The following is a 144,179-nucleotide window of genomic DNA, read 5'->3' as shown; positions in this document are numbered from 1 at the left end:
TGACAGGTTGTAGAGGAGAAAGTGCAGGTTGGAGAGAAGAGCAAGTACTGGCGAAGATGGATGTTGTCATTGGAAATATTTTGAAGAATTTGGCGGATTTTACAGCGGAGGCAAATCGTTTGAGGGTGATTGTTCTGGAGGAGAGAGCGAGACAGCAGCGCATCAGGCATCGTAGACGACGTTTGTGGATCCACCCCATCACAGCCAAGAGAATGACGCGTGGGGTCTATTCTACACTATGCATGGACCTTCGACGAAACCCGGATACATTTTTTGGATATGTTAGGATGAAAATGGAGAATTTTGATTACTTGGTGGAGCGCATTGCACACCTCATAAGAAAAGCGGACACCTATTGCCGCTTCTCTGTTTCACCCGCAGAGCGTCTGATGGTGACTTTAAGGTAAGCCACATTTATTGGATATGCTCGCATCAGAGCACACTTTCACTGCAATCTTGTTGGTGGTAGTTTGTATCTCCAAGTGTTATAGGTCAGTTTTGGTATGTAATGCTGTGATTTAAAACTAATTTATTGTTTTTTAATTCCCCACAGATTTCTTGCAACTGGAGAATCCCTTTCGTCACTGCATTTCCAGTACAGACTCGGGATTTCCACCATATCTGGAATTGTGAAGTACACATGCCGTGCACTGTGGGACTCCTTAGCTGAAGAGTTTTTACCAGAGCCCACAACAGAGAGGTGGATTGAAATTGCTGACAAGTTTCAACAGATATGTCAGTTTCCAAACTGCTTGGGCGCTGTGGACGGGAAACATATCCGCATTGTAAAGCCAGCTGGATCGGGATCGAAATATTTCAATTACAAGAAATATTTTTCAATTGTCCTCATGGCCATCGCTGACGCGGAATACAAATTTATTGCGGTTGATATTGGGGCCTATGGCCGCTCCAATGACTCTCAAGTTTTCAAACTGTCTGCCATGGGGCGTAAACTGTATGGAAACACCTTCCAGTTCCCACCACCTAGACCGCTGCCGCAAACATCTGGTCCACCTATGCCATTTGTCTGTGTAGGGGATGAAGCCTTCCAGCTGTCAGAACACCTTTTGAAACCGTACTCTAGCAGAGGATTGACAAGACCAAAACGCATTTTTAATTACCGCCTCACAAGAGCAAGAAGAATGGTTGAATGTACCTTTGGTATTCTGACAGCCAAATGGCGGGTCCTATTGACTGCGATCAACCTCAAGACAGAAACTGTGGACGAGGTGATCAAAGCGTGCGTGGTACTCCACAATTTTGTTATCTGCAAGGAACCCATTTCCATTGAGGACACCTCTGAAGAAACCACCTTGCAAGATTACCATGACATTACCACTAGAAGTTCTGTGACGGTTTCAGTAATGAGGGACAATTTTGCACTATACTTTGTCACCTCAAGGCAGAGTACACTGGCAGGATGACAGAGTGTGAAAGATTTGTGCCCTAACCAAACTTGTGTACCTTCTGTACCAACAGTATATACCTTTGCCAACCAAAGTTGGCTATCTTGTCATGGTCTCTATTTTTAGCTTTAGGCCACAGGTGTGTACCTGGTTGTGTTTTATGCAAAGTATTTCACCTTTTAACAAAAGTTGTGTACATTGTTAGGAAATCACCAACAATAAACACAACTTTTTAGGTGAAATACTTTGCTTCAAACACAACCAGGAACACAACTGTGGCAAAAAGCTAAAATTTACCCACAGTTATATACCTAGTTTTGAATACCATTTCACCTTTTAAATACCCTGTATTTCACCTTTTTCGCCGCAGAAAGAAATGACAGACAACCAGTGTAAAATAATTTAACTTTTATTGAAAAATGTTTTTTTTAGTAAACTTTTTTAAAATTTTAATAAACATGTTTAATAAAAATTTGAAACTATAAAACTGAAACCATAAAACTGGTCATTTTTATTTAAATACACACATTATAATTCGGTGTAGTGTGTGGTGGAAATACTGCTGTAGGGGCTGCGGGACACTTCGACACTGGGAGTGTGGAGAGAGGACTGGGATCGTGGTGGGGAAGGAACAGTTAGAGGTGAAGGTGTGGAAAAAACTACAGAATGGGTGGACATGTGGGAAGCAGAAGAGGTGGTGTGTGGTGGAGTGGAGGGTTGGGCAGGGACTGTAGGAGCAGATGATGTTGATGGCAAGTTGTATGGGGAAGGAGTTTGGTACGGGGCAGGTTGCTGGAAGTGGGGAGATGTCTGGTACGGGGCAGGTTGCTGGAAGTGGGGAGATGTCTGGTACGGGGCAGGTTGCTGGAAGTGGGGAGATGTCTGGTACGGGGCAGGTTGCTGGAAGTGGGGAGATGTCTGGTACGGGGCAGGTTGCTGGAAGTGGGGAGATGTCTGGTACGGGGCAGGTTGCTGGAAGTGGGGAGATGTCTGGTACGGGGCAGGTTGCTGGAAGTGGGGAGATGTCTGGTACGGGGCAGGTTGCTGGAAGTGGGGAGATGTCTGGTACTGGGGAGGTTGCTGGTACTGGGGAGTTTGCAGGTACTGGTGAGGTTGCTGGTGCTGGGGAGGTGGATGGTGCTGGGGAGGTGGATGGTGCTGGGGAGGTGGATGGTGCTGGGGAGGTGGATGGTATGTAATAGGAGGGGGAGGATGGAAAGTGGCTGGAGGGGGTGTAGATGTAATAGGAGGGGGAGGATGGAAAGTGGCTGGAGGGGGTGTAGATGTAATAGGAGGGGGAGGATGGAAAGTGGCTGGAGGGGGTGTAGATGTAATAGGAGGGGGAGGATGGAAAGTGGCTGGAGGGGGTGCAGGTGGAGGAACTACTGTGGTGGGAGGCGGAGGAGGTTGGGAGGTAACTTCTTGGAGAGCAGCGTGGCATGAATGCATCACATGCATCTGCTGGGCTGGAGAGAGCGTTTCCATGCGCTCCACAACAGACCTGAAAAAGGTGTGGTTTGGCGAAGATCTTGCTTCTGAATGCATGGTTTGCAGAAGTGTCTTCACCTCCAGAATGCTGGAGTTGATCTGCTGATAGCCTGCGGAGATTTGCTCTGACAAGACTTTTAGACAGTTCTGGAAAGATGCATTCAGATGCAAGAACTCTGGCGCATAAGTCTTTTCCTGACCCCTCTGCCGCTGCCGCCCAGTACCCGCAGGTGTACTAGAGGTGGCAGGGGCAGAAGGGTGGGGTAAAGGGAAAGCGATCTCCTCACCAGCAGCTTCATGTAATGTAGGCGGCCACGATGCTCCTGTGCTGGTGGATGGGACAGATGGGTCGAATGTGTGGGAAGGCTGGGAAGGTGCAGATGTACCGGGGCGGTCGAAGTGTCCCTCGGTGCCGGTCTCCTCAGGGATCGCCTCAGAAGGGTCCAATCGTGCCGGCTCCCGAGTGCTGCTCACCGTGCTGTGGAATAAAGAGAAAAAAAAACAATTAAAATACTGACATGGTATGGCCCTGGCTGAAAAAAAATTTTACATCTAACATTTTTTTTCACATGTGGTGTGTAATATTTACCTTCTGGTGACCATTGTTTCCCGGAGGAACGACAGGGCTTCTGCGTACTTGTACTTGCTCCTGCGTCCTCCAGATCCACTCGGGGCCCGCATCTCTTTATTGAACTCCTTGAAACGATCCCTCACAGACCGCCACCGATTCACAATTCTGTTCCCTGAAACGAGAAAGGAGTGGTTAGTATACAACATCAGTGTTTCCCAAACTCCAGTCCTCATGGTCCCCAGGGGTCATGTTTTCAGGATTTCCATAGTAAATAGAAATCCTGAACACATGATCCGTGGGGACCACGAGGACTGGAGTTCGGGAAACACTGGTTTAAATCAAGCAACCGGTACTGTATATACTTACGCTCTGTAATCTGGGCCCGAACATCGAGGTCCTCCCAGCGGCCCACAAGGAGCGAACAGATTTCCTCCCAGAGTCGTCGGGTAACGATCAGGTCAGCGTGGCGGCGGTCAGCCATATTCCAGAGCGGCTCCCTTTCTCTGACGAGATCGATGAGGCGGTCCACATCAATCCCTCCATCCTCAACGTCAGAGTCGGGAGCACGCTGTGAAGGCTGTTAAAGAAAAAGACAAAAATAACATAATTAGCCTCCACAAAAGAAATGAAATAAAAAGTGCAAAAAAACAAAGCAAAAATATTTATACTTACACGCTGGTGACCGCCGCGTTGCTGTCGCCGACGACCCTGGGAGGCACTGCGAGGACCTCTTGGCCAAGCACCAGATTGGGAAGACTAGAGAAGAAAACAAAAAAAGTTATGTCTTTGGATGTAGGCATTTGTTTGCTGTGTGTGGTCTGCAGAACATTGTTTTCTATGTGTTGTGTGTAGTGTGATGTTGTGTTTCTGCGTTTGATGCAAAAAAACTTACCAATTGTGAGCCCACTCCAGGTGTCTGTCCACCCCTTCCTTCTTCTTCTGGGAGCTCCTCTTCATCTTGTGATTCCTGTTTTGAAATAAAAGGCCATGAATAGACATATATTACAGAGAAGATGGATTTTGGAAATAAAAACTTACCGTCAAACGCTGACATTGCTGCTGCTGCATCTATTGGGCGGCTGTTGAATAAAGAGAAACAAAGGGCCAATGAATATCTTGATATTCAATAGCCCTAGTTTGGAGGAATGGGTGATTTGATAATTACCGTCTCTCATCTGCTGCTGGACTCCCCTCCCGTTGTTCAGCATGCTGCTCCAATTGGGGTGGTGCTGATGGTGCTGCTGCAGATGTCTCCTGCCTTCTCCTGCGCCTGGTTGCTGTCTTGGGTGGCATGTTGGGTGTAGCTGTGGGTCCCACTGTCTTGCTTTTATATATGTCTTGTGGGCAGAGCTACTGAGCATGCTCAGACCAAAAAACCGGATCCGGCCGCCGGATCAGGCTTTCGCCGGATCCGGCGCATTGCGGCACTCATAGGCTTTCATTGTGTGAAAAAGCCGGACGCGCCGGATCCGGCGTGTCCGGCTTTTTCGCCGGAGACAAAAAACGTTACAGTAGACGTTTTTTCCAGACGCCGGATCGCGACACATTGCGACATTGCCGGATCCGGCGAAAACCGGATGAAACGCATGGCCATCCGGCGCTATCCGGCGCAAATGCAAGTCAATGGGGGGGAAACCGGATCCGGCATTGCATTTCGCCGGATCCGGTTTCTGTCAAAACCGCCGGATCGCGCCTGACGGCGAAAACCTGATGTGTGAAAGAGGCCTAAGTGCTTAACACAGAATACAGGATAAATATGAACCTAGTGTCCGAAGTGAAGAAAAAAAAATAGTATGCACCCCAATCAATGTTACCAATAAAAACTTCACCTTGACCTACAAAAAAACCCGAAAATTCCCCACTCATCTTTGTCACCTGTGAATGGAAAAATTGGGGGTTACCACAGTACTGGTAGTCCTGAAGAAGCCACGTGGTTCCTCCTCCAACTAAAATCCAGAGAAATGTGCACTTGCAAATCTGGCATAACTGTAATGGGAAGAACCCATTTAACAATATATAAGGTGCTGTTCTCCAGAACCCCAAGCTGGCATATTTACAATTTTCTCTCTGAAATATCCAGTGAGTACTTTTGTCTTGAAAATATCTTTTGGGGCCAAAATTATCATTATGCCCATAGATTAAATAGTTTCCAAACTGGAGTCCTGTGTGCAGATTTGGGCACCGGTGCCCAGGAAGGATATAATGAACTAGAACGAGTACAAAGGAGGGCAACAAAATTAATAAAGGGGATGGGGGAACTACAATACCCAGAGAGATTAGCAAAATTAGGATTATTTAGTCTAGAAAAAAGACAACTGAGGGGCGATCTAATAACCATGTATAAGTATATAAGGGGACAATACAAATATCTCTCCGAGGATCTGTTTATAGCAAGGATGGTGAAGGTCACAAGGGGGCATTCTCTGCCTCTAGAAGACAGAAGGTTTTTCCACCAACATAGGAGAGGATTCTTTACTGTTAGGGCAGTGAGAATCTGGAATTCTGAAATCGGACTTAGAAAAAAATCACAGCATGCTGCGATTTTCGTTTGAAAATCGCCAATGCAAGTCAATGGGTGCAATTAAAAAACGGATGAAAAACGAACCTTCCATTTTCAACGGATACATTACCATTGTGTCATAGAACAGTGTAAATGGTCCTGTAAATGACTGTAGAGAAATGGTTGCTGAGAAAAAAAACTGATTACATACGGATGGAAAGATTGAAAATCGCATAGAAATCACATGACACCCGCATAGCACTCCTCCCTTTTTTTTACAGTCCATAAATAGGACCTTTTTTAATCGCAAATGGGTATGAGCCCTTACAGTGATTAGTTTCTTTTGAAGGCCGTAGATCTGGGAATTTATTCTGACGGAATATAGGCTGAACTGGATGGACAAATGTCTTATCGGCCTTGCTTACTATGTTACTATGAGTCACTTCTGGATTTTCCCCTTGTTCTGGCACCTTAGGGGTTGTGCATATGGTGTCCGCAAACTATTCCAGCAAATCTGCATTGCAAAAGTTAAATGGCGCTCCTGTCTTCTGAGCCCTGCAGTGTGGCCAAACTGTAGTTTTCGATGACATATTGGGGTGTCACTGTGTTTGGGAGAAATTACTTAACAAATTCTGGGTCCGTTTTCTCCTATTAAAAATAGAAACCTGGTGGGCACTCCGTGTGACTGCGGTGCACGTGGAGAGAAACCACAAAATGGAAAGAAATTCCGGCACTCACTTGTAGAATAATTGCTTATTTAAGCCTGGGATGGGCTGAAACGTCTTATTGTTTGGATTTCACTGGTTTAAATGCGCAATTATTCTACACCCGTGCTGGGATTTCTTTCTGTTTTTGCACTTTCTCCTATTAACCCTTGTGAAAGTAAACGTTTTCAGCTAATATAAGATATTGGTGACGAAAATTTTTTTTTTTTTCTTTTCACGTACAATAATGCACTTTTTTTTCTTGGTTTGTCAAAGGACCTTGCTAATTTTCTTGTGTGCACACCGGTGTCAATAAAATAATTCTCGTGCAAGCAAGATACTCGTTGCCTTGGATTTTGGAGTATGTACAATTTTTACAACCTAGGGGCTGTACCAAGTCTGCAAGAGACACGGAGTGGTGCATGGGATACACTTGTACTAATGTTTATAAAATACTGTGAAGGTTCAAAATAGCAACTATACCCTTGGATGAACTTTAATTTTTTTCATTTGTGTTGTCCAGCCTGAATAAATTCTGTAATTTCTCTGAAGGACCTATTTTCCAAAATGATGTCACTTATGGACAGTTTCTACTATTTCTGCTGTTTAGGCAGGTCAGGAGGAATGCAAATACAACACAATGTCCATCTACATTGGCTAAATTTGCCCTCCAAATATCAAATGGCGCTCTTCCCTTTCTGTGCACTTCCATCTGACCAACACGTTCAGGACAAATTGTGTAAATAAACTATATTTTCTTATTACACCTTGTGAAAATGACAAACTTGGGGCTAAAACAATATTTTGCTGGAAAAAGACATAATTTTTGTTTTCACATCCAAATGTTAAAGTTCTGTGATGCACCTGTGGATTAAAAATGCTCAATTCATCCCTAGATGAATTCCCTGTTGAGTCTAATTTTCTAAAATGGAATCATTTGGGGGGATTCCTCTTTGGGAATGCAACATAATAAAATGTTTTTTCCCTTCCAAGCCCTTGCCGTGCACACAAACATTAGTTTTTGCCACATATGTGATATCACAGGAAATTCATATTTTAATCTCTTCATGACCTGGTGGTTATTTTCCATTTTCTCCTCTTCTTCCAAGAACCCTAACTTACTTTATTTTTCTGTCGATATAGCTATATTGGGCATGGTTTTGCAGGATGCGTTGTACTTTTGAATTGCATCATTTAAATTAACATGTGATGTATTGGAAAGCGTTAAAAAAAATTCAAGGTATAGCAAAATTGCGAAAAGAAGAGAAAAAGAGCAATTGCACAACTTTTTCTTTTTTTTGTGGGAGGCGGGATTTACCATGTTAACAGTATGGTAAAAATTACCTGGCAATATGATTACATAAATACCAAACGTGCATAGACTTTTTTTTAAACTTGAAGAGGTGAAAAAAAAATTTTTGTCACCATTTTTAAATTTTTTTGGTCAATGTTTTTTTGCTCCCTGAGATGTTTTTATTGATACTATTTTGGGGTTAAGGGCTCATACTCACTTGTGAGAGACTCGCACGATTCTCGTGCGAGTCTCTCGCATGAAGACCTGGCACTGCCGCCGGCACTGGGACCGGAGCGTGCGGCTGCATAGAATACATGTAGCTGCATGCTCCGGTCCTAGTGTCGGCGGCAGTGCCAGGTCTCAATGTGAGAGACTTGCACGAGAATTGTGCGAGTCTCTCGCAAGTGAGTATGAGCCCTAAGTATGATGTTTTGCTAGTCTTTTATTTCAATGTTGTGGCAGCTGAAAAAAACATAATTTTTGCTGTTTAGATTTTTTTTCTTATCACGCCTTTTCCCTTTCGCGTTAATTAATTTAATTTCTTTATCTGAATTTTTCAGACATACCAAATATGCATTTTTTTATTTATCTTTATTGGAGCAAAAGAGGTATGATTACAACTTTTTTATGCTTAGCTCTGGCAAAAATTAAGAGATCACTGCACAGTTTTATAAAAACCAGCTTCTCTACAAGTCTGACAGCCATTCCATTTCAGTGTCAGTTGAATTCCAACCAGAGTGCACCTCATCCTACTTAATGTGCTTCTGATTAGGTGATCACCTGAACCAAATCTTATTGAATGACGGAAAGTATAAAAAACCCTGCTGTGGTGCTCACAATCCTCTTGCAATAGGACAAGCTGGATGGCAAAACAAGTGCTAGTAATATCCCAAAAGTAATAGGAATGAAAAAATAACTTTTAACCATGCCAAAGGAGTTGAAAAGAAAAGTCTTGAGTGAGGAAAAGGGGGGCTCAATTCTGGCTTTACTAGCAGAGGGATACAGTGAGCATCAAGTTGCCTCCATGCTTAAAATTTCTAAGACGGCAGTCCATTACAGCAAGGTAAAGCAGCAGACATTGTGGACAACAAAGCTACAGACCGGCAGAGGGCAAAAATGACTCTCCACCGACCGGGATGACCGTCATCCTATTAGCTGAGCAGCCGCAGAATGACATCAAGTTACCTACAAAAGGAATGGCAAATGGCACCTGGGGTGAAGTGCATGGCAAGAACTTCAAAACAGGCTCCTAGAGGCAGGGTTCAAGTCATGTAAAGCTAGAAAAAAACCTTTCCTCAATGAGAAGCAAAGGAGAGCCAGGCTGAAGTTTGCCAAAGACCATAAGGATTGGACCATAGAGGACTGGAATAAGGTAATCTCTGATGAGTCTAATTTTCAGCTTTGCCCAACATCTAGTCATCTAATGGTTAGACGGAGACCTGGAGAGGTGTACAAGCCACAGTGTCTTGCACCCACTGTGAAATTTGGTGGAGGATCGGTGATGATATGGGGATGCTTCAGCAAGGCTGGAATTGGACAGTTTAATCTTTGCGAAGGACGTATGAATCAAGCCGCATACAAGGTTATCCTGGAAAAACTGTTGATTCCTTCTGCTCAGGCAATGTTCCCCAACTCTGAGAACTGTTTTTTCCAGCAGGACAATGTACCATGCCACACAGCTAGGTCAATCAATGTGTGGATCAAGGACCACCACATCAAATCCCTGTCATGGCCAGCCCAATCTCCAGACCTGAATCCCATTGAAAACTTATGGAATGTACCGTAATCAAGAGGAAGATGGATAGTCACAAGCCATCAAATAAAGAAAAACTGCTTACATTTTTGTACCAGGAGTGGCATAAAGTCACCCAAAAGCATTGTGAAAGACTGGTGGAAAGCCAGAGCTGTATATATTTATATTTTTAAACCAACTTCTCCACCATTACAGAAGATCGACTCTCCACTCTACTCTCAAGATCACATCTCACCACCTGTGCACTCGACCCGATCCCATCCCACTTCATCCCAAACCTCACCACAGTCTTCATCCCAACCCTAACCCATCTCTTCAACCTATCACTAACAACTGGTGTTTTCCCCTCAAGCTTTAAACATGCCTCCATCACACCTATCCTCAAAAAGCCCTCTCTTGACCCATCCTCTATATCTAGCTATAGCCCTATATCACTTCTCCCATACGCCTCCAAGCTACTGGAACAACACGTCTACCTTGAACTGTCCTCCCATCTCTCTTCTTGCTCCCTCTTCGACCGCTTACAATCTGGCTTCCGGTCACACCACTCCACTGAAACTGCCCTTACTAAGGTCACCAATGACCTCTTAACTGCCAAGAGCAAGCGACACTACTCTGTCCTCCTCCTCCTGGACCTGTCGGCTGCCTTTGACACAGTGGACCATTCCCTATTATTACAGACCCTCTCATCCCTCGGCATCACAGACTTGGCCCTCTCCTGGATCTCATCATACCTAACAGACCGGACATTCAGCGTCTCCCACTCACACACCACCTCCTCACCTCGCCCCCTATCTGTCGGAGTCCCACAAGGTTCAGTCCTAGGGCCCCTGCTGTTCTCTATTTACACTTTTGGCCTGGGACAGCTCATAGAATCTCATGGCTTTCAGTATCATCTTTATGCTGATGACACACAGATCTACATCTCTGGACCAGATATCACCTCCCTACTAACCAGAATCCCTCAATGTCTGTCCACTATTTCATCCTTCTTCTCCACTAGATATCTGAAACTCAACATGGACAAAACAGAATTCATCATCTTTCCCCCATCTCACGTGACCCCCCCTACGAACCTATCAATTACAGTAAATGACTGCCCACTCTCCCCAGTCCCACAAGCTCGCTGCCTCGGAGTAATCCTTGATGCTGATCTCTCCTTCAAACCACATATCCAAACCCTTTCCACTTCCTGCCGACTTCAACTCAAAAATATTTCACGCATCCGTTCATTCCTCACCCAAGAATCTGCAAAAACCCTAGTCCATGCCCTCATCATCTCTCGCCTTGACTACTGCAACCTCATGCTCTGCGGCCTCCCCTCAAACACTCTCGCACCCCTCCAATCTATTCTAAACTCTGCTGCCCGACTAATCCACCTGTCCCCCCGCTATTCCCCAGCTTCTCCCCTCTGTCAATCCCTTCACTGGCTCCCAATTGCCCAGAGACTCCATTACAAAACCCTAACCATGACATACAAAGCCATCCACAACTTGTCTCCTCCATACATCTGTGACCTCGTCTCCCGGTACTTTCCTGCACGCAACCTCCGATCCTCACAAGATCTCCTTCTCTACTCCCCTCTTATCTCCTCTTCCCACAATCGCATACAAGATTTCTCTCGCGCATCACCCCTACTCTGGAACTCTCTACCACAACATATCAGACTCTCACCTACCATCGAAACCTTCAAAAAGAGCCTGAAGACCCACCTCTTCCGACAAGCCTATAACCTGCAGTAACCACCGATCGACCAAACCGCTGCACGACCAGCTCTACCCTCGCCTACTGTATTATCACCCATCCCTTGAAGATTGTGAGCCCTCGCGGGCAGGGTCCTCTCTCCTCCTGTACCAGTTATGACTTGTATTGTTTAAGATTATTGTACTTGTTTTTATGTATACCCCCCTCACATGTAAAGCGCCATGGAATAAATGGCGCTATAACAATAAATAATAATAATAATAATAATATTTTTAAAACCGTTTTTGCTTTTTTTTGTGTTTTGCTTTTCACTATCTTTTATTCCCGTTGGGGGACTTGAACGTGCAATCGTGTACAATATAGCAAAAATCATGGTCTCCTAAACTGACATTGACAGGAGTACCGTCCGCAGTGGACCCCTTGCTATCATGGCAATTAATTTGTGCCCTGCATTCGTGTCACGGTTATGCCAATGTGTGCATGAATTGACATGTCCCCCTGCTGTAAAAACCGCTGTCAGATATTGCCAGTTTAACAGTCGTGGGTGGATCTCCGCTCCATGCATGCCTGTTAGAGGCTGATGACGACTAAATAACTCCACTATCACAAATGTTGTAAAAGCAGTTTCCAATAATGAGGCTCATTTCTAAAATGGTATCGCTTTGTTTTTTTTTACAAATATGTAGACTGCTCAGCATCTCTGAAAACATTCATAAAAAATAGGATTTGTAAATTTCCTTCAAAAATTTAAAAGTCCTGAAAATTTTAACTGTTCTAATATCCTGACACAATAAAAGAATGTTTGAAAAATGACGCTGACCTATAGTAGACATTTGGGAAATGCTGTTTAGTATCCAGCTTGTGTTGTAATAAGTTAAAGAAGACTTGTCTCATGCTCAAAAGAATGGGTCAAACACCTTGTAAAAATTCCTTGAGCTCCACAGATTCAGCTGCTCTTTTCCATTTTGCACTCTCACCCCTTTGCAGAGATATTCACATATGTCAATGGGAGGGAGGGGCGAAATCACACGCCCCTAGAAAAGACTCTGAAGACACACCCAGTTGGACTGCAAGCAGAGATGTCACATGCTGTGCTCTAAAAGCAACAAATGTGAATATCTCTGATATGGAGCGACATAGCAACAAGAGAGTGGCAGTATCAAGGGAGCTCAGAGACTTCTACAAGGTATTTAAAATTATTTTTTTGGCAGCAAGTGACAGGTCCTTTTTAAGTGTGCCAATTTCAGCTAGGACAGCCAACACTGACTGAAATGGTGTCCGGCAGTGACTTGCTCCCCTCTCCTCATTCTAACTGCATACATTGTCACCTGTTGGAGTTGGGGGAGAAATTTGTCAGCTGGATGAGACATCACTATCTGATGTTATAGGGGCATCAAGCCATCTAAAAAGTTTTGACCACTTTTGGTAAAGTGAGTTCATGCACAGCTTAAAGAGTTTCTAAGGTTGATTATTATTTTAGCGAATCTGAACTTTATGTCAAACTAATAAACCGCATGAGGCATGTTCTCATTGTAGAAACAAGTCCAATATGGGAGCGGCAAACAGTAACCGTCTTTTTTAACTTTCCTTTACTATTCGGACCTGACAGGTGAAGGGGAGGGTTTGACAGGTCCCCATTACTTTAGTTATTTATGCATGAGAGGAACTGATGCCTTTTCTTTTTTTCCCTATTGACAGATTTATTAATATCTAATATAAACAAAACCAATTCATGTTGAGAAAAGGAACTTTTTTATTCTCTAGTTGTTCCGTATGGTTAGTTTTAGGTCTCGAAAACTAAATGTTTCATTCTTTGTGTGGATTTTTTTCACCTCATTAGCAGTTTTGCCCAGCTAGGCATAGCATTTGAAACATTCTGAGTTGTTTTACTATGTTTCACCCCACTGCCTGCAAAAGCTACAACCTTGAGTTTTAACATTTTTCTATCTAATGTACTTTAAAACTCTGCAGTCTTCACCTTTGAAAAATTCCTTGTATTTTGGTTTCAGTCCACTGCACTGAAACAGATACAAACATATAATTCTAAGTCTCCTTTTTCACCGCTCTCAGTGGTGATTTCTATTGATTCTTGGAAGTCTGATCAACATAGAATCCCCACTGATAGGCTGACGGAAGCTTCTGCATATATTCTGCTTGTCAGTCCAGCTCTAGTGATGTTGACAGACCTCTTTTTATACTGGGCACCAAGGTGTTTCAAGTGAAAAATATAAATAAAAATAAAAAAAGAAAGTTTAGATACTGTGGATGTTCATCCTCTGCTGAGAGTAATATGCTACAATAAGCTATATAAATTCACTAGAAGTAAACTTTAAGGAAACTTCCATATTTTGCATTAGCAGGGTGCTGACTGAAGAATTTTTCTTACTCTATGATCCTTTTGATTTCTGGAAAACATACTGAATTTTCAGTCTTATGAATCTGAAAGATACACAGAATATTCCAGTTCATCATACTTATGAGAAGTTACATATGTCTATTAATTGTAGCAACTATCCCTCTCATACACCACCTCCTCACCTCGCTCCCTGTCTGTCGGTGTTCCTCACGGCTCAGTCCTAGGACCCTTACTCTTCTCCCTCTACACCTTCGGCCTGGGATAGCTCATAGAATCCCACGGTTTGCAGTATCACCTCTACGCCGATGACACGCAGATCTACCTATCAGGACCTGACCTCACCTCCTTACTGACCAAAATACCAAAATAACAGGGGGTCCAAAATCAAACTTTGAACATAATCCTTTTTCAGAATCAGTTTATATCAGAGGGGCAAAAGGCTAAAATGCCCTAATACACCCTAATAAAGCCCTTCCTGACTGCGGAGGTTGGCACCCTAGTTGTTGACGACATGGCGCCCCCGCTCAACGTCGGCGTCCCTAATAACACCCTAGACCACCCTGCGCAGCGTCGGACTGGAACACCTTGGGCCCACCAGAGAAAATCATTCTTGGGGCCCACTATGTAGCTGCATAGAGTTAAATACCAGACCACCAATTATGCGGTAAAACACGCTAATATCCGGGTATAATATAAGGTTGTACATGTCTTAATTATGTAGCAGGAGTTGGGGTAGCCCCCTCATAGAATATAAAGCAGCCCCCTCACATAGTATAATGCAGCCATCTCATAGAATATAATGCAGCCATCTCATAGAATATAATACTGCCCCCCTCATAGGGTATAATACTGCCCCCCTCATAGGGTATAATACTGCCCCCCTCATAGGGTATAATGCACCCCCTCATAGGGTATTATACTGCCCCCCTCATAGGGTATAATGCACCCCCTCATAGGGTATAATGCTGCCCCCTCATAGGGTATAATGCACCCCCTCATAGGGTATAATGCACCCCCTCATAGGGTATAATACTGCCCCCCTCATAGGGTATAATACTGCCCCCCTCATAGGGTGTAATGCACCCCCTCATAGGGAATAATGCTGCCCCCTCATAGGGTATAATACTGCCCCCCTCATAGGGTATAATACTGCCCCCCTCATAGGGTATAATGCTGCCTCCTCATAGGGTATAATACTGCCCCCCTCATAGGGTATAATACTGCCCCCCTCATAGGGAATAATGCACCCCCTCATAGAATATAATACTGCCCCCCTCATAGGGTATAATACTGCCCCCCTCATAGGGAATAATGCACCCCCTCATAGGGAATAATGCACCCCCTCATAGGGTATAATGCTGCCCCCTCATAGGGTATAATGCTGCCCCCCTCATAGGGTATAATACTGCCCCCCTCATAGGGTATAATACTGCCCCCCTCATAGGGAATAATGCACCCCCTCATAGGGTATAATGCTGCCTCATAGGGTATAATACTGCCCCCCTCATAGGGAATAATGCACCCCCTCATAGGGTATAATGCTGCCTCCTCATAGGGTATAATACTGCCCCCCTCATAGGGAATAATGCATCCCCTCATAGGGAATAATGCATCCCCTCATAGGGTATAATACTGCCCCCCTCATAGGGTATAATACTGCCCCCCTCATAGGGTATAATACTGCCCCCCTCATAGGGTATAATGCACCCCCTCATAGGGAATAATGCTGCCCTCCTCATAGGGTATAATGCTGCCTCCTCATAGGGTATAATGCTGCCCCCTCATAGGGTATAATACTGCCCCCCTCATAGGGAATAATGCTGCCCCCCTCATAGGGTATAATACTGCCTCCTCATAGGGTATAATACTGCCCCCCTCATAGGGAATAATGCATCCCCTCATAGGGTATAATGCTGCCCCCCTCATAGGGTATAATACTGCCCCCCTCATAGGGTATAATACTGCCCCCCTCATAGGGAATAATGCATCCCCTCATAGGGAATAATGCTGCCTCCTCATAGGATATAATGCTGCCTCCTCATAGGATATAATGCTGCCTCCTCATAGGATATAATGCTGCCTCCTCATAGGGTATAATGCTGCCCCCTCATAGGGAATAATGCACCCCCTCATAGGGTATAATGCTATATAGATATAGAGTTAGATAGAAATAGATAGAAAGATAGATGTAGAAATAGATATAGAGATAGTTAGTAGATAATGGATAGAAAGTAGATAATGGATAGATATAGATAGAAAGATTCATAGAGATAGATAGAGATAGATAGAGATAGATATAAAGATAGATATAGAAAGAAATATAGATAGATCGATAGGTAGATAGATATAGAGATAGATAGAAAATAGATAATGGATAGATAGATAGATATAGAGATAGATAGCTATAGATAGAAAGATATAGAGATAGATATATAGATAGAGATAGATAATAGATAGAGATATACAGATATAATAATAATAATATAGACATATATAGATAGATAGAGATAAATATATATAGATAGATGGCTATAAATAAAAATAGATATAGAGATATATAGAGATAGATAGATAGATGTAGAGATAGATATAGAGACAGATAGATATAGAAAGATAGAGATAGATATAGAGATAATAGCTAGATATAGAGATATGTATAGAGATAGATAGATATAGAGTTAGAAAGAGATATAGAGATAGAGATAGCTAGATAGATGGATAGATATAGATAATAGAGATAATAGATAGATATAATAGATAGATATAGAGATAGATATAGAGATAGATGGATAGATCAATAGATAGATAAAGAGAGAGATAGAGATTGATAGATAATGAGATATAGAGATAGATATAGAGATATAGTGTTAGATAGAAAGATAGATATAGAGATAGATATAGAGAAAGATATGGATATAGAGATAGATATGGATATAGAGATAACAGATATAGAGATAGATAGATAGATATAGAGATAGATAGATATAGAGATAATATATAGATAGCTATAGAGAGAGATATAGAGATAGATATAGAGAGAAACAGATATATATATATATATATATATATATAGAGATAGATATAGAGATAGATAGGTAGATAGATATAGAGATAATAGATATAGAGATAGATATAGATATAAAGATAGAGAGAGATAGAGATAGATAGAGAGATAGATATAGATAATAGATAGAGATAGATAAAGATAGATAATAAATATAGAGATAACAGATAGATATAGAGATAGAGTAAGATAGAAAGATATAGAGATAGGTAGATATAGATAATAGAGATAGCTAGATAGACATAATAGATAGATATAGATAGATATAGATAGAAAGATAGATATAGAGAGAAACAGATATATATATATATATATAGAGATAGATATAGAGATAGATAGGTAGATAGATATAGAGATAATAGATATAGAGATAGATATAGATATAAAGATAGAGAGAGATAGAGATAGATAGAGAGATAGATATAGATAATAGATAGAGATAGATAAAGATAGATATATAGAGATAACAGATAGATATAGAGATAGAGTAAGATAGAAAGATATAGAGATAGGTAGATATAGATAATAGAGATAGCTAGATAGACATAATAGATAGATATAGATAGATATAGATAGAAAGATAGATATAGAGATAGATGTAGAGATAGAGCGATAGATAGAGATAGATATAGATAATAGATAGAGATAGATAGATAGAGAAAGATAGATATAGAGATAGATATAGAGATAGAAAGATAGATATACAGAGAGATAGATATAGAGATAGATAGATAGATATAGAGAGATATAGATATAGATATAGAGATAATAGATATATATAGAGATAGATAGATATAGAGAGATAGATACAGAGAAAAGATATAGAGATAAATAGATAAAGATAGATAGATATATAGAGATAGAGAGATAGCTATAGAGATATAGAGATATATAGATAGATAGCTATAGAGATATAGAGATAGATATAGAGAGAAATAGAGATAGATATAGAGATAGATATAGAGATAGATAGATATAGAGATAATATATAGATAGATAGAGATAATATATAGATAGCTATAGAGATAGGTATAGAGAGAAACAGATGTAGATATAGAGATAGATAGGTAGATAGATATAGAGATAATAGATAGATATAGAGATAGATATAGATATAAAGATAGATAGAGATAGAGAGAGCGGTAGAGAGATAGATATAGAGAGAGATAGATACAGAGATCGATAAATAGATAGAGAGATAGATATAGATAATAGATAGAGATAGATAGATAAAGATAGATAATAAATAGAGATAACAGATAGATATAGAGATAGAGTAAGATAGAAAGATATAGAGATAGGTAGATATAGATAATAGAGATAGCTAGATAGACATAATAGATAGATATAGATAGATATAGATAGAAAGATAGATATAGAGATAGATGTAGAGATAGAGCGATAGATAGATATAGATAATAGATATAGATAGAGAAAGATAGATATAGAGATAGATATAGAGATAGAAAGATAGATATACAGAGAGATAGATATAGAGATAGATAGATATAGAGAGATATAGAGAGAAATAGATATAGAGATAATAGATATATATAGAGATAGATATAGATATAGAGAGATAGATACAGAGAAAAGATATAGAGATAAATAGATAAAGATAGATAGATATATAGAGATAGAGAGATAGCTATAGAGATATACAGATAGATAGCTATAGAGATATAGAGATAGATATAGAGAGAAATAGAGATAGATATAGAGATAGATAGAGATAGATATATAGATATAGATATAAAGATAGATATAGATATAAAGATAGAGCGATAGATAGCGAGAGATATAGAGAGATAGATAGATACAGAGAAAAGATATAGAGATAGATAACGGATAGATAGATAGATAGGTATAGAGATAGATAGATATAGATATTAGATAGAGATATATATATATATAGATAAAGATAGATAGATATAGATGGTAGCTAGATAGATAATAAATATAGAGATAATAGATATAGAGATAGATAGAGTAAGATAGATAGATATAGAGATAGATAGATATAGAGATAAATGTAGAGATAGAAAGATAGATATAAAGATAGAGCAATAGAGATAGATATAGATAATAGATAGAGATAGAAAGATAGATAGATATAAGAGAGATAGAGAGAGAGATATATAGAGATATATTGAGAAATAGAGATAGATAGATAGAGACAGATAGAGAGAGTGAGAGAGATATAAAAAACAAAACACAATACTCACCTCTCCTCCTCGCTCCCACGCTGATCCCGGCTTCAGTGTCAGGAGCTGCCCCCTCTGCCAGACACACAGCGGGTGCGCGATGTAGTGACGTCATCGCGCACTGGTTGTGAGCCAGGAGCAGAGAGGACTGAGGGCGGCGCCGGCCCTGATGCAGAGCGGCTTACTGGGCTGGGGGCGGGGCCTCTGGGGGTGGAGACCTGAAATGATATTCACTGCTTTGCAGTGAATATTCATTTCTCTTTAGCAGCGGGGACAGGGGCTCCTGCCTCCTGACACCCGCTGCTGCTCCGCTGGCAGGGGCCCCCATAGCAGCTGCATGGTGTGTGACACACCACTGGCTGGGGGCCCCTGGAGCAGCGGGGGCCCTAGGCAACTGCTGGCCCTGTATGCCTGCAGGTGCCAGGGCCCACCAGATGCCAGGGCCCACCGGAGAATCCTCCGGTTCCCCGGTGGGCCAGTCCAACGCTGACCCTGCGTATACAAGGAAGGACACAAAAAAAGGAACCACACTCACACCTATGATACCGAAAAAATTAACCCTGCTGTTCTGTTCCCATGTAACTATACACTTGTATTGTTCCGGTTTATTAAATCTTGATTTTAGATACTCTAACTCAATAACTCAATTATTTTTATACCTTTTGCTTACTAGACTGTATGGGAACATGTTTGGAAATAAAAAAAAAAAAGAAAAATGAAATTGAAATCTTTATTTTTTTTTTTATTCAGAAAAAGCTTAGTAATAAGCAAAACTAAAAATAGCAAACTACAGATATGTGGTAAAAAAACAAACCAAAACAAGCAAATCAAACATTTTGTGGAAAAAAAATTAAAGATAATAAACACTTCAATTTGAACATATTTACATGCTAATATTACTTTATGTATCCTTGCATGAAGAACAATAAACATGGGCTTTGCATAAGAATTGTTTGCATCCAGAACATGTAATACTTGTTTTATTATCACAAGAATAAGGGCAATAGCTGCACCTTTTTCTTTTTATTCTTAAAGCACCGCTGGTAGAGGCCATGGGGGTAGAAGTGCTTGTGGAGGTCATGGTTTCACTTTCCTGAGCATGTTGCTGGATGCTCTGTACAAGGCCTGCTGCTCCTTCCATTGTGGGAGTTACCTTTCTTTCCTCAATATACGGCCTAACCAGTGATTTTCCAAGTTCTTCTATAAAGAGTCTTCGTTATTGGAGTTTGTTTGTATTCCAATTCGGGTTGATTTCCCGCCACAACACAAAAGCATTGTATGCCGACAAATCCAGGATGTTGTTAAACAGAATCATAGGCCACCGATTTGTTTTTCTTTTGCAGGTATATGTACTAATGAGCTGATCTAATGTGTCTACACCACCTTTGGTTGCATTATAGTCCAAGATCATGTTAGGTTTTTTATCTTCCCGGGTACTTACTGCATTATAATATAATATAATATAAAAACCTCAGTGGCGCTCAAGTATATATAGGGACTCCAGCAGCAAAAGTAGAAAGAAACCAGTCACCATAGATGTCAAAGGGAAAGTCTGTACAGATAAATGAATTACTACTGTGCTTAGAGTCACTGGTATCTATTGTCTTACTCAAATGGATTTGAAGAGAAAAAAAAAAAAATCAAAGTCCAGAGCACAATAAAAGAACCAGGTTTGGACAGAGAACAACTATAAGTAACACTAAAAAAGTCATATATATATATATCCCTTTGGATGCTTAATGCCAATTGTAGTGCAAGAAACCAAGATTACCTTGTAAAGCAGTAGGGGTTAACAGCCACGTGTCTCTGACTTCAGCAGAGCATAGTGTGAAGTTCAGGCACCTAGTTCAGTGTGTTTTCCCACCCAGCCGGCCATTAGAGTGACTGCTGCCACCGGCCGGGGTAGCATCCCTAACAGGATTACTGCAGTTCTTAAGCAAGAAGCATTTAATCAGCAACCCACCGGAGGAGTGTTATTATTTACAGAAGGACTTTTGGGATCTCCAAACACAGAATCAGCTTTCGCTTGGGAGACTGAGCCCGCCCTCCCCCTCTGTGGCTGTTAACCCCTACTGCTTTACAAGGTAATCTTGATTTCTTGCACTACAATTGGCATTAAGCATCCAAAGGGATATATATGACTTCTTTAGTGTTACTTATTGTTCTTTTCTGTCCAAACCTGGTTCTTTTATTGTGCTCTGGACTTTGATTTTTTTTTTATTTTTTCTCTTCAAATCCATTTGAGTAAGACAATAGATACCAGTGACTCTAAGCACAGTAGTAATTCATTTATCTATACTTACTGCATTATCATGGTGGTTTGTACTCATTAGTATTGTTTTTTTTTTTTTTTGGAACATGCACAACAATTGTTGTATTTGCAGTAAAGTAGAACATGGAACTATGTATGTTTCTTTTACTCAAGATACCGTGCGGTAGTTCAGCCTTGTTTTTTCGGATCGTACCCAACATGGTAAGTTGTCGCTTTTGTAACATTTGCCCTAGTTGGTAGGAAGTAAAAAAATTATCGCATGTGACATTTTGAGGCCTTTTAGAGCTCCGCTTTACAAAATAAGGCCCTCTTACACAGCGCGTTCTGCGCAGTCCGTTCTGCGCAGAATATACACGTGTAGTGCACACCTACTGATCTCTCTGGATGCGCTCTACATTTTAGTATAGACAGCGCACCAAAAATAATCAATATAAAGCCCGGTTTATGGTGCGCAGATCTCAATGCATACACCCGGCAGAGCGCGTGTACGACCCCATTGAAATAATTTAGGAAATAAATAAATTGATATACAATAGTAGATGCAATAAATAGACCCAACTGAGGTTATAACTCCTTTATTTTACTCTTCGCCACGACAGCACCCACTTGGAGAGAGGGATCCGCCCATAGGAACAGGAAACCTACAGAGATAAAAGAGGGCAGCCCCCCTCTCCTCAGTTGGTTTCCTGTTCCGATGGGAACCGCAGGATTCTCTACAAATCATTCCTGGGCCAAGGAACCGCCTGTGCAGTATCTGCGGGAATGGCAGGGGTTCCGGTCCGGAAGCAGCAACGGGGGAGTGCTGGGGTCCGGCTCCCTCCTCGTCTGGGCGGCAGCAGCGCAATAAGAAACACCGGTACCGGGTGGGGCCGACCGGGCGTTTTCTGATGATACACACGCCACTGGGATGTTGGAGAGAATCCATCCCGGTCCGTGTGGGAGTGCGGAACCGAGGGGAAGCGGTAAATCCCCAGGCGTGCCGAGGGCTTCAGCGTCTAGGAGGACGCACATGCAGCGCTGACAGGAGGTAAGGAAGAACTTCCGGGTTACCGGAGGTTCCTCAGTGCACAGCGCATGCGCGGTCTCACAGAGCCGTGCGAGACTAGGCATGGAGGAGCACTCCCCGCCCCCTCCAGGGACGAAAAAAAAAAAAAAAAAGAGATGATTTAATGTTTGCTGCGCCGGCGGCTGTAATCCAGGCTGGTCGCATGCTAATTAACCGCCCCCGCAGCGCACCTGGGGGGAGGTACCGGGTAATGAAGGGGCTATAAGAAGACAGTGGTGATATGGATAGAGCGTGCAAGCATGTCTTCCCCAAGACAGGACACGCATCCCCAGGCAGGCAGGTGATACAGTGGCAGCCAAGGATCACTTACGTCGAGGCTCCTCGGATAGAAGCCACGGAAGCCACGCCAACAAGCCTCCTTCTCAGCCTGAGCTGGTACCTATAGCTTCTCTGGGTGAGTGGACGACTCTCTGCCTATCAAGCTGATATATATCTTTCTCTCTCTCTCTTCTGCTATGTCCGCCGTAGGCTAAGAGAAAGGAAAAATCAAAAAATAAAGTATGTGCCCTCTGTACACATCCTCTTCCGGACTATTAAACAAAGAGGCTATGTAAAAAATGCATCAATGAAACAGCAAAGCAGGCCTCAACATCAGCAACAGATATAAGGGCTATAATAAGGGAAGAATTACAGGCCCTAACCCAGGCTAGCAGCACTATAAGTACTAAGACTGACAAGCCATCTACAGTTAGCTTAGATACGGATGAGGACGAAGCAGTAGTCTCTGACAGTTCCAATGCATCCACATCATCATCTTCTTCAGATATGGAAGGGCGTTCATGTTTTCCGTTAGACAACATGGACAATCTAGTTAAATCTGTGAGGAACACCATGGGATGCACAGAGACAAAAGAACCTCAAACAACACAAGAAATTATGCTTGCAGGTCTAACAGATAGAAAGAGGAGAGCTTTTCCAGTTATACCAGCTATAAAAGCTCTGAGTAAAAAGAAATGGGAGAAGCAGGACCAGAGAGGTTATCTCCCCTCGGCCGCAAAAAGAAGGTACCCCTTCAGCGATGAGGAATTATCAACGTGGTCTAAGGTCCCGAAAGTCGACGCAGCAATCGCCTCTGCTTCAAGACAGTCGGCCTTACCAGTGGAAGACGCATGGATTCTAAAAGACCCACTGGACCGAAAAGCTGATGCCTCACTAAAAAGAGCATGGGAGGCAGATACGGGCACGTTTAAACCAGCAATAGCTAGTACGTGCACGGCTCGGTCTATGCTGGTCTGGATCAATCAATTAGAACAGCAAATAGACCAGAAAGTTTCCAGAGACAAGCTACGAGCCGCTATACCACTGATCCGTGGCGCAGCAGCATATAAGGCAGACGCTTCTGCTGATTCACTGCGCATGGCAGCCAGAACAGCTGGTTTACTTAATAACGCCAGACGGAGCCTATGGCTCAAAAGCTGGAAAAGTGACACCCAATCCAAGGCAAAGCTTTGTGCCATACCTTGTGAGGGTGAGTTTTTGTTTGGGAAAACTTTAGATGAAATCCTTACCAAAGCAAAGGAAAGAAAAAACGGGTTCCCTAACCCCTCTCTTCCATTTTATAGGAGAGCGTTTAGGAGACGACCATTTGGCAGAGGAAGACCAGCAGAAAATCAAAATTGCTGGGCCACGAAGGAAGAAAAAGGCAAAGGGGCCATGTTTAGAGGAACCTCCTTCCACAGGGATAGGAGCTAAAGAGCCAGTCCCTCCAGTAGGAGGGAGAGTAAAATTTTTCCTTCAGGAATGGGAAAAAGTCACAGGCAGCCCTTGGGTCCTGGGCATTATCAGGGAAGGGTTTAAATTAGAGTTCCATCACGTACCCCGTAACTCAGTCATCATAGAATCCCTTAGCTCGCCAATCCAACAGCGGGCCCTAGAAACTAAGATTTTTAGCTTACTGGACAAAACAGTTTTGATCCATGTGCCTAAAGGACGGGAAGGGAGAGGATTTTATTCCCCTCTCTTTCTGATACCTAAACCAGATGGCTCATTCAGGACTATAATCAACCTGAGGAAGCTAAATTCATTTATAATAAATCATAAATTTAAGATGGAATCCATTAGATCAGCAATTTTTCCCAATTGTATGATGGCGGGCCTGGATCTGAAAGATGCCTATTATCATCTTCCCATCCATTACAGATTCCAGAAATACTTCAGAGTGGCGGTCTTCCTCAAGGGCACCATATAGCACCTCCAGTTCACAGCCATGCCATTCGGCCTTTCCATCGCACCAAGGGTCTTTACAAAGGTGATGCTGGAAGTGATGGCTTTCTTACGCCAGAAGGACACTCTGATAATACCCTATTTGGATGATTTTTTAATAATAGGGAATTCAACTCAACAATGTAACAAACGAGTGGATGATGCAGGATCTTGGCTGGATAATAAACTTCAAGAAGTCCAGAATCGAACCACAGTCAGTTCAGTCCTTCCTGGGTCTCCAACTAGACTCCATAAACCAAAAATGTCTGCTGCCACAGGTAAAAATTACAGCAATTAAAACGAAAGTTAGGTTAGCAATAGACAAGCCACACATATCCTTAAGGGAGGCAATGTCCCTCCTGGGGTCCCTTCCTGCATTCCGGCAGTTTGGTGGGCCCAGTTCCACACAAGGGAATTACAGCATCAAATTCTCTTAGAACAAACCCATGACCGGGGGAATTTGACAAAGAAAATTACCCTTTCTCAGACGGTCCTAACCTCCCTAGCATGGTGGCTAGAGGAGGACAACTTATCGGGAGGAGTACCATGGGTAATAACACCCTCCCGTATAATTACTACTGACGCTAGCCCCACAGGATGGGGAGCTCATATTGGAAGCACCATCGCCCAAGGCCGGTGGGATATACTGTAAGTGAGGATCAGGATTCTTCAAACTTGAAAGAACTGAAAGCAGTTAGTCATGCATTATATCATTTTCTTCCACAATTACGAGGGGAAAACGTGAGGATACTTTCAGACAACACCACAGTGGTCGCATATCTGAACAGGCAAGACGGGACTCGATCAGTCGCATTAATGTCTTCCGCAAGAAAGATCTTGTCCTTAGCCGAAAAACATTTTTTTGTCTCTCTCGGCCCTTCACATAAGAGGGAGAGACAATTTGGAAGCAGACTTTCTAAGCCGCCATACGCTATGGCAAGGGGAGTGGTGCCTGAGCCGGCGAATATTCACACGTATTGTGTCAATATGGGGTCTTCCCCAAATAGATCTCTTCGCCACCAGGGAGAACAGGCAGGTGCAAAGATTCGCCTCGCTAAATATCAGAGACGATCCGGAAATTCTGGATGCCCTTCAAACCCCATGGCAGTTCAAGCTGGCATACGCATTTCCCCCAATCATAATACTACCGCAGGTGATCAGGAAGATCAGGGCGGAGAAGGCACGAGTTATCTTGATAGCGCCATTCTGGCCCACAAGGCCATGGTTCTCTTGTCTCCAAGCAATGTCAGTGACCGACCCTTGGGTGCTTCCTTCAACCCCCAAGCTCCTCTTGCAGGGGCCATTGTCCACTTGAGGATGGAAGAATCTCTAGATCTGTTGGGGAGATTTAGGGATAGGGGGTATCCCATAAGAATCATTGAACCTGCGTATAAGCATGCTAAACAAGTTAATAGGGCATCCCTTTTAATTCTTAAAGAGAAGGAGGTCCCAAATGTTCTGACCAGGCTGATAGACACTTTTGACGACCAGTCTGATAAAGTTTTGGATATACTCAAAAGACACTGGGCGATTTTAAAAACTGATCGAGATATATGCAAGTATATTACCCCAAAACCCTCAGTTACGTACAGGAAGGGTAAATCAATTAAAGATCAAGTGGTAAGGAGCCATCTGGAACCCTGTAAAAAAGAGAGCACATGGCTACAGAATAGAGCCACTGGTACATTTCGATGTGGACACTTCAGTTTTTGTAAATACATATGTATGTCCATCACAGACATTCTGTAGTGTGTATACTAAGAGGACATATAATATGAAATCGTTTGCTAATTGCAAAACTACAGGAGTTATATATGTGTGTACCTGCTCCTGTCCCCTTGACTATGTGGGGAAAACTAAGCGTGAGCTGAGAGTCCGAATAGGTGAACATCTGGAGGATATCAGACATTGTAGGGACACCCCCCTTGCACAGCATGTTAATCTGACACATGGGGGTGATACTAAACAGATTTCTTTTCGTGTGATTGAGAGAGTTCAGCCCGCAGTGAGACAGGGAGATTGGCATAGGAAGATCCTACAGCAAGAAGCACGCTGGATCTTCTGGCTTGAATCACAGAGCCCTAAAGGTCTAAATGAACAATTAAATTTTACTAGTTATTTATGATCATTGTGGTCCTGTATAGTTCCAGCATGTCTCTTTAGGCTCCTTTGAGAGCTTTATGATGATTGTGTTAGTATAATATTATGGATTATTACAATTTTTATTTTTTCTGGATACAAATAAATTGCTCTACGTCTTTGGGAAATGCAACCTGATTTGGGGCTGAGTTTAACGTCTTTCTCCAGCAGCGTCACTCAGCGCAGGTGGCCCCTCCCCATTATGACACATTTCTGGGTCTATGGAACGCAGACTGCGTTCCACTTGGCATCCATTATGAAATACAGGAGACCGGAAGTGGGCGGTCTATTCTGGCGATGGATCTTTAAATAATGGCGCCGGACGCGCCCGGAGCAAGCCGCACATTGCATTTGCCTCTCGGCCAGGGGGTAATTGGACCCCGATTTCTTGGCCCCTGATGAACCCTCGGCACTCGAGAGGGGGAAACGCATCGGGTTTTGCCATCATTGATGGCTGATAAGTATTTTTCTCTTACACACTGCACTTGACAGACCACATAATTGAGCCTGACCTGAGAAACTCGGGCAGCCTTATGAGATGGCATTCTATTGAGAATTAAATGTGCTATATGGGGGAATGTGTTTTATTTAATCCCTGTGAGCAATTTTTGTGCCAGTCATTATCTGGCGAGGTAGATACAGTATAATCTCTTGCTGCATGAGCATCGCCCCTTGATCTTCATTTTATGTCATATGTTGTATACCACCTGTGGAATTTTTTGTGTCTGTCAATTTCTGTGCATTGTGTTTTTTGCAAGGTGCCCTGATATTTTGGACACTGTCTATAGGTGCTGTTTATTATATTGAACTTCTCTTGGGGTGTATATCTATTGATTTATTGAGTAGCAGCTCTTAATATCTGTTTTGACTACGAGATAAGTGCCATTAAGCTGCAATTTGTTATCTCAAAAACACAGGACATATAAGACTCTTATGGGGGTATCTACTGTATTTATTACTGTACTTTTATTATATCTCTCTGTAAGATGTTTTTTTGAATAGGGTATGTACCCTTTATATTCATATTAGCAGCTGTCAGCATTTTTTGACTACGAGATAAGTCTTATTAAGCTGCAATTTTATACCCTCACTTGACTCCGAGATAAGATTCTACTTTTTGGGTATTCATACTACTAGAGTTGAGCGAAACGGGTCGGTCAAATTAATAAGTCGCCGACTTTCGATGAAGTCGGGTATCATGAAAGGAAGCCCGACCATAGCGTGAGGTCGGCCACGAGGTCAGCGACCAGAGCGCCAAAGTCACGTTTCAAATGATGCTTCCAGCGCCTTTTTCAGCCAATGATGGAGGACACACACTGTGGGCAACGCGATGACATGGGCATCGGTCACCACCATCTTTGAGAAGGGCATGAAAGTGATTGGCTTGCTTTGTGTGGCGTCACAGGGGCTATAAAAGGGCGTGCACGCTGACCGCCATCTTACTTCTGGTGATCTTAGCATTAGGGAGAGGTTGCAGCTGCTGATTCTGAATAAGGGAGAGCGTTAGGCAGGGAAGAAGAAAAAAAAACTGCTTCTGCTGTTAGCGATTTCCACTGTACAACACAACAGTTTGTGTGCAGTTACAGGGGAGGCTATATTTTTGTGCATCAGCTCTGTTGGTTATTAGGCTGCCTTATAAGGCTCCCTGATAGCTGCATTGCTGTTTGCACACTGCTGTGCAAACTGCTTTTTTAAAAGCAAAAATACTTTTCTTCCTCTTTTCTGCACAGTTACCAAGCGTTCATTTTTCCACACTTTTGTTTGCAGCAGTCCTGCTTATTAGGCTGCCGGCTGCCATACTTGGACTGAGAGCATCATTGTCAGCCTCCTAAAATCTCTAGGGAGCTTCCAATTCTCCCCAATACTATATACACCTTGTACCTGGTCATACACCTGCCTATTTCAGCCTATTAAATTGAGGTGTAATCTATAGTGGGCCTGAGATAATAGTTCAGCCTCCTAAAATTTCTAGGGAGCTTCCAATTCTCCCCAATACTATATACACCTTGTACCTTGTTTTACAGTACCATATAGCTGGTGGTATTTTGGGTACATTTTTCAAAAAATGAGGAAGTATGGTGGAAGTGGGCGGGGGTTGTTAGCTGGTACTGATAGTGGTGGTGGTGGAGGTGCATCTGCTTGTAGTGGCAAAAGCACAATAGCAGCTAAGGCAGGAGGTGTTGAGCGTGCGTCATCGTCTGGCTCCACAAGGCCTCATAGGCTCCCTTTTCTGGGAGTAGGTAAACCGCTTTTAAAGCCGGAGTGTTATGAATGGGTCACCGAGGAGAAAAAAAACAAAACAAGCTAAGTCACAGAAAACCAGAGAGGTTGGTAACTATGCAGATTGCAGATCCCTGATCCTAACCACACAACTAGCAGCAGCCGTGAAGCGTACCTACGATGGTCCTAGACGCTTCGTCACAGCCCGAGGACAAAATAAGCCTGAAGCAAGAAAAGGGGAAAACTAACTGCCCCAGAGCAGACCCCAAAGGAAAGACAGCCCCCACACATGTATTGACGGTGAAGCAAGATGAAAACACATACACAGGCAGGAAAATAGGCTGAGCAAACGATGGGGCCCAAACTAACTAGAAAGGATAGGAAAGGAAAGACACTGTCTGCAATCTGCAAAAAACCCTACAAAAATAAAGTCCAACACTTCTGATAGCAAAATTAACCCTGAAGTCACTAGACTTCTCCCACTATATCAGCACTCTGAAATATTTAAAAACAGATCAGAAAGAGGCCAATCTAATAAGGGTCAAAAAGGCAAATTGGCAAATACAGATAAATAGGAGTGGAAGTTCAGCATAGCCCCAGCCGGGGCAAGCTGACCACACAAGAAACTGAATTGACCAACAAGCGCAAGTGTGAACATTAGCAAAAAACAAACTTAACTTAAGAAGACTGGAAGAGAGCTGAAGTCCAAGACCTGAGCAGCAGACTGAATCACCAGCAGCAGGATAGGGCATCGGCTGTCTTATATCCAGTCTGATACTCCAGAGATCCAATCGTTATCCTTCTCATCAGGTGGCAGATCACTACCACTTAAACCAACCTCACTACCTCCTGTCACCACCAGAGGGAGTAAGGAAGGAGATCTCTCAACTGGAGGAGCAGAAAATGAGATCATAACAGTACCCCCCCCTTGAGGAGGGGTCACCGAACCCTCATCCATGCCACCAGGCCGATCAGGATGGGCCCGGTGAAAAGCACAAACCAATTTATTGGCATGAATATCAGAGGCAGAGACCCAAGAATTATCCTCCTGGCCATAACCCTTCCATTTGACCAAATACTGGAGTCTCCGTCTAATCAAACGAGAATCCAATATTTTCTCTACCTCATATTCCACATTGCTTTTAACCAATACAGGGTCAGGAGGTGCCGCCACAGGAACTACTGGCTCAACAAACCTCTTCAACAGTGACTTGTGAAATACGTTATGGATTTTGAACGTAACTGGAAGAGCCAATCGAAAGAAACAGGATTAAGAATCTCCAAAATCTTATAAGGTCCAATAAATCTGGGCTTAAATTTTGAAGAGGCAACCTTCATAGGAATATTCTTAGATGACAACCAAACCATATCACCCACTTTAAACCGGGGACCAATGGTCCTATGCCGGTTGGAAAAACGCTGGGCATTTTCCTGAGAGAGTGACAACTTATCCACCACTTGGTCCCATATCTGCTGCATTCTCACAACCACGGTGTCCACACCTGGGCAGGATGAAGATTCCACTTGCCCTGAAGAGAATCGAGGATGAAACCCAAAATTACAGAAAAAAGGTGACATCAAAGTGGCAGAACTAGCTCTATTGTTCAGTGCAAATTCGGCCAAGGGCAAAAATCAGACCCAATCATCTTGACCAGCAGATATAAAACATCTTAAATAAGACTCCAGGGTCTGGTTTGTTCTCTCAGTCTCCCCATTAGTCTGGGGATGAAACACGGAAGAGAAGGATAACTGAATTCCCAGATTGGAACAAAAGGCTTTCCAGAATCTGGAAACAAACTGGACCCCTCTACCGGACACAATGTTCTCAGGAATCCCGTGTAACCGAACCACCTTGTAAAAACAAGGGTACCAACTCAGCGGAAGATGCCAATCCAATAGAATCGCCTACGGCTTGTGGCTTCTGTCTTTTGCACTCCAAAGTTACCTGACAGATAGGCAGTGAGGACAATGTCTACATCTCTCCCTGTGATCACAATTTGATGGAGATGAGTAACGGTGATGGGATCCACGGTACTGCGATACAGCAAACCTTTCTTCACAAAGAACTTTTTTCGCTGTCTCCACAGACAAAGTAATTGAGGGTCAGCATCGCCTCTGAGAATTCTCCCAGGAGTTTTTCCCGTGATTAGTAATTCCAAAATTTCTGCAATCACTCGACTTTCCGTCTGTACTTGTATCCATCTTGTTTCCTCTTGCGGAGAGTCTGGACTGTCTTACTGAGACTGAAATATATATGAAGATTCAAAAATGCCCCAACAGTGTATACTGGTGTACGCTTCGAATATATTACCCTTTTTCTACTTTTTAGATTCTTGTCTAATCCATACTGAGGCTGTGAGTGTCTTTGTCGGACTCCGGAAATATACACAGAGATTTTTAATGTTTAAACTATGCTATATATACCTGGTATCAGGTGATACTGTACCCTTTCTCAACTTTCTACAATCTTGTCGAATCCATACTGGGCCTGAGACCGTCTGAGTCTGCCTCCTGATATATAAACATATATTTTTAATGTGTAAACTATGCTACATATATACCTGTTATCCGGTGATACTGTACCCTTTCTCAACTTTCTACAATCTTGCCGAATCCATACTGGGCGTGAGACCGTCTGAGTCTGCCTCCTGATTAGAGATGAGCGGTGTTCGAGTCGACCTGTTCGCCAAGTTCAAATTCAAGCTGTTTTGGACGGTGTTCGAGCCATTCGTCGAACTCAAACACTTTGCTTAAAATTCGGCTGTTCGAGGTTCAATTTGAGAACGGTTCATTCACCAAAAGTGTAACTTTATTTTCACATTAATAATGGTTTTCAATGTTAATAGACAGTTTCATGGCATAGTAGCGGTGTCTGGTAGCAAGCGGTGTAGTACACCTGTCAAGGAGCTACACCGTTTGTGTTTCTAATAATTTTTTACCGCATCTTGTCCAGAAAATCCTTTTGGGCCTTGTAGCACTGTCTGCTACTCAGCAGAGGAGCCCACTCGTGAACCTAGCTATGCTGCCTGTTTATGTAAGAACCATTTTTTAACTCCATTTAGCCCAGTGAATAATTTGGGCCTAGTACCTGTGTCTACTGCTCAGCAAAGGAGCCCACCCGTGAACCTAGCTATGCCGCCTGTTTATGTAAGCACTGTCTGCTACTCAGCAGAGGAGCCCAGCTGTTAAGCAAGCTACAGCACCTGTGGTTTGGACACTTAATTTTTTCACATTCTTTCTGGAATGCCGGTTAGGCCTAATTCCGGAATTCCGGTTGACCTGCACTTACTGGGAAATCCTCGTTCGCGGGGAAGAATTGGAATCCCAGATCCCCATCACTAACGGTGTTCAGCGGGTTATCCGCACCTGTAAGCGACACACGCTGGTCCTTTCAGTGTAGCGCGCGTGCAGCCCTGAACATGTAAGGGCATGACAGACTTGTTATTGCTCGATCTCGCGTGCCAGAGCCTCGCGTGTCCCTCTAGTAATTTATGGTGGGAAGTCCGACGGTATATGATCGGCTTCGATTTTAGAATTTTAGATTTTTTTTTTATTTTAGATTTTTATTCCAGCCTTTCTTGACTTTATAAGGGCATGACATGCCTATATCTGTGTCTCCTCCTCCTCCTTTTACTCCTCCACCTCTTTTCTATATGTAGTTGCCCTTTTCCATATGTTATTTGTGTCTTCTGAGCATTTTGTCTGCTTTGGGACACCATTTAAGGTGTTTTGTAATTGTTTTCTATGTGTTTGTGTTTGCCTGCCATTGTTTTCAATGGGGTTTGACGGTATTCGATAAACTTTCCTCCTGTTCGACGAACCGAACCGAACTCGAACACTACTCCTGATATATAGACGTACATTATTAATGTTTAAACTATGCTATATATACCTGGTATCTGGTGATACTGTACCCTTTTTGCCAGAAAGTCCTCCACCCACCACTCTAAGTGTATCATTGACACCTGGAACATTGGCCCACATGTGTGATTATTTCTTGCGGATCTTCTTTTTATATTGTGGTGTGATCCATCCTGAGCGTGTGAGAGTCTGTGGGTTACTCTGCAATTTATATGTAGATTTAAAAATTACCCCAACACTGTATACAGCTCTATGCTTGTGATACATTACTCATTTACTGCTTTTTATATTCTGGTCTAATCCAAACTGACCAAGTGAGAGTTTGTTTCTGACTGTGGAAATAAATACTGAGATTGACAATGACCCCTAAACTGTATACAGCTGTACGCTTCAGATCCATTACCGTTTTACGGCTTTTTATATTGTGTTGTAATCCATACTGAGCCTGAGAGCGTCTGTGTCTGCCTCCAGAAATATATACGGAGATTTAGAATGTTTAAACTATACTATATATACCTGCTATCTGATGCTATCTGATGATACTGTACCCTTTTTCTACTTTTTATATTCTTGTCTAATCCATACTGAGATTGTGAGCGACTCTGTGTGACTCATGAAATATATAGGGAGATTGACAATTATCCTTTGACTGTATAGAGCTGTACGCTTCTGATATAGTTCCCTATATCTGATGTTATTTTGGGTACATTTTCTCCAAAATTTGGAAGTATGGTGGAAGAGGCTGTGGGTGTGGGGGGGCCAGCTGGTACTGATGGTGGTGGTGCATCTGCTGGTAGTGGCAAAAGCACAATAGCAGCTAAGGCAGGAGGTGTTGAGCCCTCGTCATGGTCTGGCTCCGGAAGGCCTGGAAGGCTACCTTTTCTGGGAGTAGGTTAACAGCTTTTAAAGCCGGAGCATCAGGAACTGGTTTTGGCTTACATTGCCAAAACAGACTCCAGCTAATTTGCCCTCCTCTTCTGAAGTTTCAAAAAATGCAAGCACTGAGTCGTCAAGTGTTGGCTCCTGGTCAGGAACAACCCCTTTCCTTGTGTCCTCACCCCCACCAAAAGTGAATGATGCAGCAGGCCACACTTCACATTAGTCCATGTAGCTCTTTCTCACATACCATGCCTGGGCTATCAAGTCAAATCGTGAATTCCCCAGTCCAAGATGAATCTGACATGGAGTGTGGGTGGCCAGCCAGGGCAGTGGGGTTAATCGGTACCGGGCCGGTGTCTCAGAGGGATGTGTCATGGTGGTGGTGACCCAGTCCGTGGCCCTGGGCGTCCATGCAAAGGGGTGAATAACATTTATAGGTGAAGATACGTGACGCCACCTGTCGTTTCTGATCATATTGACCAGCGCTGCAGTGTCGCTTCTCTGGGACAGATGTTGTGGTGCAGCTAAGATTTAGAAACCCTGCACAGGTAGGGCCGTAGTCGCAGGGCAGATGAAAGAGTTGGTAGATGGTGTGCAGTGCAGGATGTAGCAGAGCTGTGCGCCAGGTGCAGGAGAAAGATGACAGACACAGTCGTGCAGTTCCTTTACCTGTACTTGGTAAGTGCCGTCCAGGACCCAGAGTACAGATGGAGAAGGAGTTGGTCAGCCTGGAAGCAAATTAGGAATTCTCTCTCTGCAGATAGGTAGTGTGGCCTCCGTTCTAGCGCTTATCTGAGGTACTTGCAGTGCTGAGTTCACTGAAGTTCCCCCTGTTGACTCTCTTTTAAAACTTTCTCGTATGGCAGGCAGCCGTAGCCTTTTCCTTCGTGCTCACACAAGTCGCTGCTGGGGCCTCCGAGCCTTAGTTGGGAACAGAGCATTTACAGCTGCTACTTCCTCCGGTTTCTGCTGCAGGACCGTCAGTGTCCCTACAAACTCGGAGACCGGAATCCGGACCATACGCTCCAGCTAGGAGTGAGCCTTAACTCTGCTCATCCTCCAGCTCCCCTTCTCACGTCCACACACTTCCCCTTCCTTTCACAGACTGCCCTAACTTCCCTCCTCCCGACCACTGAGAGCAGCTCCTCAGCAGTCAGGTTCAGAGCTCTCCCTGCTGGCCTGGAGTGGGAAATGTGTTGTGTGTTGGTTTAACTGCTAGAGAGATCCTTCGTTGCTCCCAAGCATGACATCACACTCCCTAGGAGGAAGGTAATGCCACTGTGGCGACCGTACTCCTGGGGGCACTGATGCCCAGCCACTGCTAGATGATTCTGCTGGTACATTGATCCAGACCACTACATTCTCCTCGCACTCCACACAGCCAGAATCTGACCCTGATGAAACTCAGGTTCCCCTTCCCGCATACTATACCACCTTACACGGTGACAAAGAGGAAGGTGCAGATGAAAGTGCAGGTTCCTTGAGCAGGTGGGGGGGACATACTCATGGGTGACGTCACTGGCACAGGGCCCCTCATAGTACGCAAAAATATCTTCCGCCGTCAGACACACCGCTGTACTATGAGGGGCCCTGTGCCTGTGCCGTTGCTAACAAGTGGGCCCCCCCTGCTTGCTCAGGATCATAGCACTTGCAAAGTTGAAATTCTTACCTCTCCCTGCCCCACCGCCATGACGTTGTCCGCGTTTCCTGACAGTGACATTCCGGTCAGAGAGCGCGATGACATCTCGTCTGTACGCCCTCTGCCTAAACAGTCCACGTGCAGAGATGGAAGATGGGGACGACGAGGAGTCCAAACTAGTACAGGGATTCCCTAGCGAGGAGATTTATTTAATTGTTTTAAAGGTTGTGAGCAATTTTTGGGGAGCACTATACTCTGGAGAATGATATATGGGGCCCACCATACACTGGAGCATTCCAAAGGTGGACATCAGACACTGGAGCAGCATTTACAGGGCCCATTATACACTGGAGCATTAGAAATGGGGCCCATTATATATGGAGCATTATTTGGGCCCATAAGACAGTGGAGCTTCATCCATGGGGACCAACATATACTGTAGCATTATGTGGAGCTCATCATATACTGTATGGAACATTATATGGGACCAATGATTCTGTATGGAGAAATATTTGGGCCTCATTACTCTGTATATCGCACTATGCGGTGGCCATAATACTGTATGGAGTAATATACTGTCCGTTTTTGGAGCTATTGGAGAATTTAAAATGGATATCAGTCATGTGATGTAAGAAGTGAAGTATTTCTCATTGTACTATACTGCTATTTCTCTGCTGTATCAGAGGATCATGAATTGTGGCATGTGTTAAAGGAGCCCATTGACACTCTTTGGCCCTGGGTCCAAGAAAATCTCGAGCCAGCCCTACCCCCCCACAACTTTAGCCAAATAACCCCCAGTTTTCAATGCCTAACTATTATTATAAAGTAAATTAAGGTTGACAAGCTTAAGTAATAAGAATTGATGTTTTTGGCATTAAAATGGGCACTGTAGGTGTGTTTCTTGTCCTCCACTCACTGCCGTCTTTTCTTCCCCATTGACTTGCATTGGGTTTCGTGTTTCAGTCGGCCTTCGACTTTTCACGATAAGCGGCCGATTGCGTTCGACCCGACTTTTACGAAAGTCAGGTTTCATGAAACCCGACTCAACCTGAAAAAAGGCAAAGGCGCTCATCTCTACATACTACGAGATAAGTTTACAGCACTATAGCACTTTTTTAATTTTTTCGGTATCATAGGTGTGAGTGTGGTTCCTTTTTTGTGTCCTTTTTTGTATACGCAGGGTGGTCTAGGGTGTTATTAGGGATGCCGACGTTGAGCGGGGGCGCCATGTCGTCTACAACTAGGGTGCCAACCTCCGCAGTCAGGAAGGGCCTTATTAGGGTTTATTAGGGCATTTTAGCCTATTGCCCCTCTGATATATACAGATTCTGAAAAAGGATTATGTTCAATGTTTGATTTTGGACCCCCTGGTATTTTGGTAATTTCACCTATATGTGTCTTTTTAATCATAAAATTAAAAGTTAAATTTTAGGGGTTCTTCCCTTGGTGCTTTCTGGTACACTATTTGAATTTTTGAACTCGAGATTATTCTTTTTGAGGTTTATGACCAAAATCCCACAATGTCTGTCTGCTATTTCAGCCTTCTTTTCTGCTCACTTTCTCAAACTGAACATGGACAAAACAGAATTCATAATCTTTCCCCCAGCTCACTCTAGCCCTCCACCAGACCTATCCATCATTGTCAATGGCTGCTCGCTTTCCCCAGTCCCGCATGCTCGGTGCCTGCGGGTGATCCTCGACTCTGCCCTCTCTTTAAAACCACATATCCAAGCCCTTGCCTCCTCCTGCCACCTCAAATTCAAAAATATTTCCCGGATCCGCTCATTCCTCAACCGTGAAACCACAAAAATACTAGTGCACGCCCTTATCATCTCGCCTCGACTACTGAAACCTCCTACTCTACTCTCTGGCCTCCCCTCTAGCACTCTGGCACCACTCCAGTCCATCCTACATTCTGCTGCCCGACTAATCCACCTGTCTCCCCACCTGTTTCACACAGTATTCCAGGACTTCAAAAAAAAGCCTTGACCGCCTGGAAGCCAACCAAGAGAGACCGGCGCAACATTTTTTTTCCTCTGGAACGGTGCGTGACGGAAAACCTACCGCCTGATCTCCAGCTTAATGTGATGCAGGCCTGCCAAGTTGCTTACCACTTTCCTTACATACAGGTCAACAAGGGCCATCACAGCAGCAGTGGCAGAATCCTCCAGCACCTTTCAACATTTCACAAGGACTAGGATACTCGTTGGCTCAACCAGCGCAAGTGACATTTCCACCACCACCACTGGACATTAGGACAGTACCCAGCTTCACCACACAGCCAAGTTCAAGTGCCACCATGCAGCAGAGTGAAGACATGCCATCTAGATCTCAGCCAAGTGCAGCACCCCAAGACCAGAGCCAAGCAAAACGGCTACGAACCAGCAAAACGTTTTGGAGAAAAACTTTGAATAAATCCAACCCATCACTTCAACCCTCACCTGTCCTCCCACCTCAACCCTCACCTGTCCTCCCACCTCAACACTGACCGGTCCTACCACCTCAACTGTCCCTGATTCTCTGTTTCCAAGTGTGTCCCCACCCTTTGCTCCTTCTGTCCCTTTCAATTTTTCAATCCCTTCCAATGTGTCAATGCCTTCCAATTTGTCAATCCCTTCCACTTTGTTTGCCTCTCCTAATGTGTCCTCTTCCCCCTAATGTTTCATCTGCTTCCAATGTGTCTGACCCACTCCTCCAAGTATCTGCCACTTCCCCTGTACCCACTTCTCCAACCACTCCTAGCCAATCATCCCAGCCCAACAACCCCCAGGTCCAAAATGCCACACCATTGGGCAGAAAAAGAAGCAGACATTGCAGACAATTTTTTTCATCAAAAATGTATTAATGTTGAAATAAACATTGTTTTTACTTTTGTTAATAAAACACTTTTTGTGGTTCACAATCACTGTCTCTGTCTTTAATTTATGTCTTTATTTAAACATGTTTAGTAACGGTGTTACACTCAAGGGGTTTGGTAAAGGTGTTATTAAGCAAACAACAGGTACAAACATAACAGGTACATTTTACTTACACCATTTCATCTTGCCATGCCACACGTCCAATATCAGACACAAAGTAGGCAGCAAATTTATCTCTTGTTTGGGTAACTGCCACTGTAGTCCTCATAGGGTGATCGTGGTAATCCTGCAATGTGATAGTAGCAGGTTCCTCTAGGTTGGGTCGATTTTTTGCCAGTATGTAGTTGTGAAGAACCACACACGCCTTTACAACCTGATCAATAGTGTCAATTTTAAGATTAATTGATGTTCCCAAAATGCGCAATTTTGACACCAGCAATCCAAAGGCACACGCAACAGTTCTTCATGCCCTTGTTAATCTATAGTTAAAAATCCTTTTTGTGTGGTTCAAGTCCCGACTTGAGTATGGTGTGATGAGGTTGGCACACATTTGGAATGCTTCATCCCCAACAACAACAAAAGACATTGGCGGTCCGTCAGTGTTCGGAAGAGGTCGTGGCTGCGGAAAATTAAAATTATTATCATACAGACGTTGGCCGATGTCTGAGTATATGAAAGTCTGTGAGTCATTTCCTCGTCCAAACAAGCCAATGTCCACCGCAACAAATCTACACTCAGCATCTGCAATAGCCATTAAGACTATAGAAAATAATTTTTTATAATTGTAATACTTTGATCCACTGCCAGCAGGTTTCAAAATCCTAATATGTTTTGCTGTCCACAGCCTCCAAAGTGTTGGGAAAATTACAAATTTCCATGAATTTGGCAGCATTTTCCATCCATAGTCCAGTTGGGGGAGGAATTCTCGGTGCATAACCTCACATAAAACATGGTATGTTTCACCAAAAATCCCAGAAAGCGTGGATTCTCAATTCCTGAATTGGAAATGTAATGATGATAATATCTCTCCAGTAGCCAGGAATCTGCAGAAAAGAAAATGAGAAACAAAAATCAGTACACTGCTTAGGGTTAGGGATAGGGTTAGGGATAACGATAGGGTTAGGGATAGGGTAGGGTTAGGGTTATTTGTGACAGGAGTTTCTTTTTCAACACTACATACCTCAGGGTGACCAAGAGACGTTCCTCAGCAGGAATTGCTTGATGGAGCTGTGTGTCCTGCCTGCTGATGGATCCTCTGACACTTTGAAGTAAGTCATGGATGCTGTGTTGCGACATGTTTAAGTAACCAAAAAATTTGTACGGATTTTCCTACAGCTCAGTGTACAATGAGTGGTAGGCTCCACAGCTCTCTCGGACTTCGACAATGGAGTGTTGCCAATACGGACGAGGACGTCTTCTCCGTCCCGTCTTTCTCTTCTTTTTTGTTCTTGACAAGCCACAGCAAAGGCATGAGCCAATTTCAAAGACAAATCCAGATTAAGCATGAACCTCTCTTTGCTAATAAGATTCATCTTTCAGCTAGAAACAGCATCAAAAGACTAGGATTTCATCAGTGCAGTTTGTCTATATATAGAAATCCCATGAGACATGCCCATAGGGTGTCTGGTGTCAAGGCAATTGTACTGGCAAAGAATTGGGAATATTGAACGCATGCGCATAAAAAACACAAACACATGCAAAAATGCATACTAAGGCATGCACACGCAGCTTTTTTTGGCGTCTTGCATAAGATGAGGCAGATAAAAAACGTTGTGTTTGCATGCGATTTCGCATGCATTTGCGAGTACAGATGATACGCTGCCCACACAAACGCAAATGTGAAATGAGCCTTAGTTGAGTTTCCCCAGAGTACCCTTCATTCTTTCCACACTAAAAGGAAAGGATCGAGGGTTGTCGTTTAATATTTTCTTTTTTGTCCCATAGCCGTTGGTGCCACTGGTTCGGGGTGGGCTATTAGCAGAGGGAACAGAGCCGCCACAATATCGTAAGTATGACAACTACAACCATGTACCTTTTGTTTGTAGTTTGACAATAATTAACAGGTTAACGTTTATCATTTCCTCAACAGAAATCCCCACTGCACAGGCCCTGCTGGCATCTCACCGGCGGATGAAGGCAGCAATGGCTGTCACTCTGGCAGCTATGGACGTGCACGGAGTGGTGCTGGAGAGATTCTTAGCGGGCCTACAAGAGGGTGGCAGTCCCAAATAATAATATTTTCTTTGTTATATTTATGTTTTGTTATTGATACAAAAAAGGTTGTAAAATGTTGACTAAACAAAGGTATATACACTCACTGGCCACTTTATTAGGTACACCTGTCCAACTGTGTGTTAAGACTTAATTTCTAATCAGCCAATCACATGGCGGCAACTCAGTGCATTTAGGCATGTAGACATGGTCAAGACAATCTCCTGCAGTTCAAACCGAGCATCAGTATGGGGAAGAAAGGTGATTTGAGTGCCTTTGAACGTGGCATGATTGTTGGTGCCAGAAGGGCTGGTCTGAGAATTTCAGAAACTGCTGATCTACTGGGATTTTCACGCACAACCATCTCTAGGGTTTACAGAGAATGGTCCGAAAAAGAAAAAAAATCCAGTGAGCGGCAGTTCTGTGGCCGGAAATGCCATGTTGATGCCAGAGGTCAGAGGAGAATGGGCAGACTGGTTCGAGCTGATAGAAAGGCAACAGTGACTCAAATTGCCACCCGTTACAACCAAGGTAGGCAGAAGAGCATCTCTGAACGCACAGTGCGTCGAACTTTGAGGCAGATGGGCTACAGCAGCAGAAGACCACACTGGGTACCACTCCTCTCAGCTAAGAACAGGAAACTGAGGCTACAATTTGCACAAGCTCATCGAAATTGGACAGTAGAAGATTGGAAAAACGTTGCCTGGTCTGATGAGTCTCGATTTCTGCTGCGACATTCGGATGGTAGGGTCAGAATTTGGCGTAAACAACATGAAAGCATGGATCCATCCTGCCTTGTATCAACGGTTCAGGCTGGTGGTGGTGGTGTCATGGTGTGGGGAATTTTTTCTGGGCACTCTTTGGGCCCCTTGGTACCAATTGAGCATCGTTGCAACGCCACAGCCTACCTGAGTATTGTTGCTGACCATGTCCATCCCTTTATGACCACAATGTACCCAACATCTGATGGCTACTTTCAGCAGGATAATGCGCCATGTCATAAAGCTCGAATCATCTCAGATTGGTTTCTTGAACATGACAATGAGTTTACTGTACTCAAATGGCCTCCTCAGTCACCAGATCTCAATCCAATAGAGCATCTTTGGGATGTGGTGGAACGGGAGATTCGCATCAGGGATGTGCAGCCGACAAATCTGCGCCAACTGTGTGATGCCATCATGTCAATATGGTCCAAAATCTCTGAGGAATGCTTCCAGCACCTTGTTGAATCTCTGCCACGAAGAATTGAGGCAGTTCTGAAGGCAAAAGGGGGTCCAACCCCTTACTAGCATGGTGTACCTAATAAAGTGGCCAGTGAGTGTATATAACATATATATGAAAAAAATAAATAAATATATAGTTATATATTTTAAGGTTATATACGCAGCTGTGTCATATTATTTCAAAATGATGGGTTAGTTGTGCAGACATCCGGGTCTGTGTGTACGCCCATCTGACTGATTCGAGGGCTAGTTTGACTGGTGTGTGTTGAGTGAATAAAGTATATGAAAGAAACACAAGAAAGGAAGACCACTATTCAATAGAAAAATAAAATTTTTATTAAAATAACTGAAAAAATTTAAAAAAAAATATATAAACAAAAAAACTTTACAAAATATTTGCAGAACTACAACTGTTGGTAATATGTCTCGTTGTCATTACCACATTGCCTTGGCGGTGTATAAGAAAAAAGATGGGGGTACAAGGCTTGGGTTCTGCTGATGGTCTATCCCCCTCCTCGTTGTTGTTTCAAGAGGCTCTGGATTGTGCGGCCAAGAGTACTGCGGCTAGTGATGTCTGTCCATGACACCAGACGTGTCAGTGAGTTTCCCGGTTGCTGCTTGACTCAACACCTCTAGCATGACCCGTTCAGCATGAACACACTGTATTGGATCTAATGTTGGTAGCTTCTCATTTGCATAGTACGCAAAGCCGGTAATCTGAGGTTGGTTCTGCGGTGTCGTTAGGACTTTTTTGGCAAGTTGGATAAATTCTGGAGTAGCCGAGGTGGGGGCCTTCCTTTTTCTACCAGAAAATGTGAGTCGCCTCGGCACAGTTGAGGATGGTGGCTCAACAGTTTCCTCCTCTTGTAGCATTGCCATGCTGTCTTCTTCAGGCGTGATTGGCGGAGGTGTGGAGACAACCTCTTCTGTGTCCTGCGTGAACAGAAAATACATGTTACATCACAAAGCAAAAGAAATTTATCTTCACACTATAACACCCAAATACAGCAAAAAAAGGAGAACAGGACTAGTATCAATAGTATCAATGGTTATTTACTGTCCTTCAACGGAATGTAAGATAGATAGACCTCAGCCGTTTAACTTGATTAATTATCAGAGCATTAAGGGATAACCTTTGCTAATTTTTCGATTATTCCAATTTTATTTTAAATTTCTAGTCCACATAATCATGTACATTCCAATGTCTACTACAAGAAAGGTACTTACATCACCGACAGGCAGGGGCGTACCGTCAATAGTAGCAGACCACGCAGCTGCTATGGGGCCCGGACAGGTGAGGGGGCCAGCGACAGCCGCTGCGGTTTGGCAGCTGTGCTGACACAGTACTATCTCCTTTAATTAAATGTAAGCGATGGCTACCGGACACTGTATACCCCCTTGAAGCACCCCTTTCCTTGTTTCCTGGTCAGCAGTTGGCTGAAGTCTCTGGCTGGATTTGCATAAGAATCCCACGCCTCCTGGCAGCCAGAGAGCAAGCACAGTGCATTGCAGGAAGCAGAAAGCAGAAAACATTCATGAGCATCTCTCACTCAAGAAGGTGAGCCCGGCTGGGGGTGGATATTTTTTGTTGAATGTGTCCCCTCACTGTGCTGGCAGCCTGGCACTATACATTTACAATGGCTCTGGCTGCACTTTGCACCTTAGGGAGGGGAGCCCGACTGCTCGCACTGTGGAGGGTGGAGGGGGCCCTGCATGCACTGCAGGTGTGTGTGTGTGTGTATATATATATATATATATATATATATATATATACACCACTGAGCCACCAATGATTTATTCTGCCTTGCTAAATGTTTGTAATATATATATTGACAATCAATCAGCTACTTGTTGGCCAATAGCTGATAGCCCATTTTGGCATTTCTTATGCTCACAGGATGATCAGTATAGATTGATTTGTGTGCATAGATTATTATTGTTCTCAGCAGCACATACTGGTTACAAAGAAGGATGTGTTACTGAGAGGGATTACTTTTAAGCCAGATTGAAAATCATTTTAGTGCAATATATATGAGCTCCTGGACAGTATTTGGGCCCCTGTGCAGTATATATGAGTTCTTGGACAGTATTTGGGCCCCTGTGCAGTATATATGAGTTCTTGGACAGTATTTGGCCCCCTGTGCAGTATATATGAGTTCTTGGACAGTATTTGGGCCCCTGTGCAGTATATATGGGCTCCTGGACAGTATTTTGGCCCCTGTGCAGTATATATGAGTTCTTGGACAGTATTTGGGCCCCTGTGCAATATATATGGGCTCCTGGACAGTATTTGGCCCCCTCTGCAGTATATATGGGCTCCTGGACAGTATTTGGGCCCTTGTGCAGTATATATGACTTCATGGACAGTATTTGGGCCCCTGTGCAGTATATATGGGCTCCTGGACAGTATTTGGCCCCCTCTGCAGTATATATGGGCTCCTGGACAGTATTTGGGCCCCTGTGCAGTATATATGGGCTCCTGGACAGTATTTGGGCCCCTGTGCAGTATATATGAGCTCCTGGACAGTATTTGGGCCCTTGTGCAGTATATATGAGTTCCTGGACAGTATTTGGGCCCCTGTGCAGTATATATGAGCTCCTGAACAGTATTTGGGCCCCTGTGCAATACATATGGGCTCCTGGACAGTATTTGGGCCCCTGTGCAGTATATATGAGCTCCTTCCATTTTGACTTTTACAAGGAATATATCAAATTGGATGTAAGTGTTTTACTTTTTCTTTTACTCTTGGTCCCTTGTGAAAGCAAGAAGATCAAAGTACCACAATTTTGGGATATATACATCTTCAGACCCGGCTCCAGGCTTGTTTGAATTCTCCACTTTGTTCAATTCTTTTCTGTATACAGTGCGGAGGGCCTGAATCCTCTTTTTGACCGATGACTCGTCCACTGACTCATTGGGGTAATGGTGTTTGGAAAAATCCACCAGTTTTTCGTATGCCTCCTTCTTTTTCATCCTGTTGCTATAATCTGCCGACTTTATTTTCCATAAGCAAGGCATCAAGCGGTACATCTCAATGAAGTCACGCAGGAAATCTTGCTTATTGGCCATCTGTAATAAAAAAAAATAATTTTGTGAGAACGGCCTAATACAAGTAACATTTGCTTTATGGAAAGGTATTATAAAATTAAAATGCGTACATAGCCTACAACTTTTAACACAGCTAGGATCATAAAATGGCGGTGGTGGGCGCGGCAGAAAAAAAAATGGCTGCCCTAAAAGAAATTCATAGATGGCCGACAAGTGTTAACACAGCTGTGATCTTAAAATGGAGGTGGAGGGCGCGGCAGGCCAAAACAATGGCTGCCCAAAAACAGTTCATAGATGGCCGACAAGTGTTAACACAGCTGTGATCTTAAAATGGCGGTGGAGGGCGCGGCAGGCCAAAACAATGGCTGCCCAAAAACAGTTCATAGATGGCCGACAAGTGTTAACACAGCTGTGATCTTAAAATGGCGGTGGTGGGCGCGGCAGAAAAAAAAAATGGCTGCCCAAAAAGTGGCTGCTGTATATAAAAACAGATATAAATACTGAATAAAGCTCCACAAAATTACATGCCAAAAAAATCATAAAATAACAAAAACAAAAACAGTGCCTACCTTACAAGACAGTATAGAGATCCTGAAGGAATAAATCCGGGGCAAACGCAATAGCGGCACAGACTGGATCGCAGGAGCTGCAAAGCACAAGACTAGCAGGACGCAATATGGAACGCTGCTGGAAAATCGTATGAACCACTGCGCTCAAGAACAATGAAAGGGTGCACTAATACGTCGTCTTTTATGACTACAGTTGTGGCCAAAAGTATTGACACCCCTGCAATTCTGTCAGATAATACTCAGTTTCTTCCTGAAAATGATTGCAAACACAAATTCTTTGGTATTATTTTCTTCATTTAATTTGTCTTAAATGAAAAAACACAAAAGAGAATGAAGCAAAAAGCAAAACATTGATCATTTCACACAAAACTCCAAAAATGGGCCAGACAAAAGTATTGGCACCCTCAGCCTAATACTTGGTTGCACAACCTTTAGCCAAAATAACTGCAACCAACCATCAATGCGTTTCTTACAATGCTCTGCTGGAATTTTAGACCATTCTTCTTTGGCAAACTGCTACAGGTCCCTGATATTTGAAGGGTGCCTTCTCCAAACTGCCATTATTAGATCTCTCCACAGGTGTTCTATGGTATTCAGGTCTGGACTCATTGCTGGCCACCTTAGAAGTCTCCAGTGCTTTCTCTCAAACCATTTTCTAGTGCTTTTTGAAGTGTGTTTTGGGTCATTGTCCTGCTGGAAGACCCATGACCTCTGAGGGAGACCCAGCTTTCTCACACTGGGCCCTACATTATGCTGCAAAATTTGTTGGTAGTCTTCAGACTTCATAATGCCATGCACACGGTCAAGCAGTCCAGTGCCAGAGGCAGCAAAGCAACCCCAAAACATCAGGGAACCTCTGCCATGTTTGACTGTAGGGACCGTGTTCTTTTCTTTGAATGCCTCTTTTTTTCTCCTGTAAACTCTATGTTGATGCCTTTGCTCAAAAAGCTCTACTTTTGTCTCATCTGACCAGAGAACATTCTTCCAAAACGTTTTAGGCTTTTTCAGGTAAGTTTTGGCAAACTCCAGCCTGGCTTTTTTATGCCTCAAGGTAAGAAGTGGGGTCTTCCTGGGTCTCCTACCATACAGTCCCTTTTCATTCAGATGCCGACGGATAGTACGGGTTGACACTGTTGTACTCTCGGACTGCAGGGCAGCTTGAACTTGTTTGGATGTTAGTCGAGGTTCTTTATCCAACATCCGCACAATCTTGTGTTGAAATCTCTTGTCAATTTTTCTTTTCCATCCACATATAGGGAGGTTAGCCACAGTGCCATGGGCTTTAAACTTCTTGATGACACTGCGCACGGTAGACACAGGAACATTCAGGTCTTTGGTGATGGACTTGTAGCCTTGAGATTGCTCATGCTTCCTCACAATTTGGTTTCTCAAGTCCTCAGACAGGTCTTTGGTCTTCTTTCTTTTCTCCATGCTCAATGTGTTACACACAAGGGCACAGGACAAAGGTTGAGTCAACTTTAATCCATGTCAACTGGCTGCAAGTGTGATTTAGTTATTGCCAACACCTGTTAGGTGCCACAGGTAAGTTACAGGTGCTGTTAATTACACAAATTAGAGAAGCATCACATGATTTTTCGAACAGTGCCAATACTTTTGTCCACCCTCTTTTTTATGTTTGGTGTGGAATTATATCCAATTTGGCTTTAGGACAATTCTTTTTGTGTTTTTTCATTTAAGTCAAAATAAATGAAGATAATAATAACAAAGAATTTGTGTTGCAATCATTTTCAGGAAGAAACTGAGTATTATCTGACAGAATTGCAGGGGTGTCAATACTTTTGGCCACAACTGTAGGTAATCCAATCACAAAGTGAGAGCTGTGACATAAACTGTCATGCCATACAGTGACCACCAATCTGTGCAGAGGGGCGTGGAAAAGGTAGCACTCAATCACGCCTACCGAGGTCTGGGTCTTTTACAATACATGCTCTGTGACAGGTCCCAATGACCGCCGAGGTCGTTATACAGACGCCAGTACAAATGAAGCTCTGAACGCCGAGTCAGAGCGACGTCAGCAGCGTGATCAGGTCATGTGATCACGCTGCTGACGTCACTCCCCGGCGCCCAGAGTGAACGCTGGGGGTAAGTGTGCTCCACTCTGGAGCTAAAGAACCACCGAAGATGGGAGATGGGGGATTAATGTGGGGATGGGGGTTAATGAGTGGAGATGGGGGTTAATGTGGGGATGGGGCGTTAATGAGTGGAGATGGGGGTTAATGTGGGGATGGGGCGTTAATGAGTGGAGATGGGGGTTAATGTGGGGATGGGGGTTAATGAGTGGAGATGGGGCTTAATGTGGAGATGGGGGTTATTGAGTGGAGATGGGGTTAATGTGTAGGGGTAATAAGTGGAGATGGGGTTAATGTTGGGATGGGGGTTAATGAGTGGAGATGGGGTTAATGTGGGGATGGGGGTTAATGAGTGGGGATGGGGGTTAATGTGTGGGGGGTTAATGAGTGGAGATGGGGGTTAATGAGTGGGCATGGGGGTAAATGAGTGGGGATGGGGGTTAATGTGTGAGGGGTTAATGAGTGGGAATGGGGGTTAATGTGGGGATGGGGGTTAATGAGTGGAGGGGTTAATGAGTGGAGATGGGATTTATTGTGGCGATGGGGGTTAGTGAGTGGGGGTTAATGAGTGGGGATGGGGGTTAATGTGGGGATGGGGGTTAATGAGTGGAGATGGGGGTTAATGTGGGGATGGGGTTAATGAGTGGAGATGGGGGTTAATGTGTAGGGGTTAATGAGTGGAGATGGGGGTTAATGTTGGGATGTGGGTTAATGAGTGGAGGGGTTAATGAGTGGAGATGGGGTTAATGAGTGGGGATGGGGGTTAATGTGTGGGGGGTTAATGAGTGGAGATGGGGGTTAATAAGAGGGGATGGGGGTTAATGAGTGGGGATGGGGGTTAATGTGGGGATGGGGGTTAATGAGTGGGGGTTTAATGAGTGGAGATGGGGGTTAATGTGGGGATGGGGGTTAATGAGTGGGGGGGTTAATGAGTGGAGATGGGATTTAATGTGGGGATGGGGGTTAGTGAGTGGGAGGTTAATGAGTGGGGATGGGGGTTAATGAGTGGAGATGGGGGTTAATGTGTGGGGGGATTTAGAGTGGGGGTACATGAGTGGGGGGTACATAATGTGTGGGGGGATTTGGGAGTAGGAACGGGGGTTATTGAGTGGGGATGGGGGATACTTAATGTGTGGGGGGATTTGGAGTGGGGATGGGGGGTTATTTAATGTGTGTGAGGGATTTGGAGTGGGGATGGGGGATTTAATGTGTGTGTGGGGATTTGGAGTGGGGTTGGGGGGTACTTAATGTGTGTGGGGGATTGGGAATGGGGGGATTTGGAGTGGGGATGAGATTTAATGTGTGTGGGGAGATTTGAGGACACAAAATGAAGAGTATGTATGAGGGCATGTATGAGGAAACAGTATGCGGGATGGGTGCAGACAGTAAGGGGTGCGAACGGGTAAATGTATTTGGACACAGTATGGGGAGTGAGGGTGATGGGATGTGTGCAGACACAGTATGGGAAGTCGGGGGTTTGTGTGAGCAGACAGTATAGAGAGTGAGGGGGTAAATATACGAGGAGACAGTATTGTGAATAGGTGGGATGTTAGAGGAGACAGTATGAGGAGGGAGGAGAATAGTGTGAGGCGACAGTATATTACAGATATTTTTATTCAGGAGCATTATAATGACACTTCTATCTTTAAGGGGATCATGTGGAGATTTACTGCAGAAGACCGGAGAAGATGGAAGTCTGCAGAGACGGCTGTGGATGAGAAAACTCATCATGGGGTCTGGACAAGAAGAAGAAAAGGAGAATGACTCCAGAGACGACGTCATCTATAAGGTACTTGGATGTAAATGTTATTTGTGATACTAATTCTCATGTTTTTATTTATGTTAGGAACATTAAAGGGGTTGTCCAGGTTTGTGTTGAGTCTGCAGTCATTCTATGAGACTGCAGACTTCTGAATTCTCACAGTGCTCACTGAACGCTGTCAGGATTCTCTTGTGCCGGTAGTTTACATACATGTGGTCACATGCTGATTAGACGTGTGTTGCCTCACTCAATGAAAATGAACAGAGCGAGGCTGGGCATGTCTAGTCGGAATGTGGCCAGAAGTATACAAATCACATACTTGTGCTGACATGACTGTACATCAGCAAGGGAGAATCCTAAATGTGTGCAGTGCATTTGTTGTGAGAATTCAGAAGCTGCAATGTCAGGACTCAGCCCTGCAGGTTCCGTTAGTCATCACATGGACACTTCACTCATATGCGATTTTCATACTTATGGTCCTGTGACAACGAGCTTATCATCCTGCTTTCAGTTTTTTACTGAACATTGACAGCATTAGGGAGAGCAGCTCGTGGGTACATGGCTAAGTGTGCAAGTCGCATATGTACTTGGGGGGGCGCCGAACCAAATTCTTGCCCCGGGTGCCAGAAAGCCTAGATACGCCTCTGCACTATTATGCTTGTAACAATTAGAAATAGAGTACAAAGGAAAAGCTACTTTCAGGTGTTGGTGTAAACAGTATATGCAAAGTGCTTATATTATGTTCACTAATATCAAAAACCTTCACCACGCCACGTAGGACTATAATATTACTATGTGGACAGTCGAGACAGCTTCCAACAAGACAACAGAAAAGAAAAATCGACTATAATGTCCACTCAAATGATTTTTATTATTATACCTCAGGTTAAGGCTGTGTTCACACACAGCGTTTTTTTAGTGGTATTTTTAGCGGATTTTCCAATAAAACCGCTAAAAATAAGCTTCCCATTCATTTCTATGCATTTTGCACTTTTTGTGCATACTGATGCGTTTTTTACCGCGAAAAAAACGCTTCGCGGTAAAAACGCAGCATGCTCATTAATTTCCCGGATTTTTCTAGCTATTTCTATGCATCTTGAAAACGCGTGAAAAAAACGCATAAAAACGCACATTTTTGCGCAGAAAACGCGCAGAAAAAACGCACGGTTTCTGGGAAGGGAGTCAGGTTTTTCAGTGAAATTTTCTGCTACGTTTGCACATAGCCTAAAAGCATAATAGAGCATATAAATCTAGTTTAGTCAATATACAGCAGAATAGGATGCAACAACCATGAAGGATATATACAAAATATTCTATAATGTCATTATAACAAATGCTGCAATGTAAAATTACCATACATACATCCAAATCTAAAGTGACAAGTAGAGTTGAGCGATACCGTCCGATACTTCAAAGTATCGGATTGGAATGGATCGGCCGATCTTAAAAAAAAAAGTATCGGTATCGCCGATTCCGATACCGGAAGTCCCATTCAAGTCTATGGGACTTCCGGTATCGGAATAAGAAAAATCCTGTTTTTCCCTTGTACAGCCTCTCTGGGGTCTGTACGGGCCTTTCGGGGGGGCTGTGCCGGCCTGCCAGGGGGTCTGTGCAGGCTCCGGTGGTCTGTGCCGGCCTGCCGGGGGGCTGTGCCGGCCTGCCGGGGGGTCTGTGCAGGCTCCGGTGGTCTGTGCCGGCCTGCCGGGGGGCTGTGCAGGCTCCGGTGGGCTGTGCCGGCCTGCCGGGGGGCTGTGCAGGCTCCGGGGGGCTGTGCCGGCCTGCCGGGGGGCTGTGCCGGCCTGCCGGGGGGCTGTGCAGGCCCCCTGGGGGGCTGTGCAGGCTTCGGGGGTCTGTGCAGGCATCGTCCGATGGGACTACAAGTCCCATCGGGCGATGCCTGCTACCATGACAGTGATTGACACATTAGCCAATGATGGGACAGTAGTAGTCCCATCATCCGGCTAATGTGTTGAATGTAAAAAAAAAAAAAAAATATTACATGCTACATACATGCTACATACATGCTACATACATACAACATGCATACTACATACTACATACATGCTACATACATACTACATACATGCTACATTCATACTACATATATACTACATATATATACTACATGCAACATACATACTACATATATACTACATGCATGCAACATGCATACTACATATATACTACATGCAACATACATACTACATATATACTACATACATACTGCATGCTACATATATACTACATGCATGCAACATGCATACTACATATATACTACATGCAACATGCATACTACATATATACTACATGCAACATACATACTACATATATACTACATGCAACATACATACTACATATATACTACATGCATGCAACATGCATACTACATATATACTACATGCAACATATATACTACATACATACTACATATATACTACATGCATGCAACATGCATACTACATATATACTACATGCAACATGCATACTACATATATACTACATGCTACATACATACTACATATATACTACATACATACTACATGCTACATACATACTACATATATACTACATGCATGCTACATACATACTACATGCTACATACATACTACATATATACTACATGCATGCTACATACATACTACATGCTACATACATACTACATATATACTACATGCATGCTACATACATTCTACATGCTACATACATACTACATACATACTACATGCATGCTACATACATACTACATGCTACATACATACCACATACATACTACATACATACTACATGCTACATACATACTACATATATACTACATGCATGCTACATACATACTACATGCTACATACATACTACATATATACTACATGCATGCTACATACATACTACATGCTACATACATACTACATACATACTACATGCATGCTACATACATACTACATGCTACATACATACCACATACATACTACATACATACTACATGCTACATACATACTACATATATACTACATGCATGCTACATACATACTGCATGCTACATGCATGCTACATACATACTACATACATACTACATGCTACATACATACCACATATATACTACATACATACTACATACAATACATTCATACAATACATACATAGACATACAGTACATATAACATAGAGTAACATACTTACCAATACTTGTCACATTGTTCCCCGAAGCCATTGTCTTTTACGGAATAAATATTAACATAACAAACCACAAAAATACTCACCCACGATCCGAAGCAGTCCACGAGTGTGTCCCACGACGATCTTGGGTAGAGAACTGCAGCATCAGCTGTTGCTGCCGTTCTCTACGGGCTGCAGGAATCCAATGACGGAAGGTAGGTATCCTTCCGCACTGTATTCCTCCGCCACTTAAAAAAAAAAAAAAAAGTCCCTAGTCTCACTTTATGCCATTGCTGCGTGGGAATTTCCCACACAGCAATGGCATAAAGTGAGACTAGGGACTTTTTTTTTTTTAAGTGGCGGAGGAATACAGTGCGGATGGATACCTACCTTCCGTCATTGGATTCCTGCAGCCCGTAGAGAACGGCAGCAACAGCTGATGCTGCAGTTCTCTACCCAAGATCGTCGTGGGACACACTCGTGGACTGCTTTGGATCGTGGGTGAGTATTTTTGTGGTTTGTTATGTTAATATTTATTCCGTAAAAGACAATGGCTTCGGGGAACAATGTGACAAGTATTGGTAAGTATGTTACTCTATGTTATATGTACTGTATGTCTATGTATGTATTGTATGAATGTATTGTATGTAGTATGTATGTAGTATATATGTGGTATGTATGTAGCATGTAGTATGTATGTAGTATGTATGTAGCATGCATGTAGCATGCAGTATGTATGTAGCATGCATGTAGTATATATGTAGTATGTATGTAGCATGTAGTATGTATGTAGTATGTATGTGGTATGTATGTAGCATGTAGTATGTATGTAGCATGCATGTAGTATATATGTAGTATGTATGTAGTATGTATGTAGCATGTAGTATGTATGTAGCATGCATGTAGTATATATGTAGTATGTATGTAGCATGTAGTATGTATGTAGTATATATGTAGTATGTATGTAGCATGTAGTATGTATGTAGCATGCATGTAGTATATATGTAGTATGTATGTAGCATGTAGTATGTATGTAGCATGCATGTAGTATATATGTGGTATGTATGTAGCATGTAGTATGTATGTAGCATGCATGTAGTATGTATGTAGCATGCATGTAGTATATATGTAGTATGTATGTAGCATGTAGTATGTATGTAGCATGCATGTAGTATATATGTAGTATGTATGTATGTAGTATGCATGTAGTATATATGTAGCATGTAGTATGTATGTAGCATGCATGTAGTATATATGTGTTATGTATGTAGTATGTATGTAGTATGTATGTGGTATGTATGTGGTATGTATGTAGTATGTATGTAGTATGTATGTGGTATGTATGTAGTATGTATGTAGCATGTAGTATGTATGTAGCATGCATGTAGTATGTATGTAGTATTTTTTTTTTTTTTTTTTAACATTTAACACATTAGCCGGATGATGGGACTACTACTGTCCCATCATTGGCTAATGTGTCAATCACTGTCATGGTAGCAGGCATCGCCAGATGGGACTTGTAGTCCCATCGGACGATGCTTGTACAGACCCCCGGACATCAGCACAGCCCCCCGGCAGGCCGGTACAGACCCCCACAGGGTGCACAGACCACCGGCAGGCCGGCACAGCCCCCCGGCAGGCCGGTACAGACCCCCACAGGGTGCACAGACCACCGGCAGGCCGGCACAGCCCCCCGGCAGGCCGGTACAGACCCCGGGCAGTCCACACAGCCCCCCGGCAGAGACCCCCGGAAGGCCCGAAATGACGGCGCATCATGATGCGCACACACCGCGCATCATGATGACGTCAGGCTGTCAATCAACTGAACTTCCGATTCCGATGCCGACTTCCGATATTGAAAAAATATCGGAAGTCGGTATCGGAATTCCGATACAGCAAGTATCGGCCGATACCCGATACTTGCGGTATCGGAATGCTCAACACTAGTGACAAGTGCAAGTGCTATGCTGAAAAATATATTGACAAAATTCCCTGAATATAGTAGGTAAGTAATACCAAAGTGACCTGTGCAAATGCTTATTAAAAAAAACTCATAAACCTAGTACTTTCACAACAAAGTGATATGTGCACTATTTTACAAAAAAATCTTAAGCAACTTATTTTCACTTAATTTCTCCAAAATTTAACCCACAAACCCTCATCTAATTACTAGTGATAGGCATCTTAAAAAAAACATGAAATGAAATGGTTAACTGTATGTAAACCATGTGTCATTTCATGTCGTGTAGGAGAATGATTTTCCAAAAGCCGGCAAATGTTTCAGCGGCTACACTGCTATGAAGAACTGTATGAATTACAAATATATATATAAATGTGTCTATATGACATGTATGTATGTATATTTGTGTATATATATATATATATATATATATACAGTATATATATATATGTATTCTATGTGTCTAGATCTATTCTTTAGTTTGTGTTGGAAAACCTGTCATTGGGCTCCATTATATGTCCATTTTGCTAGCCTGCGAGAAAATCTCGCCAGACGGATGTCAAACGGATGCTTAGATGCGAACAAAATCGCATCATCACACGAAATTCGGCTGACAGACGGATCCCTGGTGAAGAAACATTTGTGCGATTTCGGTCCGTGAAAATTGGACAGTTTTTTTATCGTTTAGTGTTACTCCAGCCTTAACCCCTTCACCCCCAAGGGTGGTTTGCACGTTCATGACTGGGCCAATTTTTAAAATTCTGACCACTGTACCTTTATGAGGTCATAACTCTGGAACGCTTCCATGGATCCCGGTGATTCTGACATTGTTTTCTTGTGACATATTGTACTTCATGTTAGTGGTAAAATTTCATTCAAATAACTTGCATTTATTTGTGAGAAAAATGGGAATTTGGCGAAAATTTTGAAAATTTCGCAATTTTCCAACTTTGAATTTTTATGCCCTTAAATCACAGAGATACAGCACGCAAAAAACTTGATAACTAACATTTCCCACATGTTTACTTTACATCAGCACAATTTTGGAACCAAAATTTTTTTTTGTTAGGAAGTTATAAGGGTTAAAAGTTGACCATCGATTTCTCATTTTTACAACACCATTTTATTTTTAGGACCACATCACATTTGAGGTCACTTTGAGGGGTCTATATGATAGAAAATACCCAAAAGTGACACCATTCTAAAAACTGCACCCCTTACGGTGCTCAAAACCACATTCAAGAAGTTTATTAACCCTTTAGGTGCGTCACAGGAATTTTTTTGAATATTTAAAAAAAAATGAACATCTAACTTTTTTTCACAAAAAAAAATACTTCAGGTTCAATTTTTTTTATTTTACCAAGGGTAACAGGAGAAATTGGACTGCAAAAGTTATTGTGCAATTTGTCCTGAGTACGCTGATACCTGATATGTGGGGGGGAACGACTGTTTCGGCGCATGGCAGAGCTCAGAATGGAAGGAGCGCCGTTTGACTTTTTCAATGCAAAATTGGCTGGAATTCAGATCGGACGCCATGTCACGTTTGGAGAGTCCCTGATGTACCTAAACAGTGGAAACCCCCTACAAGTGACCCCATTTTTGTGGAAAAAATATGATTTTTTAATTGTACGGCTGTATGTTATAAACTTCTGTGAAGCCCTTGGGGGTTCAAAGTTCTCACCACACATCTAGATAAGTTCCTTAGGGGGTCTAGTTTCCAAAATGGTGTCATTTGTGGGGGGTTTCCACTGTTTTGGTACATCAGGGGTTTTCCAATCGCGACATGATGTCCGATCTCAATGTCAGATCACTGTGACAGATCAGCAATCTGTCACAGGCACTGCAGAAGGCTTCCTCATGCCTGCGCTTTGCAGGCACTGAGGAAGCCAGCTTCCTGCAGGCCCCCGAAGGCCCCCGTCGCCATCTTGGATTCGGGGGCCTGCAGGAAAGGAGCCCCCGGCAGCAGCGCTGCACATTGCGCTGCCGTGGGGGGCTCAGGGAAGCACGGAGGGAGCCCCCTCCCTGCCGATGCTTCCCTTTAACCCCCAGTACACCGCGATCATGTTTGATCGCGGTGTGTAAGGGGTTAATGTGTCGGGGGGTCCGTGACCGCCCCTGACACATTGTGCCGGGTGTCAGCTGTGATAATCAGCTGACACCCGGCCGCGATCAGCGGCGCTCACCAAGTGGGCGCCGCTGATCGCGGTAGACGTACTATCCCGTCCATGGGCATAGGGGCCCGGGTCCCATGGACGGGATAGTACGTCTCATGTCAGGAAGGGGTTAATGATAACAAGATACTGGGACTTGTTATTAACAGCCATCATCAGACTGCGGACCATACAGGAACCACAGTACTGATGGGAATTAGTCCGTGTTCTATCCGTAAATAAATATTTACATCCAGGTACCTGGTCAGCTCTTTATTTTCATCTCCATCTTGTCTAGATGCCATTATGACTTTTCACATCCACAGCTATTCTCTGCAGACCTCCCTCTTCTCCGGTCTTTTGCAGCACATTCCAACACAGTGTCCATAAAAATAACAATGCAATTGAAATGCCCTCTGCATAAAAATATCTTTTCATATTATATAACCTAAATAAGCCTTCTATGGTATATGACCTCCGCACTGTCCACTATTATCATCTATAACCGCCACACCATCTGCCCTTATGAACCAAGGCCTATACCATGACTGTCCCCTTTCTAATTTTCAATTACACTTTCTATGTCTCCACTCTGACCCCCCACCATGCTAACTCCTCTCCATATTGTGCCTCCATTTCACGCTATACCTTCTCCATATCCATTCTGTGTCCCTTTTCACGCTATGCTCTCGTAACCCACCATGCTATCCTCTTCAAACTGTAACTGCTCCTCACACTGTCCGCCTACACAGTATGATGGTCACCACAGTTGGCCATATCGTATGATTTTCACAACAATCCCTCAATATATAGTATAGTCACCATCACAGCCCCCAAACACAGCATGATGTCCACTACAGATCCCTATAAATAGTATGATGTACAAAACAGCCCCCATGTATACTATAATGCCCCCACAGCACCCCATACAGTATTATGTCCCACAAACAACCCAAACAGTATGATATTCACCACAGCTCCATATCCAGTATGGTTACCCCATCCCCCAGTATAATAACTTGTCAGCCCCATATATAGTATTGTCACCACAGCTCCTCATATACTTTGCTGTTCCCCCTTCACAGCCGCTCATTTCATGGCAAAAATGCCCTCACACAGCCCCTCATTTCCTGCTCCCCCGCACTGCCTCTCATTTCATGTCCCCACGCACTTCATCTCATTTCCTGTTCCCTTGCGCAGCCCATCACTTTATGCCTGTCTGCACAGCCCCTTATTTTATGCCCCTCTGCACAACCCCTCGTTTCATCCCCCCTGCGCAGCCCCTCATTTTATGCCCCCTGCACAGCTCGTCATTTTATGTCCTCCCTTCTGCACAGCCCCTTGGTTTATTCCCCATCTATACATCCCTCTGTTTATTCCCTGTTTAGTACCTGGATTATGGTGTATAACATCCTAGCACAACAGCGTGCCTGCAGGAGAAAAGAAAATGACAATATCCAGAAAAAGAAAAGGCAGAACTCACCATTCACGATGCAGTCCAAAGACCCGTGGAAGCGCATGCAGCGTGAAACAGCCATAGTCCTATCCTGTCCACTCTTACATCTCCAGTCGCCATTTGTTCACATAATTGAATAAAGGATTGCATCTTGAACGGTGAGTGCTGCCTTTTCTTTTTCTGGACACAGCCCTTCATTTTATTCCCCCATCTGCACAGCCCCTCAGTTTATTCTCCCCATCTGCATAGCCCATCTCTTTATTCCCCCCATTTTATGCCACCCTGCACATCCCCTGCATGCGCTTTCTCCAACAACGTGCAGGCCGGAAGTGGCCTGCGTTTTGTTGGAGACCCTGGTGGAGCAGTAGAGATGACAGCTCCTCTGCTCCTGTCCCAGTCAGTGCACACAGAATTTGTTTCTGCTTCTGACAGACTCAAATACAATTGAGTGCTTGGAGGTAGCAATGGCTGGGGCACAGGCAGAGACAGGGGTCAGCCGTGTCAATGCTCCACTGTCTGCGCTCCAGACGTCACTGTCCTAAATTTCAGCGGCGGCAGGAAGATTTTGGGCGACCACAGACATTCAGCAATTTTTTTCTTAAATGTGCTGACCTCAGGTGGGCAGGAGGTGGCGCCCTAGGCAGGTGCCTACCATTTCTACCCCTTGTCCCAGCCCTGGGTCCAGCCAGGCCCCTTAGTGTTGGCTGGGGAAATTGGGCTGTCTGTCCTTCTGATGTGTAGTGCTGGGAAACTTGCCTGATCTAATAGTAAAGGGCATCACTATTGGGCTGTAAGCCAGACACTGTGCATCACATGTACCTGTGTGATTGACACCTAATACAAGCCTTAGCCATGTGCATTTATAATACTATGACCTGGTGTCAGTGGCATACTGCTAATGGCAGCAGTCCATGCAGCTGCTATGGGGCCTGTGAGGCGGGGCCCCCTCCTGCATCATACTTTCAACTGTTTTGGCATCCTAGTCCTGATGCCGATACAGTTGAAAACAATGATGTTAAAGGGAGACATCAGCTAATGCTCCCTTTCCCATCATCATCCCTCCTTTGCATCTGAGCTTTCTGACGTCTCAGTGCAGAGGACACGATGAAGTCACTACAGTGTGCCCTCTGTGCTGAGCAGTGTAGAGGGTCAGATGTGCTGCACAGACCGGAGCAGTGGGGAACAAGGAGAGTATTTATTTTTATGTATGGAGCACTATATGGGGCCCATTATATTGCATGGAGCACTATATGGGGCCCATTACACTGTATGGAGCACTATATGGAACCCATTAAACAGTATGGAGCACTATGTGGTGCCCATTATACAGTATGGAGTATGGAACACTATGTGGGGCCCATTATACAGTATGGAGCACTATGTGGGGCCCATAATGTAACACCGCTGTGTTTGTACTCTGTTTAACTGGCCTTACTCTGCATATCTCTGCTTTAACCCTTTGCTCCTTTCCCCATAATGAGCTGGAATGCTGTTGCCAGTTACCTGTATGGATTCTGCTCAGTTCCCGGCTCCGCTCCACAGTCATAAATGCTTGAGTGTCTCCGCTGCGCTGCATGACAACCAGCATGTGCGGTCCCTGGCTGCCGTTGTGGAAGCTACCCACGGGTTGTGAGGTCCTCTGCAGTTGTGCATGATTTACCACGTGTGTCTTAGCTTGCAGCCGCTGCCAGGTGTCCTTTGCTATGCTGATTTGTTTCAGACTGTGCTTAGGGTGCGCGTGGCCACACCTCCCCTGCTTTTATGAGGAATTGGCGTGTGCTTGAATTGCTATCCCCAGACTATCACTGAGGGGCAGCTCCTATTTAAAGTTCCCCTGCTCTATGGGGCATTGCCAGAGCTTCACATTAAGTTTCTGAGTCTTGCCATGTGTGTTTGGTGTTCAGCTCCTGTTCTGTCTGCTTGCAGTTCTAGGGGAGCTGATACCTGTTTTTCACTTGCTTTGAGGGTTGAGTACCCAGATCCATTTCTGTTTGTGTCTTGTTTTTCCACCTTCCCTGGAGGCTGCATATCCAGGCCTGAACCTTTGATCCTGTATCTGTTTCTGTACCTGATCCTGTCTGAACTGTGTCCTCTGTGTTATGTTCCTGAAGTCCCTCTGTGTCTGGAACTCTGTACCCAGTGACTGAGAACTAGCCTGGGTTCATCTTTTAAAGATGGAGTCCGGTGTTTTTGCTGAGCGTTTACTATGCATTTCTCAGCCTGCTATCCGTACCTAACTCTGTCCGGCCCCGGTCCAACCTGGCGGTGCTTGAACCATCACACTTGAGTTTCTTCCTAGGTCCTATGCCCCGAGCCTGACGACCATAGTTTGGAACCTGACGACCGCTGCCTGGTGCCTAGATGGTGTCCGATGTTTGGAGTCTGGCGACTGCTGTCTGATTCCTGGAGCTCCACCACCGCTGCCTGACACTGTTCTGTCCGTGTCTCAGCCGATGACCTTAGCTTCCATGCCAGTGTTTCTGATCCTGTGCCGTATGTGTCTGCCGATGATCTGAGCTGCCACACTGTTCCTGGTTCTGTGCCGTCCGTGTCCCAGCCGATGACCTGGGCTGCCATGCTGGTGTCTTGATGTCCAGTCTGTGTCCAGATGTCCTGCCTGTGTTCTGATGTTCTGCCTGAGCCCTGATGTATCCTGTCCAGATGTCCTGATGTCCTACTTGTGACCAAATGTCCTGATATCCTGCCTGTTACCAGATATCCTGATGTCCGGCCTTTGACCAGATGTCCCGATGTCCGGCCTGTGAACAGATGTCCTGATGTCTGGCCTGTGACCAGATGTCCTGATGTTCTGCCTGTGACCAGATGTCCTGATGTCCTGCCTGTGACCAGATGTCCTGATATCCTGGCTGTGACTAGACATCCTGATATCCTCCCTGTGACCAGATGTCCTGATGTCCTGCCTGTGTCCTGATGACCAGCCTGTGTCCTGATGTTCTACCTGTGTCCTGATGTCCTGCCTGAGTCCAATGTCAGTCTGTGTTCCAATGTGGAGCCTGTATCCAGATGTCCAGTCAATGGTCCTGGTGGTCCAGCCTGTGCTCTTGAGTCGGTCCCGTTCGTGTTCCTAGATGGATTCTTCCTCCATGGTTCTTGGGAGTCTGCAGCTCTGTTTCCTGGTGACGGTCCTGCAAGTGAGCCCTGGATCTGACCAGCCGATGCCCGATGTTGTAGTTCAAACGTTCCTGGACCTGTGTTATCCGTGTCTTGCTTATGTTCCGATGTCCTGCCGGTTCCCTGGGGTCTTACCCGTGATGGCTCCTGCCATTGTCAGAAGACTGTCCGAGGTCGGTGTCTGATGTTCTCCTGCTGTGCCTGTGCTACGCCTGAGAGAGGCCATCCTAGTATGCCCATGCCAGACAACCCTGGTGTCATGATCCAGTGTTGGATCTGGCGGTATTAAAAGCACAAAGTGAACTTTTTTTACTTTGGTTAAGTTCAAAGGTGTTTTGACTGTCCCCGGTGGTGGTTAGTGGTATTGCACCTTAGGTTAGGTTGCACTTAATTATGGTTCAGGTGTGACACTCTATAAATGGGTCTCAGGGTGTTCACTCACTGCTGGTGATATTTCTTGCTGAGTTGTTGGAGAGCCTGGTGGAAGGATGGAGCTGGATTGGAGTCCTGCGCAGTCAGCCAGAGAGAACGAGTGCCAGCTAATGGTGTCTGCAGGAAGGACTGGCATGGCCTGGTGGAGTCGCAGTTTATGGTGTCGGCAGGAAGTGCGGGCATGGCTTAGAGGAGTGGCGACTAGGAAGAGAGTTGCACTCAGCATGCTCGACTTGGTTGCTGAGAACTAGACTCGAGCATGCTTGGATTCTTGGCAGAGGCTGGACTCATCTTGGGACTCTGTGTACTGGACTGCTGCAAGTGGTGATGGACTCTGCTCCCAGGCTGCACGATGGTGATGGATCCAGTTATGGTGATGGATCAGGGTGGAGGAGAAGATTCACACAGGTGGTGGGCTCTGTTGCTAGGAGCGTACGCAACAGAGCAAAGCTAAGTGGTGTTTCCCCTGTATTGTCTCTTTCCTCATGTGTGTTGTTAGTGCAGTGGTGGGATTAGTCTCCGCACCGACCCATTCCCTTTATGAGGGTTTAGGGTCAGGGCGAACAAGGGGTTAAGGTTCGCGTGCGGCGACAGGTGCGGAGCCTGTATAGGGAATGTTAGGAGTGCAGGGACACTGGCTCAGGGGAGCTTAGGAGGTCTCCATGTCCCCATTCTCTATCGCAGGGCCCACCATTGTTAAAGTTTCCCAGGTTCCCCCCTTATTATTTAAATGCGCCTTACTGGAGGCGGTGTTTCCAGAAATATATTTATAACGTGTAATACCTAAATTCGCCAGGTGGAGGCGGCGTATCCACCTGCACGTTCTATTATTTAAATTCGCCCCACTGGAGGCGGTGTATCCAGGGTCACGTGTGTTATGGGTTCGCCTTGCGGCATCATCTGCGACCTGACACACGTGACCATGACATTATCACCAGCCCTTACTTTTTTTTTCTGGTGAGCTTTGGCCATGTGGAGACCTGTGGTAATTGCTGCCGGGCCTCACTTAGGTGCAGTGGGGAGCGGCATGGTGTGTTAGAGCCGCTGCAGCAGCAGTTATCAGGGTCTGGGGCCTTTGCTCAGATAACCAGAGAAACAAAAATGGCGGCTGCGGTCTGGCAAAAGCCCCTAGAGTCGCTGCTGGGGAGCGGGACTTGCTCATGCACGGGGAGGTACCCAGGCAGGTGGGAGGAATGATGCTCCATGGAGCTGCCTGGTATTCCCCGAGGTGAAGGGGTACATCCCTGTGGTGAGCAGACTAGGTGTATAGTCGCTGCTGGGGAGCAGGACTTGCTCTTACAGGGGACGCACCCAGGCAGGTGGGAGGAATGGTGCCCCACGGAGCTGCCTGGTATTCCCCGAGGTGAAGGGGTACGTCCCTGTAGTGAGCAGATTGATGAATAGTTTGCGGGGCTCATGCCAAATCTTCGATGCCGCCCCTCCTGGTCGTGTGGAGGCGACCAGCGAGTGTATATATTTTCCTCCATATTCCTGCGGCCATGGTACTAAAACCCCCTAGAGTCGCTGCTGGGGAGCAGGACTGGTTCATGCAGGCGGGCGCACCCAGGCAGGTGGGAAGAATGGTGCCCCACGGAGCTGCCTGGTATTCCCCGAGGTGAAGGGGTACGCCCCTGTGGTGAGCTGACTGGTGTGATAGTCCACGGGGTTTTATGCCAAATCTTCATACCATCGAAGAAGCCGCCCTCCTGGTCGTTTGGAGGCGACCAGCGAGAGTATATTTCCTCCATTTCCCGATCCCCTTCTCCTCCTGGTGTGTGCAGCAGGTGTGCTGCGGGGGAGTAGGGACAAATCTCTACCCTCACCATTAACCAACCCTAGGAGGCGCAGTCCTCATGGTGAAAGGGTTGGAGGGTGGTGTCCCTTGGTGAATAGTGGGGGTGTGAGTGTGGTGACACAGGGGGACGCCTCTGTTGAGTCCAGAGTGAGTTCACCTAGTTATGACAAATGTATGTGTGCAATAAACGTTCAGGTCCGGACCTGTGTGTGAACGAGCATGTATGGGTGGCCACCAAAAAACATCTTGTGGAAATGTATTGTGGAGTCTGATCAGCTCTGAGCAAACATATACATACATAAACTCGTTCCCCAGGTCGGCGCTGTGGAGATGAGTGGTTCCCCCAAAATGAACATGTATTGCCAATTCCAGCAGTGTTTGTCTTAAACCTGAAGTGTCAGGGAATGGTGGGGTGAACTCAGGGTCTGGGCGTCCCCGCTGTAGGTGTTTCCCTAATGAGGGGTGGTCTTGAGGGTCCAGAGGCCCCTCATTAAGGAGGGGGTACTGTCATGATCCAACTGTGTTGGATCTGGCGGTATTAAAAGCACAAAGCGAACTTTTTTTACTTTGGTTAAGTTCAAAGGTGTTTTGACTGTCCCCGGTGGTGGTTAGTGGTATTGCACCTTAGGTTAGGTTGCACTTAATTATGGTTCAGGTGTGACACTCTATAAATGGGTCTCAGGGTGTTCACTCACTGCTGGTGATATTTCTTGCTGAGTTGTTGGAGAGCCTGGTGGAAGGATGGAGCTGGATTGGAGTCCTGCGCAGTCAGCCAGAGAGAACGAGTGCCAGCTAATGGTGTCTGCAGGAAGGACTGGCATGGCCTGGTGGAGTCGCAGTTTATGGTGTCGGCAGGAAGTGCGGGCATGGCTTACAGGAGTGGCGACTAGGAAGAGAGTTGCACTCAGCATGCTCGACTTGGTTGCTGAGAACTGGACTCGAGCATGCTTGGATTCTTGGCAGAGGCTGGACTCATCTTGGGACTCTGTGTACTGGACTGCTGCAAGTGGTGATGGACTCTGCTCCCAGGCTGCACGATGGTGATGGATCCAGTTATGGTGATGGATCAGGGTGGAGGAGAAGATGCACACAGGTGGTGGGCTCTGTTGCTAGGAGCGTACGCAACAGAGCAAAGCTAAGTGGTGTTTCCCCTGTATTGTCTCTTTCCTCATGTGTGTTGTTAGTGCAGTGGTGGGATTAGTCTCCGCACCGACCCATTCCCTAGTGAGGGTTTAGGGTCAGGGCGAGCAAGGGGTTAAGGTTCGCGTGCGGCGACAGGTGCGGAGCCTGTATAGGGAATGTTAGGAGTGCAGGGACACTGGCTCAGGGGAGCTTAGGAGGTCTCCATGTCCCCATTCCCTATCGCAGGGCCCACCATTGTTAAAGTTTCCCAGGTTCCCCCTTATTATTTAAATGCGCCTTACTGGAGGCGGTGTTTCCAGAAATATATTTATAACGTGTAATACCTAAATTCGCCAGGTGGAGGCGGCGTATCCACCTGCACGTTCTATTATTTAAATTCGCCCCACTGGAGGTGGTGTATCCAGGGTCACGTGTGTTATGGGTTCGCCTTGCGGCATCATCTGCGACTTGACACACGTGACCATGACACCTGGACTGCATCAACCCGTGATGACCCTAGCCATTGTCTGAAGTCTTCCCGAGGTCGGTGTCTGATGTTTTCCTGCTGTGCCTGTGCCTCTCCTGTGTGCCAATAGAGAGGTCCTCCTAGGATGCCCATGCCAGATGTCCCTGGACTGCGTCAACCTTTGATGGCCTCCTGCTTCTTCTGTCAACCTGAGATACGTTCCCATCTTGATATGCGTAATCGGGAACCTGGTGTCTAGATGTCTTTTGCTTCATTTAAGTAAACTTTATGTTTCTTCATACCTGAAGTCGTGCGGTGTCTTTTAGTTCTGCAAATGGCCATCTTTTCCACTAGCTCAGCTGCCACAGACCCCGGTTGCTATCCTTCCCTAGTCCGAGTAGGCCCGTGTCCCCATCTATGGTCCAATGTGTCCACATTCCACGATCACCTGGGACGCATACCCCATCGTCGCTATGGTTCGACGACATGGGAGCGCTGGCTGGTAAGCCACGGTGTGTACGCGATTGTAACACATAAGGTATGGTGCACTATTTGGGGCCCATAATACTGTGTGGTGCGGTATGTGGGATTAATAATACTGTGTGGCGCACTATGTGGAGCCCATAATACTGTGTGGCGCACTATGTGGGGCCCATAATACTGTGTGGCGCACTATGTGGTGCCCATAATACTGTGTGGCACAATATATGGGGCCCATAATACTGTATGGAGGACTATGTGGGGCCCATAATACTGTATGGAGGACTATATATGGGGCCTATAATGTAAAACGAGTAATAATAAGATATACAAAAACAAGGTAACTTATCGCTTGTAGTTCTTGCAGGGAAAAGGCTGGAAAATCTCCCAATGGCAACGCAAATCGTGGACAAAGTCTCTAGCTCTGCTCCAGAGGAACGAGAAGCACTGTCTCCTAACAGTGCTGATGGATCCAGTCCCGCTTGGCTTGAGTGCGCTGGAACGTGGAAACAGTCCTTTATGTGGATTCCTCAGGAATTGCGCTGAACACGAGCCATCGTAACGCTCACAGACCGCGGAAGCAGGCGGTCCTTTGGGGTAATCTCTAGGCAGCTTATTCATTACCACAGACAGGACAGGGCTGTGCAGAAGAACAGGGTCAGACAATAACTCAATAGCGTCAAAGTCAATTTTATAGTCAGCACGCTGAGGGATGAGCGGCATGGAGTTGTCAGCCGGAGTCAATAGGGAGTCAACCTTCTCCTGTCACTTTCCTGCCAAATCTGACCCGTTCCCGTGCTCAGTCCTTCTTATATATCCCGCGCCACCTGCTGTCCAGCGGAAAGGTCCTTCCCTCCCAGAAGAAGCCTCCCCTGGCAACAGTGGTGACAGTCCCGATAGTTCCAGCCTTAAAGGGAACCAGAAACCACTGACTCTGTCTCGGCTCATCTTCTTACACCAATACTGTACGGAGGACTATATAACAGGAAAATGACTTTGTAAGGGCTGCAAAGTTGTGACATATGCTCTTCTGTGGCCCCGCTGAATATTAAGGTTTATTTTTTTCTGTGTGTGGGGGGGATAGAATACAGCTTCTGCTGTGGGGTCTCATGATTTCTATGTATGCCCCTGCCTGGTGTAGGTAAATACGACTGCCTTTTTTACTGCTATGCTATTTAATATTTATATCCTTTTAAGGTAAGTTGCTTTTCATTTTGGTTGTCACATTAGGTGTCCGAAATTGATTATGTTGATTTCACTGATATCCACTGATGATCTAATGTGCAATAAGACAGTGCAAAACATTGCTGAGACAGCTTGCATGATAAAACATTCAGTTCCTTCTCTATTAGATATATAAATGGTGTCTGACAACCTTTTTTGCGCCTCTAATTGTGATGATGCTCAGCCAGCACCTATCTTGTATGGTTTGTGATAGAAACATCAGAATTTGTTATTGTGTTTTGGGCATTACAAGCCCGAACAATCACTAGAAGGATGGGGTTCTGACACCATTAGGAGCAATACAGCTTCACGTGACCTTCCTTGTTGAGCGGGGTATCCAGTCTGTGGCCTATATTTATCTCCTCTGCGGGAAGTCAATGCAGTTACTTGGAATAAATGAGCAGAGAATCACTTTAAGCTGTTGGCTTATGTTAAAGGCATAACAAGCATTGTAATTACAATTGCAGTCATTTTGCTGTGGTCTTGGCCTTACACACATTGGTGCATTTTACTCCCAAAGATACAGAAGAGCTGGCTACCATAAAACAACCGTATTCAGTTGTTTGCATCAAAGGCATTCCTGTCGCTGCATGATTGTTAAAATGAAATGCTTTATGTGGATGAATACTGTTTTTTATTATCTTTGCATTTTAAGAGCCATCAGTTTTTGTTGATGTAACCTCAAGAGGTTTTGTTTTCTTTGCCAGGACAATTTCTGCTTTTAATTGCACCATTTTAGAATTCAAAGTTTTGGTTGTAAAAGCTGCTTTGGGTGCAACAGAGCAATGGACTCTGTAATTCTTGGCCCTTGTGCTGAGTTACTGGAGTTTTTGATTGTGCTGGTGAGTTAAAGTCTTTTGCAAACCATCACAACCAAATATTTTTGGATTACTCTAATGCAGGGGTGGGCAATTCATTTTTCCGAGGGGCCACATGAGAGACCATAACTGTTTTGGAAGGCTGATCCAATAGGCTGAAATTAATTTTACTCAATATTAATATTGACATATTAAGTACATTAATATTAATTGTATCGCTTAATATTGAGCAGAATTAAGTAAGCTGAGTTCTCGGGCATGCGCAGTGCGCACTGCCCGAGAACCGACATCAGGCTATTGCACCCCAGCCCCGCAGTGCGAATACATCATAACACACGGCGGGGTGGGATCTGGCGCCTCCACAACATGCAGGCGCAATAGCCTGATGTCGGTTCTCGGGCAGCGCGCACTGCGCATGCCCGAGAACACTTGTCACAGTGCAGGCGCCGGCATTCAAAACAAGAGGAGGCAGTGACGCACGGGGACATCATGATGGACAGATGGTGGGCGGCGCCGAGACACCAGACAGGCATGATGGACGGCTGGGAGGCGGCTGATACAGGGGGACACATCATACCTATGGGACACATTACAGGTATGAGGAGCTAGTTATAAAAGTCGATATTTCAGCATTACTAGGGGTCAGACAAAGAAGAGTCACCTTCACAGAATGCAGCCGTAGTGCTGCTGAAGGTGGCTATTTAACTGAAAAACACCCTGGGGGGTGACAGGTTCCCTTTAAGAGAAATAAGATAAATATTGATTGCTAAGTTTAAAACTGCACTTCATCAAGACCTTAAAATTTTCTGTTTTTATGTTATATTCAAATAATTTATAACATGATTATAATATAATATAACATATATTAGATACTTTATTCTTATTGTGTACTTCCTTTTTCATAAGTTTAAGAGCAGTAACATTACTGCTCATGGTAACACAAAGAAGCCCATATACATAAATCTTAGATAAGCAGGTGAAAGGATATTGGCATTTTAGGTCAAAGAAGCCCATGTAAGACATTGAAGCTTGAGCGAGCATCTACAAAAAAATGATTGATACTTCAACTCATCCATGTCTGCAAAGTAGATGTTTCCCATCCCATTAGCATAGGAGAGAGCTTTTCATGTCTCACCCCATTTATTGCACTGCACACAGAGCTAAATATCAGACGTTTTGTGAGGATGCAAAGGCGAGACTGTGTAAAAGAAGTGTCAACTTAAGAACTGAATTTTATGCTGCGGTGCAAGGAAGTGATGGAAGCAGAATGTAATAGGCAGTCGCGGCACTCCACATACTAACCACTTAGAAACAACTATAAACATAGCAATAAACTTGTAAAGAGCGGAACATTTACACGTGGCTGTAACTCCGTCACACGATAAATGGGGGAAAAAAACATTTGTTAAATTCCCCCTAGTTTTATCGAGTTGAGAAAGTAATTGTGTTAAACACAAGGGTTTTGATTTGAAATAAATTCGGTAGACTGTACGCACTGAATAACCTTTTATATTGGTTTTAACACTATTTTACTTATTCATGTGTTCAGTAAATCGTTTCCCCCCCAGGCTGAGCGTGAGGAATCCAACGTAATATTATGTTGTACATCCTCAGTTTGCAACACATCCAGGTCGTACAATGAAAATAAAAGTATTACAAAAAGGAGAGGGAAACATTTCTTTTCTACAACCTGCTAATTGCATTTGTTTGTACTGAGATTTCTTTACCAAACCTTTCGCTCCAGAGGTCTTCTACGCTCGGCACAATGAATTGATTCTGCTATCTTCTATGCTGGCTTCTGAGTAAAAAGAACCTCCTGGTCTGTCTTCTAAAGGGATTATTCCTTCTATATTCATTTATATATTGTTACTGACTTAATAGATACTAGATTACAGTTATTTCCCATTTCCTTTCTTCTGTGTCAAAGCTGTCCTCGTGTGAGAATCTTTGTGACAATCGTAAGGTCTATAGGGCAGGGTTAAAGACTGGCTGCAGAATCCATGTCCATCTTTCCATAGTAAAGGTCTAAGTCTGCAGACCTTCGATAATTCTTACAGCTTTCCAAGTCCAGTCACAACTTTTTTCCTATTTTTTTTTATGAAACTTGTTCCAATGATATGAGTGAAGCTTCAAATTCTTTGAAGTACAACATAAATGTATTCACCTTATCATAGTAGATGACAAGACAATACATGCAGGACAGGCTTAGAGTCCGGTAAATCAATAATGGATTTGAAAAGTTCACTGATATTTTTAAAATATTTCTTGTATATTATATTAAGGCTGAAACCACCTGCACCTGCATACCTTTCAGGCTTTATCGCAATATTTTTCCTTTTTTCCATCATACAGTATATGTAACGAACAGTGTCAGACTGAAGAACATTGGGCCCGCCAGAGGATTTGATTCTGAGGGCCCACCTTTCTCCCCACTCAAGAGCCCCATGGCAGCTGCAAAGTTTGCACTATGAATTCTCCTGAAGGAGAAGGCAGGGCCCCCCCCGGGGATTCTCCAGTTCTCTGGTGGGCCAGTCCAACCCTGGTAACGAATGTCAGATTAGTAAGAGTTGGACAGCAGAAAACTAGATCTTCGAGGCTGAGATTGCCTCTTACAGGGCTGGCTTCAGGTTTTTGAGGGCCCCGGGCGAAAGAGTCTCCTTGGGCCTCCCCCTTTAACACATACCATGATTCATGATGCACAGATACAGCAGAGGAATATAGTTATAGTACAATGCCAGATTTCACTTCTTACATGAGTGATAGCTATTGTACAGTTGCTTTGGAGTAAGTTCACCCAAGTTTCCTCCCACACTACAGACATACCGATAGGGAATTGAAATTGTGAGCCCCAATGGGGACAGTAATGATAATGTATGCATGTGGGGGTTCTATATGGATGGGAATGATGAAGATCCTAATAATATAGACCGTTTTCCAATCTCTGTTTGGTGCCAGCCAGATATGACAAGATGCTTCACATCCGTGTGTATCTACGGTGTCTATATGTCGGAGTGTTCATGTGTCTGTTGGTGGCTCATCTCTATAAACAACATTATTCTGTGCTGAAATGTGACATGCTCGACCCTTCTCTCCCCCAACGTCATCCATCAGGAAGAGACGTGCGGCCCCATACTCATGATGTTTGGACTGTCCGAGTTCACATGACCGTACTGTAATGTGTGGGGCAACTAACCCTCCAGTGTTGCAAGACAACAGTTCAATCCACTATGAGCTGGACGACATCCACCAGTGGTCTACCTGGTACTAGAGCGGCCACGGGAAATGGTGCCACATACAAGAAGAACCCATCAGAGTCCAACTACCAGATCAGACAGCAAGACGTTGGGTAACCAGTGTGTCCACCATTACTACTTCAAGCCAAACTGGTGAAACCTATATGACTGGCCAAATTCAGGAGTCTGGTGGCCACCCAGCTTTCCAAGAAACGTAACACAGCCAAAGAGAAGTCACAGTGTAACAGGAGAGGATGGCTTACACTTAGGGTGTGTGCACTCGTTGAGGATTCTGCTGCGGAATTTTCTGTGCGGATTTGTCTAAATCCGCAGGTCAAAAGAACTGTGGTTTATCTGCGGATTTTCTGCGGTTTTCTCCTGCGGTTTGACACCTGTCATGGAGCAGGTGCCAAACCGCTGCGGAATTCGCACAAAGAAGTGACATGCTGCGAATTTAAAACCGCAGAAAATCCGCGCGGAAAATTACACCCAGTGGGCACTGCGGTTTTCAATTTGCATTGACTTATAAGGAAACTGCTGCGGATCTGCAGCAGAATCCGCAACGTGTTCACACACCCTTAGGTGTGGTATGAGAAAAGACAATGTGAATCGAATTGCACGTCCTCCAACTGGGAACCGAGAGCTCGCCCTTACCAGACGCCATTGATTAAGTGGGCTGGACGCAGCGCCATTGTTGCGGTGTGACGCCATGCCAGGCCAGCTAATTGCTAACCAAAAGAGCCACAGATGACATCAGGTAAGAGGTGATCCTCAGGGATCCGTCTGGAGAGGACAGTTGTCTATGGACCACAATCCTGCAAATCGATTCGTATCAACTCTAAATGAGATCCATAAACAGCAATTTCCTAAATATTTTAGTTGGAGACTCATGGAGCGACGAGGATGGTGGGGGGGATACAGAACCCCACCTGCATGCAACGGGCAGCATAAAGCCTTGCTAAAAGTTTCCGCTGCAGAGAGAACGACAATAGTAGGGGGTCTGTCAGTGTGGTGGGCGGCTGCCATCTTACCTGAGAAAACTGCCTGGTGTTGGGACATCCGAACAGAGATTGAGCTGAAGCTGATGGTACCGCGGTGGCTCAGGACGTGCTTAGGGACCGGCCTGTCCAGGGGCAGCACCGGCAGCTGGTAACATACTTCCATTGAACAAGTGCCTCAGGGATGGGGGCAAATCATCAAAATAGAGACAAGCAGACGGACGCCGTACAGGCTGCGGAGGGTCACAATGTCACATCACCCAGTCATACAGGGTCTGCGGCGGCGTCTGTGCTCGGGGTTCTCAGAGAGAAGAGCGCTGTGGCCCCTCCGGGCCCCTGGTGACAGTAGCCGGGCTCCCAGGAGCCACCCAGGTCTGGTGATGAGGAGATCTGGTGGGATCCAGGCAGCGGTGGTGTCTTCTCCCTCTGCGCAGGGTCCGCAATGCAATCCCATCTTCTCCGCCCATTCACTGCTGCATGTTCCCGGTTGTGGGTGAGACACAGGCCGCGATGTGGCCTCCAAGTCCCAGGAGCTGCCCGGGTCTGGTGCTGAAGAGAGCTGGTGGGATCTGGGCAGCGGCGGTATCTTCTCCTCCCTCTGTGCGGGCTCCGTATTCCCATCTTCCCCCGGTCACTGCTGCATGAGACACAGGCCGCGATGGGGCCTCCCCGGGCTGTGGAGTGCCCGGCAACTGATTCCCCTGGAGCGGCTCACAGGCACTGCGGCTCAGCTCGGGTAATACTCTGGCTGCTCCTGCGGTCACGGAGGCTTTGTGTGCGCTCACAGTCAGCAGTCTGCCCGGTGTATCCCAGACAGCGTGAGTGGGCCCCCCCATCTCGCCAGGGCCCCGGCACTTGCCCGGGTGCGCCAGGTGCTGACGCCGGCCCTGGCCTCTTATCAAATTTTTTAAAAGCAGTGGCTATGAATGAATGGTCATTTTCTAAGATTATCAATAGATTAATATTTTCCTAATTTTTATTAGTTATTATACAGATTTTCCATTACCATGGCTGAAATGGGAATAACTGCTTCTAGGTACCAGCCACCAAGGCCAGGGTTCTGAAAACAGCCAAGTGAAGCTTTGTTCCACTGTCTGTATAATTCCCATAGAAATAGATTGAAATAACAATGTAAGGCTAGTTTCACACTAGTGTTTTCTAGCGCTGCGCTTCGTGCGCAATAGAATTGAATGCAAAAAACACATCATGTGTTTTGTATGCATTTGCTTTTTTTAGGCGCATGCGTTTTAACCAGTTTCTAGCCATGATAACTTTTAAAACACATGCGATTTTAAACGCAGGCGTGCGCAGGTCCGTGCGTTCCCATAGACTGTAATGTGTTTTTTTTGCGCATTCTGTTTTTTTGAGACAGGTCAGATGGACCAAAAATGCAACAGGTTGCGTCCGGCGTGCCTAGGCGCACACTACAAAAAAACGCATGCGCACGAAAACGCATACGAACGTGTGCAGACGCTAGACCATGCGCCCCCATGTTAAACATAGGGGCGCAGGACGCATGCGCATGGACACGCACGAAGCGCAGTGCTAAAAAACGCTAATGTGAAACCAGCCTAACAGAGCAAGCTGGGCTGTTTTTATTAAAATTTGAGAATTACATCAACAGAGTACGTGCTTTGCCATGCTGTTGCCATAGCTCTCATTAATTTCTACACACAAGTGTGTCTGATCTTCAGGGCCAATTTCCACTCCATTTCCCTGGGGCCGATGACCTTTGCTGTGCTTCACATCAAATCGTACAAGTGGCCTGTTGTTCTTCAATTACATCATTTTTCAAGACCTTTTCAGCCCCTCTCGGACACACCTGAGAATCAAGATTATTATTATGATTATTCATTTGTTGCTAGTTTGGGGTTTGTTACCTTCCAGCGTCTTTTGTTGCATTCATCTTTTTAACCCCTTTATGACGGAGCCCTTTTTCGTTTTTGCGTTTCTGTTTTTCGCTCCCCTTCTTCCCAGAGCCATAACTTTTTTATTTTTGTGTTAATATGGCCATGTGAGGGCTTGTCTTTTGCGGGACAAGTTGTACTTTTGAAGGACACCATTGGTTTTACCATATTTTGTACTCAAAAATGGGAAAAAATTCCCAAGTGCCGTGAAATTCCAAAAAAAGTGCAATTCCGCATCTGTTTTTTGGAATTTTTTTCTACCATGTTCACCAAATGCTCAAATTGACCTGCTATTATGACTCTCCAGGTCATTACGAGTTCATAGACACCAAACAAAAGCCGTGGGCTTGATGTCACCGGACTATACAAAGGTCACAACAACCCCATAAATATGAAAAGCCGGGCAAAGTGGCAGAATTGATGCATCTAATAGATGCGCCTTTTCTGGGGAGGTTGCAGGCTGCTGATTTTAGGCTGGGGGGCCAATATTCATGGCGCCTTACCAGCCTGAGAATACCAGCCCTCAGTTGTGTGCTTTAGCAAGGCTGGTTGTCAAAAAGGGGGGACCCCACGCCGTTTTTTAAAATGATTTATTTAAATAATGAAAAAAAACAGCGTGAGGACCTCTCTATTCTTGATAACCAGCCTTGCCAAACTGACAGCTGAGGGCTGCAGCCAGCTGTCTGTTTTGCCTGGCTGTTTATCAAAAATACAGGGGAACCCACACAGTTTTTTTAAAATTATTTATTTAGAGTGCAGACACCAGCTGATGAATGCTCCCATTAACCACCACCTGCTTTTGCTGTTATTAGCAGCAGCAGGTAAAGGCTGATGGGAGTAGTAGTCCCATCAGCCAACGCCAGTAACTGGAAGTAAACTTTTTACTTTCGGTCACAGCTACGGGCAGCGTCTCTCTGACCGGTGGTAGTAAACTTATCGCCGGTCAGAACCGCTGGCGTTGTTATCTGCATCAACCGGTGTTCAAAGTGCCGAACCCGAACAGTAGAATGGAAGAAGTCTATGTTCGGGGACAGTGCCTGAACAGTAGGTGTTCGGTACGGAGCCTGAACTTTACTGTTCGGGTTCGCCCATCTCTACCTTGGACCCAACTTTTGGGTTGCGGCACATATACAGTTGTGGCCAATAGTATTGACACCCCTGCAATTCTGTCAGTTAATACTCAGTTTCTTCCTGAAAATGATTGCAAACACAAATTCTTTGGTATTATTATCTTCATTTAATTTGTCTTAAATGAAAAAACACAAAAGAGAATGAAGCAAAAAGCAAAACTTTGATCATTTCACACAAAACTCCAAAAATGGGCCAGACAAAAGTATTGGCACCCTCAGCCTAATACTTGGTTGCACAACCTTTAGCCAAAATAACTGCGACCAATCGCTTCCGGTAACCATCAATGAGTTTCTTACAATGCTCTGCTGGAATTTTAGACCATTCTTCTTTGGCAAACTGCTCCAGGTCCCTGATATTTGAAGGATGCCTTCTCCAAACTGCCATTTTTAGATCTCTCCACAGGTGTTCTATGGGATTCAGGTCTGGACTCATTGCTGGCCACATTACAAGTCTCCAGTGCTTTCTCTCAAACCATTTTCTAGTGCTTTTTGAAGTGTGTTTTGGGTCATTGTCCTGCTGGAAGACCCATGACCTCTGAGGGAGACCCAGCTTTCTCACACTGGGACCTACATTATGCTGCAAAATTTGTTGGTAGTCTTCTGACTTCATAATGCAATGCACACGGTCAAGCAGTCCAGTGCCAGAGGCAGCAAAGCAACCCCAAAACAACAGGGAACCTCCTCCATGTTTGACTGTAGGGACCGTGTTCTTTTCTTTGAATGCCTCTTTTTTTCTCCTGTAAACTCTATGTTGATGCCTTTGCCCAAAAAGCTCTACTTTTGTCTCATCTGACCAGAGAACATTCTTCCAAAACATTTTAGGCTTTTTCAGGTAATTTTTGGCAAACTCCAGCCTGACTTTTTTATGTCTCGTGGGTAAGAAGTGGAGTCTTCCTGGGTCTCCTACCATACAGTCCCTTTTCATTCAGATGCCGACGTATAGTACGGGTTGACACTGTTGTACCCTCGGACTGCAGGGCAGCTTGAACTTGTTTGGATGTTAGTCGAGGTTCTTTATCCAACATCCGCACAATCTTGGGTTGAAATCTCTTGCCAATTTTTCTTTTCCATCCACATCTAGGGAGGTTAGCCACAGAGCCATGGGCTTTAAACTTCGCACAGTAGACACAGGAACATTCAGGTCTTTGGAGATGGACTTGTAGCCTTGAGATTGCTCATGCTTCCTCACAATTTGGTTTCTCAAGTCCTCAGACAGTTCTTTGGTCTTCTTTCTTTTCTCCATGCTCAATGTGGTATACACAAGGACACAGGACAGAGGTTGAGTCAACTTTAATCCATGTCAACTGGCTGCAAGTGTGATTTAGTTATTGCCAACACCTGTTAGGTGCCACAGGTAAGTAACAGGTGCTGTTAATTACACAAAATAGAGAAGCATTACATGATTTTTCGAACAGTGCCAATACTTTTGTCCACCCTCTTTTTTATGTTTGGTGTGGAATTATATCCAATTTGGCTTTTGGACAATTTTTGCTTCATTCTCTTTTGTGTTTTTCATTTAAGACAAATTAAATGAAGATAATAATACCAAAGAATTTGTGTTTGCAATCATTTTCAGGAAGAAACTGAGTATTATCTGACAGAATTGCAGGGGTGTCAATACTTTTGGCCACAACTGTACATGTGGTCACATGCTGACTAGACATGTGTGGCCTCACTCAATGAAAATGAACAGAGCGAGGCCGGGCACGTCTACTCAGAATGTGGCCAAAAGTATATAAATCACATGTTTGTGCTGACATGACTGTCCATCGGCAAGGGAGAATCCTAAATGTGTGCAGTGCGTTCTTTGTGAGAATCCAAAAGCTGCAATGTCAGGATTCAGCGCTGCAGATTCCAGTAGTCATCACATGGACACTTCAATCACTATGCGATATTCATACTTATGGTCCTGTGACAACGAGCTTCTCTTCCTGCTTCTTTCAGTTTGTACTCTCGGACTGCAGGGCAGCTTGAACTTGTTTGGATGTTAGTCGAGGTTCTATATCCAACATCTGCACAATCTTGCGTTGAAATCTCTTGTCAATTTTTCTTTTCTGTCCACATCTAGGGAGGTTAGCCACAGTGCCATGGTCTTTATACTTCTTGATGACACTGCGCACGGTAGACACAGGAACATTCCGGTCTTTGGAGATGGACTTGTAGTCTTGAGATTGCTCATGCTTCCTCACAATTTGGTTTCTCAAGTCCTCAGACAGTTCTTTGGTCTTCTTTCTTTTCTCCATGCTCAATGTGGTACACACAAGGACACAGGACAGAGGTTGAGTCAACTTTAATCCATGTCAACTGGCTGCAAGTGTGATTTAGTTATTGCCAACACCTGTTAGGTGCCACAGGTAAGTTACAGGTGCTGTTAATTACACAAATTAGAGAAGCATCACATGATTTTTCGAACAGTGCCAATACTTTTGTCCACCCTCTTTTTTATGTTTGGTGTGGAATTATATCCAATTTGGCTTTAGGACAATTCTTTTTGTGTTTTTTTCATTTAAGACAAATTAAATGAAGATAATAATACCAAAGAATTTGTGTTTGCAATCATTTTCAGGAATAATCTGAGTATTATCTGACAGAATTGCAGGGGTGTCAATACTTTTGGCCACAACTGTACATCATTATAGAATATAATATCATCATATTGGTCAAACCTGGTGACAGATTTCCTTTAAAGAGGACCTTTCACTTGAAAAAAATAATTATTTTTTTTACCTGGTGTAAATGCCACTGTTCTCCTGAACCTTGCATTTTTTGTTCCTCTACCTGTGCATTCCAGATGTATGGCACCATCTTCCCTGTGTACAAATCTAGTCTTTTCACTATTTGGTACTCAAGAAGGTTCCCATAGCAAAGGATTGAGGACCACACTCACTTGGCTAAAAAGACTAGATTTACCTACATGTAAGGAGGGGCGTTATACAGTGTGTTCGTGAAGTCATGGTGCACTTTTGACCAGTCACTTGAAAGCAACAAAAGATGATAAAAATGTGAAATCTGCTCCAAATAAAAGAAAAACTCTCCCAGTTTCATACCTACTCAGTGCAGCTCGACGTGGGCTCCATTTGTTGCCCTACACACATCCACACACTCTGGTGTAACAGAGTGAATAACATCTGTGATTCTCTGTTTTCGGTGTTCCGTCATCATCTGCGCATGTGCACATGCTGCCACATCATCCTACTGAAATTGGGAGGGTTTTCCTTTTATTAGGTGCAGATTTTACATTTCTATCTTTTGTTGCTTTCCTGTGACTGGTCAAAAGTGCACCATAACTTTACGGACACACTGTATTTACAGAATGGAGATGCAGGTCCTCAAGAAGTCTCCCATAGCAAAGAATTGAGGACCACACCCACTTAGTTAAAAAGATTAGAAACAGGTAATAGGGGCATTATACTGTATTTCCAGAATGTAGACAGGCAGAAACAAGAATAAAAACATTGTCAGATTCAGGATAACTGCAGCATTTGCACAATGTACAAAATACATATTAATGGCAAGTAATATGCCCTCTCTAAAAAGCTTTTTGTAGCTTACACCTGGTCTGGTCTGCATGCCTCCATGTGCCAGCTACACCACAGAGTATTCCTATGACATTAAAAGGAATTTGTCAGGAGGTTTCTTCTATTTACCCAGAGAGCTGCATAGTGTAGAGACAACGTCCCTGATTCCAGGTATGTGTCAGTTTTTAGGCTGCGTGTTGTAGTTTCCATACAGTCAGTATTTTACCAGCAGGAAATGATCACTACAGGACTAAGTCTCACCTGCAAGCGAGTCAGGCTAATCTGTGTGACCCCGCCCCTACCACTGATTGGCAGCTTGCTGGCTATGTACACTGTACACAGGAAGCCCTCAAACAGCTCAGCATTCTGACAGAGAAATCTGGGATTCTATCCAGCTAGACCAAAGAGTCCAGTAACATAAACATTGCTGGAATCCTGCATTCTGCCCCTACATCATGCTGCTCTCAGATCACATAGCAAAAACTTGCTAACATATTACTTTTAATAATAACAACATGGCAAAAGGTTGGGTAGTTGGTGTGAATAAATGTAAATTAATGGGCTTCTGGTTGAGGATCATACCAGTGACGCATCATAAAAATGAAGTACGGGTGATTCAACGATAACTTCTATGCAGTACACTTGCTGTCTTGGGGCTATATTTGGCACATAACTTTTCTTTATTCCCTACTAGCTGAAGAGCCCGGGCATAGTAACTAAGTACGGTTAGTTATAACAAATCATAATGATTATATCTATATATAAAGCTCAGTGTATAGCCCCGCCCACTCCACATAGCCACATTCACTATAATATCCCACATTATCCCGTCCAGAGGTGTATCTAGGCTTTCTGGCAACCGGGGCAAGAATTCGGTCCGGCGTCCCCCCCCCCCATCAGCACACATGTGATTTTCACACTTAGTCATGTACCCATGAGCTACTCTCCCTATTGCTCTCAATGTTCAATGAAAAACTGAAAGAAGCAGGAAGAGAAGCTCGTTGTCACAGGACCATAAGTATGAATATCGCATAGTGATTGAAGAGTCCATGTGATGACTACTGGAATCTGCAGCGCTGAATCCTGACATTGCAGCTTTTGGATTCTCACAAAGAATGCACTGCACACATTTAGGATTCTCCCTTGCCGATGGACAGTCAAGTCAGCACAAACATGTGATTTATATACTTTTGGCCACATTCTTAGTAGACTTGCCCGGCCTCACTCTGTTCATTTTCATTGAGTGAGGCCACACATGTCTAGTCAGCATGTGACCACATGTACAGTTGTTGCCAAAAGTATTGACACCCCTGCAATTCTGTCAGATAATACTCAGTTTCTTCCTGAAAATGACTGCAAACACAAATTCTTTGGTATTATTACCTTCATTTAATTTGTCTTAAATGAAAAAACAAAAAAAGAATTGTCATAAAGCCAAATTGGATATAATTCCACACCAAACATAAAAAAGAGGGTGGACAAAAGTATTGGCACTGTTCGAAAAATCATGTGATGCTGCTCTAATTTGTGTAATTAACAGCACCTGTAACTTACCTGTGGCACCTAACAGGTGTTGGCAATAGCTAAATCACACTTGCAGCCAGTTGACATGGATTAAAGTTGACTCAACCTCTGTCCTGTGTCCTTGTGTGTACCACATTGAGCATGGAGAAAAGAAAGAAGACCAAAGAACTGTCTGAGGACTTGAGAAACCAAATTGTGAGGAAGCATGAGCAATCTCAAGGCTACAAGTCCATCTCCAAAGACCTGAATGTTCCTGTGTCTACCGTGCGAAGTTTAAAGCCCAAGGCACTGTGGCTAACGTCCCTAGATGTGGATGGAAAAGAAAAATTGACAAGAGATTTCAACGCAAGATTGTGCGGATGTTGGATAAAGAACCTCGACTAACATCCAAACAAGTTCAAGCTGCCCTGCAGTCCGAGGGTACAACAGTGTCAACCCGTACTATCCATCGGCGTCTGAATGAAAAGGGACTGTATGGTAGGAGACCCAGGAAGACACCACTTCTTACCCCAAGACATAAAAAAGCCAGGCTGGAGTTTGCCAAAACTTACCTGAAAAAGCCTAAAACATTTTGGAAGAATGTTCTCTGGTCAGATAAGACAAAAGTAGAGCTTTTTGGGCAAAGGCATCAACATAGAGTTTACAGGAGAAAAAAAGAGGCATTCAAAGAAAAGAACACGGTCCCTACAGTCAAACATGGCGGAGGTTCCCTTATGTTTTGGGGTTGCTTTGCTGCCTCTGGCACTGGAGTGCTTGACCGTGTGCATTGCATTATGAAGTCAGAAGACTACCAACAAATTTTGCAGCATAATGTAGGGCCCAGTGTGAGAAAGCTTGGTCTCCCTCAGAGGTCATGGGTCTTCCAGCAGGACAATGACCCAAAACACACTTCAAAAAGCACTAGAAAATGGTTTGAGAGAAAGCACTGGAGACTTGTAAGGTGGCCAGCAATGAGTCCAGACCTGAATCCCATAGAACACCTGTGGAGAGATCTAAAAACGGCAGTTTGGAGAAGGCGCCCTTCAAATATCTGGGACCTGGAGCAGTTTGCCAAAGAAGAATGGTCTAAAATTCCAGCAGAGCATTGTAAGAAACTCATTGATGGTTAACGGAAGCGGTTGGTCGCAGTTATTTTGGCTAAAGGTTGTGCAACCAAGTATTAGGCTGAGGGTGCCAATACTTTTGTCTGGCCCATTTTTGGAGTTTTGTGTGAAATGATCAATGTTTTGCTGAAATGATCAATGTTTTGCTTTTTGCTTCATTATCTTTTGTGTTTTTCCATTTAAAACAAATTAAATGAAGATAATGATACCAAATAATTTGCGTTTGCAATCATTTTCAGGAAGAAACTGAGTATTATCTGACAGAATTGCAGGGGTGTCAATACTTTTTGCCACAACTGTATGTAAGTTATCGGCATGAGAGAATCCTGACAGCGTTCAGTGAGCACTGTGAGAATTCAGAAGTCTGCAGTCACATAGAATGATGGCAGAATCAGCACAGACCTGGACAACCCCTTGAATGTTTCTAACATAAATTTTAAAAAAATGAGAATTAGTCCAGGTACTTTATAGATGTCATCGTCTGAGTCGTTCTCCTTCTTTTCTTCATCTTCTCCAGACCCCATGATGAGTTTTGTCATCCACATCTCGTCTCTGCAGACTTCCATCTTCTCCGGTCTTCTGCACCAACTCTCCACGCGATGTCCTTAGGCCTCTTTCACACTTCAGTTTTTTGCATCAGTTCAAATCCGCCAAAAAGTCAGAGAAGCGGATCCGTTCTCAACTGATGTGAACGGATGGCACAGGATCCGTTTTCAGACGGATCCTGAAAATGAGGAAATAAAGGAACTGCTGGCCGGGAAGGAGAGGGAGAGAGGGAGAGAGAGAGAGAGAGAATTTCTCTATCTTTCTATACTGTCTGCTCACACTTTCCCCTCACACATAACCCCACTGTGTCTGCACACATCCATCACCCTCACTCTCCGTACTCTGTCCACATCACTACTCATACTGTGTCTACATACATTCCCCCGTTCGCTCCCCATACTGTCTGCACCCATCCCCACTCACGATACTGTGCCTGCACCCATCCCCCTATACTGTTTCCTCATACATGTCCAGCATCTCCCCCTTTGCTCATTTTGTGTCCTCAAATCTCCCCACACACATTAAATCCTATCATTCCCCACACAGCCCATCATCATCCCCACATCACTCCTTCTCCACACAGCCCCTCATTACCCCTAACTCCCCACACAGCCACTCATCATCCCCCTAATCCCCACACAGCCACTCATCCTCCCCCTAATCCCCACACAGCACCTCATCCTCCCCCTAATCCCCACACAGCCTCTCATCATCCCCCTAATCCCTACACAGCACCTCTTCATCCTCCTCTTAACCCCTTCTCCACACAGCTCCTCATCACCCAATACTCCACACACACCCTCATCATCCCCCTAATCCCTACACAGCACCTCATCATAATCTTCCCTATGCAGCCCCACTCAAGTAACAGCAACCCCTTTCCAAAATCGATCCTCAGAGTACTCACAGAGTCTTGGGTCCTCATTCCCATTTGTACAAGGGGCCATGGTGCAGCCCCTTGTCTTCTCCTCACACAGCTCCATGATGTAGCCCCTCATTTCCTGCTTCTCCAGCAGCCTCAGCATGGCTCAGCTTCCTGCTATTGGAGCTTCACTGAATTGAAGGAGGCCCCGCCCCTTCCGTGACATCATCACAAGCAAAATTTAACTCTCTTCTGGGAGCTGACAGCCTGCAGCTTTCTGTGGGCAGAGAATGGCCGACTCCCAGTTGGGGGGGCGGCAGGTGGCCCCACTGCGCCCCCCTGCTGGCTGCGCCCGGGGCAAATGACCCGGCTGCCCCCCCTAGTTACGCCTCTGATCCCGTCAGCCAGAGCTACCGGACTACTACCCCTAATATCCCACATCGTCCCGTCAGCCAGAGCCTCCGGACTACTAATATTCCACATCATCCCGTCAAAGCCACCGGATTACTACCCCTAATATCCCACATCATCCCATCAGCCATAGCCACCGGACAACTACCGCTAATATCCCACATCATCCCGTCACTGGCGCCGGACTACTACCCCTAATATCCAACATCATCCCTTCAGCCTGTGGTCAGAACCAGAGCGCTAAGTGGAATGGCCCTAACTTCCATACCGGAGATCCCTTTAATAGAAGCCAGGGGTGAGAATCAGAGCGCTGAGGGATTTACCCTAACTTCCTTACGGAGATCCCTTTAAGAGAGACCTGCCGTCAGTACCAAAGTTCAGTGTGGATTTGCCCTCACTTCCATACCGGGGATCCCTTTAAGAGGGGCCTGGGGGTTAGAATCAGAGCGCAGAGTGGATTTGCCCTCACTTCTATACCAGGGATCCCTTTAAGAGGGGCCTGGGGTCAGAACCAGAGCGCTGAGTGGAATTGCCCTAACTTCCATACCAATGATCTCTTTAAGAGACCCTGGGGTCAGGACCACAGCGCTCAGTGGAACGGTCCTAACTTCCATACCGGGGATCCCTTTTAGAGAAGCCTGGGGTCAAAACCAAAGCGCTGGATGGATTTGCCCTGACTTCCATACTAATGATCCCTTTAATAGAGGCCTGGGGTCAGTACCAGAGAATTTGAAGGTAATTGCCCTGACTTCCATACCGGGGATCCCTTTAAGAGAGCTTGGGGTCAAAACCAGAACGCTGAGTGGAATTGCCCTAACTTCCATATCGAGGATCCCTTTAAGAGAGGCCTGGCATCAGAACCAAAGCGCTGGATGGATTTGCTCTGACTTCCATACCAATGATCCCTTTAAGAGAGCCTGGGGTTAGAATCAGCGCGATGAAGGATTTGCCCTAACTTCCATACCAGAGATCCCTTTAAGAGAGGCCTGGGGTCAGTACCAAAGCGCAGAGTGGATTTGCCCTCACTTTTGTACAGGGGATCCCTTTAAGAGAGGCCTGGGGTCAGAACTACAGTGCTTAGTGGAATTGTCCTTACTTCCATACCAATTATCCCTTTAAGAGACCCTGGGGGGTCAGAACCACAGAGCTGAGTGGAACGGTCCTAACTTCCATATCGGGGATCCCTTTAAGAGAGGACTGGAGTCAGTATCAGAGCGCTGAGGGATTTGCCCTGACTTCCATACTGGAGATCCCTTTAAGATGGAAGATGTGCCTATGGGATGGAGGATGTGTGATGGGTATATGGGCACGAGAGGGGGGATTCATTTCTGTCATGTGCTCTCTGCTCCTTTCTGGGGGGCAGACAATGGCTGGGAGCTTTTGTTCCCAGGGATGTTATATTTCCCCCACCATGTCAGTGTCTGCTTCCTGTAGAACCACCCATAACATTAATGCTCATCCTGCTATACCAAGACATGGCTACTACCAGACACTCCCTCACAATAGCTCTTAATACTTCACTACTACCAGACACTGTCTCATGATAGCTCACTGTCACTATGGACACTTCACTAACCACAACCCAAGCTGTTGGTTGTGAGGTCGCATCCTGGTGGCCATGATTTTTCTGCAGAAAGAAAGCAGCAAGTAAGAATGCCTGCGTTTTTGCAGCGTTTTTTTCAGCACCCATACAAACCAATGGGTGAAAAATGCAGCAAAAACGCTGAAAGAAGGGACATGCTCTGTGTCCAAAAAACACAGCAAAGCACAAAATACTGATGACCAGAGGCGTAGCTAGGGTTTCGGTTCCGGGGGGGCGAAACTTCTGAGTGGGCCCCTAACTAGGTAACTTTGATTACAACTCGGTGATGCACCCTAATAGTGGATGTAGGAGACGACTGCACTGTTACTGAAATAATCCCTATATAAAGACCAATATTGATGTTACCGCCTTATGGTCAGTGGTAAATACCAGTCCTACAAAATATATAAGTGATTACTAGAGTTGAGCGAAACGGGTCGAAAAAATTCAAAAGTCGCCGACTTTTGGCAAAGTCGGGTTTCATGAAACGAAACCCGACCCTAGGATGAGGTCGGCCACGAGGTCGGCGACTTACGTGCCAAAGTCGCGTTTCAAAAGTTTGTTTTGCGCTCTTTTTCAGCCAATCAGGATCCACGGACACTGTGGGCAACGTGATGACCTAGGCACGGGTCACCACCATCTTTCAGAAGGGCATGCAAGTGATTGGCTTGCTTTGGTGGGCGTCACAGGGGGTATAAAAGGGCGTGCACGCCGACCGCCATCTTACTTCTGCCGATCTTAGTATAGGGAGAGGTTGCTGCTGATTCTGTAGGGAGAGCGTTAGGCAGGGAAGAAGACAAAAAAACTGCTTCTGCTGCTAGCGATTTGGCCTGCACAACACACAAGTCACTGTGTGTGCAGTGCAAGGGGAGGCTATATTGTGGTGTATCAGTGGTGTTGGTTGTTGGGCTGCCTTTTAAGGCTTCCTGACACGCTGGCATTGCTGTTTACCCACTGCTCCGCAAACTGCTTTTTTAAAAGCAATCCAATCTCCCTTATCCTCTAGTCACTTTTGTCACAGCTGTGCCATCGAGACTGTCACATAGCGCTCAGATATCAGTGGGCCTCACACAATCCACAAGTGTCCAGTGTCCAAAAGTGTGCGCAGAGATTCAAAATCTCCATTATCCTCTCGTTACTTTGGTCACAGGCAGCTGTGCCATCGAGCGTGTCACATAGCGCTCAGATATCAGTGGGCCTCACACAATCCACAAGTGTCCAGTGTCCAAAAGTGTGCGCAGAGATTCAAAATCTCCATTATCCTCTCGTCACTTTGGTCACAGGCAGCTGTGCCATCGAGCGTGTCACATAGCGCTCAGATATCAGTGGGCCTCACACAATCCACAAGTGTCCAGTGTCCAAAAGTGTGCGCAGAGATTCAAAATCTCCATTATCCTCTCGTCACTTTGGTCACAGGCAGCTGTGCCATCGAGCGTGTCACATAGCGCTCAGATATCAGTGGGCCTCACACAATCCACAAGTGTCCAGTGTCCAAAAGTGTGCGCAGAGATTCAAAATCTCCATTATCCTCTCGTCACTTTGGTCACAGGCAGCTGTGCCATCGAGCGTGTCACATAGCGCTCAGATATCAGTGGGCCTCACACAATCCACAAGTGTCCAGTGTCCAAAAGTGTGCGCAGAGATTCAAAATCTCCATTATCCTCTTGTCACTTTGGTCACAGGCAGCTGTGCCATCGAGCGTGTCACATAGCGCTCAGATATCAGTGGGCCTCACACAATCCACAGGTGTCCAGTGTCCAAAAGTGTGCGCAGAGATTCAAAATCTCCATTATCCTCTCGTCACTTTGGTCACAGGCAGCTGTGCCATCGAGCGTGTCACATAGCGCTCAGATATCAGTGGGCCTCACACAATCCACAAGTGTCCAGTGTCCAAAAGTGTGCGCAGAGATTCAAAATCTCCATTATCCTCTCGTCACTTTGGTCACAGGCAGCTGTGCCATCGAGCCTGTCACATAGCGCTCAGATATCAGTGGGCCTCACACAATCCACAAGTGTCCAGTGTCCAAAAGTGTGCGCAGAGATTCAAAATCTCCATTATCCTCTCGTCACTTTGGTCACAGGCAGCTGTGCCATCGAGCGTGTCACATAGCGCTCAGATATCAGTGGGCCTCACACAATCCACAAGTGTCCAGTGTCCAAAAGTGTGCGCAGAGATTCAAAATCTCCATTATCCTCTCGTCACTTTGGTCACAGGCAGCTGTGCCATCGTGCGTGTCACATAGCGCTCAGATATCAGTGGGCCTCACACAATCCACAAGTGTCCAGTGTCCAAAAGTGTGCGCAGAGATTCAAAATCTCCATTATCCTCTCGTCACTTTGGTCACAGGCAGCTGTGCCATCGAGCGTGTCACATAGCGCTCAGATATCAGTGGGCCTCACACAATCCACAAGTGTCCAGTGTCCAAAAGTGTGCGCAGAGATTCAAAATCTCCATTATCCTCTCGTCACTTTGGTCACAGGCAGCTGTGCCATCGAGCCTGTCACATAGCGCTCAGATATCAGTGGGCCTCACACAACCCACAAGTGTCCAGTGTCCAAAAGTGTGCGCAGAGATTCAAAATCTCCATTATCCTCTCGTCACTTTGGTCACAGGCAGCTGTGCCATCGAGCGTGTCACATAGCGCTCAGATATCAGTGGGCCTCACACAATCCACAAGTGTCCAGTGTCCAAAAGTGTGCGCAGAGATTCAAAATCTCCATTATCCTCTCGTCACTTTGGTCACAGGCAGCTGTGCCATCGAGCGTGTCACATAGCGCTCAGATATCAGTGGGCCTCACACAATCCACAAGTGTCCAGTGTCCAAAAGTGTGCGCAGAGATTCAAAATCTCCATTATCCTCTCGTCACTTTGGTCACAGGCAGCTGTGCCATCGAGCGTGTCACATAGCGCTCAGATATCAGTGGGCCTCACACAATCCACAAGTGTCCAGTGTCCAAAAGTGTGCGCAGAGATTCAAAATCTCCATTATCCTCTCATCACTTTGGTCACAGGCAGCTGTGCCATCGAGCGTGTCACATAGCGCTCAGATATCAGTCGGCCTCACACAATCCACAAGTGTCCAGTGTCCAAAAGTGTGCGCAGAGATTCAAAATCTCCATTATCCTCTCGTCACTTTGGTCACAGGCAGCTGTGCCATCGAGCGTGTCACATAGCGCTCAGATATCAGTGGGCCTCACACAATCCACAAGTGTCCAGTGTCCAAAAGTGTGCGCAGAGATTCAAAATCTCCATTATCCTCTCGTCACTTTGGTCACAGGCAGCTGTGCCATCGAGCCTGTCACATAGCGCTCAGATATCAGTGGGCCTCACACAATCCACAAGTGTCCAGTGTCCAAAAGTGTGCGCAGAGATTCAAAATCTCCATTATCCTCTCGTCACTTTGGTCACAGGCAGCTGTGCCATCGAGCCTGTCACGTAGCGCTCAGATATCAGTGGGCCTCACACAATCCACAAGTGTCCAGTGTCCAAAAGTGTGCGCAGAGATTCAAAATCTCCATTATCCTCTCGTCACTTTGGTCACAGGCAGCTGTGCCATCGAGCGTGTCACATAGCGCTCAGATATCAGTGGGCCTCACACAATCCACAAGTGTCCAGTGTCCAAAAGTGTGCGCAGAGATTCAAAATCTCCATTATCCTCTCGTCACTTTGGTCACAGGCAGCTGTGCCATCGAGCCTGTCACATAGCGCTCAGATATCAGTGGGCCTCACACAATCCAAAAGTGTCCACTGTCCACAAGTGTGTGCAGAAATTCTAAATCTCCCCTGTCCTATAGACACCTTGTACCTTGTTTTACATTACTATATAGTTTGTTGGATTTTGTCTACATTTCTACCAAAAATGAGGAAGGCTGGTGGAAGAGGCCGTGGAATTGGGCGGGGGTTGGCAGCTGGTAATGATGGTGTTGGTGGTGGATCTGATGGTAGTGGCAAGAGCAAAATAGGACCGAATGCAGGAGGTGCTGACCCTGCGTCATCTTCTGGCTACATGAGGCCTCGAACGCTTAGTTTTCTAGGAGTTGGCAAACCGCTTTTAAAGGCAGAGCATCAGGAAAAAGTTTTGTCTTACATTGCTGACTCAGCCTCCAGCTCTATCGCCTCCTCTTCTTCAGTTGTAAAAAGTAAAAGCACTGAGTCGTCACTGGATGCTCATGTTCATGATCCACACCTTTCCTTGTGTCCTTCACCCCAACCAAGATTGAAGGATGACGCAGGCCATACTACTGATTACTCCATGGAGCTGTTTTCACATACCATGCCTGGATTATCAAGTGAAATGGTGAATTACCCAGGCCAAGATGAATCTGACATGGAGTGCACTGATGCACAGCCGCTGATGGATGATTCTGCTGGTACATTCACTCAGAGCACTACATTGTCCTCGCAGTGTACAGAGCCAGATTTTGACCCTGATGAGACTCAGGTGCCCCTTCCCGCACACTATACCACCACACGGTGACACAGAGAAAGGTGCACATGACATAGAAGAGGAGGTGATGGATGACCCAGTTGTTGACCCAGATTGGCATCCATTGGGGGAAGAGGGTGCTGCTTCCAATAGCTCAGATGAGGAGCATCCACAGCAGACATCGACATCGCAACAGCTGTTATCTGGCAGGCCCGGAGCACTCCAAAGACAGGTTCCAAACATCAAAAGAGTTGCTGGACAGCTTGTCCAGAGGGTCAAAAGATCACAGCGTGCTAGGCCGCAAAATGTCTGCCAAAGTAGGAAGAGTGCAGTGTGGCAATTTTTTGAACAAAATCCTCATGATCAGGCCAAGGTTATCTGTAAGAAGTGCACAAAGACCTTTAGCCGAGGGAAAAATCTGAAAAATTTGAATACCAGTTGCATGCTTAGACATTTAACCAGCATGCACTTGCAAGCGTGGACACAACACCAAACCTCAAGTGCCACATGTGCAACTGATCACAACGAAGGTAGTCAGCAACGCTACATTGTTTCCCCCACTGTAAGCCCACCGGTTAGCACAGCAGCAAATGTTGAGGTGTCGTTGCAAGACCACAGCAGTCAGGGAATCCCACTGTTATATCAACGAAAGACTGATTCTAGGCCATCAGAAAGAACACCAACTCCATCACCATCATCAACCCTCTCTCAGTCTGCCCTGTCCACCGCTACTTCCACCATATGCAGCTCTCAAGTCCAGCTCACCCTCCCAGACACTATGAGTAGGTCAAGAAAGTACTCAGTCTCTCATCCGCGTACACTGGGTTTGAACGCCCACATTGCCAAACTAATCTCGTTTGAGATGATGCCCTTTCGGTTGGTGGAAAGCACAGCTTTCCGCGAACTCATGGCCTATGCAGTACCACGCTATGACCTACCCAGTCGCCACTTCTTCTCTCGCAAAGCCATCCCAGCCCTCCACCATCATGTGAAAGACCGCATTGTCCATGCACTCAAGCAGTCAGTGAGCGGAAAGGTGCACCTCACAACTGATGCATGGTCCAGTCGGCATGGCCAGGGCCGTTACGTGTCCATCACTGCGCACTGGGTTAATGTGGTGGATGCAGGGTCCACAGGGGACAGCGGTGGTGGGACAGTGCTGCCTAGCCCACGGTATAGGAAACAGTTGGCTGTAGGCGTTCGACCCTCCTCCTCCTCCTCCTCCTCCTCCAGAAGCGAAAGCTCGTCCACAGAGCGCAGTCATACGAGCACTCCATCTGCAGCTGCCACTGTTGCACATGATGTGTCCCCCTATCGAGCAGCTAGTGGAAAGCGTCAGCAGGCTGTGTTGCAGATGATGTGTTTGGGCGACAGACACACCGCCGAGGTGCTGGCCGAGTACTTGAAGCGACAAACTGAGTCATGGCTGGGCAGTGTACATCTTGAGGCAGGCAAGGTAGTTAGTGATAACGGCCGTAATTTTGTGGCAGCCATAGCCCTTTCAAAACTCAGCCACATACCTTGCTTGGCTCACACCTTGAACCTGGTGGTGCAGTGCTTCCTCAAAAATTATCCGGAGATAACAGCCCTGCTCCAGAAGGTGCGAAGACTGTGCGCGCACATCCGCCGGTCGCCTGTACACTCCGTTCGTATGCAGAAGCTGCAGCGATTGCTCCACCTTCCCAACCACCGCCTCATTATCGACATTGCAACAAGGTGGAACTCCACCCTGCACATGGTGGAGCGGCTGTGCGAGCAGAGGCAGGCCATAATGCATTTGTGGGAGGATACACGGCCAGGCACTTTGAGAGCAGACATGGAGTTGACAGGCGTGCAGTGGTCGAAGCTGAAAGACCTTTGTAAAGTCCTTCAGTGTTTTGAGGAATGCACACGGCTGGTAAGCGCAGACGACGCCATCCTAAGCATGAGCATCCCACTTATGCGTCTGCTCATGCAAACTTTGGCGCACCTTAAGGAGCAGGCGTCTGCAGCCAATGTTGATGAGGAGGAAGAGGAGGAGGGAATCCTTGATGACATTCAGCCATTGTCTGCTCAGGGACCTCTCCTGGACGAGGTGGAGGAAGAAGAGGAGGAGGAGGAGGATGATGGGGATGATTACTTAGGGGAGGAGGATGCATCTCGTGGGGCAAGTGAAAATGTTGGCGTGGCAAGGTCTGGTACAGGGTTTGTGCATGACTGGAGGGATGTGGATTTGCCAGAAAGTGCTCCTCCACCCAGCACTCGCAGTGCATCATTGACACCGGGAACATTGGCCCACATGTCAGATTATGCCTTGCGGATCCTAAAAAGGGACCCCCGCATTGCCAAAATGATGAACGATGACGACTACTGGTTGGCCAGCATCCTGGATCCACGCTATAAAGGCAAATTACAAAACATCATGCCACAGGAGAACCTTGACCTAATATTGGCTAATAAACAAGCAACTCTGGTAAATCGGTTGCTTGAGGCATTCCCAGCACACAGCAGCGGTGATGGTTCTCACACGAGCCGTACGGGCCGGGGGCAGCTTGGCAGAGGTGTTCGTGGTGCACACAGCAGAAGTGGCGTTGGAGACAGGGGTTTCATGACAATGTTGTGGACTGATTTTTCAAATACCGCTCACACAACTGGTAATACTGCATCGATGGAAAGTGACAGGAGACAGCAGTTGTCAACTATGGTTACAAACTACTTTTCCTCCCATATCGATGTTCTCCCACACAGGTCATTCCCCTTTGACTATTGGGCCGCTAAACTGGACACCTGGCCTGAATTGGCCCAATATGCCTTACAGGAGCTCGCTTGCCCAGCTGCAAGTGTGCTATCGGAAAGAGTCTTCAGTGCAGCTGGATCAATCCTGACAGAAAAAAGGACCCGTCTGTCAACCCAAAATGTGGATGATCTAACCTTCATTAAAATGAACCACGCATGGGTTTCCAAGGATTTTGTCCCACCTTCCCCTGATGACACATAGGGTGACAGAAAAATGGCTTGCTTTGGTCCACCTCTTCCTGGTACTTCACCTATTTCGCCTTTTGCATCAGCTGAATGTCCAACATCAACATATGCCACTTTCTAAAACTCCCTAACTGTGCTGCCTCCCCCCCATGGCCGGGTTCAGCACCTACCACACGACACCGTGCGAGTGCCGTTGCCCTGGACAGGTGGGTAGGCCGACTCTTGGGCGCGGGCACTGGCACAGGGTCCCTCATAGTGCAATCAAGTGTCTCTGACGGTGGTGGTGCACACCCGCCGTCAGACACACCGCTGTACTATGAGGGGCCCAGTGCCAGTACCGACGCCCACGAGTGGGCCCCCCTTGCTTGGGCAGGGCCCCAGCATTTGCAATCTTTACCTCTCCCTGCTCCTCCGCTGTGTAATCTGGGCCGTCAAATCCATACTGTGCCTGACACCGTCTGAGCCTGCCTCCTGAGACATATATTTTGAATGTGTACGCTATCCATACATGTTATCCGGGGATACGGTACCCTTTCTAACCTTTGTGCAATCACGTGCAATCCATACTGTGCCTGACACCGTCTGAGCCTGCCTCCTGAGACATATATTTTGAATGTGTACGCTATCCATACATGTTATCCAGGGATACGGTACCCTTTCTAACCTTTGTGCAATCACGTGCAATCCATACTGGGCCTGACACCGTCTGAGCCTGCCTCCTGAGACATATATTTTGAATGTGTACGCTATCCATACATGTTATCCGGGGATACGGTACCCTTTCTAACCTTTGTGCAATCACGTGCAATCCATACTAGGCCTAACACCGTCTGAGCCTGCCTCCTGAGACATATATTTTGAATGTGTACGCTATCCATACATGTTATCCGGGGAAACGGTACCCTTTCTAACCTTTGTGCAATCACATGCAATCCATACTGTGCCTGACACCGTCTGAGCCTGCCTCCTGAGACATATATTTTGAATGTGTACGCTATCCATACATGTTATCCAGGGATACGGTACCCTTTCTAACCTTTGTGCAATCACGTGCAATCCATACTGGGCCTGACACCGTCTGAGCCTGCCTCCTGAGACATATATTTTGAATGTGTACGCTATCCATACATGTTATCCAGGGATACGGTACCCTTTCTAACCTTTGTGCAATCACGTGCAATCCATACTGGGCGTGAGAACGGCTGGCGAGCTGTTAAGCAAGCTACAGCACCTGTCCAGACAAGTACAGGGATTCCCTAGCGAGGAGACTTATTTGATTGTTTTCAATGTTGGGACAGCAATTTTTGGGGAGCACTATACTCTGGAGAATGATAGATGGGGCCCACCATACACTGGAACATTCCAAAGGTGGATATCAGACACTGGAGCAGCATTTACAGGGCCCATTATACACTAGAGCATTAGAAATGGGGCCCATTATGTTTGGAGCATTATTTGGGCCCATAAGACAGTGGAGCTTCATCCATGGGGACCAACATATACTGTAGCATTATGTGGAGCTCATCATATACTGTTTCAAACATTATATGGGACCAATGATTCTGTATGGAGAAATAGATGGGCCTCGTCATGAGATGTAAAAAGTGAGGTATTTTTCATTGTACTATACCGCTATTTATCTGCCGTATCGGAGCATGATGAGTTGTGGTATGTGTTAAAGGGGCGCTATTTCGCCCAGGGCACATGAAAACCTGCAGCCAGCCCTCCCCCCCACAACTTTAGCCAAATAACCCCCATTTTTCAGTGCGTAACTTGTATTATGAAGTTAATTAAGGTTGACAAGCTTAAGTAAGAAGAATTGATGCTTTTGGCATTCAAATGGGCACTGTAGGTGTGTTTCCTGTCCTCCTCTCACTGCCGACTTTTATTCCCCATTGACTTACATTGGGTTTCGTGTTTCGGGACGACCCCGACTTTTCCCTATAATCGGACGATCTTGCTCGACCCGACTTTTGGAAAAGTCGGGTTTCACGAAATGAAACGCGACCCTAAAAAACCAAAAGTCGCTCAACTCTAGTGATTACTGCACAGTTATAGTTTGTGACTTACCGCTGATGTTCTTTCTGATGGAATTGTTCACTTTTCACATCTTTTCCATCTGGCCCAGACCGACATGACAGCTCCTCCAGCCAGGACTCGGCTACAGAGAATACAACAAAGACACACATTTCACTTCTCATATTCCAGCTCCATCACCATTTATCCCCAACCTGCACAAACCCCTCATCCTGCTGATACCCCAATGCTGAGCCGCTCCTGCCGTATGTGTCCCTATTACTGCACCTGATACCCCAATACTGAGCTGCTGCTGCCGTATGTGTCCCTATTACTGCACCTGATACCCCAATACTGAGCCGCTGCTGCCCTATGTGTCCCTATTACTGCACCTGATACCCCAATGCTGAGCCACTGCTGCGTATGTGTCCCTATTACTGCACCTGATACCACAATACTGAGCTGCTGCTGCCGTATGTGTCCCTATTACTGCACCTGATACCCCAATACTGAGCCGCTGCTGCCCTATGTGTCACTATTACTGCACCTGATACCCCAATGCTGAGCCACTGCTCCGTATGTGTCCCTATTACTGCACCTGATACCCCAATGCTGAGCCGCTGCTGCCCTATGTGTCCCTATTACTGCACCTGATACCCCAATGCTGAGCCTCTGCCGTATGTGTCCCTATTACTGCACCTGATACCCCAATGCTGAGCCAATGCTGCTGTATATGTCCCTATTATTGCACCTGATACCCCAATACTGAGCCGCTGCTGCCGTATGTGTCCCTATTACTGCACCTGATACCCCAATGCTGAGCCGTTGCTACCGTATGTATCCCTATTACTACACCTGATACCCCAGTGCTGAGCCTCTGCCGTATGTGTCCCTATTACTGCACCTGATACCCCAATGCTGAGCCGCTGCTGCCGTATGTGTCCCTATTACTGCACTTGATACCCCAATACTGAGCCGCTGCTGTCGCATGTGTCCCTATCACTGCACTTGATACCCCAATGCTGAGCCACTGCTGCTGCATGTGTCCTTATTACTGTATCTGATACCCCAATGCTGAGCCGCTGCTGCCGCATTTGTCCCTATTATTGCACCTGATACCCCCTATACACACACGGCTCCGCTCCGCACCCCCTATACACACACGGCTCCGCTCCGTACACGCTGTACACACGCGGCTCCACTCCGTACACCTTGTACACACCTGCATCCGCTCCGTACACCTTGTACACACGCGGCTCCGCTCCGTGCACCTTGTACACAGACGGCTCCGCTCCGTGCACCTTGTACACACACGGCTCTGCTCCATACACCTTGTACACACACGGCTCCACTCCGTGCACCTTGTACACACACGACTCTGCTCCGTGCACCTTGTACACAGACGGCTCCGCTCCGTGCACCTTGTACACACGGCTCTGCTCCATACACCTTGTACACACACGGCTCCACTCCGTGTACCTTGTACACACACGACTCTGCTCCGTGCACCTTGTACACACACGACTCTGCTCCGTGCACCTTGTACACACACGGCTCCGCTCCGTGCACCTTGTACACACGGCTCTGCTCCGTACACCCCATACACACACGGCTCCGCTCCTTCGTACACCTCATACATGCATATCTCTGATCCATACATCTTCTACGCACACAGCTCCGCTCCTCCATACATCTCATACACACAGTTCTGCTACATCTACCTTGTAAACCCCTCCTGACCCCACACAGAAATTTCACCTCATCCAGCCAGCACCATGACAACCAGCACAGCAGAGTTCTGCAGCCACTGAAGCCCCTGATCATGTGACCCCTGACTCCACCCCTCCTGTGACCTCATCACAGGTCCTGTGCACAAAGAATAACCCAGGACAACATTGCTGGCTGAGAGGTGGGGGGCCCACTGCTGGCACCGGGGCCCCCCACCGCCTTCTCAGGGGCCCATAACGGCCGGGCAGCAGAGTAGAGAGATCAATTCTCCCTGCTCTGCCACAGAATAATGGTGTAGTGTAGTGTAGCTCTGGTGGGCCCCCTCAGAGCGCTGGGCCCAGGGCCACCGACCCCCTGCCCCCCTGGTAGCTACGCTACTGCTGATGACACAAAAAAAACAATGTGTGTCCATGAGATTTCTGAAATCTCATAGGCTTTGCTGGTAATGGAAAAAGCAGCTGAAAATTAGGATAAAAAAGCTGAAAAAAACCACAGCAAAAACGCTCAGTGTGAACATACCCTTACTGTCACTCTTGTTCATTCTTGCCTGGACTACTGCAACTCTCTTCTGATCGGTCTCACTCTAACCAAACTTTCTCCTCTCCAATCCATCCTGAATGCGGCAGCCATGGTCGTATTTCTGTCCAGCTACTACACTGATGCCTGCACCTTCCGCCAGTCATTGCACTGGTTACCCATTCACTACGGAATATAGTACAAGTTTTTCTTTCCCAATCACATACCTCTCCACAGGTCTGCACCACCCTACATCTACTCCCTCATCTCTGTCTATTGCCCCACCTGTGCTCTTCATTGTGTACCTAATCTAAGACTAACATCCTCCATAATACGAACCATGCACCTCTGTTTCCAAGATTTCTCTCATGCTGTGCCAGTTTTCTGGAATGCACTACACCAAATGATCCTACTAATACCTAGCCCCCACATTTGTGAGGGTGCTTTAAAAATGCTTGTCTTTAGACAGGCCTATCACCTCAATTCACTAACCTAACTCTTCCCTGCTATCTTTTTCTAAATTTCCTCAGAATCTGGTCCCTTCTATTCATCTGTCTCCACATCCTTCATGCACCACATGGCAATTGGTAACTGTACTTACATACTGGCTGATGACTGGATCATGCAGCTTATTTGAAATATCCTATTTATTATTATGATGGCTGGGCCGTACAGGAAAAGCACTTTTTACCTATTGTGTCCACCCACCCATTTCTATATAAATGGTAAGTTTGCGAGCAGGGCCCTCACTCACTGTTACTGGTACCATGTGTTACTTTGTATTGTCTCTATTGTCTGTACATGTCTTAATTGTAAAGTGCTGCGGAATATGTTGTTGCTACTTAAAATAATTTTTTTTTATTACTACTACTAGTACTACTACTACTACTTATAATTATTATTAACTACCGCATTCAGTTATGTGTGAATGCTGGATTTTGTTTAAAAACTAGACTGCTATTCCATTGTGTAACACAAGAGGTCACTATTTGGTCTTTGTAGTATTGGACTAATTCCAGTCTTGTGTATCACAGCTTCTTTTATATCTGTGAATTTCTGGCTTTATTATTGACCGCTTGCTGAGATTAAATAAAAAATCCACAGATTTCTGACTGGATACATAGATGTGTGTGTGGCTGGACGGATTGTGTGCACCATGCTTTCTAGAAACAATAGAGGGACTTCTTAAACAGAAACCATCATGAGATTCATGCTGCCCTGACCATTGGAAGAATGAAATAGCGACAGAATACAAATAACAGCATTTCAGAGAAAACATACAATTAAAAAAAAACAGCAAAAATGTTCAAATATTATAATGGTATGGCACTTCCATCAATAATATAATGACCCACTTTTCTCGTGTATTTTTCCTGCATTATACATGCATTATTCTTCATATACTGTTGGCATGGTGATGATAGATCAGACCTGGGCAAAGTGTGGCCCGCGGGCCACATCCGGCCCTCTGGCTGTCTCATCCGGCCCACGGATTTAAAATGAATTAAAATCGCTACTATCTTCCTACACTGTCAGAAATAAGTTCTAATGTTAGAACAGTTGCCTATGAGCGTGTGCAGTAGGATCTCCACCCCCTTGTAGTGTGTAGGAAGATTTGCTCCCATTGGATATTCTGATTTAATAATTATCAAGAGTGTTGAGGTAAGAAGAGGCTGCTCATACTGCTGTCCACCCTGCCTATCTAATTTAATAGTGTAGATATCAGGAGTGCTGAGGTAAGAAGAGGCTGCTCACACTGCTGTCCATGTTTTTCTGATCTTATAGTAGAGATACCAAGGGAGTTGGCGTAATAAAAAGCCTAGTGATAGGTCCTCTTTAACCCCTTCCTGACATCCGACGTACTATCCCGTCCACAGTACCCGGGCCCGTATGACCGTGGACGGGATAGTACGTCTACCGCGATCAGCGGCGCCCACGTGGTGAGCGCCGCTGATCGCGGCCGGGTGTCAGCTGATTATCACAGCTGACACCCGGCACTATGTGTCAGGGGCGGTCACGGACCGCCCCCGACACATTAACCCCTTGCACCGGGAGTTAAAGGGAAGCATCGGCAGGGAGGGGGCTCCCTCCGTGCTTCCCTGAGCCCCCCACGGCAGCGCAATGTGCAGCGCTGCTGCGGGGGGCTCCTATCCTCCAGGCCCCCGAATCCAAGATGGCGACGGGGGCCTTCGGGGACCTGAGGAAGCTGGCTTCCTCAGTGCCTGCAAAGCGCAGGCAAGAGGAAGTCTGCTTCAATGCCTGTGACAGATTGCTGATCTGTCACAGCGATCTGTGATGTGACAGATCAGCGATCTGTCACAGGACAGTGATGTCCCACCTGGGACTATGTAATAAAGTAAAAAAAAATTAAAAAAAAATGTAAAAATAAATTAAAAAAAATCGCCAAATAAATTAGTAAAAAAAAAAAAAAAGTTCCCCAATAAATTCATTTTTTGAAAATAATAAAAAAAACAAACAATAAAAGTACACATATTAGGTATCGCCGCGTCCGTAATGACCCGCCCTATAAAACTGTCCCATTAGTTAACCCTTTTAGCGAACCCCTTAAAAAATAAAAATAAAAAACGAAGCAAAAAATAATGATTTATTATCATACCGCCAAACAAAAAGTGTAATAACGCGCGATCAAAAAGACGCATATAAAAATCCATGGTACCGCTGAAAACGTCATCTTGTCCCGCAAAAAACGAGCTGCCACACAGCATCATCAGCAAAAAAATAAAAAAGTTATAGCTCACAGAATAAAGCGATGCAAAAATAATTATTTTTTATATAAAATAGTTTTCATTGCATAAAACCGACAAAAACATAAAAAAACGACCTAAATGAGGTATCGCTGTAACCATACTGACCCGAAGAATAAAACTGCTTTATCAATTTTACCGCACGCGGAACGGTGTAAACGCACCCCCCCAAAAGAAATTCATGAAACGCTGGTTTTTGTTCATTCTGTGTCCCAAAAATAGGAATAAAAAGCGATCAAAAAATGTCACGTGCCCGAAAATGGTACCAATAAAAACGTCAACTCGTCCCGCAAAAAATAAGACCTCACATGACTCAGTGGGTCAAAATACGGAAAAATTATAGCTCTCAAAATGTGGTGATGCAAAAACTATTTTACAATAAAAAGCGTCTTTTAGCGTGTGACAGCCGCCAAACATAAAAACCGCCATAAATAGTAAGTCAAACCCCCCGTTATCACCCCCTTAGTTAGGGAAAAATAATAAAACTAAAAAAAAGTATTTATCTCCATTTTCCCGTTAGGGTAAGGCTGTGTGCACACGCTGCGGATTAGGTGCGGATTCATCCGCGCGGATTTTGTAAAATCTGCAGGTGAAACCGCAGGTCAAAAGACCTGCGGTTTTACCTGCAGATTGCTCTGCGGTTTTGTCCTGCGGTTTTTCATCTCCTCAATAGAGGAGATGGCAAACCGCAGGAGAATCCGCAGAAAGAATTGACATGTCAATTCTTTCTGCGGATTGAAAACCGCAGATAATCCGCGCGGAAAATTCCGCACCGTCTGCACTGCGGTTTTTGATTCCCATAGGGAATCATGGTACTGGGGTCCGCAGCAGCCAAAACCGCTGCGGAACCGCAGCAAAATCCGCAGCGTGTGCACACAGCCTTAGGGTTAGGGCTAGGGTTAGGGCTAGGGTTAGGGTTAGGGTTAGGGCTAGGGTTAGGGCTAGGGTTAGGGCTAGGGCTAGGGTTAGGGCTAGGGTTAGGGCTCAGATTAGGGTTAGGGGTGTGTTGGGGTTAGGGTTGGAGTTATAATTGGGGGTTTCCACTGTTTGGGCACATCAGGGGCTCTCCAAATGCAACATGGCGTCTGATCTCAATTCCAGCCAATTCTGAGTTGAAAAAGTCAAATGGTGCTCCTTCCCTTCCAAGCTCTGCCATGCGCCCAAACAGTGTTTTACCCCCACATGTAGGGTATCAGCCTACTCAGGACAAATTGCAAAACAATTTTTGGGGTCCAATTTCTCCTGTTACCCTTAGGAAAATAAAAAATTGAGGGCAAAAATATCATTTTTGTGGAAAAAAATGATTTTTTTATTTTCACGTCCGAGTGTTATAAACTTCTGTGAAGCACTTGGGGGTTCAAAGTGCTCACCACACATCTAGATAAGTTCCGTGGGGGGTCTAGTGTCCAAAATGGGGTCACTTGTGGGGAGTTTCAATAGTTTAGGTACATCAGGGGCTCTCCAAACGCACATGACACCCGCACACCATTCCATCAAAGTCTGCATTCCAAAACGTCACTGCTTCCCTTCCGAGCCCCGACGTGTGTCCATACAGTAGTTTTCTCCCACATATGGGGTGTCAGCGTACTCAGGCCAAATTGGACAACAACATTTGGGGTCCAATTTCTCCTGTTACCCTTGGGAAAATGAAAAAATTGGGGACTAATTGATCATGTTTCTGGAAAAAATACGATTTTTTTATTTTCATGCCCTGGCATTATAAACTTCTGTGAAGCCCTTGGGGGTTCAAAGTGCTCACCTCACATCTAGATAAGTTCCATAGTGGGTCTAGTTTTCAAAATGGGGTCATTTGTGGGGGGTTTCCACTGTTTAGGTACATTAGGGGCTCTCCAAAGGCAACATGACACCCGCAGACCATTCCATCAAAGTCTGCATACCAAAACATCACTACTTCCCTTCCGAGCCCCGACGTGTGCCCATACAGTAGTTTTCACCCACATATGGGGTATCAGCATACTCAGGACAAATTGGACAACAACTTTTGGGGTCCAATTTCTCCTGGTACCCTTGGGAAAATAAAAAAATGGTGAATAAAAGATCATGTTTGTGGAAAAAAATACGAATTTTTTATTTTCACGCCTGGGCGTTATAAACTTCTGTGAAGCACTGGGGGGTTCAAAGTGCTCACCACACATCTAGATAAGTTCCTTGGGGGGTCTAGTTTACAAAATGGTGTCATTTGTGGGGGGTTTCCACTGTTTAGGTACATTAGGGGCTCTCCAAAGGCAACATGACACCCGCAGACCATTCCATCAAAGTCTGCATTCCAAAACGTCACTACTTCCCTTCCGACCCCCGACGTGTGCCCATACAGTAGTTTTCTCCCACATATGGGGTATCAGCATACTCAGGACAAATTGGACAACAACTTTTGGGGTCCAATTTCTCCTGGTACCCTTGGGAAAATAACAAAATGGTGACTAAAAGATCATGTTTGTGGAAAAAATACGAATTATTTATTTTCACGCCCGGGCATTATAAACTTCTGTGAAGCACTGGGGGGGTCAAAGTGCTCACCACACATCTAGATAAGTTCCTTAGGGGGTCTAGTTTCCAAAATGGTGTCATTTGTGGGGGGTTTCCACTGTTTTGGTACATCAGGAGTTTTCCAAACGCGACATGGTGTCCGATCTCAATTCCAGCCAAAAACGTCAAATGGCGCTGCTTCCCTTCCGAGCTCTGCCATGAGCCCAAATAGTGGTTTACCCCCACATGTGGGGTATCAGCGTACTCAGAACAAATTGCACAATAACTTTTACGGTCCTGTTACCCTTGGAAAAATAAGAATTGAGGGTGAAAAGATCATTTTTGTGGAAAAAATATGATTTTTTAATTGTATGGCTTTATGTTATAAACTTCTGTGAAGCCCATGGGGGTTCAAAGTTCTCACCACACATCTAGATAAGTTCCTTAGGGGGTCTAGTTTCCAAAATGGTGTCATTTGTGGGGGGTTTCCACTGTTTTGGTACATCAGGGGTTTTCCAAACGCGACATGGTGTCCGATCTCAATTCCAGCCAAAAACGTCAAATGGCATTGCTTCCCTTCCGAGCTCTGCCATGCGCCCAAATAGTGGTTAACCCCCACATGTGGGGTATCAGCGTACTCAGGACAAATTGCAAAATAACTTTTAGGGTCCTGTTACCCTTGGGAAAATAAAAATTGGGGTGAAAAGATCATTTTTGTGGAAAAAATATGATTTTTTAATTGTACCGCTGTACGTTATAAACTTCTGTAAAGCCCTTGTGGGTTCAAAGTTCTTACCACATATCTAGATAAGTTCCTTGGGGGGTCTAGTTTCCAAAATGGGGTCACTTGTAGGGGGTTTCCACTGTTTAGGTACATCAGGGACTCTCCAAACGTGACATGGCGTCCGATCTGAATTCCAGCCAATTTTGCATTGAAAAAGTCAAACGGCGCTCCTTCCATTCTGAGCTCTGCCATGCACCGAAACAGTCGTTCCCCCCCACAAATCAGGTATCAGCGTACTCAGGACAAATTGCACAATAACTTTTGCAGTCCAATTTCTCCTGTTACCCTTGGTAAAATAAAAAAAATTGAACCTGAAGTATTTTTTTTGTGAAAAAAAGTTAGATGTTCATTTCTTTTTAAATATTCAAAAAAATTCCTGTGACGCACCTAATGGGTTAATAAACTTCTTGAATGTGGTTTTGAGCACCTTAAGGGGTTCAGTTTTTAGAATGGTGTCACTTTTGGGTATTTTCTATCATATAGACCCCTCAAAGTGGCTTCAAATGTGATGTGGTCCTAAAAATAAAATGGTGTTGTAAAAATGAGAAATCGCTGGTCAACTTTTAACCCTTATAACTTCCTAACAAAAAAAAATTTTGGTTCCAAAATTGTGCTGATGTGAAGTAAACATGTGGGAAATGTTACTTATCAAGTTTTTTGTGTGCCGTATCTCTGTGATTTAAGGGCATAAAAATTCAAAGTTGGAAAATTGCGAAATTTTCAAAATTTTTGCCAAATTTCCATTTTTTTCACAAATAAACGCAAGTTATTTGAATGAAATTTTACCACTAACATGAAGTACAATATGTCACGAGAAAACAATGTCAGAATCACCGGGATCAATGGAAGCGTTCCAGAGTTATGACCTCATAAAAGTACAGTGGTCAGAATTGTAAAAATTGGCCCGGTCATGAACGTGCAAACCACCCTTGGGGGTGAAGGGGTTAATGAAAATTCCTTTCGATATTCATTTATTTAAATTCCCGGAAAACCTTTTTAATGCTTTCCATGCAAGGATGCATTTTCCTGCCAAGGACATCCTTACAGGGTTGCACTTCAGTAGTCAAGGTTGCAGGAGATAATGTAGGCTAATAATGGCCATATCTCAGTATGGATTGCGGTGCTGCTTTAGTATTTCTCTTATACCTTTTTAAGTCTGGATCACAGCTACATAAGCGATTCACAATCCAGCTTGATCTAACAGGGGTTAAAGTGAGAGCTGCAAATGTCTTAACTTTCAGAGTCATACTAAGCGTAAGAACAATCGGTCTGACTCTCCCTGCCGAGAGTCGCAGGAGTGTAATGTGAGTACAATCCAATTTTTCACACCTAGCATCCGATTTACAGCTGAATGCATGCGATTGATATCCGATTGCAATGCGATTTTAACATGAGCTATTGCAGGGTTTCCCAACTCCAGTCCTCAAGGCACACCAACAGATCATGTTTTCAGGATTTCCTTTGTATTGCACAGGTGAAGCAATTATCACCTGAGCAATACTAAGGAAATCCTGAAAACATGATCTGTTGGTGTGCCTTGAGGACTGGAGTTGGGAAACCCTGAGCTATTGCATAGAGCAATTCTCTATGTCATTTACACATCATTTTCAAAGGAAATATTTGTTAAAACACATATGTATTGTAAGATGACCGACGGACGAGTCCTTGAGGGGAGATATGTGTCATCGTGGCTATTAGCTGCGGTGATGTGAGCTCGGAAGTATGCACCAGCACATATTGTGCTGAGAGAGTTACTTGGTCATTCCAGGGCCGGGTTTTACAATCGATCATAAGAGATGAGTGGGAATGACTGCTCACATATCCCAACCCCAGGGGCATGGTTTGGCCAATAAAATGGAAGCCAATTGCCTCATTTAGTGTCTGGAGCTGGAGATGTGTGGATCTCCTGTATGTTCGTCTCTGTTAAAGAACCAGACACTATCCTGAGCGGGCGGACCCGCTGTATTGTATGGCCTTTTTTTATGCTTTCACTTTGTGCAGGAAAAGGGTGTTCTTTTGTTTTGCTATCCTGATCGGTTTATGCAGTTTATATAAACTTACCTGGACACTTTAGCAATACCGCTTCCTGTGCCTACCTCAACTGCAGCCGAGTGAGTACGGATCCCTGATATATATAATAAAATCAAAAGAGAGAGGCAGCACACCATTTTGGAGTAGAAAAAAGTGCTTTTTAATAGCCTATGTGTATAATATATATATATATATATATATATATATATATATATATAAATATATATATACAGTCATTACGGAACGTATTCAGACCCCTCTAAATTTTTGGTAAATTCAAAAAAGTTCATTTTTTTCTTATTAATGTACACTCTGCGCCCCATCTTGACTGAAAAAAGCACAGAAATGTAGAAATTTTTTCAAATTTATTAAAAAAGAAAAACTGAAATAGCACATGGTCATAAAAATTCAGACCCTTTGCTCAGACACTCATATTTAAGTCACATGCTGTTCATTTCCTTGTGATCCTCCTTGAGATGGTTCTACTCCTTCATTGGAGTCCAGCTGTGTTTAATTAAACTGATAGGACTTGATTTTTAAAGGCACACACCTGTATATATAAGACCACACAGCTCACAGTGCATGTCAGACCAAATGAGAATCATGAGGTCAAAGGAACTGATCAAGAAGCTCAGAGACAGAATAGTGGCAAGTCACAGATCTTTTCCAGGTTACAAAAGAATTTCTGCAGTACTCAAGGTTCCTAAGAGCACAGTGGCCTCCATAATCCTTAAATGGAAGAAGTTTGGGACCACCAGAAGTCTTCCTAGACCTGGCCATCCAGCTAAACTGTAACAGGTAGGCCGGGGTCAGACTTACGAGAAAGTCGCACAAGTTTTGCATCTTAATACCCGGCACTGCCGCCCGCACTCGGGACCGGAGTGCGCGGCTGCATGTATTTTTGTGTAACTGAACGCTCCTGCTGTGTGGGAGTCTGTGCCAGGCTGTGTGGTGGTACGTGGGTCTATGCGGGGGTCTGTGTGGGGCTGTGCGGGGACTGTGCGGGGGTATGCGGGGCTGTGTGGGAGACTGCGGGGCTGTGCAGGGGTCTGTGCAGGGCTGTACGCAGGTGTGCGGGGAGCTGTGTGGGAGTATGCGGGGCTGTGTGGGAGTCTGCAGGGCTGTGCGGGGGCTGTGCAGGGAGCTGTGCGGGATTCTGCGGGATTCTGCGGGGGTATGCAGGGTTGTGTGGGAGTCTGTCCAGGAGTATGCGGGGCTGTGTGGGGGTCTGTGCGGGGGTATGCGGGGGTCTGTGTGGGGCTGTGTGGAGGTATGCAGGGCTGTGTGGGGGTATGCGGGTCTGTGTGGGGGGCTGTGCGTGAGTCTGTGTGGGGCTGTGCGGGGGTATGCGGGTCTGTGTGGGGGCTGTGCGTGAGTCTGTGTGGGGCTGTGTGAGGGTTTGTGCGGGGGTATGCAGGGCTGTGCGGGAGTCTGTGCGGGGGTATGCGGGGCTGTGTGGGGGTCTGTGCAGGGGTATGCAGGGCTGTGCGGGGGTATGCGGGGATGTGCGGAAGTCTGTGCGGGGCTGTGTGGAGGTATGCAGGGCTGTGCGGGGGTGTGCGGGTCTGTGCAGGGGGGCTATGCATGGGTATGCAAGGCTGTGCGGCAGTCTGTGCGGGGCTGTGTGGGGGTATGCAGGAGTCTGTGTGGGGGTGTGCGGGATTCTGTGTGGGGGTATGCGGGACTGTGCGGGAGTCTGTGAGGGGGTATGCGGGGCTGTGCGGGGCTGCGCAGGTGTATGTGCGGGGGTATGCTGGCTGTGTCGGCATCGTCTGATGGGACTACTTATCCCATCTGGCTATGCCCGCTACAGTGACAGCATTAGCGGATGATGGGAAAGTAGCATTCCCATCATCCGGCTAATGTGAATGTAAAAAAAAAGACATACAGAACATACAACATATAACATACAGTACATACACATAACATACAACACATAACAGAGTACATACTCACCGCACACACCTAATTCCCCTAAAGCTTTTGTCTCCTGCAAATAATATTAAAATAATAAACCAACCTATACTCACCTTTCTGCCGTAATCCATTAATAACGAGGGTCCCACGTCGATCTCCTGTGGAGAGCTGCCACATCAGCTGATGCGACCGCTCTCCAGGGGCTCCAATGATACAGTGACAGAGATAACCCTCTGCGCTGTATCACTCTGCCGGGAGGTCACAGTAGTTTACCTGTGACTTACGGCAGCACTACAGCATAGGAATTTTCTCACACAGCAGTGCTGCCATAAAGTGAACTCCAATGATACACTGCGGGAGGGTTATCTCCTGTCAATGTGTCATTGGAGGCCCTGTAGAGCGGTCACATCTGCTGATGTGACTGCTCTATAGGGGAGATCATCGTGGGACAATCGTTTTAAAAGAGGGACTGCGTGGGAAAGGTAAGTATAGGTTGGTTTGTTTTTTTCAATTTTTTTTCAGGTTTTCGATGGCTTCGCTAGGATCTGGGCGTACAATAAAAATTGCGGAAAACCATTTTTGCGTTTTATTTCATTATTTCATTCTTATTGACGCCTCTCCATTATTACCCAGGCTTAATGTCACCGTACAATAGCAAGGTGACATTAACCCCTTATTAGCCCATATGCCACCGCTACACAGTTGTTAGGGTTGCAGATCACACTAAATATAAAATATGAGAGTGCGATCGCATCCCTGGGTCCACCGTGCAGAGGTGGTATGCTGCTGCTAGGTAATGGTGGATGCTATATTGCGGTATAAAGGAAGAACACACACGGGTTATCATCACCCAGTGTGCACAGGGCGAACTCTGGTACCTCACAGAGCCACACTACCGCAGAACATATATGCTGGAGGCTGTTTAGCTCACAGAGCTCGGCAACGGAGCACACAGAATGTGGTCACAGAACTCTGCCCCAAGGACACGGGGTCAGAGTCCCTCTAGACCTTCTAAGCGCGCAGCGTCGCACCTGCAGACGCCACTATAGACGCTGACTATGGTGGAGTGTCGAGCACGTGCACCGTGGCGTGCAGAGTCACCGGTGGACACTGATGCCAGTCACAGGACTCTGCCTCTACCTACACCTAAGCCTGAGTGCTTAACAGGCTAGGCTGCACAACACATGCGTACCAAGGGTAGGGGTTTCTTAATGAGTCATTCACCAGAGACATTCATACATGCATACATCACTCACTCCTCATAGTCTGGTAATGCAGTCTATACTAGCGCATGGCCGAGCGGCCATGTGACCCTTTTATAGCAGCGTCCTTCAGCGTCCTTCCTGATGGTCCAATCCAAGCTGGAGAAGGACCTGAGCACATGACCTCTGATCTCCAATGGGAGATCGTCCCACGGGCATGCTCAGTGGACCGAATGGAGCACTTAGTTTCTGGAGTAGCTCGCTGCTGACCAGCATGCGTTGCTATAGCTGGACCAGAGGTGGCAGCAGCAACCAAACCCACAGAGCTAGTCTGGGCAGAGCGCCGGGACCGACGAGTCTGCTGAGCAGCTTCCTCTGCGACTGAAGAGGAATGGGAGACCACCAGAAGCAAGGCTCGGGATTCCTGCTGTGCAGCGACAGGAACCCGACGCCTAACATTACCCCCCCTCCTCACTGAGCCTTGCTATGCTCAAATGCCGCAATGAGAAGTGGAGCGCGGATGTTCTCCACTGGCTCCCAGGTCCGAGCCTCTGGACCATGACCCTTCCAGTCCACCAAATAAAACTTTTTACCATGCACCACCCTGCATCCCACGATGGCATTAACCTCAAACTCATCCAAGGACAGGTCTGATGTCCCGGCATATGACTCGGAGAACTGGGACATGAGAACAGGTTTAAAGAGGGACACGTGGAAGGTGTCAGCGATATCCAAATGTGGTGGAAGGGCCAGACGATAGACCACAGGGTTGATCTGCTCAAGGACCTTGAAGGGGCCAATGTAGCGAGGTGAGAATTTCGTGGACTCAACCCGCAGCCTGATGTTAGGGGTGGAGAGCCACACCAAGTCGCCAGGAGCAAAGGTCGGTGCGGGGCGCCGGTGCGTGTCGGTGGAGGCACTCATTCTCTCCTTGGAGGCCTGGATAGCATCCTGAGTGCGATCCCAAATGTCACGTGCCTCCACCGCTTGTCTGCCACCCTGGAATTGACACCAAACCAGAAACACAGTCAGAATGTCCCATAAAATATAAATTTTATTAGATTTACAAATACATAAAATAGCAACAAGTAGCCACGATGGATGGAGAGTGTGTCCTAATTTGATGTGTTCTATTGGGTGGTTGCAATTTTTCTCCCCCCCCTCTTTCCAATATCCCTGCTTGCTATTTTATGTGTTTGTAAATCTAATAAAATTTATATTTTATGGGACATTCTGACTGCATTTCTGGTTTGGTGCTTATCTGCTTATGGCAGTTAGTCATAAAAAGTCTTTAACCATACGGATAAACATGTGCGGGGTTATTTATTGTTTACTTACTTCATCTTTATTTATATGGCTTCCCCTTCACATGCATACCGCAATTGTGTTATATTGCACCCTGGAATTGGTGGACGACACGGGCATGGGCACAGGGACGCGCGGATGCTGGCCGTAATTTAGGAGGAATGGGGTCTGGCCGGTGGAGTCGGCCACAGCGTTGTTCAAAGTGAACACCGCCCATGGCAGCAAGGATGCCCAGTTATTCTGCCTGACCGAGACAAAATGTCGTAGATATGTGACCAGGGTCTGGTTGGCTCTCTCTACCAACCAGTTCGTCTCGGGATGATAGGCTGAGGAGAGATTTAGCTCAATGCTGAGCAGGCTACAGAGCTCTCTCCAGAACCGAGATGCAAACTGGGGACCCCGGTCGCTGATAATCTTGTCCGGCATGCCGTGCAGGCGGAAAACGTGCTTAATAAACAATGCTGCCAGGCCCCGTGCAGATGGTAACCGGGAGAGAGGTACCAGGTGCACCATCTTGGAAAAATGGTCGGTGAGAACCCAAATGACCATACTGCCACTGGACTTGGGCAGCCCCACCACAAAGTCCATACCGACCATCTCCCAGGGCCTGTCCGCTACCAGCAGGGGGTAAAGTATGCCAGTGGGCCACTGCCGAGAGGACCTATTCTGGGCGCAAGAGACGCACGCCTGAATATAGTGCCTGACGTCACGGGCCATATGCAGCCACCAGTACATCCTCCTCAGAAGCTCAGAAGTCCGTTTGGTCCAGAAATGTCCACCCACCCTGGACGAATGAGCCCAAGAGAGGACCTCCGGTCGCAGACGGGCAGGGACAAATGTCTTGCCTGGAGGTACTGATGCAAGGGCGACTGGAGCCACAGTCCTCAGGCTCTCGGATGTGATGATCAGCCAAGGCTCCTCCTCCTCTTGCTCCGATGACACCACAGAGTGGGAGAGAGCATCGGCCCGGACGTTCTTCTCCCTGGAGAGAAAATGGAGGGTGAAGTGGAAGCGGGAGAAGAACAAGGACCATCTGGCCTGGCGAGAATTTAGCGGCTGAGCTGTTTGCAAATACACCAAGTTCTTGTGGTCGGTGAACATCTGGAAAGGGTGGTGAGCCCCCTCCAGGAGGTGTCTCCACTCCGATAAGGCTAACTTCATCGCTAGCAACTCCCTGTCCCCGTTGGAATAATTCCTCTCCACCGGTGTGAAGGTCTTGGAGAAAAAGAAGCATGGGTGCTTCCGACCTTGTGTGTCCTTCTGAAACAGGACTGCTCCAGCACCGACGGAAGAGGCATCCACTTCCAGAATGAAGGGTTTATCTACATCAGGGCGATGTAGAATGGGAGCGTTAGCGAAATGGGACTTAATGGAGGAGAAGCCCATGGAGACAGGTTCCGACCACAACTTAGGATTTGCCCCCCTCTTGGTGAGGGCCACCAAGGGGGCTACCAACGTCGAGAAGTGGGGGATGAATTGGCGGTAATAATTTATGAACCCCATAAAGCGCTGCACTGCTTTGAGAGAATGGGGCTCCTGCCAATCCATCACCGCCTGTAGCTTGGCAGGATCCATGGCCAATCCCTAGGCGGAGATGATATAGCCTAGGAAAGGCTAGGACTCCTGCTCAAACACACACTTCTCCAACTTGGCGTAGAGGGAGTTTGCCTGTAGGAGGTCAAAAACTTTGCAAACATCTCTCCGGAGAGAGTCAATATCTGGAGAGTAGATGAGGATATCATCCAGATAGACTACAACTGACGTGGTGAGCATACCCCGGAAGATGTCGTTTGCAAAGTATTGGAAGACAGCTGGAGCATTACAGAGCCTGAAGGGCATCATCATGTATTCATAGTGCCCATCCCTGGTGTTAAAAGCTGTCTTCCATTCATCCCCCTCACGGATGTGAATATGGTTGTAAGCCCCCCGCAGATCAAGCTTAGTAAACACTCTCGCTCCCCATAGCCTATCGAACAGTTCCGATATCAGTGGCAGAGGATACTTATTCTTAACTGTGATGGCGTTAAGACCCCTGTAATCGATGCAGGGACGTAATTCTCCATTCTTCTTCTGGAAGAAGAATATTCCCGCCCCCGCTGGTGACACTGACTTCCTAATGAATCCTCTTGCTAGATTCTCCCTGACATACTGAGACATGGCCTCTGTCTCTGGGAGAGATAGGGGATAGACTTGACCCTGGGGAGGCTCAGCACCAGGCAAAAGGTCAATAAGACAGTCGTAGGGGCGGTGAGGCGGAAGAGTCTCCGCCGCCTTCTTGGAGAATACGTCTGCATACTGTCGATAGCATTTGGGGAGAGAGGAAAGATCTGCGGGGACTTCAGTGGAGGCAACCTGAACGCACTCCTTCTGACATCTACCCTCACAGGATTTACTCCACCCGAGAATTCTCCCTGAGGACAACACTATATGGGGAGAGTGATGACGCAACCAGGGGACCCCTAAGAGGACCTGGTCGATACCCTCGGGCATGACACGGAGAGATAGCATCTCCTGATGGGAAGGAGACAGCAAGAGTATCAGCGGGGTGGTCTGGTGGGTGATCTGAGAGGGTAGTGTCGCTCCATTCACCAATCTGATGGTGACTGGCTGAGGTAGTAAAACCAGAGTGTCATGATCTCAGTGCGGGTTTGACTCGCACATGTGGGGTTAATGTCTGGAACCAGTGCTGATGACTGGCATTTCTGGGGTTAAAGGTTGTGATCCCAGTGCAGGCTTACCTGCACACCTGGGGCTATGATTGTGGCCTCTCCCTGGTTCTGGGAGAGGCTTCTTATAGCCTCAGAATGCTCCCATCCCCGTCAGTTATACTTTCGCCCTTGGCATTGTGTGGTGACCCCTGAGTGTGTTTGTGCTGTGTTCTGGTTGCTTGATTCTCTGTGTATGACTCGGTCTGTTCTCTGGATATTGCTTTGGATTCTGCTTGGTACCTTCTATGTCTGTTTGATTTTGACATCTGCTTGGCCCTGACTATCAGTTCTGTCTCATCCCTGGTACTTTACTGATATTTCTGTGTATGACCTCCGTTTTGCCTGACTCTGAGTATTTCTGTATAGTGTCCTGCCATCTCTGAAAGCAGGACGCTAAAGCCCGCCCCCTTGCAGTCACATGACTGTAGGTACTGTGACTGCTTGATAAACTTCAGCATCCACAGGTCCGGCTGTACCTGACCCCGGGCCCCCCTACAGTGCGGGTGAGTCTCTGCTTAGCGAAGGCTGCACAATGGCGCTGACAGGATCCTGACATTATAACTGACTGTTAAGTTTTTGAGGTTTTTTTTTTCTTTCTCTGCTGAGAAATATGGATCCCATACAATCTCTTGCTGAGCAAATGAAAAATCTGAGTCAGATGTTTCTGGGTTTATCTCTGGAGCAGCAAGCTCTGGCTCGTTCTCAGCAGCATGTTTCTGAGACAGTGCGGGGGGGCTTTAGCTGCTGGGTCTCTGGGGGCTGGGGTGAGTGATGTTGTTTTGGTGTCCCCAGAACCACCTGTTAAACTGTCTGATTTCTTTTCTGGGAACAAAAAGGAGTTCAGGGTCTTCATGGAGGGGTGCAAACTCTTTAGTTTGAGGCCACGTTCCTCTGGGGACGAAAGTCAGAAGGTTGGGGTCATTATGTCTCTGTTAAGAGGGTCCCCACAAGCTTGGGCTTTCTCCCTTCCTCCCACTGCCCCATGCGTTTTTTGAGGGCCTCGGGCACACATATGATGAGCCGGACCGAGTGCGATTGGCAGAGGACATGGTGATGAGTGTCTGTCAGGGGAAACACTCGGCTGAGTGGTTTTGTACAGAATTCTGCTGCTGGTTCGCAGAGGTCTCTTGGGACGACGCTACACTCCGAGGACTCTTTCGCAGAGGCTTGTCCGAGTGGTTATAGGATGCCTTGGCATTACATCCCCCACCTAACTCACTCGAGGATGCCGTGACCCAGGCCGTCCGGATGGACCGCAGGCTGCGGACCAGGAGGGTGATGCAGGCGGAGACACCATTGTTCCCTAGTGGAAAAGAGACTGTTTCTGTGCCCATGGACGTAGGGGCTCTCTCCCTGAAGGAAAAGGAGAGACAACGCCGGAGAGAAAAGCAGTTATGCTTCTACTGTGGTAAAACGGGACATTGGAAAAGGGAGTGTCCTGATTGTCCATCCTCAACCTGGTCGACGGGAAACGACTAGGTCTGGGTAGTCAGCGGGGAGACTACTCAGACCCTTAGGTACCCTTTTCCTCGTTTTCTAAGGTGTTGCTTCATGTGGAACTGTTAGTGGACGATTGTTGTTTTCCCTCTACAGCTTTCGTGGACTGCGGATCATCCATCACTCTCATTGACTCCCAATTGGTTACACGCTGTAAGATAGGGACAGTTAGACTTAAGGTTCCGATCAAAGTGGTGGCCATTGACTCCTCCCCCCTCACTAAAGGGGGAATTCTTTTTATGTCTCACTTGTTTTCGCTCAAAGTGGGCACCACCCATGTGGAAAAATTAAGTTGTTTGGTTCTGGACAATCTACCAGTAGGATTGGTGTTGGGCATGCCCTGGTTACAACGCCATAACCCAGTCATTAACTGGAAAACGGGGGAGATTGTTCAGTGGGGGTTTAATGATTCGATGTTATGTGATAAGCCTGCGCTATGGGTTGAACCTGTTAAATCTGTGTCTGTGTCATCTGTCGAGCTGGAAGGTATTCCAGAGTACCTGAAAGAATTCGAAGATGTGTTCTCTGAAAGCGAGGCCGAGACGTTGCCGCCACATAGACCCTTTGACTGCGCTATCGAGTTAGTCCCAGGGGCTAAATTGCCTAAAGCCCGTCTGTTTAATTTATCTGGCCCTGAGAGCTTGGCCATGAAAGATTACATTGCTGAGAGTCTTCGCAAAGGACACATACGTCCCTCAGTCTCACCTGTGGTGGCAGGGATTTTTTTTGTAAGGAAAAAAGATGGTGGTTTACGTCCCTGCCTCGATTTTCGTGAGCTCAACAAGATTACTGTACGAAATACGTACCCCCTTCCGTTGATTCCCGATTTCTGTAACCAACTTTCAGGGGCAAAATAGTTCTCCAAACTGGATCTTCGTTGGGCATATAATTTGATAAGGGTCCGGGAGGGGGATGAATGGAAAACCGCGTTCCTCACAACCGAGGGACTGTTTGAAAATTTAGTCATGCCGTTTGGTCTTACCAATGCCCCAGCCATATTTCAGAAATTCATCAACGTGGTATTCTCGGATCTCATTGGTGGTTTTGTTGTCATTTACTTAGACGATATTCTAATATACTCTCCTGACAGTCAATCTCATCTGAATCATGTACGAACCGTTCTCCAAAGACTGAGGGAAAATTATTTGTATGCCAAATTGGAGAAATGTGTGTTTTTTGTTCAAGAATTGTCTTTTTGGGATTAATTGTGTCCTGTGAGGGTTTTCGCATGGACCCCAAGAAGGTGCAGGCCATTGCGGATTGGGTACAACCCCGAGACCTTAAGGGTCTTCAGCGCTTCTTGGGGTTTGCCAATTATTACCGCAAATTTATTCGGGGGTTTTCACAGGTGGTCAAACCACTCACAGATCTTACTTGTAAAGGTGCGGATGTGAGAAACTGGTCCTCGCTCGCAAAAGAGGCCTTTGCGACCCTGAAAAGAAGCTTTATGTCTGCTCTCGTGTTAGTACAGCCAGATCCGTCCAAGCCATTCGTCGTGGAAGTGGACGCCTCTGAGGTGGGGGTGGGGGCGGTGTTGTCCAAAGGGCCTGCCACTCTAACCAACCTCAGGTCATGTGCTTTCTTTTCCGAGAAGTTCTCTGCTGCGGAAAGAAATTACGACGTAGGCAATAGAGAGCTTCTTGCGGTCAAATTGGCGTTTGAAGAATGGAGGCATTTTTTGGAGGGGGCCAGTCACCCGGTTACGGTGATCACGGATCACAAAAATTTCTCATACGTTGAGTCTACTAAAAGACTAACGCCCAGACAGGCCCGTTGGTCACTTTTTTTTCCCGTTTTCAGTTTACGATTCCATTTCGTCCAGGGTCTAAGAATGTCAAGGCTGACGCCTTATCATGCAGTTTTCAGCCGGTGTCGCCCCCTGAGCCACCGTCCTCCATTCTTCACCCTGGGGTTGTGATAGCAGAGGTCTCGTCTGAATTAGAATGGGAGATTCAGGGGGCCCAGTCGCGGGCCCAGGTGGCCAAGCCGGAGGGGAAGTTGTTTGTCCCAGAGCAACTTCGCCTGAAACTCTTGCAGGAGTTCCATGAATCCAAGCTGAGTGCTCACCCTGGCATTTCAGCCACGCGTCTCGCGGTGGCTAGGATCTTTTGGTGGCCTACCCTTGGTTCGGACATAAAAAAACTCATTGCTGGTTGTGGGGTCTGCGCTTGTTCTAAAAGCTCTCATAGCCGGCCGGCTGGGGAGCTGATGCCCTTGGCAGTGCCTGAAAGACCATGGACTCACTTATCCATGGATTTTGTCACCAATCTCCCTCCATCTAAGGGTAATACAGTGGTATGGGTAGTGGTGGACAGGTTTTCTAAGTAGGCTCATTTTGTACACCTGTCCGCACTACCGTCAGCTGAGACGTTGTCCAGGTTGTTTGTGCAGCATGTGATCCGATTGCATGGGGTACCCCTGAATGTGGTGTCTGATCGTGGTGTACAGTTTGTGGCTAAGTTTTGGCGTGCTTTCTGCAAAAAATTAGGGATGTCTCTGTCCTTTTCGTCTGCATACCATCCTGAGAGCAATGGTCAGATGGAGCGCACTAACCAGTCCCTGAAACAGATCCTCAGGTGTCTAACCTCTGCTAGACACAATGACTGGTGCGATGCACTGCCGTTGGCTGAATTTGCCTTCAATAGTCAGGTGAGTCAATCCACGGTTATGACTTCTTTTTTGATCAATTATGGGTTCAGTCCTCATTTTGGTGAGTTTTCTCATCTGGACTCGGGGTGTCCTGGGGCTGAGGGCTCTGTTCAGCGACTACAGAATATGTGGGCAGAATTTCAGCGGAGTATATCCAGGTCTCAGGGCAGGTATAAGTTTTTCGCGGACAGGAAACGAACACCAGGGCCCACGTTTCAGGTTGGAGACAAGGTTTAGCTCTCCACGCGAAACATTAAGTTGAAGGTTCCTTCAGCCAAGTTGGGGCCCAAATTCATTGGCCCATACAAGATTGTGGAAAAAATCAATCCAGTGGCGTATAGGCTGTGCCTTTCATCCTCTTTCAAGATCACTAACGTCTTCCACAAATCTCTACTGAAACCTTTTGAAGCAGTCTGGGGAGACTCCGAGTCCGCTGCTCCTCCTGTTTTGATTGAGGGGCAGGTGGAGTACGAGGTTGGTCATATAGTAGATTCCAGGTTGGTACGGCGGTCGGTACAGTACCTGGTTCATTGGAAGGGGTATGGACCGGAAGACAGGTCCTGGGTATTGGCCCGGTTGATGCATGCTGATCGCCTGGTGCGGGCTTTCCATGCTACAGTGGCATGCAAAAGTTTAGGCACCCCTGGTCAAAATTACTGTTATTGTGAACAGTTAAGCAAGTTGAAGATAAAATGATCTCTAAAAGGCCTAAAGTTAAAGATGACACATTTGTTTTGTATTTTAGGCTAAAAAGTAATACACATTGTCTTTTTTTCACATTTTAAAAATTACAAAAAGAAAAATGGTCCGATGTTTGGGCACCTTTGGAGATTTGTGTGCTCATAACATTGACCAAGGATTCAGACCTTAATTAGCCTGTAAGGGATATGGCTTGTTCACCCTCAATGTTAGGAAAGGCCAGCTGATGCAGATTCCACAGGTTTAGAAACACATAGCCTCCTCTAACCTTGTGCAAAAAAACAGCCACCATGGGTTCTTTTAAGCAGCTGCCTAGCACTCTGAAAATGAAAATGGTGGAGACCCACAAAGCAGGAGAAGGCTATAAGAAGATAGCAAAGCGTTTTCAAATTGTCCTTTCCTCAGTTCAATATGTAATTCAGAAATAGCAGTTTACAGGAACAGTAGAGGTCAAGATAAGGACTGGAAGGCCAAGCAAAATTTCAGAGAGAGCTGCTTGTAGGATTGCTAGAAAGGCATATCAGAACCGCCACTTGACTGCACAAGACCTTCAGGAAGATTTAGCAGATTCTGGAGTTGTGGTAATTGTTCTACTGTTCAGAGACACGTTATCAAATATGGCCTTCATGGAAGAGTCATCAGAAGAAAACCTCTCCTGCACCCTCACCATAAAATTCAGCATCAGAGGTATGCAAAAGAACATCTAAACAAGCCCAATGCATTTTAGAAACAAGTCCTGTGAATCGTTGAAGTTAAAATAAAACTCTTTGGTTGCAATGATCAAAGGTATGTGCAGAGAAAAAATTGCATAGAATTTCAGGAAAAGAACATCTCTCCAACCATTAAGCATGGGGATGGATCAATCATGCTTTGGAGTTGTGTTGCAGACAATGGCAAAGGGAACATTTCACAGGTAGAGGGAAGAATGGAGTCAATGAAATTTCAACAAATTCTTGATGCAAACATAACACCATGTGTAAAAAAGCTGAATTTGAAAACAGGATGGCTTCTACAAATGGATAATGATCACACACATCAAAATCCACAATAGACTACCTCAAAAGGCGATAGCTAGAGGTTTTTCAATGGCCCTCACAGTCCCCCGATTCGATCATCATTGAAAATCTGTGGCTAGTCCTCAAAATAGCAGTGCATGCAAGACGACCCCGGAATCTCACAGAAATGGAAGAATTTTCCAAGGAAGAATGGATGAAAATCCATCAAACAAGAATTGAAAGACTCTTGGCTGGCTACTAAAAGCGTTTACAAGCTGTGATATTTTTAAAAGGGAGTGCTACTAGGTACTAACTATGCAGGGTGCCCAAACTTTTGCATTGACCTATTTTCCTTATAGTAATTTTTAAAATGTAAAAAATGACAATATATAATTTTTTTGGCCTAAAATACAGAGAAAATGTGTCATCTTTAACTTTAGCCCTTTTAGAGATCATTCCATCTTCAGCTTGCTTAACTGGTCACAATAACAGTAATTTTGACCAGGGGTGCCCAAACTTTTACATGCCACTGTAAGTACCCGGGCAAGCCTGGGGGTCCAGAGGCCCCCGTTGAGAGGGGGGTACTGTCATGATCTCAGTGCGAGTTTGACTCGCACACGTGGGGTTAATGTCTGGAACCAGTGCTGATGACTGGCATTTCTGGGGTTAAAGGTTGTGATCCGGGTGCAGGCTTACCTGCACCCCTGGAGCTATGATTGTGGCCTCTCCCTGGTTCTGGGAGAGGCTTCTTATAGCCTCAGGATGCTCCCATCCCCGTCAGTTATACTTTCGCCCTTGGCATTGTGTGGTGACCCCTGAGTGTGCTGTGTTCTGGTTGCTTGATTCTCTGTGTACGACTCGGTCTGTTCTCTGGATATTGCTTTGGATTCTGCTTGGTACCTTCTATGTCTGTTTGGCTTTGACTTCTGCTTGGCCCTGACTATCCGTTCTGTCTCATCCCTGGTGCTTTACTGATATCTCTGTGTATGACCTCTGTTTTGCTTGACTCTGAGTATTTCTGTATAGTGTCCTGCCATCTCTGAAAGCCGGACGCTAAGCGCTGCCCCCTTGCAGTCACAGGACCGTAGGTCCTGTGACTGCTTGCTAAACTTCAGCATCCACAGGTCCTGTGTATCTGTACTTTCCGGCTGTACCTGACCCCGGGCCCCCATACAGTGCGGGTGAGTCCCTGCTCAGTGGAGGCTGCACGCCGGCGCTGACAGGATCCTGACAGGCCATAGATATATAGCCATAGATATATTCAAAATAGAGGGACCCCCCAAAAAATGACATGGGGTCCCCCTATATTTTATAGCCAGAAAGGCTACGCAGACAGCTGCTAGCTAATATTCATAGCCTGGGAAGGGGCCATGGATATTGACCTCACCTCTGGCTACAAATATCAGCCCGCAACCACCCCAAAAATGGCGCATCTATAAGATGCGCCAATTCTGGCACTTAGCCCCTCTTTTCCCACTGTCATGTAGCGGTGGCATATGGGGTAATAAGGGGTTAATGTCAGCTTGCTATTGTAAGGTGACATTAAGCCCGGTTAATAATGGAGAGGCGTCAATAAGACACCTATCCATTATTCATCTTATATTAATAAAGAGTTTAAAAAATACACAGCCAGAAAAAAGAATTTTAATGAAATAAAACACAACACGGTTTTCTGTAATTTTTATTGTATGCCCAGATCCTAGCGAAGCCATCGATCACCCGAAAAAAACAAAAAAAACAAACCAACCTATACTTACCTTTCCGACGTAGTCCCTCTTTAAAAACGAGTGTCCCACGATGATCTCCGCTATAGAGCAGTCACATCAGCTGTAAGCCACAGGTAAACTCGCGGAGGGTTGTCTCCGTCACTATATCGCTGGAGCCTGTGGAGAGTGGTCGCATCAGCTGATGTGGCAGCTCTCCATGGAAGATCGACGTGGGACCCTCGTTATTAATGGATTACGGCTTCGGAGAATTAGGTGTGTGTGGTGAGTATGTACTCTATGTTATGTGTTGTATGTTATGTGTATGTACTGTATGTTATATGTTGTACAGTGGGGAAAAAAAGTATTTAGTCAGTCAGCAATAGTGCAAGTTCCACCACTTAAAAAGATGAGAGGAGTCTGTAATTTACATCATAGGTAGACCTCAACTATGGGAGACAAACTGAGAAAAAAAAATCCAGAAAATCACATTGTCTGTTTTTTTTTTCATTTTATTTGCATATTATGGTGGAAAATAAGTATTTGGTCAGAAACAAAATTTCATCTCAATACTTTGTGATATATCCTTTGTTGGCAATGACAGAGGTCAAACGTTTTCTGTAAGTCTTCACAAGGTTGCCACACACTGTTGTTGGTATGTTGGCCCATTCCTCCATGCAGATCTCCTCTAGAGCAGTGATGTTTTTGGCTTTTCGCTTGGCAACACGGACTTTCAACTCCCTCCAAAGGTTTTCTATAGGGATGAGATCTGGAGACTGGCTAGGCCACTCCAGGACCTTGAAATGCTTCTTACGAAGCCATTCCTTCGTTGCCCTGGCGGTGTGCTTTGGATCATTGTCATGTTGAAAGACCCAGCCACGTTTCATCTTCAATGCCCTTGCTGATGGAAGGAGGTTTGCACTCAAAATCTCACGATACATGGCCCCATTCATTCTTTCATGTACCCGGATCAGTCTTCCTGGCCCCTTTGCAGAGAAACAGCCCCAAAGCATGATGTTTCCACCACCATGCTTTACAGTAGGTATGGTGTTTGATGGATGCAACTCAGTATTCTTTTTCCTCCAAACACGACAAGTTGTGTTTCTACCAAACAGTTCCAGTTTGGTTTCATCAGACCATAGGACATTCTCCCAAAACTCCTCTGGATCATCCAAATGCTCTCTAGCAAACTTCAGACGGGCCCGGACATGTACAGGCTTCAGCAGTGGGACACGTCTGGCACTGCAGGATCTGAGTCCATGGTGGCGTAGTGTGTTACTTATGGTAGGCCTTGTTACATTGGTCCCAGCTCTCTGCAGTTCATTCACTAGGTCCCCCCGCGTGGTTCTGGGATTTTTGCTCACCGTTCTTGTGATCATTCTGACCCCACTGGGTGGGATTTTGCGTGGAGCACCAGATCGAGGGAGATTATCAGTGGTCTTGTATGTCTTCCATTTTCTAATTATTGCTCCCACAGTTGATTTCTTCACTCCAAGCTGGTTGGCTATTGCAGATTCAGTCTTCCCAGCCTGGTGCAGGGCTACAATTTTGTTTCTGGTGTCCTTTGACAGCTCTTTGGTCTTCACCATAGTGGAGTTTGGAGTCAGACTGTTTGAGGGTGTGCACAGGTGTCTTTTTATACTGATAACAAGTTTAAACAGGTGCCATTACTACAGGTAATGAGTGGAGGAAAGAGGAGACTCTTAAAGAAGAAGTTACAGGTCTGTGAGAGCCAGAAATCTTGATTGCTTGTTTCTGACCAAATACTTATTTTCCACCATAATATGCAAATAAAATGAAAAAAAAACAGACAATGTGATTTTCTGGATTTTTTTTTCTCAGTTTGTCTCCCATAGTTGAGGTCTACCTATGATGTAAATTACAGACGCCTCTCATCTTTTTAAGTGGTGGAACTTGCACTATTGCTGACTGACTAAATACTTTTTTTCCCCACTGTATGTTCTGTATGTCTTTTTTTTTACATTCACATTAGCCGGATGATGGGAATGCTACTTTCCCATCATCCGCTAATGCTGTCACTGTACCAGGCATAGCCGGATGGGACAAGTAGTCCCATTGGACAATGCCGACACAGCTCGCATACCCCCACACAGCCCTGCACAGACCCCCACCAGGGGCGTACCTATAATGAGGCAAGTGGAGACTGTTGCCTCAGGTGGCAGGCAGCTGCTGTGCACAGGGGGCGGCATATGCACTCTACTACCCGCAGCACCTACAATTTAGCCTCTTCACGCTGGTGCTGCTGGTAGCATGCAGAGGCTAAATTGTAATTGATGAGGTCACAGGAGGGGAGGAGTCAGGGCCCCCTGATCATATGACCCCTGACTCCTCCCCTCCTGTGACATCATCACAGGTCCTGTGCGTACAGCCCTCAGTGTATGCAGGACTCTGCTGTGCTGGTTGTCATCGTGCTTGATGAGAGAGGTTTATGTGTGGGGTCAGGGGGGTTTACAGGGTGGATGTAGCAGAGCCGTGTGTGTGCGAGGTGTATGGAGCGGAGCCGCGCGTGTGCGAGGTGTACGGAGTGGAGCCGCGCGTGTACTAGGTGTACGGTGTGGAGCCGTGCGTGTTGGAGGTGTATGGAGCGGAGCCGCGAGTGTTCAAGGTGTACAGAGCAGAGGCGCGCGTGTACGAGGTGTAAGGAGCGGAACCACACATGTACGAGTTGTAGGGAGAGGAGCCGCGCATGTACGAGGTGTACGGAGCGGAGCCGTGTGTGTATGAAGCAGAGATGTGTACAGAGGGGAGCCGTGTGTGTATGAAGCAGAGATGTGTACAGAGGGGAGCCGTGTGTGTACGAAGCGGAGAAGTGTATGGAGTAGAACCATGTGTGCATGAGGTGTACGGAGCAGAGCCGCATGTATACAAGCTGTGTGGAGCGGAGCTGTGTGTGTACGAGGTGTACGGAGCGGAGATGTGTACAAGGTCTACGGATAGGAGCCGTGTGTGTACGAGATCTATGGAATGGAGCAATGTGTGTACAGGGTGTGCGAAGTGGAGCCGCATGTGTACGAGGTGTGTGGAGTGGAGCTGCGTGTGTACGAAGCGGAGCTGTGTGTGTACGGGGTGTACAGAGCGGAGTCGCATGTGTATGGGGCGTACAAAACTGAGCCCTGTGTGTATGAAGTGTACGGAGCTGAGCTGTGTGTGTACGGAGTGGAGCCGCATGTGTATGGAGCGGAGCCGCGTGTGTATAAGGGGTACGGAGTGGAACTACATGTGTACAAGGTGTATGGAGCAAAGTAGCATGTGTGCAAGGTTCACGGAGTGGAGCCATGTGTGTACAAGGTGTACAGAGCATGGTTCGTGTGTACAAGGTGTACGGAGCAGAGCCGCATGTGTACAAGGTTTACGGAGTGGAGCCATGTGTGTACTGTGTGGAGCTGTGTGTGTGCAAGGTGTACAGAGCATGGTTCGTGTGTACAAGGTGTACGGAGCAGAGCCGCATGTGTACAAGGTTTACGGAGTGGAGCCATGTGTGTACTGTGTGGAGCTGTGTGTGTGCGCAAGGTGTACGGAGCGGAGCCGTGTGTGTATGAGGCATACAAAGCTGAACCGTGTGTGTATGAGGTGTGCGGAGCCATATGTGTACAAGGTGTATGGTGGGGAGCATTCATACCTCCGAATCATCCGGATTCAGTGGGACAGTCCCAATTTTGAGAGTCTGCCCCGGCCAGGAGTTTTACTTTTCCCGCGGACACAGGATTACACGGCGGAGCCCCGAGGAGCACTTTAAAATTCGCACGTGACGTTCCACCGGAAGTGACGTGCTAGAAGCTGACCGGAAATGAGGTAATTTCAGGAGGAGATTGTGACAGAACCATGGAGGCACTTCAGGGAATGCTTCAGTTCCATCACCGTGTCCTCCACCGACAGTGGATAGTGGGATCGCCTTGGACTCGAGGATGTCAGCCATGTGAGCAGATCATGATATGTCCTGCATCGGGAGGCTCAGGTGGGCACTACAATGGAAGCCAGGCTGCTATAGTATCTTTATAGAATCTTTCTTTCTCTCTCTGTTTCTTTCTCTCTCTCTCTGTTCTCTTTCTTTCCCCTCTTTCTTTCTCTTTCTTTCTTTCCTCTCTGTTCTTCTTCTCTCTTTTCTTTCTCTCTCTCTGTGTTCTTTCTTTCCCATCTTTCTTTCTTTCCTATCTTTCTTTCTCTCTCTGTTCTTTCTTTCTTTCCCCTCTTTCTTTCTCTCTCTGTTTTTTTATTTCATTCCCCTTTTTCTCTCTCCCTATCTGTTCTTTCTTTCCCCTCTTTCTTTTTTTCTCTCTCTGTCTCTGTTCTTTTTCTTTCTTCATTCTTTCTCTTTGTTCTTTCTTTCTCTCTCTGTTCTTTCTTTTTTCCCTCTTTCTTTCTCTCTGTTCTTTCTCTCTGTTCTTTCTTTCCCCTCTTACTTTCTCTCTCCCTCTCTGTTCTCTTTCCCCTCTTTCTTTTTTCTCTCTCTCTGTTCTTTCTTTTTTCTTTCTCTCTCTGTTCTTTCTTTCCCCTCTTACTTTCTCTCTCCCTCTCTGTTCTCTTTCCCCTCTTTCTTTTTTCTTTCTCTCTGTTCTTTCTTTTTTCCCCTCTTTCTTTCTCTTCTTTCTCTCTCTGTTCTTTCCCCTCTTACTTTCTCTCTCCCTCTCTGTTCTTTCCCCTCTTTCTTTTTTCTTTCTCTGTTCTTTTTTTCTGTCCCCTCTTTCTTTCTCTCTCTGTTCTATCTTTCTCTCTCTGTTACTTTCTTTCCTTCTTCTTTCTTTCTCGCTGTTCTTTCTTTCTTTCCCCTCTTTCTTTCTTTCTCTCTCTTTTCTTTCTTTCCCCTCTTTCTTTCTCTCTTCTTTCTTTATCTCTGTTCTTTCTTTCTTTTCCTCAGTACCAGTCAGTGTGCCCACAGTACCAGCCCATAATGACAGCCACTGTGCCCTCAGTACCAGTCATTGTGATCAGCAGTGCTAAATGTGTGTGGTTGGGGTGTGGACATGGATGTGACTATTTGTGAAATGGATGTGGTCGGGGGTGTGGCTTAAAATTTTCACATATACATATACCTACAAACATACGGAAGCAAATGCCAAATATTTTTTTAAAAAATATTTCAATCTTTATTGAACAAAAAATTACATAAAATTTAAAATTGCAATGGGAAAAACAAGTTACAAAACAGATCTGCAAACACAGGGGTAGCTATACCTAAAGTGTATAGTATGTTTGGTATCACTTTTTATAAGTAATTAAAATCCTTTTAATATAAAGGATGAAAAGGTGGTAAAAATGAGCAAAAAAGTACTTCCCTTAAGTGAATTTAACTCATATTCATTACATCAAGAAAAGGGGTTAAACTCTCTCAGGACATATATTTGCACGGTTAGTGCTTGTGAGAGTCAACGTACAAAAACCAAGTCCCGTAGTATCAAGAGTATACATAGTGCTAAGGTGCATGGTGCCACTATAAGTGCTAGCCAGTTAGGTAGATGGTAAGAGAGAGAGGAAAGCTCTTAGTAACAAAAGGTATACATAGAATTTTAATACCTAACATACCATACACTTTAGGTACAGCTACCCCTGTGTTTGCAGATCCATTTTTTAACTTGTGTTTCCCATTGACATTTTACATTTTTTGTAATTTGTTTGTTCATTAAAGATCTATCTATTTAAAAAAAAAATATTTGGCATTTGCTTCCGTATGTTTGTAGGTATATGTTTAATTGTGGAAGTGTCACTAAGGCTACTTTCACATTTCCGGATTTTAAATCCGGCGGGCTGCGGCGAAAAGTTGTCAAACCTGATCCGGTAGGAGCCGCAGCCCGCCGGATCATCTGTTTTTGCTGGATACGGTGCAGGAGAGGGAGAGGGAAAGAGAGTCTTCGCGGATGCGCTCTGCAAAAAAGCGGTCCGGCGCTGTCAAAAAAGTTGCATGGAACGTTTTTTTGCAGACGCCGGACAGGCATTTTTTGCCGTTTCCGGCTAAAGCCGGACACGCCGCATCGCCATCAGGCGCAATGCGGCGATAATGTAAATCTATGGGAAAAAAGCCGGATCCGGTGGCAGCAGGCGCCGGATCCGGTTTTTCCATTTTTCGCTGCATTGCGCCTGATGCTTCAAAACGGAAATGTGAAAGTAGCCTAATAGCTAGGCCATCTTTCGTTTGCTTGTATAACATATATCCAGCAGTAACAGTATCACCTATATAATGTATATACACCAATCTATATACATTATATAGGTGATACTGCTGTATATACATTATATAAGTTATACTGCAACTATACACAGCAGTTGCAGTATCACCTATGTAATGTATATACAGGAGTCTGAATGTGATAGGAGACACCGCATGTGCTGAATATATATCACATTGAGACTGCTGCATATACATTATTTAGATGATACTACAACTGCTGTGTGTAGTCGCAGAATCACTTATATAATGTATATACAGCAGTGCCACCTATATAATGTATATGGATTGGTGTATATACAGTACATTATATAGGTGATACTGTGACTATTGTATATATATCATGTAGGTGACACTGCTATTATAAACAGCAGTCTATCTATATTACAGCAACTGCTTTGTATAATTGCAGTATTGCCTATATAATGTGCACAGAATGCTGTATATACAATATATAGGAAATACTGTGCAGTATCACCTATATAATATACACTCACTGGCCACTTTATTAGGTACACCATGCTAGTAAGGGGTTGGACCCCCTTTTGCCTTCAGAACTGCCTCAATTCTTCGTGGCAGAGATTCAACAAGGTGCTGGAAGCATTCCTCAGAGATTTTGGACCATATTGACATGATGGCATCACACAGTTGGCGCAGATTTGTCGGCTGCACATCCCTGATGCGAATCTCCCATTCCACCACATCCCAAAGATGCTCTATTGGATTGAGATCTGGTGACTGAGGAGGCCATTTGAGTACAGTGAACTCATTGTCATGTTCAAGAAACCAATCTGAGATGATTCGAGCTTTATGACATGGCGCATTATCCTGCTGAAAGTAGCCATCAGATGTTGGGTACATTGTGGTCATAAAGGGATGGACATGGTCAGCAACAATACTCAGGTAGGCTGTGGCGTTGCAACGATGCTCAATTGGTACCAAGGGGCCCAAAGAGTGCCAAGAAAAAATTCCCCACACCATGACACCACCACCCCCAGCCTGAACCGTTGATACAAGGCTGGATGGATCCATGCTTTCATGTTGTTTACGCCAAATTCTGACCCTACCATCCGAATGTCGCAGCAGAAATCGAGACTCATCAGACCAGGCAACGTTTTTCCAATCTTCTACTGTCCAATTTCGATGAGCTTGTGCAAATTGTAGCCTCAGTTTCCTGTTCTTAGCTGAGAGGAGTGGTACCCAGTGTGGTCTTCTGCTGCTGTAGCCCATCTGCCTCAAAGTTCGACGCACTGTGCGTTCAGAGATGCTCTTCTGCCTACCTTGGTTGTAACGGGTGGCAATTTGAGTCACTGTTGCCTTTCTATCAGCTCGAACCAGTATGCCCATTCTCCTCTGACCTCTGGCATCAACAAGGCATTTCCGGCCACAGAACTGCCGCTCACTGGATTTTTTTTCTTTTTCGGACCATTCTCTGTAAACCCTAGAGATGGTTGTGTGTGAAAATCCCAGTAGATCAGCAGTTTCTGAAATACTCAGACCAGCCCTTCTGGCACCAACAATCATGCCACGTTCAAAGGCACTCAAATCACCTTTCTTCCCCATACTGTTGCTCGGTTTGAACTGCAGGAGATTGTCTTGACCATGTCTACATGCCTAAATGCACTGAGTTGCCGCCATGTGATTGGCTGATTAGAAATTAAGTCTTAACACACAGTTGGACAGGTGTACCTAATAAAGTGGCCAGTGAGTGTATATAGAGACATAGCAGTATGACCTACATAATGTACAGTGAGCATATCATCCAACAAAATGGAGAAAAGGAGCACGTAGCTCAAAAGAAAGAAAATAGTACATAAAATTGACAAAGTCAGTATAAAAATGTACAAAAGTCTTTATTATTCAATTACTCACATACAAAAAGTATGGGCATAAATAGCCACAAACTACAACAACAGAACGAGAATAAGAGGGGTAGGAAACTAGGTGGCACTGGTCACTTTGAGCCTCTCATACTTTTTACTGGTGTATAATCATGCGCCCTGAGCATCCCGATAAAGTGGGCCAGCCCCAGACAACAGGGTACAAACAAATCACTATTACTATCAGTCCAAGTGGACAATTATATACGTAAAGTTAATGATGTCCCTATGCCAAGCAGTGCAGAGGATCAGAATACAATGAGGAGACCAGAGCAGCAGGGTATGGGGAGAAGAATTATATTGTGCCCATTATGCTGTATGAAGTAATATATGGAGCACATTATACTGTATGGAGCATTATATGGGGCCCATAATACTGTATGCAGTAATATATGGGGCCCAAAATACTGTATGGAGCATTATGTGGGGATAGGGGATGACTTTCTATTTGTTGTGGATCTGACCGCTGGGACCCCGTAGCTTTGAAGAGCACCATGTAAATGGAGCTGTGGTCAATCATACGCACTGTAGTGCCATTCACATGTGGCTCTTCAAATAACTCCTTTAAGAGAGTCATGAGGGGACGACAAAGTATAGCAAAAATTCACTGATCGGGGCTGATGAGTGTTATAGTTTGTGGGCTGGTGGGATTTGTGTGGCAGGTCTGCTTTTTTGTCCCAGTCCGGCCCTGTGCCAGGCCTATTATTGCCATTAATGACCCTTGTTCTGGATACTTGTGTTGTTCTTGTATGTGCGTGTTATGGCGCTGACATCCTTGTGTTTGGACACCTTTTTTTTTTTCTATTTATCTAAATCAAAATGTCCACTATTGTACTCAGTTTTACAGGATAAATATAGAAATTTACTTTGTGTGCGGGGGGGGGGGGGGGTCATTTTGCTGTTCACCTCAGGCAGCAGAGAGGCTAGGCGTATACCCCTGCATACGCCCGCACAGCCCCGCACAACCCTGCATACCCCCGCACAGACCCCCGCACAGACCCCCCGCACAGACCCCCGCACAGACCCCAGCACAGATATGTGAAATTGGCTGCCGAGCAGGGCGGCGTACGGTCTCTTATACCCCTGATGATGCTGTGCAGCCAGCCAATCACTGCACGACCACAGCAAATATGGCTGCAGCGTTTCATTGCCTGGCAGACAATCCCTGCAGTGTGATTGGGTCTCTAAAGTCCACCAAAAATGCTGGGTGGACACCCGAGTCCCCGCTGAGTAATCCTGGAAATGCACAGTACTCGCCTAGTACCCCAATACCGTGATACTCAGGCGAGTACCGAGTAGTGGCAAGCACGTTTGCTCATCACTATTAAGTAGTTCATATGCAGCATTGCTGTAGGCAAAGTTTCTTGGGTGAGTCACACACTAGGGGAAGCCATTCAGAATACACAGTTCACAATAGGGCTGGCAGTCTCTGATTAAGGGCTCATACTCATTTGTGAGAAAAATGGACGAGTTCAATCCGATAAAACATTGGATTGTACTCTGATCAATGTTATTCAATGGGTTACATCTCATCTGCAATTTTTTTTCTCTCAGCTGAAATCAGACTGAGAAAAAAAACTGCAGCATGCTGCGATTGCAGCATATCTCGGACGAGTCAATAGGTGCGAGAAAAAAAACAGACGACATATGTTTTTTTTTCTAAAAAGATTTTAGTATTGTTATTCTTTGATGTATTTTATTGTCTGTCCAAGTGTTCTCTATATTGTCATTTGGTGCGTAATTTGTCTGCTAATTTGTTTGTTGTTTGGGTTTTTGGTATTAGTATTTTGAATATGTCCCCAACTTATTTTATTTGCTTTTAGTGAATGATGTGCAACACAGATGGCGAAGCTGTTGTGATCAGTACAGGAGGGAGCGATAGCAATGCCAGAAAAGTGGTGCAGCAGGTGGAAAAAAAGGCCATATATATACATGAGCCGGCTGAATTTTTTGGCACCTGTCATGGATTTAAGACCATAAGAACATTGTGTTTTGTCAAGCTTTATTTTGGTTAAAACAATTTGCCCAAAACATTGTAATATGTGTCTGCTTTATAGCACGGAATCTAACTTAGCGGAAGGTGACCCAGCCTCTGAGGCCGAGCCTGGCCAGTCCTAAACTGAAGCACCAGTAACAGCAGAGGAAGATGATCCTGGTCCATCTGTGGAGGAGGAGCCTATTCCTGCAGCCCAAGGTGAAGTTCCAAATGATCAAGAAGAGCAAGCAAGAAGCAGCAGCCCAACCTTGGCCCTTGATATCTCCCCCCAAGTGACAGCAATTCCGCTGCGATTAAGAAGGAGAGAGCAGCAAAGTGTAGCTATCCAACGTCAGGTTGACCGTCGCGCTATGGACTACATTTCCCACACTATATCTGACGATGGTGAGGAAGCATTTTGCAAAAGTTTGGTGCAGCACGTACGGTAAATTCCTCCACAATTACGGCTGCCCACTAAAGCTGCCATATTGTACCTTATTAATGCTGCCATCCCGCCAAATACCCCACAACACATCTTTACCTATATAGAAAGAAGTCATCAAACACAAAATATTACACAAATATCAGTCAGCACTGTTTTCACACCAGCTCCATTCTCACCAGCCTGTTAGGCGTCGGATTCCTTCAGCGACACAACAGGAAACCAGAGCCTCACATGCTGCTCTGCAGCAAGCCATTCCTGAGGCTAAGTCCCTCTGCTGCTCCACTGAGCATGCTCACGATATGATCTCCCATTGGAAGTCAGGAGTCACGTGCTCAGGTCCTTCTCCAGATCTGATTGGTCCATCTCAGAGATCTGGAAGGTCCCAGCAGCGCCTGGCTATAAAAGGCCCGCATGGCCGCTCGACCATGCGCTAGTATAGACTCTTCTTGCTAGATGTGTGAATGGTGATGGATGTATGACTCTGGTGACTGACTTATTAAGATTCCCCTCCTTCTGATATTACGCATGTGGATAGGGAACTAGAGAAAGAGTCAGAGCCAGTCAGTGGCAAGCCTTAGGCCACTGTGCACACCGCACCTCTACACTAGCGTCCGATCGTGCCACGCCTCACGGCATTATCATATAGCGGCTGTGTTTGCCGCTGCACTGCAGTCAGCAGCACTTACCGGCGTCTGCGGTAGCGACGCCGCACGCACGGTAGGTCTAGACGGACACCGACCTCAGCCTTGGGCCCGTGTTCTTTGACCGTATACCGCACGTGCAATTTAGCTGAGACCTGTGAGTCTAACAGGCTCTGCGTTTATGTTTATGTTTATGTTACAGCGCCTCTGTGAGCTAACAGAGTCCGCTCAGCGCACATCGGGTGGCATTTAACCCGTGCTCGTTATACCGCCATATAGCGCATCTGCCATTACTCAGCAGCAGTGATAACACCTTCTGGACGGTGGACCCCGAGCGGCGAACGCACTTTATTATTTATTTATTTAGTGCGTTCCGCCGTTCCTAACACAGCCTCTGTACATCCTCCTTCATCCACTGAGCAACATACTTAGACAGTCCACAGTGAAACTATTGGTAAATATATTGACAGAGGTAATCTCATAAACCTTGACCATCCACAACGCCCTGAACATCGAGTCCATGGCCAGCACCCATTGATGCATCCACATACTAACCCACAAATGCATCCATCATCTGCTCCCTCATATTTTTATAATGATTGGTAATACCATGGGCCCCAAGCAAGCTCTACACATGTTTATGGCCATGTTGAAGGTTGGCATCAAGGAGCACAACAGCAAGGGCCTTTTGGCCATCGCAGACCAAGAGCATCCTGGCATTCTGAAACTGCTCCTGGTTGGGCATATGGACCCTCAGAAGTGAATAGCCACAGTCAGGAAGCAATCAACTCACCTCATATCCCCACCCCGGCAAACGATGTCCCTTTGCCTCCAACCACACAACAACCCTCCCAAACATTCCATACACCACCATCCCCCTCCACATCCCAACATTCTTTTATCGATTTATAAGTTTCTGACATTTAGGAAATTAATGTTAGACCAAGACAAATACATTTCTGTTGTGCCAAAAAAGGCTGCTTTTGTTATTATTCCATATTGCCAAAAGTAAAGGTTCAATTTTGTTAACAACAGAACATGTGAGTTTTGCTTTAATAATTCAGAATGTGTGCATTCCTTAGGCCTCTTTCACACTTCTCTCTCTCTCTCTCTCTCTCTCCTTCCCGGCCAGCGGTTCCTTTAAATTTCCTCATTTTCAGGATCCGTCTAAAAACGGATCCTGTGCCATCAGTTGAGAACAGATCCGCTTGTCTGCCTTTTTGGCGGATTGTAACTGATGCAAATAACTGAAGTGTGAAAGAGGCCTTACATACATCTTACAACAAAATAAAACATATCAAGATAAAATTAAATTAATAAAATAACAATCAACACCAAGAATATTTTACCCATCAGATGGGACAATTTTCTTGCCAGGGTATGGATCCCTCAGGCATCAGAAAGTAATCCGCAAGAAGTTTACGAAACCTGAGGCCTGAAAGATCCCTGCATCTGGGCAAAGCCTGTGCAATTGAACCATTGAACCAGTATTGTTAGCCAATCCTCCCTCAGCATCCACTGACACAGGCGAATCGTGGACACGGGTAAAATTGTGTAATATTACACGGGCCTTAATGACACAGTTGACATTTTGTTCACTTAACTGGAGGGCACTAAGCAGAACCATCCATTTGGCGGTCAAAATGCCAAAGGCACATTCTACCAGACATCGTGCCCGAGTAAGCCTGTAATTTAAGATTCAACGACGTCAATCAAGACTACGCCGAGGATAAGGCCTCATGACATATTGTGTCAGCTGAAATGCCTCATAAGCTACAATCACGAAAGGCATTGGCTGGCCAGCTGAATCTGGAAGATTCCGTGGGGTTGTCAAACCCAGTTGTTTGTCCCGAAACCGCAGACCCATTAAGGAAGAGTTGAAGATCTAGGAACCTCCAGGTCTTCCATAGGCCCCAATATCTACAATTATAAAATTGCAGTTGCTGTCAACTAAGGCCAACAGCACTACAAAAAAAAAATGTGTTTATTATTGTAGTATTGCGACCCTGAGTTTGGCGGCTTCTTGACAGGGATGTGCTTACCATCTAAAGCCCCCAGACAATTTGGGAAATTACATGTCTGGTAGATTCCATTTGCAATGCGCTCCCAGTGTTCTGGGGTTGGCTCTGGCATAACTTTTTCCTTCAGATGCTCCCAGATTTGGCCACAGGTGTGCTTAACTACATTTGATATGATAGTACGTCCAAGGAGAAATTCCAAATGGCGGTAAGCATATGACTGTCCCGTGGCAACAAACCTACAAAAAATAGAATTTGCTTCAGAGTAATGGTAATCATTTAGATGTAGGTGTTGTTAATATTTTAAAGGTTATAGAGCTTAATATTCCATGCAAATAAAGACTTAGTCAAAGATAACATCAAAAACATTTTCAATCGTTCATAATAGGCGAAAGTACAATTTAATAAGCATACCTCAGGGTAAGCAGAAGCCGTTCTTCAGCAGAAGTACATTCGCTGAAACTTGAGGCTTGAAGCGTTATGCCTGGATGAAGCTTCTCAAGTAATATGTCATAGTTCTTCAGTGACATTCTGGTGTTGTCAGGATGAATTCCTAGATGTTCATAGAGCCTTGAAAAAATGGTCTTTGGCAGGGTGCAGGGTGAGTAGTGGATGCACCCAAAATCTTCACCGCCTACTCGGAGCAAAAACAGGTGAATAGCCATACTCCCGGGACAACACCCAGTTAAATAAAAGCTCCTCAGTAGTATTCAAAATGAAATTCCTAGCAGCCATAATTCCTTTTGGGAAGTACCTGTTCATACGGAGGGTGAGTCTGTTCACATGCGCTGTAGCGTCCGGCCGGCATTTGATAGTAGGAGAGGCACATCTGATTCTGGCACTCTAATTTGCTCCTATTCGTCTTAAAAGGGACCTCACCACCCCAATATTACACCCCCCTGGAAGAAGCTAGGGTGCAAAACACACATCAGGGCGAGAGGGGAACTGCTGGACCACTCACACTCCCTGTCTTCTTTGGTGTTTATTGTCACAGCTCCAAAGTCTAGGTAATGTGTGTTTAACTCATGGTTGATATTGTATTTGGCTATTCATTGTGTTAGGTCATAGGGAGATTTTGGGTTTAACTATTTTAGCATGCCACAGGCACTGAATGATTTTGTTAACCTATCCCTATTACCTGCCTTGTATTAGCATCATCATGTGGTTATTTTAGTATTTATACTAATTTATTATTTACCACTTTTTATATACTTTTTTAGAACTTGGAGCTTGTCTATGCATTGGCAGTTTGGATTTGTGGTGTAGATCTATTTTGGTTCCCTTTTTTCGGTGTTTCGGTGTACTAATAATTTGTGTCCTTTAATTTTTAATTGATTAATAAATGTTAAATTTTAATTGAATTAAGGTTCTCTTCATTTTTGCCTATTGTTTAATTACAACAGGGTTTAAAGTGGTTTCGACAAATACAATTAGTACAGTGTGTGTGCAAATTACTGGACATATTTAATTAATAAAACATTATCTTTCCAAAAAAATGTCATGGGCTCCCGTGCAATTTTCTTAATCAGCAGAGGGTAAGCCAACTGCTGGGGGCAGATGTTTATAGCCTGGGAAAGGGGTAATACCCAATGGAGATTCCCAGGCTATTAATATCAGCTTACAGCTGTATACTTATATACTTAGCCTTTACTGGCTATTAATTATAGGGGGACCCCACATCATTTTTTGGGGGGTTCCCAATTTTAATGGCCTGTAAAGGCTAAGTATACAGCTGTGAGCTGATATTAATAACATGGGAAGCTCCATGGGTATTACCCCCTTCCCAGGCTATAAACATCTGCCCCCAGCCGTTGTCTTTTCCCCTCTGCTGATTAAGAAAATTGTGTGGGACCCCACACGATTTTTTTTCAGAAAAATAATCTTTTATTAATTAAATACATGTCCAGTAATTTGCACATACACTGTACTAATTGTATTTGTCACTGACATCTATATATCTACTTATTTCATTTGTCTTTACTGTATGTAAACCATCCCCTCTATCCTGTCGGCTGCTGCAGTGATTTTACAGAACCCAGTATATGTATTACCGGCTTTTCTTCTATTTATCTCTCTATGCAATAGAAATACATTTACAGTATATATATATATGTGTGTGTCACTGACATATATATATATATATATATATATATATATATATACTGTTCAAAAAAAATAAAGGGAACACAAACAGCCTGCTGCAAATGGAATAGTGTTCCCTTTATTTTCTGAGCAGTATATTTTTTTTGTATTCTATGTGTATATATCTATTCTATTCTAGCCTGTCAGTGTGATTTTACTGTATACCACACAAGAATTTCCGGCTTTTCAAAGGACACCGGTGCGTAAAAATCGGACTGCACTCACATGGTCTGAGTGCTGTGCAATTTTTTTCTCGCATCCATTGACTTGCATTGGCAAGTCTCGTCTGAGATATGCTGCAAATCGCAGCATGCTGTGATTTTTTTCTCAGTCCGATTTCAGCTGAGAAAAAAAATCGCAGATGAGATGTAACTCATTGAATAACATTGGTCAGAGTGCAATCCGATTTTTTATCGGATTGCACTCGTCCGTTTTTCTCGCAAATGAGTATGAGCCCTAAGAGTCCCTAAAACAGTGCAGGGTTGTGAATCTCTTAGGAAGTCCAGAACAATCACAAATACTGCCACTGCACACCAACTAGGTTAGCTGAAGTACGCCGAGCTTACGTGTCCTAAGCAGGCAGGTGGAGACAGATGCGAAAGAAATCACGCACTGCTTGCTACTGAGAACTGGAGAGGTTTGCTGGAAGGGCTGAACCAGATCTTTTGGAGATGAGCAGTCTCCTGCAGCACAGATCCAGTGATTCAAGCAGAATACACAAGCATGGACTACAAGGCAAACCAGGGTTATAAAGACAGGGAAGGCAGATCACATGAGCAGAAGCGAGGCAGCAGACACCATCTTGAAAAAGGGCAATAAAGCACCACAGATGAACAGAGAATCCAGAGTCCTGACACAAGCTGAGAAATCATGGGAGAAGAGCCTTGGCGAGAGAGGTAAAGAAGAATCCCAAGATCACTGTGGCTGAGCTCCTCAGATGCAGTAGGAAGATGAGAGTAAGTTCCACAAAGTCAACTATCACTGCAGCCTTCCACCAGTTGGGCCTTTATGGCAGAGTGGCCCGATGGAAGCTTCTCCTCAGTACCAGACTTATGAAAGCCCACATAGAGTTTCCTAAAAAACACATGAAGGACTCCCAGACTATGAGAAATAAGATTCTCTGGTCTGATGAGACGAAGATAGACTTTTTGGTGATAATTCTAAGTGTTATGTTTTGAGAAAACCAGGCACTGCTCATCTCCTGCCTAATACAATGCCAACAGTTAAACGTGGTGGCAGCATCATGCTATGGGGGTGTTTTTCAGCTGCAGAGACAGGATGACTGTTGGCAATTGAAGGAAACATGAATGCGGCCAAGTACAGAGATATCCTGGATGAAATCCTCTTCCAGAGTGCTCTGGATCTCAGACTTGGCTGAAGGTTCACCTTCCAACAAGACATTTACTCTAAGCACACAGTTAAAATAACAAAGGAGTGGCTTCAGAACAACTCTGTGACCATTCATGACTGGCCCAGCCAGAGCCCTGAAATAAACATCTCTGGAGAGACCTGAAAATGGCTGTCCACCAACGTTCACCATCCAACCTGGAGGAACTGGAGAGGATCTGCAAAGTGGAATGGCAGAGGATCCCCAAATCCAGGTGTGAAAAACTTGTTGCATCATTCCCAAGAAGACTCATGGCTGTACTAGCTCAAAAATGTGCTTCTACTCAATACTGAGCAAATGGTCTGAATACTTTTGACCATGTGATATTTCAGTTTTTCTCTTTTAATACATTTGTAAAAGTTTCTACATTTCTATTTTTTTTCCAGTCAAGATGGAGTGCAGAGCGTACATTAATGAGAAAAAATGAACTTTTTTGAATTTACCAAATGGCTGCAATGAAGCAAAGAGTGAAATATTTAAAGGGGCCTGAATACTTTTGGTACCCACTATATATATATATATATATACAGTATATGTATATATATATATATATATATATATATATATATAAAAGATAGAATAAAAGCTGGCAATTCATGTGACAGGTTAGAATAGAATAGGTAGAATAGATATATACACATAGATATATACACTCACTGGCCACTTTATTAGGTACACCATGCTAGTAAGGGGTTGGACCCCCTTTTGCCTTCAGAACTGCCTCAATTCTTCGTGGCAGAGATTCAACAAGGTGCTGGAAGCATTCCTCAGAGATTTTGGACCATATTGACATGATGGCATCACACAGTTGGCGCAGATTTGTCGGCTGCACATCCCTGATGCGAATCTCCCGTTCCACCACATCCCAAAGATGCTCTATTGGATTGAGATCTGGTGACTGAGGAGGCCATTTGAGTACAGTAAACTCATTGTCATGTTCAAGAAACCAATCTGAGATGATTCGAGCTTTATGACATGGCGCATTATCCTGCTGAAAGTAGCCATCAGATGTTGGGTACATTGTGGTCATAAAGGGATGGACATGGTCAGCAACAATACTCAGGTAGGCTGTGGCGTTGCAACGATGCTCAATTGGTACCAAGGGGCCCAAAGAGTGCCCAGAAAAAATTCCCCACACCATGACACCACCACCACCAGCCTGAACCGTTGATACAAGGCAGGATGGATCCATGCTTTCATGTTGTTTACGCCAAATTCTGACCCTACCATCCGAATGTCGCAGCAGAAATCGAGACTCATCAGACCAGGCAACGTTTTTCCAATCTTCTACTGTCCAATTTCGATGAGCTTGTGCAAATTGTAGCCTCAGTTTCCTGTTCTTAGCTGAGAGGAGTGGTACCCAGTGTGGTCTTCTGCTGCTGTAGCCCATCTGCCTCAAAGTTCGACGCACTGTGCGTTCAGAGATGCTCTTCTGCCTACCTTGGTTGTAACGGGTGGCAATTTGAGTCACTGTTGCCTTTCTATCAGCTCGAACCAGTCTGCCCATTCTCCTCTGACCTCTGGCATCAACATGGCATTTCCGGCCACAGAACTGCCGCTCACTGGATTTTTTTTCTTTTTCGGACCATTCTCTGTAAACCCTAGAGATGGTTGTGCGTGAAAATCCCAGTAGATCAGCAGTTTCTGAAATACTCAGACCAGCCCTTCTGGCACCAACAATCATGCCACGTTCAAAGGCACTCAAATCACCTTTCTTCCCCATACTGATGCTCGGTTTGAACTGCAGGAGATTGTCTTGACCATGTCTACATGCCTAAATGCACTGAGTTGCCGCCATGTGATTGGCTGATTAGAAATTAAGTCTTAACACACAGTTGGACAGGTGTACCTAATAAAGTGGCCAGTGAGTGTAGATGTCAGTGACAGACACATATATACAGTATGTAAATATTGCATAGATAGATGAAAAGCAGACAAATCAGCAGTCATGCAGTGTAAAATCACAGCAGAAGCCGACAGCATAGAATCAATGGATTACATACAATAAATACGAATAGAATAGGTAGATATACAGATTTCTGTGACAAATACAATTAGTACAGTGTGTTTGCAGCTTATTGTACATGTATTTAATTAATAAAAGATAATTTTTGTGAAAAAAATGGCGTGGGCTCCCGCATAATTTTCGTAACCAGCAGTGGGAAAGCCAATGACTGGGGGCCAATGTTTATAGCCTGTGAAGGGTGTAATACCCATGAAGCTTCCCAGTCTATTATAACAGCTCACAACTGATTATTAAAATGAGGGACACTCAAAAAAAGGTGCATAATTAATAACCAGTAAAGGCTATGCAGACAGCTGCGGGCTGATATTAATAGCCTAGTAAGGGGCCATGGATACTAGCCCCCCAGGCTAAAAGCATCAGCTCTCAGCCGCCCCAGAAAAGGTGCATCTCTAAGATGTAGCAGTGGTAAGTGGGGTGATAGTTGGGGGGGTTGATGTCACCTTTGTATTGTCAGGTGACATCAAGCCCTGAGGTAAGTAATGGAAAGGCATCAATAAGACACCCCCAATACTAACCCCATTGTCACAGCGCAAGTGGGAAGAGCGAGGCTAAGCTCCAGAACCGACACATCTTAGAGATGTGCAATTTCAGCAGCGGCTGAGAGCTGATGCTTTTAGCTTGGGGGGCAGCATCCATGACCTCTTCCTAGGCTATTAATATCAGCCCGCAGCTGTCTGCATAGCCTTTGCTGGTTATTAATTATAGGTGGACCCTTCATCATTTTTTTTAGGGTTCCCTATTTTAATAGCCAATAAAGGCTAAATATACATTTGTGAGCTGATATTAATAGCCTGGGAAGCTCCACGGTTATTACCCCCTTCCCAGGCAATAAACATCGGACCCCAGCCTTTGGCTTTCCCTCTGCTGGCTATGTAAATTGCATGGGAGCCCACGCCATTTTTTTCAGAAAAAAATATGTTTTATTAATTAAATACACGTACAGTAAGCTCCACACACTGTACTAATTGTATTTGTCACAGACATCTGTATATCTACCTATTCTATTTGTATTTACTGCATGTAATCCATCTTACCGGTGATATCTCTGGCTTGGTTGTGACCACAACAGCAATTTTGTCTTAATTTTGAACTTGAGAAGCTTTTCTATGGAGCTGAGAATCACTTATGTAGCTGCGATCCAGGCTGAGATATAGTATTCTAAAATGCCCCCACCAACACACAAGCATTTCAGTTGGTGTGAAATGGGAGAGGAGGCTTAGAGGAATCTGACAAGCACGGACAGAAGGGAGATATGTGATCTCTACCTGCCCCTACGTAACACTGGGTGTATATCACACTTGCGACGTAAAAAAATACTGTTAAGAAAAATAAAAAACAATAGAAAAAAAGCGTGAAAAAAGCAGCATTTTTAAAGCCCTTTGAGGGGAAAACCCCCCCACATATATGAGTAAAAAGGTAACAATATTTGGAACTTTTGGCTTTCAGGCTCCATATCTCACCATCCACTACTGCTTCTAATGTGAGACTACCATAATTTCATAGACAATCATTTTGACTATTTCATACATAAATTTGACTTGCAACTATGTAGCATATGATTAGTTATGCAGATTCTTGTCATGTCATTGCATTGCTACTATTTTGCTCTTGGTGATTTAAAAATCTTTTTCTTCCTGTATAGTACAAAATACAACCTGTTCCCACATTCCCTAATAACTCAGTATGTTATTAGGTTGATTGTTAAGTGAAAGGTCACCGGTCGAATTGAGGAGCAGCTATGAAAAAGATTTCTCAAGAAAAGAGAAACCATGTGATCCAGCTCATCGATAGTGGTCTCACGGCCAAGAAAATTGCTAAACTGTATCATGTGAGTGCCATGACAGCTGGAAGAATATGAAATGAAGTCCGTCCATCCATTCTAAAGCCAAGAGGTGAATGTCCAGACAAAATATTGGAGTCAACAAGTCAGCTTATAGCAAGGTCTATCAGTTCTGGTATAACAAACATAGCAGTGGAGGTTACTTCCATGCTTTGTAATAGTGAAATCACAGACGTCCATGCAAGATTCACGTGATGCATGATACACAAGTCTGGAATGATGGTCTGAAAAGGGATGAAGAAGCTTCGACTTCAATATCGTCATAAGAAGCGTTGGTTCTAGTTTAGCAAAAAAGTCTGAAAAGTGGATAGTAGTAGATTGAAAATGGTGATTTGGAGATAGGAGACAAAAGTAAACAGACTAGGCTCTGATGGGTGCAAATAGGTCAGGAACAAGCAAGGGAAAAAGGGGCAAATGGATCAAGAAATTGAAGGAACTGTCAAGTTTGGTGGAGGTTGTTTTACAGTCAAAGGTGTTAGATACGTGATACTTGACTGGCATCGATTGTTGTCTCAATGCTGAGCTACATATGAGTATCTTACAAGATAAGTTACTTCGTACATTCGAGTACGATGGGTATGAAAAGAAGAACATAATGTTCCAGCAGTACAGTGACATAAAGATTGGCAAAGAAATGGTTCAATGACAGTGAAGTAGAGGAGATTGATTGGCCTCCACAATGTGCAGACCTCAACCCAGGAGAACAATTTTGGGTAGAGTTGAAGAAAAAGCTGTATACATACCCAAGTGATTCAACCAGTATGCACCAACTTTGAGAACGTGTAGAAGAGACCTGGGATCAGCTTTCGGTGGAGATGCTTGAATCGCAGCATGCCCACAAGGATTTAGTGAGTGGTGAATGCCAAAGGTGGATTTACAAAATACTAACAAAATAATAAAAACGAAATTTTGCTTTTTAGGAACAATACAGTAACAATGCAGTGTTATAACAAGAATCTGCATAACTAATCATATGCAAAAGAGTTGCAAGACGGTTGTGTTTGACATCACTGCATTTGCAACAGCCTGAAGTATAACTTTTCTTGTCATTTAACTCTCCTGGTAAACAAAAAAACTTATCATTATGATTATTTCACTTTACAAACTGAATGAAAATTGATAAAAAAGGCTCATGAATCCCAAATAATAACAATAAATGCTACGTCAGTACACAAAAATAAGCTATCACCCAGCTTTGTTGAAGAACAAATTTTAAAAAGTTAAGGCTCTTACAATAATGTGACACATGAAAAAAAAATTTTAATACTGAATTTTATTGGAAAAAATTCTGAAATATAAATAAACTATGTAAGTTTTGTTTCATTGTGTATGTAACTATCCTAACTATAAAATGTGAATGCTATGTAACCCTGTGAAAATCATTAAAACATGTCAGAATTGCTGTTTTTCTGTCTTACAAAAAATGAAATAAAAAGCGATAAAAAAATCAAATATCTTAAATTGGTACCAATAAATTGAACAGAGCATGAAAAAGTTTATGTCTCCTAGAATATGGTGACACAAAATATTTTTGTATTTTTAATGTGCGAACTTAGTAAAACAAAAAAATGTACATTAAATATGTCATTAATCGTACAAACACAGAGACTAAAGATAATATATCACTTTTACCACACCATTTTTTGTTGAAAAAAAAAATAAAACCTAGTAGGGACAAAAATTTCAATTTTGACTTTTTGCCATCAGCTGTACATTCATTTCTTAAAGACATATGCAGGGTCACCTATTGATAAATGACTTGATTGGTACAGTTTGCAAAATTTGGTCAAATCGAGAGGTTTCACTTTCTTCTAGTACCTCAGGGGTTCTGGAAATGAAATGGTGACAAAAACCATTCCAGTAAAACATTGCTTAATAAAGCAAATATGTAAGTAAAGGCTTTGACCCAACTAATGATCCATTGGTATCTACTTATTTAGTTTGCCTATATTTAAATATCTTCAGGACCATCTGACCAAGTACATCATGTGTAGAGATAAGAAGCTTTGTTATATGCGCTGCTGATATAAAGTTCTTTTTAAACCACTTTTTGTAATTTTGCCTATGCTCCTCGTCAGTACATGAGAGGAGGTGGCTGGTTTAGTTAGCAGATGCTGTGGCTGGCATAATTAGGGCATGTGTACTTGATGTCTTTTTCAGGTAGATTTCACTCTGAAAACTTTCTGAAAAAGTTCTCTGAAATGTTCAAAAGAATGAAAATGCATTACTATGTAAAAACTACTTGCTGTTCATATGTTCAGTTTTTTGTTCATCTTTAAACCTCTTCAGGTTAAAAGAAGTGAGTTACCATTCTTCAGGTGTTATCCACTCAGAAGATACTATATACTTTATCATAGAAATCCACAGATAAGCTTAAAAGACACATTGAACAGGCTGCTTTGCTGCTAATGAGAAGCTATTTATGTTCCAAAATGGTTCTATGTTATACCAACCCTTTTTGATGTTGAACCTGTCCTTTTCTCAAGGTTAAAAAGCAAAAAAGGCACAGTACAGTAACATGCAAATTGTCTCTTCAGAAAGAAAGAGGACTTGAACTCTATAGCGCCACCTGTTAGAAATAGCGATCCTACAAGTCACAATCGACCCTTTAACAAGTCTTGCAATATGACTTGGGATAAAAGCCAATTCAGAATCTCAATTTGCAGACACGGTGCTTGCACAGCAAATAAGACTCCCTACCTTGACAATCCAGAGCTGGTATGTCACGCGCCACAACGAAAAGCCTTACCCCTTAGACCCCAATACAGTAACAGGGTTTAAAAAGGCTGAAGGCTAATGAACAACGCCCATAAAGGGGAAGGGAATTAAGACAGGAAATGGTTAGGAAAAGGTGATGTGATGGTCAGGAAAGTATGAACAAAAAAAGTCACATTGTATGAGTTTTATGTAATTATTTTGCATTTTATTGCATGAAATAAGTATTTGATGCAATAGAAAAACAGAACTTAATAATGGGTTTGCAATTTGTACACAATTTGTTTGCAATTACAGAGGTCAGAAGTTTACTGTAGTTCTTGACCAAGTTTGCACACACTGCAGCAGGGATTTTGGCTCATACCTACATAAAGATGTTCTCCAGATCTTTCAGGTTTTGGGGCTGTCGATGGACAACATTGAGTTCCAGCTCCCTACAAAGATTTTCTATTGGGTTCACTTCTGGAGACTGACTAGGCCACTCCAGGACCTTGAAATGCTCTTACGGAGCTACTCTCAAGTTGCCCTGGCTGTGTGTTTCGGGTCATTGTAATGCTGGAAGACCCAGCCACAACTCATCTTCAATGCTCTTACTGAGATAAACTGGTTGTTGGTCAAAATCTTGCATTATATGACCCTATGCATCCTTCTTTCAATACAGTGCAGTCATCCTGTACCTTTTGCAGAAAAGCACCCCCAAAGTATGATGTTTCCCACAAGGAAAGACTTGAAGCAATGGGATGAAACTGAATGGGAGGAGACACAGTTTAGATATTAGAAAAAACTTTTTGACAGTTAGAGTGATCACTGAGTGGAACAGGCTGCCACAAGAGGTGGTGAGTTCTCCTTCAATAGAAGTCTTCAAACAGAGGCTGGACAGACATCTGTCTGGGATGATTTAGCAAATCCTGCTTTGAGCAGGGGGTTAGAGCAGATGGCCCAGGAGGTCCCTTCCAACTCTACAATTCTATGATTCTATGATTCCCCACCATGCTTCACAGTTTGGACTGTGTTCTTGTGGTTGTACTCTCCTTGTTCTTCCTCCAAACATGGTGAGTGGAGTTGATACCACAAAGTTCTATTTTGATCTCATCTGAAAACACATCCTTCTCACATGTCTCCTCTGGATCATACAGATGGTCATTGGCGAACTTCAAACAGGCCTGGACATGTGCTGACGTGAGCAGAGGAACCTTGTGTGCCTTGCAGGATTTTAATCCATGATGGCGTAGGGTGTTACTAACTGTAATATTTGAGACAGTGGTCCTAGCCCTCTTCAGGTCCCCTCATGTAGTTCTGGGCTGATTCCTGACCTTTCTCAGAGTCATCCTTACTCCACGAGGAGAGATCTTGCAGGAAGCCCCAGACCGAGGAAGATTGACAGTCATCTTTTGGTTTCTTCCATTTTCTAATGAATGTGCCAGTAGTTCTTGCCTTCTCACCAAGCTGTTGTCTATTGTCCTGTAGCCCACCTCACTGTTGTGAAGGTCTACAATCCCTGGTGACATTAGACAGCTGTTTGGTCTTGGCCATGGTGGAGAGGTTGGAGTGTGCGTGTTTGAGTGTGTGGACAAGTGTCTTTTATACAGGTAACAAGTTCAAACAGGAGCAATTAATAAAAGTAATGAGTACAGAGTAAGAGGGCTTCTTAAAGAAAAACTAATAGGTCTATGAGTGCCAGAATTCTTGCTGGTTGGTATGTGATCAAATACTTATTTCATGCAATAACATGCTATTTAATTATTTAACCCCTTTCCGACACCGGGCTTAAATTTATGCCAATGTCGGACTCCCTCCCTTTGATGAGGATTCCGGCGGTGAGCCAACATCTTTGCCAGCACATCTCAGCTGTTTTGAAAAGCTGACATGTGCCCAGAACAGTGGTAGGAGGAATCGCGATCCACCCAAGGCTATTAACCCAATAAATGCCACTGTCAAACTCTGACAGCAGCTTTTAACATGTGCTTCCGGCAATTGTGCCGTAAATCTGCCCACTGTTGACCCCTGTCATGTGATCGTGGGTCACTGATGGGTTGGCATGACAACCAGAGGTTTCCTGGAGACCTCTATGGTTGTCAGTGCCAGATTGCTATGAGCAACGCCTGGTGGTCGGCGCACATAGCAAGTCAGCAATTCTGCTACATACAGGTGATCTGATCATCGCCTCTATGTAGTAGAGCTGATCGGGTTATGGCAGCTTCTAGTCTCCTATGGAGACTATTCAAGTGGATCAACCCTCAGAGCCATGGGGTACTTGGTACCAGGCCGGACGGTTATTAAAGGGGGATGTCGCGGCAGCAGTGGCCCGGTCCGTGGCCCTGGGAGTCCAGTAAAATTAATAAATGATGATGATGGGGTAGTTTATATGGGAATTATGTTGTGATGCCACCTGTGGTATTCGGCAATGGTAGCCGACGCTGCAATGCAGATCCTCTGGGATGGTGTTAGGGCAGCAA

The sequence above is a fragment of the Dendrobates tinctorius genome, unplaced genomic scaffold (assembly GCF_039654945.1).
Source record: "Dendrobates tinctorius isolate UK_male_01 unplaced genomic scaffold, ASM3965494v1 ptg000008l, whole genome shotgun sequence".
Classification (NCBI taxonomy): Eukaryota; Metazoa; Chordata; class Amphibia; order Anura; family Dendrobatidae; genus Dendrobates; species Dendrobates tinctorius.
This window is presented reverse-complemented; position numbering follows the sequence as displayed.